The sequence below is a fragment of the Chenopodium album genome, chromosome 17, assembly GCF_948465745.1.
Source record: "Chenopodium album chromosome 17, dcCheAlbu1.1, whole genome shotgun sequence".
NCBI classification, from domain to species: Eukaryota; Viridiplantae; Streptophyta; class Magnoliopsida; order Caryophyllales; family Amaranthaceae; genus Chenopodium; species Chenopodium album.
This window is the reverse complement of record NC_137850.1, coordinates 1,756,710-1,859,649: the sequence shown is the minus strand read 5'-3', so window position 1 is coordinate 1,859,649 and position 102,940 is coordinate 1,756,710. Positions and strand designations below refer to the sequence as shown.

The 102,940-nt window shown below is 36.3% G+C and overlaps 8 protein-coding genes and 1 pseudogene across 11 annotated transcripts; 6 read left to right on the top strand and 3 right to left on the bottom strand.

The window, feature by feature from the left end:
* Nucleotides 1-391: 391 nt before the first annotated feature.
* On the top strand, nt 392-6,801 carry LOC145590210 (organic cation/carnitine transporter 2 pseudogene; annotated as a pseudogene).
* A 23,531-nt stretch (nt 6,802-30,332) lies between these two features.
* Nucleotides 30,333-38,309, top strand: LOC145587347 (uncharacterized). Its single transcript, XM_081644074.1, has 3 exons — nt 30,333-31,949; nt 35,692-36,131; nt 36,553-38,309. Exons 1-3 carry the CDS (start codon nt 30,489-30,491, stop codon nt 38,012-38,014), a joined length of 3,363 nt encoding a protein of 1,120 aa, XP_081500200.1. The 5' UTR covers nt 30,333-30,488; the 3' UTR covers nt 38,015-38,309.
* Nucleotides 38,310-39,406: 1,097 nt separating this feature from the next.
* LOC145587346 (uncharacterized) lies at nt 39,407-44,400 on the top strand. The gene is made up of 9 exons (XM_081644073.1): nt 39,407-39,723; nt 40,567-40,733; nt 40,980-41,084; nt 41,217-41,273; nt 42,448-42,528; nt 43,321-43,355; nt 43,490-43,579; nt 43,712-43,871; nt 43,976-44,400. The coding sequence occupies exons 1-9, from the start codon at nt 39,579-39,581 to the stop codon at nt 44,093-44,095; spliced, it is 960 nt and encodes a 319-aa protein (XP_081500199.1). The 5' UTR covers nt 39,407-39,578; the 3' UTR covers nt 44,096-44,400.
* Nucleotides 44,401-45,847: 1,447 nt separating this feature from the next.
* LOC145589353 (pre-mRNA-processing protein 40C-like) lies at nt 45,848-63,894 on the bottom strand. The gene is made up of 16 exons (XM_081645885.1): nt 63,747-63,894; nt 63,386-63,585; nt 62,007-62,640; nt 61,755-61,918; nt 58,125-58,162; nt 56,646-56,724; nt 55,585-56,055; nt 53,121-53,204; nt 52,022-52,162; nt 51,741-51,847; nt 50,903-51,026; nt 50,094-50,237; nt 49,370-49,516; nt 48,707-48,829; nt 46,967-47,299; nt 45,848-46,352 (listed from the first exon to the last, which is right to left on the bottom strand). The coding sequence occupies exons 2-15, from the start codon at nt 63,563-63,565 to the stop codon at nt 46,982-46,984; spliced, it is 2,754 nt and encodes a 917-aa protein (XP_081502011.1). The 5' UTR covers nt 63,566-63,585; nt 63,747-63,894; the 3' UTR covers nt 45,848-46,352; nt 46,967-46,981.
* Nucleotides 63,895-66,305: 2,411 nt separating this feature from the next.
* Nucleotides 66,306-75,023, top strand: LOC145589352 (calcium-dependent lipid-binding protein-like). 3 transcript variants are annotated; one of them, XM_081645881.1, is made up of 8 exons: nt 66,306-67,508; nt 68,845-69,086; nt 69,507-69,525; nt 71,161-71,366; nt 71,549-71,757; nt 73,740-74,178; nt 74,255-74,387; nt 74,664-75,023. In XM_081645881.1, the coding sequence occupies exons 1-7, from the start codon at nt 66,652-66,654 to the stop codon at nt 74,341-74,343; spliced, it is 2,061 nt and encodes a 686-aa protein (XP_081502007.1). In that variant the 5' UTR covers nt 66,306-66,651; the 3' UTR covers nt 74,344-74,387; nt 74,664-75,023. The 3 variants fall into 3 exon arrangements, with proteins under 3 accessions (XP_081502007.1, XP_081502010.1, XP_081502008.1); XM_081645884.1 differs by having other exon boundaries at nt 74,633-75,023; XM_081645882.1 differs by having other exon boundaries at nt 74,625-75,023.
* A 4,809-nt stretch (nt 75,024-79,832) lies between these two features.
* LOC145589351 (delta(24)-sterol reductase-like) lies at nt 79,833-84,067 on the top strand. Its single transcript, XM_081645880.1, has 3 exons — nt 79,833-79,942; nt 82,073-83,345; nt 83,457-84,067. The coding sequence occupies exons 2-3, from the start codon at nt 82,098-82,100 to the stop codon at nt 83,904-83,906; spliced, it is 1,698 nt and encodes a 565-aa protein (XP_081502006.1). The 5' UTR covers nt 79,833-79,942; nt 82,073-82,097; the 3' UTR covers nt 83,907-84,067.
* An 866-nt stretch (nt 84,068-84,933) lies between these two features.
* LOC145589349 (large ribosomal RNA subunit accumulation protein YCED homolog 1, chloroplastic-like) lies at nt 84,934-87,797 on the top strand. 2 transcript variants are annotated; one of them, XM_081645878.1, is made up of 3 exons: nt 84,934-85,073; nt 85,711-86,548; nt 87,251-87,797. In XM_081645878.1, the coding sequence occupies exons 2-3, from the start codon at nt 85,992-85,994 to the stop codon at nt 87,666-87,668; spliced, it is 975 nt and encodes a 324-aa protein (XP_081502004.1). In that variant the 5' UTR covers nt 84,934-85,073; nt 85,711-85,991; the 3' UTR covers nt 87,669-87,797. The 2 variants fall into 2 exon arrangements, with proteins under 2 accessions (XP_081502004.1, XP_081502005.1); XM_081645879.1 differs by lacking the exon at nt 84,934-85,073 and having other exon boundaries at nt 85,084-86,548.
* Nucleotides 87,798-90,822: 3,025 nt separating this feature from the next.
* LOC145589347 (putative strigolactone esterase DAD2) lies at nt 90,823-93,398 on the bottom strand. Its single transcript, XM_081645876.1, has 2 exons — nt 92,847-93,398; nt 90,823-91,488 (listed from the first exon to the last, which is right to left on the bottom strand). The coding sequence occupies exons 1-2, from the start codon at nt 93,215-93,217 to the stop codon at nt 91,059-91,061; spliced, it is 801 nt and encodes a 266-aa protein (XP_081502002.1). The 5' UTR covers nt 93,218-93,398; the 3' UTR covers nt 90,823-91,058.
* Nucleotides 93,399-94,725: 1,327 nt separating this feature from the next.
* LOC145589348 (protein IWS1 homolog 1-like) lies at nt 94,726-101,363 on the bottom strand. The gene is made up of 11 exons (XM_081645877.1): nt 101,203-101,363; nt 100,558-101,089; nt 98,815-98,934; nt 98,324-98,532; nt 98,084-98,213; nt 97,933-97,995; nt 97,760-97,837; nt 96,052-96,140; nt 95,887-95,946; nt 95,647-95,800; nt 94,726-95,288 (listed from the first exon to the last, which is right to left on the bottom strand). The coding sequence occupies exons 1-11, from the start codon at nt 101,220-101,222 to the stop codon at nt 95,190-95,192; spliced, it is 1,554 nt and encodes a 517-aa protein (XP_081502003.1). The 5' UTR covers nt 101,223-101,363; the 3' UTR covers nt 94,726-95,189.
* Between the last annotated feature and the right edge of the window lie 1,577 nt (nt 101,364-102,940).

Below are 102,940 nucleotides of genomic sequence, written 5' to 3'. Positions count from 1 at the left end.
AGTCAAATCAGTTGATAAAATCAGCTAGTCAAAATCAGCTAACTCAATCAGCTTCAGCTTTCAGCTTTCAGCTTTCTCCAAAACAGGGCCAATGTCTTTTATCAACTGATTAGTTTGAATTCATATATAAAGATGATGCTTTTACAAGATAATTAGTTGTAAATATTAAGCCTTAAACTTTATTCCTTACCGAAGCTAAACTTCCTCTTAAGGTATACTTTAAAGTTGTTAAATTTATTTAATTCAATGTCGTATGTATACTTCGTATACTAATCCAATGTTCTTGTATAACCTGTAAGTCTGTATTCTGCTGATATTATCTTTGCAGGACTGTAAGCTTAACATCAGCAATATCGATCTTATAATCGATTATTGATTGAAAGCTGACCAAATGGAGCGCGAAGATGCAGTAGTTGATCGTGAGGAAGAGGTTATGGCTCCTCTCTTGGCCGTTGTCTCTGTGGATGATATAGTAGAGAAAAGTCTAGGACGTTTAAACTGGATACAAATCATGCAAGCGATCCTAGCATCTCTACCGCCTTTCTTTGACAGCCAGCAAACGTACATGAGTAACTTCGCTCATGTTCAACCAAATTGGCACTGCACAAATACTTATAACAATGCTTCTTGTATCTCAAATAAGTCTAACATATGTAGCCTTTCGAGGAACGAGTGGGGTTGGGATACAGACAATGTGCACACTTCGATCATATCAGAGTGGGATCTCGAGTGTGCTAGCTCCTTGATCACCGGCCTCCCAACGACTTGTTACTTTGTAGGATGTCTAATTGGTGGGTTGTTGTTAGCTACTCTTGGTGATTCATCGCTTGGGCGAAAGAACCTTCTTTGCATTTCATCTTTGGTAATGTCCTTAGCAGCACTTGCCTCTGCATTTTCTCCCAACATTTGGGTGTATTCTGTTTTTCGATTCTTGAGTGGGGCGGGTCGTGCTCCTCTTGCAATCTGTGCATTGGTTTTGTTGACGGAAAGAGTTGGGAAAAGATGGCGGTCACAAGTAGCTATGGTAGGATTCATCCATTTTTCACTAGGAATATTGGCATTGACTGGTATTGCCTACTTAAATCGCGGTTCTTCTTGGAGAACTCTGTATTTATGGACTTCAATTCCCGGAATTTTGTGTTCCATTTTGTGTTATTTCTTTCTTTTTGAGTCCCCTAGATGGTTGTTCATGCAAGAACGATCCATCAAATCCATTGCCATCTTATGAAAACTAGGATCTATAGGTCCAACTGGTCACGATTACATGACCTTGCTCATGACCAAACTCGACACACAACCAAACGTTACTAGAATTAGTACTAGTACATTTGCAGCCCTTAAGATTCTAGTTAAGAAACGATGGGCTGTACAACGATTGTTAGCGTCTATGCTCTTAGCATTTGGCATCGGTCTTATGTACTTTGGCATGTTTTTAGGTGTTGGTAACTTCGGGTTTAACATCTACTTAACCTCGACGTTCAGTGCATTATTGTCCTTGGCCTCGTATCTACTCACTTTCCTGTTTTGGATCCAAAGATGCAACAGACGGACCTCGTTGCTCGGGTTTTGTGCAATTAGCGGAGTAACAAGCATACTTTTCTGTATAGTACGCAAAAATAAAGGTGATCATGATTTTCATGAAGGTATATATGTTGGACTAGAACTAGTGTCACTATTTTGTGCCTGTATGGCGTACAACCTCGTGTTGATGTATACGGTAGAGCTTTTTCCTACTTGTGTAAGAAACTCGGCCTCATCACTAGTAAGGCAGGCGATGATCCTTGGCTCGGTTTTCGACCCCGTGTTGATTCTCCTAGGGAGGCAAAATATGGTTTATAGTTACGGGGTGTTCGGAGTTACAGTGCTTCTTTGTGGGTTCTTAGTTCTTTGCTTGCCTGAAACAAGAGGCAAGGCCCTTTGTGATACAATGGAGGAACAAGAGTTTATGGATAACAACTGTATCAAGTCTATAATTTGGTTTGAATTGATTTTTGAGTATTTCATTCATGTATTTTCTCAATTACTAGTATACATATATATATATATATACATATATATATATATATATATATATATATATATATGTATATATATATATATATATGTGTATATATATATATATATATATATATATATATATATGTATATATATATATATATATATATATATATATATATATATATATGCTTGCAACCTACATATACATTGTAAGTTGAATTGGATACTACGAACCAAGTACTAGTTTTTGTTCTACTTGTCTATCTTATTCAGATCATTTGATCAAAGTTTGACTAAAATTTGTGATTTATATAACAGGAAAAAAAATATAATTTTTTGTGATTTTCTTCAAATCACTCAACATCTTTGACACAAACAATATTTCAGTCATAAACTCATAATAGAGCTTAATTGTGAGTCAGACCCACCCTTCACCAACCAAACGCTCCCTAACGTCATAGGTTACTTTTCTAAAACGCTCCTTCACATGTGAGACACTTTTAATACCAAATTCAAAGGAGACTCCATCCCATAAATATATAACAATGGTAGGAGTAATTCATTAGTCTTATAAAATTTTTTAACTCTTTCTTCTTTTATAATGTGGAACACTCAACTCTCCGAGATGAAGCAACTTGTAGTCAAACTTTAACAATTTGAAGATCTCTAGCCTAACATCCAACCTATTTGATACTTGTCTCAGACCAAATATGATTAAATTTCTTGAATCCAATATTCAAAACAAAAAATAAACCCTATTTAACGTAAACCGATACGATACCAATTGGTTGTTGGTGTAGTGGTGCTTGAGATTACACATGGTAGGGAAGACCCGTATTCGATCCCCTACAACAACAATTGAGAGGGGACTGAAAGCTAACCACCCAAAACTGATCTCCGAATCCGAATTAGCCCAAAGGGTAAATCGGGTGAAACACCAAAAAAATAAACCGATACGGTCTAATTCAACTCAATCGATTTTCTTTGTCTAACTTCAAACTAAATTTTCATACATAAGTCGTTACCATTTCTTAGTTGTTGACTTGTTTCTAGGTACAATTAGAGCAATACGAATTAAACTTTTTTTTTTCTTTTTTGTAAGGAGAAAGACCTTGATCGTACCTCAACCCTTACGGTTTTTTTGGTCCGATATCTACGGGTTAGATACTTTGAGAGTGAGTGTATTAAACTATTAAAGGATATATTTTTAATCATTTGTGCGTATGAGTGTAGAGCAAATAATATCTACAATTGAACAACAAAAATAACTTATAGTCACATTGGAAGTTTAGTTTAGGTATGAATCAGGTCAAGTCATATCAAGTTTGGATCCTAGTTTCCTATACAATTCAAGTGTGTCATACACTGATGTACATTAAACGTATAATCTCATATTCGTATCTATTCAAGTCACTTCGGGTTAAGTCGATCGGATTATTTTCAAATCACAATGGACCATCCAAGTACTCTATTTTGCCAAATATGCCAAGTAATTTGAGGCCCAATATATAACACACATTTTCCACAACAATATGGATCATTTTGATTTCTGCAATTCTACATTTGCTTCAAGTTTAGAGAGAGAAAGAGAGCAAATTTAAGAGAGAGAAAACATGGGAGGTGGACATGGAGGTCATGGAACAACCTACAAGGGGATGACCCTTCACGCTCCCAAACGATGGCATTCCGTCACCGGCAAGGGCATGTGCGCCATTATGTGGTAATCTTTCTCTCTCCTCCATTTTTTCATGATTCAATTTTATTCTAATTAAAACCCTAATTGATGCGAACAAAATGTTCATGTATTTTCCTTTCTTCATTTAATGGACGGTTTAATTAAGTTGTTTGATTACTGATCGGTTTCACATTTTTGATTTTTTTTATTTTTTTTATTTTTTTATGTGAGTTTTGCATTTTCTGGGAATTTTAGATATTGGGGGATTGATGTGATTTCGATCGTGCAATAGATTAGGGTTTGTGATCGGAAAGTTTGAGGCTTTGATGTTTTGTGTTTATTTTTTATTAGATGTTAGTTGTTGGTAATCTTGGTACCCAATGTAAGAGTGATTAGGAATTTAGGATTATGGAATTTGTAATTGATTTGGGCAGGTACTTTGATACTCGTATGATTCTGGAACTGATCAGTGTAGAATCTCGCTCGAAGATGCCTTGTGTGGAATGTCGCTCGAAGAGGATTAGTGTAGAATCTCGCTCGAAGATGAGTTATTGCCCTTGTTGGATTATACTGGAACTGAGAAACTTATTTATTGCTATACTTAAGTAGCTAGTTTAGTTAAAGTTGGGTGAGAGGCTCTCTTAATAATCTTTGCCGGCATTGCCGTATAGACCTGCTGCCTGATTACACTTGAGTATTTTGAGTAGGACCAATATCCTGGATTTTGCTGTCTTTGCCTGAGTGCTCATTGCTGCACCTGTTATAAACCTTGGGTAACACAATCCACAAAGAGCTGAGCAGAAAATTTTGCATCCTAGCTTTTCTTTGAATCAAATTTTTAGTATTATGTGCGCATTTGCTCAAGGATTTTGTAAATAGAAATAATTTAGGAAATTGAGACGATTGAGATGGTTATTGGTTTGCTGCATAGTGAAACATAGGTAGAACCTCATTGCTTGTCATGTGAAGCCCAACAAGCTCATTTCCTCCCACCCCCTTTAGCTATTTTCTTGCTCCAAGCCTCCAACTTTTGTTTGACAAATATTATAATGTTCAAGTCAGTTGGTAGTTATATCTGTGAGATACAGAAATAGCATGGGCGAATAACATAAACTCTCCATGGAGTTCAATGCAAGATTCTCATGTCAACCTTTCTGCATAATTCTGGTAATTTGCATGAAATTATTGTAATCTGCATAAATATTTTTCTCTAGGAGTCCAGGGTGCTATAACCGGAAATAATTTTGAACAAAATATGACAAGGAAGATGATCAGCTGTATAGTAAAATGTAGGTAAACTGTAGAACCCAATCACTTAGCCCAACATGCTCATTTCCCCCCACCCCTGCAGTAAGTAGAAGAAGAAGAGCCTGCATATTTAAAAAGGAAATGCTGGTATTCTCTTTGTGTAGCCATGCTCTTGACATTTTGAAGTTTTTGATGATATATCTGTTAGCCCTGGTCCTTTTTCATGACCTAAAGTCATCATTTATCAAGGACCTTATCTTTTCCTTGTTGATTGAGGAAATAGTTGGAATTGACTGCTATTAATCTTTTTTGGAGAAAAGGATGTGTATTTCAATTTATCTGGTTCTAAATTTATCTTTCAGGCTGAAGTTTCGAATAGTGACTTTTAATCGTGTGATACTTGGGTTCATATAATGGTCAAGTTTTGTAAAACAGAAGGCAGACTGGTTTTTGATAGTTGATGCATGAAAAATTTTAAGTTAATTGCTGCTTCAACACAATCTAGAAGTTGAGGAGTGAGGACAGTTGAATGAGAGTTGTGAGCTTGTGACATTTAACTTGAGAAACTTTTGTACAATTAATGGTCAACTTAGTAATTAACTTCAAGTATTTCTCATGAGTATCTTTTTGTATATGGGTGACACTACCAAGTGTATCATCAGGGTGTGCCTTCTTTCTCTCTCCTCCATATTCTGCTACTGCAAATTCCTCGAGTTAACCGTCACTTTTTAAATTTTCTAGGGGGATCCTGCAAACCTATGATGTCCTAACATAATTGTCCATGACTGTTCAATTTTCTGAAATTATATTTGGCAGTGTAAAGAGTTATATATGTCATTTCTTAGTCTTCTAGTTTTGCACTCTAGAGATGGTACCAATTGTCATTTTCTTTGTTTGACTTGGTTGCACTCTTTTTGATCAATTCTAATTATATACTTGGGTGCATATGCTTTTGATATCTGCTTGGATAACGTTTAAATATTTGTTTGAAAGAAATTTTTGATTTATTCGACACCAATGCGCTTAAAATGTCTAACCTTGGTCCATTAGTTGTTTCCCAGACAATTAAAATTTCTCTAAAAAGCTAAGATATTCAAATTTTCAGGTTTTGGGTTCTTTACAGAGCTAGGCAAGATGGTCCAGTTGTATTGGTGAGCTCCATTTCAACCGTTTCTTTATCATGGAGCTGAATTTCCCTCCTTAAGGTGCTTTTCAAAGCTTTCTTTACTTGCTATGAAACTGATGTCTTGTGCACTTGTTTTAGGGTTGGAGACATCCCTGGGATGGGCATGATGGTCATGGACATGGAGATGGACATTAGACAGATTTCTGGTATTTCATTAAACCTTGTGATTTCATATGGTGATTTGATATGTTAGATTACATGATTTAAAATTTTAATTTGAAAGACCAGTAGTTATATTATCAGAATTAGCATCAATTGTGATTGAGTAATTATAATTTACAACTATTATTGTATCTTAGAATTTCCATCCAACTAATTTTTCCTCTTATTAAATCATTGTATTTTGAACCAGACTTGTGAAATTAAATAATACAAGTAGTAGATGATAACACACCTTTTCAATAGCTAGCTCACTAAAACTATACAACTAGTTACTCCCTCCGTCCCAAGATTCCCCCATTTTCCAGTTTGATTTATGAAGCACATATTGTATACTCCTATTGTTGTATTCTATCCACACCATATTAGGAGGTGAATTGGGGAAAGGTTGAAATTGCAGATTTTAGAACCCGTCGTCTTCTTCTACTCAGCCTTATTGCTGGATGTTGTGCTCTATTTATTTCTAACTATGATCTAGTATTAGCTGATTTAGAAATGAAACCAGTATGCTGCACTGCTGATTTTGTGGGGTGAATTTAGAAATTAGTAAGCTGCCCATAGATCATGAAATTAAGTACTTGAGATACCAAATTTTTGTAGTAGCTTAAGGATCCACATATACAGAAGTGAAGGTGTGCCTTTTTTCGTCTGTAGGAAATGAATCTCACCTGCTTCTCGTATTTGTTTGATTTCAGGCAGCTAAGTTAAGATCTTGAGCTGAATGGTGAAAAGATTTGCTGTTTGACCTTACTGTGAATGCAACATCAAACCTCTGAGTAATTTCTGTTCAATAATGTAATCTTGATATTTGCTGCATTATCGTATTACAATCTGGTGTCGCAGTTTTTAATTAAGTTTTGGCAGCATGTTTGGTTTATTTTTGATATGTATGGTTTATACTGTATGAGGACGAAACACTGCTTTCAATCAATTGCATGTTTTCCAGGGTTGATTATCTAGCAAGTAAATCAGGACCTGGCTTCTGAAGTATTCAATGTCTTCCATCTTTTGCCATGTGTTTGGATTTGATAGTCGAAGGGTTTGGCACATACGCCATTCCTTTTTTGTATGTGTTCAAATCCTTTTCTGTAGCCATGCTGAATCCAACCACCTAGCCACTGAATAGTTCCTTTTCACCCTTGTTATAGTCACCACCACCTTCAACATCTCTTTCCGGCCACTTGTAGACACCAAAAAAGTAGGCAGGCCTCATGTAAGATGTTGCGAAACTTGTGAAAAACTTTGCGGATTTTTAAGAGATTAAAACAAGTAGAGAATAACGATAAGAGAGATTCAACGAGAAAACATTACTCGTAGTAAACATTAGATATGATACTGTTACAACAGGGACTCACTGAAGTTCATACCCCAAACCTGATATGAGAATTCACTCAAATTTGTGATCAAATTCCTATCAAAAGTGTTCACTCTAACCCTTGTCCAACTCTTGATTTATTATGTTTTTTTCTTAAATAGGAAGATGAGGTTCATTTTCTTTCAAGAATAAGACTTAACTTATCAGATACGGTCCATACGGAGTAAAAGAAAAGAAGAAAATTTTGTTGTTGAGACTAGACATGGATCAATTTCCTGACAATGTCCATAAGATGCTTCAACAAGGGTACACGATTTGCAGCTCTATTCGCTTCTCAGGTGAATCTTCTAAGGGCAATTAGCTTATCCCTATATTATAGTAACAAAAACAAGGTTTATCACTTTTAGTAAAGTTCCGTTCACTTCACCTTATTTTTGATGAACTGAAATTATTTTTACTGAAACAAAATCATATATGCTGAACTTAAATTATTTTTACTGAACTGAAATTAATTTTACTAAACTGAAATTATTTTTACTGATTTTCTATTATAATTCTTCTTTAAGAAAACTGAATTTTACTGAATTGAACTTATTTTTACTCAACTGAAATTATTTTTACTGACTGAAATGATTTTTACTGAATTGAAATTATTTTTACTTAATATTATTTTTTTTAAGGTGAAGTGAACATGGCCTTAATGTAGGTTTAAAGTTAAAATAAGGGGATAGTAATAACACCATTACAAAGAGGAATAACCACCAATCAATTGGCTATTGGTTGTTGGTGCAGTGGTAATTGGGACTATACTTATGGGCTGTTTGATTTGATCATTTGGAATGAAGTTAGAATCCATTCCACTTAAATTTTTTGTTTGGTTGAGGTTTTTAAATGGAATCTCATATCCAAATGATTCTAACTCCCCCCATTCTCACCTCTTCCCCTAAGATTCACAATTCATTCTATTAATGAAGGATAAAATTCATACCAACAATAAAACCAAACCACTTAGGACTAGTATGGGTTTTAGAAATCATATCTCTCAAGTATGAGATTCCATATCAATCCATTCCAACTTGATGAACCAAACACCCCATAGTAGAGAGGATTGCATATTTAATTCCCCGCAACAACAATTGAGAGGAGATTGGAATCTAACCATCAAAAACTAATCCTCTAATTCGGATTAGCCCAAAGGGTAAACCGAGTGGAGCAAAAAATAAATAAATAAATAAATAATATAAAATAAGGAATAGCCTCTCCTGGGTATATACTTCGAACATCATATATGTCAAGACTCAAGATTAAAAAGCCTAATTCTAATGAGTGCATGGATGTAATAATATCGAATGACTATGTTTGCTAATGGAAAATTATTGTACTACATTAAATAAATGAGCCATCAAAGTTTTAGGGGGCGTTTGGCTCGCAAACTGGTATAGGGTTGGAGTTGGAATGAAATCATAGTGGTATGGGTTTGAAACTTGATTCTTAATACCATATGTTTGGTATGATTATGAAATACAATTTTTTTGTTTTATTTGATACCTAAAAGTATGAAAATGAGTCAAATCCACCTCCCCCCCAAGATTTCTAAACCCCATACCTTGGGGGTTTGAGGTATGAGTTTAAAACTCTTAAATTCATAAAACAAATATTAGGTATGGGTTTAAACCATTTTAAACCAATATAAGATATGAGTTTAAACCATTTTAAACAAATATAAGGTATGGGTTTAAACCATTTTAAACTCATACCTTATACTTTAAGTATGTGAACCAAACTCCCCCTTATTTCAAAAGTAGGAGGAAAAAACCAATTACCACATAGAGAGTTATACTCTTTCAAAGCCATCAAAGGTTTTATACACATTTTGTAAAAAAAAGGTTTCATAGACATATTCGGGATTGGACTGTCCAAATTTCCAAAAAGTACGCCTTGTTGAACATGGAAGTGACATACTACGTATACTACCTAGTAAAACTAGTGAAAATTGGTTTACCACTATGTGTAAATTTAAGAACATTAGGCCTACCACTATGTGTAAATTTATGAACATTAGACCCTGTTTTTTTGAGCTTATGGGTTGGACAGAGTAGAATAGGGCACAACAGATCAAAGCAAGTTTCAGCAGAGCAGATTGCAGCTGAGCAGAGCATATTATTATTATTATTATTATTATTATTATTATTATTATTATTATTATTATTATTATTATTATTATTATTATTATTATTATTATTATTATTATTATTATTATTATTATTATTATTATTATTATTATTATTATTATTATTATTATTATAAAAATAACAAAAACTTACAAAGTTAATCAATTTACAAGAAATTGGTGGGGAGCCGAGATACAATCTGGGCCCCCACCAATCTAGCTATAACGAACCCGATCATGTTGAAAATGTGAGCAGTTGCACGAGCACCAATATCCCGAGTCTTAGCGAACGCCTAAACCCGCTTCAGCAATGTTATAACATCCTTCTCTAATTCTCCCAACGAAGAAAAGGAGAAAGATAGAAAACCATAGCCAATAGCCCTGCAACGCGCCCCATACTTGTTCCGTTTCCGTTGAGCCACAACCGACACAACTCGACCAGGAACGAAGTTAGACAACCTAGATTGTGTTAAAGGAGAAGACCCCGTCAAATCAACACATACATTAAGGCCTCTGTCCCTGCAATAAAGCAATACATTTGCTGGTTGAAGAGCCCCGTCTAGGGATGGCAACGGATCGGATCTAGACCGGGTCTGGATGGACCCGGATCCAGATCCGTTTTTCTAGCTTGGATCCAGATCCGACCCGGATCCACCGGGTCTGAAAAATGAAGATCCAGATCCAACGGGTCCACCGGGTCCGGATCAGGGTCTAAAACGGGTCCAATACGTTTTGCCTAATTTTTTACAATAAATATAGTGTTTGGGTCAAAAATCTTCTACCGGAGGTTTATTAAGTTCAACCTAAATTAAAGTTATATAACTAATCTAAAAATACAAAGCAATCAACTTATACACTTGTCTTTTGGACACAAAAATTATAAACAATGAAAAAGTACGATGTTACAAATGAGCAAGCAAAAAACAACGATAATGTATCCGATGTGAGCATCAAAAATCCATCTTTTAAAAGGGCTAATCTTCATCACTAACATCATAAACATGTTTAATAAAGAAACAAATAATTTTAGTTTTTTTTAAAAGGAAAATTATAAAACGGGTAAACGGATCTGGGTCCGGGTCTGGGGGTTGGACCCGGATCCAGATCCGTTTTTTTCAACAGGACCCGGATCCGACCCGAATCCATCGGGTCCAAAATTTGAAGACCCGTATCCGTGGAAAACGGATCTGGATCCACGGATCCGGGTCGGGTCCAGATCCGCTGCCATCCCTAGCCCCGTCATTCCCTCCGGTCAACCCAGTGTTAACCTCCTTATTCGCAGAAATCCCAGACCGAAAACAACTATCAACAAGGGTGTCACAAACAACGTTGTGCCGATGTTTAATACCCATCATCCCATCACAAGATACTGCATGATCCCCATATATATCCCCATCAAAAACCCTTGAGCAAGCAGAACATGGTGTTGAAATGGAGAACAAAGGAACACCTAATCGGTAGCAAAGAACACAACGGTAAGTCTTACCATTCATAGTCTGACCTAAACCTGATATTGGGACCGCTCGCAACCAGGCCAAAGTGTGATCCCCCTGCTAGGACTTCTATAAGGCAACCTGACGCGGAGATAAGGAGAAAGTGGATTTTGCAGAAGTAGTGACCTTCGTGAAATATTTATCTGTCAATTTCTTCATGAGTTTGGGGGCAGCGATCTCACTAGTTTTGTGCCCCGTGCAATGCCCGGATTGTTTATTAAATTTTGAGATAAATTTTTAATCTATATGTCAAATTTCAAAATATATCTCTAATAAAAAATTAGTTATGAATTAATGTACTTTTGTGACGATTTAAACTATGTAGTAGGCATGTAAATGACTAATAATAATATTGGTATTTTTTTTAGAGTTATAATCTATATATTTTTTTTTGAATAAAATTATAATTCGATTTATACATATGAAATATTGGTATTTTATCGAAACTAAAATTCTCAACTAACAATTTTATCTTAAAATTCTATCCAAATTTGATTGAAAATAGAAATCTAAACTAATTTTTTTATTCTATAAAGTCTATGAATGTCAAGTGTCGCTGTCTTGTGACTTGGCTAAAATTTTAGCTTTATATATTAGTTATATTATTATTATAAATATTATTATTACTAGTACTATTATCATTATTATTACTATTATTATTATCACTATTATTATCGCATTATCATTATAACCATTAAATATTATTAAATATATAATATTATTATTATTATTATTAAATATTATTTATTTATTATTATTAAATATTAATTATTTATTATTGTTATTGTTAAAAATCTAATATATATATATATATATATAAAGGAGAGTTTTTCCCCAAGATTTTAGAGAGCCACGTAGGATTTAATTTTCTTAGCACACCATGTAAGATTATAAATTTTAGTTGTAGCCAATTAAATAAGAGATTATTAATTTCTTTTAGAATTAAATAATTCAAAAGCCACGCAAGCAAATTTGGCGAATGATATTTTTAAGTTTTAATTAATTAAATATAAAATATTATCTTTTGATATTAGAAATTATATCTAAATATGTAATAAATTTTAGTACATAAATACAAAAAAAAAATATTTTAAAAAATTCAAACAAACCGTGTATCACACGGCATTCATCTAGTTAATAATTATTATTATCTTTAAATATTAATTTTTATTATAAAAAATCAATTATTATTATTATTAATTATTATTATTATTACTATCATTATTATTATTACTATTATTATTACTATCATTATTATTATTATTACTACTATTATTATTATAATATCAGAAAAAACCTACAAAGTCAATCAATTTACAAGAAATTAGAGGGGAGCCGAGATACAATATGGGCCCCCACCCCTCTAGCTATAGCGAACCCGATCTTGCTGAAGATGTGAGCTGCCGCACGAGCACCAATATCCTGAGTCTTAGCAAACACCTGAACTCGCTTCAGCAACGCAATAGCATCCTTATCTAATTCCCCCAACGAAGAAAAGGAGAAAGGAAGAAAACCGTAGCCAATAGCGCTGCAACGCGCCCCATACTTGTCCCGCTTCCGCTGAGCCGCCGTAGACACAACACGACCAGGAACGAAGTCAGACAACCCCGATCGTGTCAAAGGTGAAGATCCCGTCAAGTCAACACATACATCAAGGCCTCTATCCTAGGAATAAAGCAACATATCTGCTGGTCGAAGAGCCCCGTCGTTCCCTCCAGTTAACCCAACGTTAACCTCTTTTCGAGCAGAAATCCCAGACCGAAAACAAATATCAACAAGGGTATCACGAACAACGTTGTGCCGATGTTTAATACCCACCATCCCAGCACAAGACACTGCATGATCCCCATAAATATCCCCATCAAAAACCCTTGAGCAAGCAGAACACGGTGCTGAAATGGAGAACAAAGGAACACCCAACCTGTAGCAAAGAACACTACGGTAAGTCTTACCATTCATAGTCTGACCCAAACCCGATATCGGAACCGCCCGCAACCAGGCCGAAGAGTGATCCCCCTGTTGGGACTTCCATAAGGCAACCTGACGCGCAGATAAGGAGAAAGTGGAATCTGCAGATGCAGTGACCTTCGTGAAATATATATCTGCCAATTTTTTCATGAGTCTGGGGGCAGCGATCTCACTAGGGTTACTCATAAGGTCAGTCTCCACAGTCCTGTTAAAAAGACTAAGAGCACCATCGAATGCCGGTCCCGGACCAACAATACCAGAATTGCTAAGAAGCGAAGCCTGAAGACCAGAAGACTGTAGACGCGACGCTAGGAAAGCATAATGCCGAACATCACCCGCCGAATAGACACCCAAACCACCATAAGAAAAAGGTAAGGTGGCAAGTCGCCATTGCCAATCACCAAAACCAAGCCCCGAAGCAGTTACTATTATTATTACTATTACTATTATTATTAAATATTAATTATTACTATCATTAATATAATATTATTAATTATTATTTTTAAGTAGAGCAGAGCAGCTCTAAAGAACAGGACCTAAGTATCTCGAAACTTCAAAAAACTTGAAACCAGCGAAACGACTCAAATACATGGAAATGCATTTTTTATCTAATTATTTCCTCTTAGACTCTTAGTTTGGCCAAAATACGGTGGATTCAAAATTGTGATCTATCTTAAACACTGGGCTAAAATCTCTTTGGTAATTTATTTTTTTTTTTTAAAAAAAAAAAGTGTAAGTAATTGAGCATACTAGCTACTCTGCCTTGATAATTATGTATGGAGTATAATTAATTGGAAAGGGTTTATGGTGCAAGAACATTTGTTGTTGTTTTTTTTTTTGGTGCTCACGAGGGGCTAGGTGCAAGAACATTCTATACAAGTTATGTACCAATATTTAAATATCTAGTGATTTCATAATCAATAAATTAAAATCACAAGTGTATATGCTAAAAACCTTAAAAACGTGAGATATAAATATACTCTCTTCCACTCCACAACTACGCTATATAATATAGGGCCTCTTTATGGTTTCGGATAATTCAATTGAAACAAGTTATCACCTTCTCTTTTTAAATTATAGCCTTGCAAGTACGTGAGTAAACATAGTTATTTGAATTACATAAGTTACCAATATATGTATAATTTTGGAGACACAACTTCTTATCATTGATTTAACAATTATTTGAATTACATAAGTTACCAATATATGTGTAATTTTGGAGACACAACTTCTTATCATTGATTTAACAATTAAAAGGACACAAAATTTAAATTTTGTGAAATTAATGGAGACATGTTAGGTTGAATTTTTGAGTTACTAAAAAATTCAATAACAAGTTTCATCCAATTTCAAGTCTTCTCAATAAATTTTCAAATACAAAAAAATTATAAAAAAGAGAATGAGAAAATATATTACTACCATTATGAAAGATACTATATAAGATGTAATATATTATCGAAATAATTAAGTTAATACGATAACAAAGTTATGGATAAGATTTTAGGTATTTAAAATTAAAGTTATATAATTAGTTTAAAACTCACTCTTATCTCGACTATTGATTTTCATTCTTTCTGCATGCCATCATTCATTCTGATTCTACGGTTAAAGGATTAACTGTCCAAAGTTGGGTAAGGAATTGAAAGAAATCTTAATCGATTTCGAGGCCAAATAATAGCAAAGGACAATGAGTTACCGTAGATATAACATAAAGGATGGAATAAAGTCCTTTAGGATACATCTTATCTTATCGATCAGCAAGTGGGATGGATTAGATAGTCGTATGGGATATATTAATAAATAATATAGGTTCTTTCTCTTATAGGACAACTTCCAAACAAGTATTACAGTGTGTTTGGATAAGAAATTAGAAAGGAAATGGAGGAAATAGGAAGGCAGAGAAGGGGAGGTGAGGGGAGGGGAAGGAGGAAGAAATTTATTCCATTGTTTGGATGATGGAGAAGAGGAGGGAACGGGAGGGAAATTAATTTAGAAGATCAGGAGAAAAGAAAAGGGGAAGAGTAGAGAGATATGATGTAGCAGGGGAAAGGAGGTGAGAGAAAGTAACCAGAGTTGGACATAGAAGCAAGGGGAAGGGAGAGACAGCACTACTGTGACTGATTGTTACCATTTTCTTTCCAAATCTCTCCAATATTGGAGAGATTAATTTCTTAAATGTTTAAGGATACAATTTCCTTCCATTCCCCTCCCACCCTTTTCCCTCACACTCATAATGTACTATCCAAACAACAAAAAATCTCTCATTTCTTTTCCCTTCTCTTCTTTTCTCTCCAAATCCTTCAATCCAAACACACTGTATCCAAAAACTCTCCGAACTTGGGAATTAACCTAAGAAGCGAAAAACACATTGTTTTGGGTGTTTTTGTCCCTTGGGAGAGTTACAACTCGAAGACTGGTCCTGCTGGCTCTGTACCTGCAAAATCAACGAAGACACCAGTTGGGTGGTGCTCTGCCTCCAACGCTCAAGTTAGTAACTTGAAGGAGAATAAAAAGTGCGGAAATTTAGGTGGGGATCTGCTTGGATTCCAAGCTTAGGAGTTCTCTGATGAGAGAGAAAGTAGGATGTAATAAATGATAGTAAATTTCTGAATGTCCCCCAAATTGGGGGAATATCTCCCTATTTATAGGGTCATTGGGAAAAGTGCCCCTCCCTAGGTCATTCTGACCTAGGACAGATGGAATGCGCCGCCAAATAGCGGATTTTGGGGAATTGGGCCCTTGAAGGCCGCAATTCTACGAAAGTATCTGGAGAGGCCACGTGTCAGCTGGGGATTGGTCAAGGGTGACCTGCCAGCCTCTGACACGTGGCACCTCCTCATTGGTCCACTTGTCTAGGGTAAAAATACCCTAAACATTTGCCCCTCATAGGTGGCACGTGGCAGGCCACGTAGTGCCTGTGACACGTGTCAGCCAGTGAGAGATGAACAGTAAAAACAGCTAGTTTTTGACGGAGGTGACGGGGATTTCCACCGTTTCACCCCCTATAAATAGGGATTTACCCCCCCCCCTCCTCTTCACTTTTACATTCCTTGACTTTTTAGAGAGAGAAAGAGAGTCTTCTAGAGAGAGGTGCTTTGATCCCGGTTGTGTTTAAGCAAGTCCAAGATTTCCGTGTGCTCTTTCGAAGTCACCCGGTCACCGGTTACTTTGCCGTTTTCAGATTTTCAGAACTCAAAGTAAGGTAACTATCAGTTTCCTTCTTTAAGTTTTCTTCTTTTTCTTTTTCTTTAGCCTGTATACACTCGTTTCCGGCTGTATACATTGATTTTCAAAAATAAAATGGGCTCTCCTTTTGCACACACGGCACTGCCTAGGACGCTCAGCCGGTCACCAGGGACGGCTGAGTCTAGAACCGGGGGTGCCTTGTCTGGAGTTTCTGGAGTGCTTTGCTCATCTCCAGCTTCTTCCCTCTCTGTGTCTGTGCAGGACACAATGGCTAAAGTCAAACAGACGGCTATCAAGCCCAGTAGGCGGCGCACTAGGGTAGTGCCCACAGTTGAAGTTGTGAGGGAGGAGGATTACGAGGCGGCTGAGCAAAGTAACTCAGATGAGGACGCCCCGTCTACCTCCAGCAGTAATGAATCAAGGGGAGACGGTGAGGAAACCGCCTCCTCTCCAGAACAACCAAATAACTCAGCCGAGAAGGCTGCTGAAGAGTCAGAGGAATCCGGCTCTGATAAAGAGGACTTTGCTGAGGCTTATCGCCAAACAGCAAAGAAAGAAATAAATCCGGATCCTCTGAAAACCCGGATGAAGCCAGGAGATATCTCTCTTCTGGAAAGTGGCTTTGAAGCCTTCAAACAACAACACCCATTCGGGGAAGATTGGGATATTATCGTCCCTCCACCTGATGCTGTACTAGCTTGGGGGGACGACATTGACAATGCGGACAATTACTTTGTCTGCTATGAGGCGGTGATAGAAGCCGGCCTCCGCTTCCCCCTTCACCGTGGCATCCGGAAGATTCTGAAGGGGTACGACTTGGGGGTGTGGCAATTGACACCCAACTCCTGGGTCAATATCCTGAGCTACATTGCCGCCTGCGAGCTCCAGGACATTGAGCCCAGTTTCACTGCATTCGCCCATATGCACTACCTCAAGAGTGCCCCAGGCGGATACGGGGTGTGGTACACTATTTCCACGCTCCCGGAATACTTAATGTCTTTGGACAAAGTGTCCAAGTGGGGAGGTTGGAAAGACAAGTGGTATTTAGTCTCCTCCCCTTCTCTGAAAATGAACAAGATTCTCCGGCGCTACAATAAGGAGCCGGCTTTGGTGGGCCAGAAGTGTGTACGCCCGGCTTTCTTTACCAAAGCCCGGGTGCAGATAATGGAGCCGGAGTTCTTCAAGACAACAACTGGGCCCTTGGGGGATGGGTCTCATATAGTTTTTCCAAAAAACTGGATCCCCCATCCGGATTTCTTTGCGGACGAGAGATTCTTGTCCGCCTGCGGGTTGAGTCCTATGTTTCCACAGGGTAGATACACTCACCCACCCGGCGGTTTTCCGCCTGCAATTTTAATACTTTCATGCCTTGAACTTTTTCTCGTTCTAACACTTTTCATGTTTTTGTGCAGCGGAAGCAAAGAAAATGGTTGACCCAGCCAAGACGCCGGCTAAGTCAGCAGCTCAGCTCCGCAAGGAGCAAATTATGGCCAAGAAGGCTTCTATTGAGGCCAAGGAGGCCAAGAAAAGGCGGGGTAAGATAAACTTCAACTTCTCTTGAATTTTTTCAAGTCTTTTCAATACCGGATGACTAATGTTTTACTTGCGTTTTTGCAGGCTTCAACTGGCATCCTCCCCCGCTCAATGACAAAGGTCTTAAAAAGGCCAGGGGATGAGCAACTCCAAAAACCGGCTGCCAAAGCCGGGAAGAAGGCAAGCTCAACGGTCTCCGGCTCTGATGCCAAAGACCGCCCAACAACCGGGGGAAAAGGCCCCAAGGCTATGGCGACTCTGAGTGAAAGCTCAGAGAAGTCAAGTAAGAAAAAGCCGGATGCTTCTAAAGCATCGAAGGGTGGCGAGCCACCCATGGCTGCAGGTGGTGCTGCAGTCGGAGGAGAGGAGCCGGCGAGGGCCAACTCTAAAGGTAAGATAGAGATTCCTTGGCCGCTTGATTTTATGCGCGTCAAGACTATGACTGACCCTTCCGGGGGTTCCGTGAGTAGCCGGCAAAGAATGAATGCCAAATACGCTGCTAGTCTCTCACCGAGTCCTTCTTATGGTGCAGATGCTACTTCTGGGCCCCCGGACTTGGCGGGGTTTGGCAAAAGAATGCTGAGGACTCTCACCCAGACGGAGAAGAACTCCGTGCCCAACCGCCACGAGGTCGACTTCGACCAAATTCTGGGGCAGCTGGCGGAGGTAAGTAGAACTTGCCCCTTATCTTTTCATTTCAGTTCATTTCATTTTTCTTTTTTGTTGCTAAGTGTTTAATTTCCCGGATGACCTTGCATAGGTTATGGTCCGGGTGGATGGGCTCCGGGTGCCATTCCGGAGGAAGCATGAAGAGGTAACTGATGCCAAGAGAAGGGCTCAACAAAATCTCAACTCTGCTGAATATGCATATAATATGTTTGATCTTGAGATTAAAGCACTGGAGTTGAAACAGGAGGAGCTGGTCAAGAGTTTAACGGCTGCTAATGATGCGGCTAACAACCGGATCAACGACCTGGAGCTCCAGCTGCAGAATGCCGGCTCAGACCTCAAGGCCTTGGAGGGAGCAGACAAAGAAAATGCTGATCTCAGGAAGGATAATTCCCGGCTGATTGCCGAGATTGTCAGCTTGAGGAATCAGCACCAAGAAGAGCTCAAGGCTGAGCAGGAGAGGCTCATCAAAGAGAATGAGCGGGATAATGAGATCCGCCTCCGGATGGCCTGGGGGCTTCTCTACCCTGAGGTAGACTTTGATGTCTACAAGCTGAGGTATGACTACGCCACTGCGGCGTATGATGCCAAGGTTCTTGGGGATCCTGCTCCGCCTCGGTTCAAGCCCTGAGCAGCGGAGAATGGCGCTGAGGTCTCGGACACTGAGGAGCCGGACCTTGATGAGATAATGAAGGAATTGGGCACCAAGGACAGCCAGCCTGAAGAGGCTGTGGTTCCGGAGGAAGTTCCTTCTACATCCCAGGCCCAGCCGGACCAGCCCCAAGAGTAGCTCTCTTCCATTTCTGCGGCAGTATGCCAACCATTAATTTTCCGGCCTGTGTGCCGAGTACTTATGTAATTTTTTTTGCTTCTCTGTATACCAGATGTGGATCCGGCTAACAATCATGCCTGGCCTTGAGCCAGTTTATTTTATGAAGTATACCGACTCAGTCGGTTTTTCTTACACTTGCACAATTTTTCAATTTTTTCAGTTTTTCAATTTTGCATATATACTCAATATATATACTGATTTTGCCTGTCTTATGAAAAGTATGCGATAGGTACCAATCCGGCTGTCCTTGCCCCTGGACGGCTGTGTGGTTGGTTTAATCTGAAAAAGGATTGATTGTCTTGGAAACTTCTCATACTTAAAAGAGTATGGGATGTTTGTAAGACAATCAATCACAATAGTGATTGCCCCAAACCAAGTACACAGCCGGTCAAATGACAGGCATACAACCTCTGCCCCAGTCGGTATCAAACCGCCTGGGTATTCTTTTATAGCCATTACGCAAAAAGGTTTTGCCCCAACAGGAGGAGTGCGCAACTTGAAGATAAAATAATCCTAAGTAAGAGCTTATGATGGTAATCCGGCTGATGTTTGAGAACATCCGGAGTTTTCACGACCAAAAATTACTTAGAAGAAAAAGTTAAGTCAGACAGCTATGAGTTGGCTAATTTAGCCGTTCAATCTTTGCCGCCTGCATGGGTACATAGAACGAGCAAGGTGGCTGTTCTCTGCGACGATTGCACCCGGAGGGGTGTCGCCGGACGCCTATATCCATAACAGGATAGACGAATTTGTAAAAAAGACAACCATCTGGCCATTGGCCTCTGGCCTAGTTGGAGACCGGCTGCATAGCCACTAGGCGGTTTTGTGCCTAGCTTAAGAATCCGGCCATTGGCCTCTTGTCACTATGGACTTTTGATTTTAAATACTAAGTGTCAAACTTAGTTTTTTATCTGGCCATTGGCCTCAAGTTATTCACATATTAAATTTGTTACTAAACTTTACAATACTAGTATGGGTAAACCCAGACGGAAATTAAAAGACAATAAATGAAACAAAAGCATTTCTCAGTAACAATACTCAGAAGTAGTACTTTTTTAAGTTATCTACATTCCAAGTTCTAGGCAGGCGTCTACCGTCTGGGGTTTCCAGGCGGTATGTGCCATCCCTAACTTCTTCATAAATCCGGTAGGGGCCTTCCCAATTAGGAGTTAGCTTTCCAAGCTCATTGGCCCTACCGGTTGCCTCTATTTTCCGTAACACAAAATCGTCCACTTTCAAAGGGCGTTTGTGCACTCTTTTGTTGTAGGCTCTCGTCATTCTCAGACGGTATATCTCATGTCGCAGGGCAGCATTGCCCCTGCGTTCCGGGAGGGAGTCCAATGCCAGCCGCATGGCCTCCCAATTTGCCTCTTCATCATAGAGCATCACTCTGAGCGTAGGCTCATAGTGTTCAATGGGCAAAACGACTTCAGCTCCGTAAACCATGAGAAATGGGGTTTCTCCGGTTGACCCCTTGGCAGTTGTTCGGATGGCCCATAGGACATGAATTAACTCTTCAGCCCATAAACCACCGGCTCTTTCAATTTTCTTTTTGATGCCGTCTGAGATGAGTTTGTTGAATGCCTCAACCTGACCGTTTGCTTGAGGACGGCCAACTGAGGCGAAGTAACTTGAGATACCCTGATCTCCTAACCAAGTCTTGAGCTGAGGTGTTTCAAACTGAGGGCCGTTGTCAAATACCATAGACATAGGTACCCCAAACCGGGTGATGATATTCTTCCAGATGAAAGAGATGACATCCTTTGTCTTGATATTCTTAACTGCCTCCGCCTCTACCCATTTGGTGAAATAGTCCACAGCCACCAAGATATAGCGTTTTCCGCCTGGAGCAGGCGTATAAGGACCCAAAATGTCCATGCCCCATTTAGAAAACAAGACTGGGCTATGGATTGCCGTCAGATCAGTAGCCGGGCGATGTATTAGCTTGCCAAACCTTTGGCATTTATCACATTTCTTCACAAATTCTTTGGCGTCTGCCTCAAGGGTAGGCCAAAAATAATGTCGCCTGGCTCTGACGGCTAGGGACTTGCCGCCTATATGGGAGGCGCAGAATCCCGCATGCAGCTCTTCGAGAACCTCTTTCCCCTTCTCTGGGGTAACACACTTCAGCAAGGGCTTGAGAAATCCAACCTTGAAGAGTTCTCTATTTCTCAACTCGAAGTTAGCTGCTCTCTTTTTCATGACGGCTGCCTCCTGAGGTTAATCAGGGAGCGTACCGTCTGCAAGATACGCCCGGATGCCATCCATCCAAGTAGAACTTCGATCTAGAATTCCAATGGGCTCTTCATAAATACTTCTTTTTTCAAGAACTTCCCAAAAGACTGACCGAGGCGTATCATGGCAGGCGGATGATGCCAACTTTGACAGCGCATCCGCCGGGTGGTTATCTGACCGGGGCACTTGATTCAATCTGAATTCCTCGAGTGTCCCAGCCTCATCTTTGACAGCCTGAAGATATTTGATCATAGCCGGATGAGTTGCTTCATAAGTGCCCTCATACTGGCTAACAACCAACTGAGAATCAGAATGGGCGTCAATCTTTGTTGCCCCTGCTGCCTTACACATGCGGATTCCGGTTAGCAGGGCTTCATACTCCGCCTCATTATTTGAGGCCTGAAACTTGAACCGTAGTGCATACTCATATTTATCTCCTTCTGGAGATTCACAAACAATGTCTGCACCACAGCCGTTCTTTGTAGAGCTCCCATCTACATACACCTTCCAAACCTGATCAATATTATCCGGAAGAACCGGACGAGTCATTTCAACAATGAAGTCGGCAAACGCCTGACCTTTCACTACTTTCCTTGGTTCGTAGGTGATTTCAAGACTTTGCATTTCAATAGCCCACTTTAACATTCTTCCGGATGACTCCAGAGTAGACATTGGCCGCTTGAGAGGCTGGTCGGTGTAAATTACAACCGGATGGGCCAGAAAGTATGGCTTCAACTTTTTGAAGGCCATATATAAAGCAAGACCAAATTTTTCCACCATGGGGTACCTAAGTTCAGCATTTTTCAACACATGGCTAATGAAATATAGCGAGAGCTGAGTACCGTCTCGTTCAGCAAGGAGAACGACACTGAGGGCATGGTCTGAGACGGCTAAGTACATGTACAACTTTTCTCTAGGCAAAGGACTGACAAGCCTTGGCAAAGAGTGCAAGTGTTCTTTCAATTTCTGGAAGGCCGCCTCAGCATCATCCCCCATTCAAATCTAGTCTTCTTCCTGATTGCTTGGAAGAAGTAAAGGCATTTATCACCTGACCAGCTGAGGAATCGTCCCAAGGCGGCCAGGCAACCGGTGAGTCTCTGTACTTCCTTAACAGTGCGGGGTGACTTCATGTCAATTACCGCCTGTATCTTCTCAGGGTTAGCCTCTATCCCCCTTTGATCAATCAGGAATCCGAGAAACTTCCCAGACTCAACACCAAAGACGCATTTCTTAGGATTTAACATAACCTTATGCCGCCTGAGTGTGGTGAAGGTTTCTCGGAGATCAGCAAGGTGATCCGCCTGCTGCTTGGATTTGACTATCATGTCATCAATATAAGCCTCTACGTTCCTCCCAATTTGACTAATGAAGACTGTATTAATCATCCGTTGGAACGTAGCCGGCGCATTCTTCAAGCCAAACAGCATCACAATATAACAGAATAGCCCCTGATCAGTGACGAAGGCCGTCTTTTCTTGATCTTTTTTCCACAGGGGTATCCGATGGAAGCCGGAATAGGCATCCATGAAACTCATCAAGGCATGACCGGCTGTTGAATCAACCAAACTGTCAATTTTTGGAAGTGGATAACTATCCTTTGGGCATGCCTTGTTGAGGTCTGTGTAGTCTACACACATCCGCCAGGTACCATTCGGCTTCTTTACAAGCACAACGTTTGCCACCCAGTCGGGGAAATTACAAGGCCGAATGAACCTGGCATCCAGCAGCTTTTTTACTTCGGCAGCGGTCGCCTGACTTCTTTCCTCACCGTGGTTTCTCTTCTTTTGCCGGATGGGCTTCATTTTTGGATCCACGGCAAGTTTGTGGACAGCGAGATCCGGGCTGATGCCTGGCATCTCTTCCACTTCAAAGGCAAACACATCTTTGAATTCTTTCAACAAAAGGTGCAAGTCTGCACCCAGAACAGCATTAGCAACCGTCCCAACCTTAACAGTTCGCCCTGGACAGCTGTCGTCCAGAACAAGATCAATATTTTCACCAGCCGGTTGGGGACGGAACTCATCTGACCGTTCACCGGTCAGTGATTGCTATTTCTTTTCTTTCTTCACCTTCACCAGCTCTGCAGCTTTTCTCTTTTTTCCGGCTGCTGGTGGGGGTGAATTGGCACCCTTGACGTTGTCAAGGTCTATTGGTTCCTTCCCTTGGCCGTCTGAGGCCACAGTATCTTTGACGGCTGAGAGATAGCACTCTCGGGCCGTCTTCTGATCCCCATTCAGGGAACCAACAGAACCATCATCCCTCTCATACTTGATGAGCATAAGAGATAGGATGATTACCGCCTTGGCTTCGTTGAGGGTTGGCCTCCCAAGAATAATGTTATAGGCGGTCAACTCCTCAACGACCAAGAATCTGACGACAATATGTCATCCCTAACCCTTCTCTCCCAGCCGGATGGGTAAGTCAATTCTTCCGGCTGGATAGACCATCCCACCCCCAAAACCAACCAAGGGGTGGGTGACCGGATGCATGCTGCTGGAGTTGTATTTCAGCTTCTGCAAACACCGGAGGCTGATGATGTCTGACGAGCTGCCGGTGTCAATAAGGATGCGCCCAACTAACTGGTTGGCGACCTTACATTCAATGACAACCGGGTCGTCATGCGGGCGGCGGACGCTGCCCCTGTCCTTCTCAGTAATGAGGACATCCGGAAAAGTGGAGCTGGCAGACGCCTGCTCATCATCATCCTTATCCATCTTTCGAAGATGGCTTTTGGTGCCCCGGATGGTAGGGCCACCACAAGAGAATCCGCCTGCTATGGTGTAGACCGGATCCCTGTCGATATCTGAACTACTAGTAGGCTGGGGGGTAGCCTTGGAGGGCTGACCCTTGTTTTTCTTTTTTGCCCCGGCTGGGGACTTAGAAATGTAGGACTTTAGAAGCCCTTTGTCAGCCAGAGGGTCCAACGTCCGCTGTAGACTGAAGCAGTCGTTGGTGTCATGGCCAACCTCCTCATGGAACTGGCAAAATTTATTTTTGTTCCGTGACTGGACGGAACTCTTCATTGGATTCGGCTTCTCAATGGACAGCCGGTCCTTTACCTCCATGAGGATGGAGTTACAATCTTTGTTAAACTCGTACCGGGGAACGTACGGTTTAAACTCTTTTTTCTTTTTCTGGGACGGCTGCTCAGAATCACTGACCGCCCAGACTTCTTTTCTTTTCTTGCTCTCTTCTTTTTTCTTTACCGGCTAAGCAGACCGGCTCTCTTTTTGCTTGTCAGACTTTTTGGAGTCCGACTGGCTACTAGGCGTGCAGAGGTCAGTTGCTTGAATATAGCTTTCCGCCTCCCTCAGAGCCGCCTGTAGCGTAAATGCCCCTTTTCTGACAAGGTCGAACTTAAAGGTCGACCCGTCTCTCAGACCCTTGAAGAAGTCTGTAAATGCTACCTCGTCAGACAGCCCCTGGATCTGAATCCTGACCAGGTTGAACCGCCTGACATATGAGCGTAGCCCTTCTCTCTCTCCCTGCTTAATGGTGCTCAAGTCTAAACTTGTTTTCTTAGCAGGGATGTTCATTGAGAAGTTGGTGGCAAACAAGAAGGCTAGCTTCTTGAAGCAATCAATTGACCCGGCTGGCAAGTTGCCAAACCATTGTTGGGCAATGCCCTTCAATGTAGCCGGGAAACAGCGATACCAGGTGGCGTCGTCCCAACCTTGTAAACACATTAGGTTGGTATATGCCATCAGGTGGTCTTCTGGGTTGGTGGTGCCATCATAAGCACCAACCAAAACATTTTTAACCTTGGCCGGCTAGGCCGCCTCGATTATATTGGCTGCAAAGGCAGACGGCTGTTCGCCTAGCCTCATCAGCCGCAGCTGCCAGTCCAGTGGCTGGACATTGGTATATGCCGCCTGACCTCCAAATGGGGGTGGCTGCATAAATTGGAGGCCATATTGCCCATACTGCGCCTGGGGTGCGTATGGCATAGACCCTATCATGAGTTGAGGTTCGGTGTTGACGGATTTACCGCCTGTCCGACTCTCATGCAAGGACATGGAATTCCTTGCAGAAGCTTCCTTGAAGCTGTCTGGAAAGCTTGAGGTAGAAGCTGACTCGGGTTGTTGCTGTCTCCTTCGATTAATGACTTCTCTAGCATCGAAGGTAGACGCCTTTTTGGCCTCCGGCTGGGGTTGCCGGGGCTGCCTCTAGGGCATCAGAATCTTGCTCCAGTCAAGTTTTGCGGCTGCCTTCTCCTTTGGATGAGGAGTTGGCTGCCTGTCCTTAAACGGCTTCTTCTTCTTCCCATCATTGGGAGTCTTTTTAGCCGGCGGACTCTTACTAGAGCCAACCTTGTTGTTGATCATCTCCTTAATTTCACCCTTGAAGGAGTTCATGAATTTCATGAGCTCATTCCGGGTGACTGGAGCCTCTCCTCTGGTCTTCCGGGTTTCCCTGTCTGACCTCCCAGTGGGCCGCCTGCTTGGACCCGCCTGATCTAGATTTCGCTCCAGTTGATCTCTGGAACGAATGGATTTAGAGATGAGGGAGCCATCTTTGGTTATGTAGGTCTCCACATCATTGTCTTCTTCTTCCTCCTCCTCAGTGAATGCCTCTGGCTGAGGCTGAGGCTGAGGCGGAGGTTGAGGGATTTCAAAGCCTTCCGGTGGAATAACCGGTTGTAAGTCTTCTTGGTTACCCGCCTGAGTAACCGGACGCAGAGAAGTAGAGTTAAGAATTGGTACAGAATTTTGAACCATCTTGAGGTACTCTCCCCACAGACGGCGCCAAATGTTTTGGGTGTTTTTGTCCCTTGGGAGAGTTACAACTCGAAGACTGGTCCTGCTGGCTCTGAACCTGCAAAATCAACGAAGACACCGGTTGGGTGGTGCTCCGCCTCCAACGCTCAAGTTAGTAACTTGAAGGAGAATAAAAAGTGCGGAAATTTAGGTGGGGATCTGCTTGGATTCCAAGCTCAGGAGTTCTCTGATGAGAGAGAAAGTAGGATGTAATAAATGATAGTAAATTTCTGAATGTCCTCCAAATTGGGGGAATATCTCCCTATTTATAGGGTCATTGGGAAAAGTGTCCCTCCCTAGGTCATTCTGACCTAGGACTGATGGAATGCGCCGCCAAATAGCGGATTTTGGGGAATTGGGCCCTTGAAGGCCGCAATTCTACGAAAGTATCTGGAGAGGCCACGTGTCAGCTGGGGATTGGTCAAGGGTGACCTGCCAGCCTCTAACACGTGGCACCTCCTCATTGGTCCACTTGTCTAGGGTAAAAATACCCTAAACACACATTATAGGGCCTAAAATGATTATGTATTGAATAATTATATTTAACTTGCTATATGACGGATATAAAAATAACATGACCAAAAAAATCACTGTAAATGTTGTAAAATAAAATGTCACAATTATTGTGGCGTCGTCTTAGCTTGACGAAGAAGGCAACTCCTTGTCGTTCTCGTATGTCTTTTCTTATGGTTGATGTATATTGTGTAACTAACTATCTATTAATAACTTAAGTTATTAAAACCGCTACACTCGTTTAGATATGTTAAACTTTCAAAGAGAATTTTTACTAAATTATTGACATTTCAATCTGAAGTTTGATAAGCATGTGAGAATTAATTAGTGGAATTTATCTAATAACTCTCAAAGAATATTTTTTGACTAAATAATTAACATCTCAATATAAACTTTGAGAATGTGAGAGTTAATTATTGAGATTTATTTGTATTTGCAAGAGAACTATTGCATCAATTATGAAATATCGAAGTATGGAATTTGATGCTTTATATTACTAATTCATACAAGATTGGACAACTGACATTTTATGATATATAACATTATAGGTGCTATTTATTTAGGATGCATATAGGAGGTCTAACCGGTAAATTCACATGATACTGTGGTATTTTTATAATGACAGTATTATTTTTAATATACTATTATACATGTATTTTATACTACTATAGTATAGGTTATTTTAGTAGTACTATTTATAGCAATTGTATGTAACAGTGGTACAATATTTGATGATTATATATACATTTTTCACCACTCTTTTGTCTCATTCATGCTATTTACTTGCCATGTATATAACATCTATGCGCCAATACTTAACCATCATGTGTTGCCATCAAATTGTTATTAATGGTTGTTTGGTCAAATATTGATCATCATCAATTTCTACTATACATGACCTCCAGAAGAATGCATAAATTTTATGTTTAAGACAACTTTAAACAGAGATTTCGAAAGAAATAGAAATTAAAATACATGTATTATTATCATAATTATCGTGCATTAAAATGAAGATTCCTCACTTGTCCACGTAAAGATTTGAAGATTCAAGTCCATTTTGGAAGAATTCATTATCAAGGAATGATATTTTGCTACATGTGAGAAGATAGTAAGATACTCAACTATATGAATTCATTGTACTAGAAGATCTCAATTTACGTATTCATAAAAGGGAGCAATGCACTATTTTCCCATCGATTATGGTTTTGTCCCACATTAGCTTTTCCTGCTAATGTTTTTAATGAGGCGATATCTCAAGTGTATTACAAAGATGATATACTGTTTTCCTTTCATTAGGTTTTTTGTTCTCAAGCGTATTATGAAAAAAATTGAAGAACTCCTTTCGTTTGAAAATGATATCTCACTTTGATTTTTACACTATTCACATATAATCATACATAAGAAGATAAATATAGTTCGACAATTTTAATTTAATTTTTTTTTATCAACTAATACCATGAATTAAATTTTGCTTAAAAACTTTTTTATTTTTTTATTTAAGGTACGTATTAGTTTACAAATTGACTAGGGTTTCTCATTTGGGAGGATTTTTTCGTTTCCTTCTAAGTTTCGGCCCGAAAAGCCCTGTCCATTTTGGGCGGGCCGAAGCCTGCAGGCCTAGACCGTTTTCCCTCACTCTTCCCCATTTCTCTTTCTCTCTTTCATCTCTTTTCTTGTGAGTCTTAGTAGGGGCTTCTACTGTTGTGCTTACAGGTGGTAAGCCCCAAATACATTTAAATGATTTTAATAATTAGATTTAATCTTTGTGATGGTGATTTTTCTATAGTGTGTTTAATTTCTTGTGTTGGCGAGGATTGAAAATCTAAGATTTCATAATCACCGCAAGTATCTAAAAGGTTACATGAGTATTTTCACCCAAACGACTAAGAATGTTGTATTTTTTTAGATTCCTAAGAATTTTAATTAGTTATAAGATGTTATGTACTTGCGTTGGGGGGTTTTATTTTTTATATATATATTTTTAATTTTTATATGGAGCTAGTCACACTACGTCTAGCCACACCATGTGACCTTTTGTCAAAGAACAAAGTAACCCCTTTTTACACTGACCATGTAACTCATGTAGCACTGACCAAGTAACCCCCTATAACACTAGTGAAATAATCTCTGTAACACTTACCAAGTAACCCCTATAACACTAAGGAAGTAACTCTCATCTATTGTCCTACTGATGGTGCGGAAATGGAGACGAGGAAGGGAGGGGGTGGCAGGTCAGGGTAGGTTTGGATATTTTTTAGTTTAATTTTGATTTTATAACCCTAACTCAGAAAACTGTTAGGAATAGATGAAATTTGGTGATACCTACTGATTTTGCATTTTAGGGGTGGTATATTTTAACTTCACAAAAAAAAAAAAAAAAAAAAAAAAGGTTGAAAGTTCAACAAAGGGTACTTTGTGGGGTGGTCATTTATTTATTTACTAGGTTAGATCCCGTGCCATGCACGGTGATCTATAGTTATAAACTAAATTAGCCCCGTGCGATGCACGACATAATAAATTTCTTTGAAATAAATATATTTTATATATGTACCTCATATGAGAAAAAAAATATAGAAACATAACCATTAATTGCAATGGTATTTAGATCTAAATAATTTTAAAGATAGTAAAAATTTAACCAAATTATACAATACAGAGTACTCTTAAACCGAGAGTAATTATATTTGGAATCCAGATAGTTTTTTATAAATCCATAATAATGTAAAAAAATAAATAGAAATAACATATTATAATAATTGTCTTCAAAAAAAAAATATACTCCGTATATATAATTTAATAATTTAAGGTAAAAAAATAACAAGGTTTCAAAAAATAAGTAAAAATAAAAATAAGAATATGATGTCAGCAATTGATTTAGGCGGGAAATTTTTTTACCACAATTTGACATCTGTATAATTTAAATAGGGGATGATAGAAGTCAGCGGTTGTTACTTTAGTTATATTTATAGATTTTTTAAATCCCTCCATTAATTACTCCGTATAGTTTTGTATTGGCAAATATATCGCTCAAAATGGGATATTTAATAGTTTATTTTTAGTTGACACATTTCTTTTGAGTAAGTTTTATATTTTATACGAAGTAATTACTAGTATATCCCACTTGATTTATCATTCTATTATATACTCTGTATGTGTCTAAAGCCCCGTTCACTTCACCTTATTTTTGCTTAATTGAACTTATTTTTATTGAACTTAAATTAATTTTACTGAACTAAACTTATTTTTACTGAATTGAAATTATTTTTACTTAATATAATTTTTTATTTAAGGTGGAGTGAACAAGACCTAAATTAAATGCGTCAACAATTAAAAAAAAAGCTTTTTTTTTTTTTTTTTTTTCCTTGAGGGATAGTGGAAAAATCATTTTGGAGGGAGAAATCACACCATTCACACCCAATAACAATCTTTGTCATCTCCCAAACAATGTAAGAAGTAAGAACCAGCTCAGTCTACGAAGCTCAAAACCACGACTTTCATGGCGGATTTAGCTCTTCAATAATCAATATCACCTTCCATTAATCCACCTTCAATGGAGAAGCTCCCTTCGAAGAAAACCCATCTCACAGCTCAAGAATGGGAGTCTCTCATCGACGACTTTCACCATGGAAATTCTCATCGATGGTCTTCTTCAATCTCCTCACTCTCTCTCCTCGATTTTTCTCTCTCTTCTCTCCTCAAGAAGGATTTCCCTCTTTCCCTCAAACTCCATCTTCTCATCTTCCTCGACGAATTCGCCGATCAAATTTTTGTTTCTGATGATGAAGAACAAGTTCTTTCGAGATTGATTGATGCCCTTAAAGTTGTAATTCAATCCCCAATTGATGGGGTTTCGATTAATTACTCGCTTAAGGAGCAGATGCTTGTTTCTGTTACTTCGATTGTGATGACAATTTGTTCGATTAGGGTTAGGGTTTTTGTGACTCAAATTGAGGTGTTGGCTGCGATTCTATTGACAATTATTAATCGGCCGAATCATGGGGTTGATCGGCAGACAAGGGCGGTTGCTTGTGAATGTTTGAGGGAATTGGAGAGAGAATTTCCGTGTTTGTTGGCAGAAATTGTGGGGCATTTATGGGGGCTTTGTCAGAATGAACGAACTCATGCTTCTCAGAGTTATCTTCTTTTGCTTTTAGAGGTAATTCATGACATTGTTGTTTGTAAATTGAATGTTGCTTCGATTTTTCGTACTGCTGTTCCTTTAGTTCCTTTTAATGTTCCGCAATGGGTGAATGCCTATGATGGGGAGGATAATGTGGAGGGCATGCATTTTGGGGTTGAATTGTCGGGTTCGAATGAGAAGGAGTTGAAGCGGGTGATGTCGTTTTTGTTGGAGAATTCTCAGGTTTTGACTTGTTGTGGGATGGTGGAGTTTATGTCTATGGTAATGCCATTGGCAGTTGGTTTGGAGCTTCAGAATTCTTTGTTGAAGGTTCAGTTCACTGGGTTGCTTTATAACTATGATCCCTTGCTTTGGCATGTTGTTTTGATGCTTTGTAAGCGGTTTTTGGATGCGTTTGATGGGGACGAGGGTGAGATTTGTAAGCGCCTGGTGTTGATTGCCAAGGTGGGACAGCAGCCTTTGGTGTTTCGGTTACTGGTTCTTCATTGGTTGTTAGGTTTTGTTGAGTTGGTTTCCAAAAAAGATGTTGGGAAAAGGAATTTAGTTGTTGGGATGAGCTCACATTTTTACCCGAATGTATATGATGCACTTGCATTGAAGTCATTGAAGCTGGATTTGATTGCATTTTGCTCTGTCATCATTGATTCAGCCGTGACCCAGGATGAGTTTTCAGGGAAATCTGTGATGAAGTACTTTGAGGACGGTCTTGTCTGTGTATCAGGATTTAAATGGCTGCCACCTTGGAGCACGGAGACAGCAGTTGCTTTCAGGACCTTGCATAAGTTCTTGATTGGTGGATCAACTCATTCCAATGCTGATCCATCTGCCAGCAAAGATATCATGGAGTCTGCAATCTTCTGTGGTATACAGGTACATGCTCAATTCAGTGTCATTTACTCTTCCTTGTTTTGTTATCTGAATACTGTATCAATCTTTTAATATTTTGGAAGTAATCATCGTATTAGAATTAGAGAACTCTTCAATAAAAAATAAAAAAAAAATGGTAGTGCTTGTAATTCAATAATTTGAGGGGACCTCCAGTCCGCGCAGGTGATAAGAATGCATGCAAAATGCATGGCATAATTGTCATGGTTAGGAATAATTTACTGGTCCAGTGCCCAGATGCTTGTGTTTTAGGAGGTCATTTTTGTTATATTGAACTTGTACTTTGTATGCCATCTAATATTCAAATATTCAATTCACACAAAATAGCATGCATCTTTTGTTTGAAGAATGCCACCTTTCAACAAATGAACAATCCACTCTATGACTAATAGAGTGAATCATGTCAACATACTGCTAATGATCTCTATTTAATAATATAAGCCAATTCTTGAGGAGTTTGTTGTCCACCTATAATACCTAAAACACCCTTACTTCTAATATAATGAGCTGTCATACATGTTTTTCGAAATGTGAAGCATTCATCATGTGCATAGAGATCTAGTACTAATTAATGTGTGTTTTCAAACCCTTCTTATTAAATGATTTCCATATTGACTATCTTCGAGGGGTCTGTGGTGACATTGTGACAATAATGTGGAAATCTCAAGAAATTGGTGCAATCTTAGTGACATCTTTTGTTTGTTCTCTTTTTTTTAGTTATGTCTTCACATATCGTATGGTCCAGTATGCTAGCTTCTCCACTATTTACTTTTTATACAAGCTTTTATTGGATTCTATCCTTTATTGGCGGATTTCTTGAACTTCATTAAGGTTTTATCCAAAGTGAATGGTTGATTATGTTGACTCCTCATATATAAGGCAGACATGTGTAGAAGTTAAATTAATAAGGTTATGGCTTGTGGGAGGATAATAAATATGGAAATCATGTTGTATCAAGGGCTTCTAAATATTGGGATTTGGATACAAAAAAATAGCTAGGCTGTGCTAGTTTGAGGGATCTTGGAGATAGCCCTTGGAGCATAATCAGTCCTCTGGTGCTGAATTGAAGTGTCTTTGGATGCAAACTAATGAGAAATATGGAGGTGTAGGAGCTGTATGTGAGCAAAGATTTACACTTTGTTTGGATTGAGAAAATGGGATGGAAAAGGAAGAGAAGAGAAAAGAAGGGATCCATCCTCTGTTGTTTGGAAACATTTGGTAGGAGGGAAGGGAAGGGAAAGGAAACGGAAGGGTTGGGAAAGGAAACGGAAGGTTTCATTTTCCCTCCCTCTTTAAAAAACCAAATCTTTCCAATGTTGGAAAGATTTGGAGGGAAAATGTAACCTTACTTCCTCCCTCCTCTTCCTTCTTCTTCCCTCCCTTCCCTTTCCCTTCCACTTTGTTATCCAAACAAACGGTTAGAGTTAGAATGATAGAAGTATTAACAGGTAGCAATTTTAGGAGATATTTGGATTTTGGAATTCTATGCTGGCCATGTGCAATGTTTGCATAGTGCCATTCTTTACTTATTAAGTGGTGGAGGGAGAGGAATGCAGATCTGACCCCTTTATACTTTCATTGGTTGTTCTATAAGTGCCTGTGGGGGTTCAACTAAAAATTGTAGACCGTACGTTAATTTTCCTTATAAGAACCTTTATTCAACATCCATACTTGGTTTAAGGTGTAAGGTGCTCTAGTGGTCTAGTTGCTTGGAAGAGGAAGTTAAAGGATAAGTGGATTGCAGAATTCTGGAAGCTAGTTCAGTTGACTGTAGGAAGGAGGAAATTGGTGATATTTTAGGTGAAATTCCTACTCCTTTTGAGCATTTGAATTTTGGAAGTAATCTAAATATTAAAGTATTTTGTATAGGTGGACTGTTGGAGTCACATGCTTCAGCATAAGCATTTACCATCCTTTCGTCATGTTGCAAGTGATAATTCATGTTATTTATAAATCAGATATTTGTGAATTGTCTATAGAATTTTTTTTGTTTGGGTGGGTATACAGGCTTGTAAGCTTTAAGTTTATTGGAGGCATGTTACTCTATGTTTCTATTGGGCTTGACAGTTGACACTTCCTTGGTGTCCCTTTAGTTTAGATCTTTATTATTTATTTCAAAATAGGCAAAAAAAAAAAAGAAAAAAAAAAAAGCATAAGCCCATGTACAGACACTACTACATTGTCACACACAAGGCAGTTGAAGACTTTTTTTATTGTGTTTGCTTGTTCATATTTGCACGAGTTTTGCTAAAAGTATCTTAATCTGAAACAAATGTAATTGCAAGAAACATTTGTAACTTTGTTTTTGGAAGTAACTCTGAATCTGAATTAATTACTACCTCTGTTTTCCTAAGCTCTCTCTCTCTCTCTCTCTCTCTCTCTGCTCTCCCCCCCCCCCCACACCCCAACAAAAGTGAAAGCACCCACACAGGTCACCTTTATGGGGGGTAAATTTGGGATCTTTTATACTGAATAGGAAAAACAGACGTAATATCAGTAGGAAATAGTATGCATTGAACAGAATCTGTGTATGGCTTCGGAGCTAGCTACTCTGTTAAATTTGTGTATAATATTTCACCAATGACACTCTATATATACCAAAATAATAATAGAAGGCATCAAAAAATGATTTTATGAGATTCGGTGACTTGAAAAGGAAGCATCAATTAGTCAATATCATCTACTCTCCTCTAGTTGAGATTTAGAAAATTTTTATTATTTTCCCTTCTCCTTTATTCCTTGTATGATTACATTATGTTGACTAGCCAATTGTACTTTAAGAAACATAGGTTTTTTCTTCTGTTTTTTTACTTTTATTCATTTCAATACATAGGAAATGAATTGTACCATGATTAAGTATAAATTTGAATTCCTAGACTGCAAAGTTTCTTGGAGAAACACAATCAACCAATAAATTGTTATGGCCATTTTGCTAGTAATTACTTGTATTTTCTGTGTGCTTGTCTTTCTTTCTTTCTTTTTTTCAGAACTCCATAATTTGCTACTTGGCATTTTTCTTCTTCTGCAAAGTTGTTTTCATCTAGAAACCTTGAAGGATGGGTCTGGCTCAAGTAATTCACTGCCCATCATAGTTTCATGTTCCTGGCCGTTAGCAAGAACAATAACACTCACCAATGATTAGAACAATATGAAAATTTTATCTTTAATATTTGGTATTAGTGATACTTATGCTTTATATGATAGCCACTTTTTTGAGCAGCTATCTTATTTGAAATAACGAAACAGCTTAAGGTATCCGTGTTTAATAGTCAAAAGTATTTTTTAAGAGCTGCTTGAGTGAAGGGCAAGCTTCTCTCTAGGCTTATATCTGAAATCCACTGACAAGTAGGCATTAAGAGATATAAAACACTAGAAAAAAAATTCTCTGTTATAATGAGGAGTGGGTTATGTCCATCAAATCCATCTTTTTTATTTATTGTGTGTTTCATTGTTTCCCCTGATTAATAAAATTAGTTTTCCCCCATTTCTCTTCGTCCCTATATTGAGATTTACAGCGGGAAAAGAGGGTTTTTTTTTTTGTTTATTTGTTTGGGGGGGAGGGGTGGTAAGAGTAAGGGTTATTCTCACAAGATCTGCCTTGCTTTTCACAATGTTGATACATTTGTTGTCTCCATCCTCTATGGGACAAAACATGGATAGTGAAGCTTTCTACTTTGTAAAGTTTATCTTATGGTTTATAGCCACAATTTTCTTTTGTGCATTGCAGACAATGTTGGTGAAGTTGCTATCAGACTTCCAAAAGTTGGTTCCTGTGGTTGTTACTTTAATTGATCGATTATTGAGCTGTCAAAAGCACTGCTACCTTGGGGAGAAGCTGCTTCAGATCATTGATGAGCACCTACTTCCTAAGATTGTCATAAACTATCGATTTTCTTCTTATTTCCTGATTTTTGATAGAATTGGGAAAAATGATTCTGTACCTCCTCAAAGATTGCTGGAGTTGCTTACGAAGTTCACAATTTTTCTTGTTGAGAAGCACGGTCCAGATACTGAAGTGAAATCCTGGTCCCAAGGAAGCAAAGTCCTTGGCATTTGCCGAACAATGCTTTTGCACCACCATAGTTCCCGTTTGTTTATGGGACTCTCTCGACTTCTTGCATTTACAACTCTTTATTTTCCTGATCTGGAGGTTCGTGACAATGCAAGGTACTGTTACGAATATTATATTGTCATCCCTGTCCCACTTTACTTTCTGCACTCCATATCAAATAACATATAGATTCTCAGCTTTCTGGTTGCATGTTCTATGATTCTTCAATTCTGGAGATAGTAATTTATATGCATTTGCATACAATGTTTACAAACTAAGGCATGTGGGATGTAGCCCCCTCTTTATATTTTGGGGGGGGGGGGGGGGGGGTATTTTTATAAACAAAGTTTTCTGGAAAAAAAATCTTTGGGCTTATATTTGGGCCTTGTATGTGCGTTTATATTGTGATTCATTTTTGTTCAGCAGACATGAAATTATGTATATGTAATTTAGGTTACGGGCCTTACGGCTTAAGAATCTTCTTCATGCTCTCTTTCACCTCAGGGAATATTAATTTATCTGTTCTGTGATTTGTAGGATTTACCTACGAATGTTGATATGCATACCTGGAAAAAAACTCAAGCATATGCTGAACCTTGGGGATCAAATGGTTGGCATCTCACCATCACCTCATGCAAGCTCTGGCTATAATGTTCAATCTCCTCGGTTTTCTGAGGATCTTAAGAAATCCAGAAGTATTTCATCTTACATCCATCTTGAGCGGATGATACCACTGCTTGTGAAGCAATCTTGGTCATTGTCTTTACCAGCTATTGATTATGACATTGACAAGAATGGCTATATGGATGGCATCAAGGATAGTGAATCACAGTTGAATGGTACCAGTGACTATAAAGCTACCAACTTTTCCCCTGACAATAAAAGATTAGATCAGCCTCTAGAACCTCTACGAGTTATGGATTCCAAAATTTCAGGGACTTTGGATATATTGAGGAAGCATTTTTCATGTATTCCTGATCTCAGGCACATGTCAGGGATCAAAATTAGAATACCCTGTTCTTTGAGGTTTAGATCTGATCATTTCAACCGCATATGGGGATCAGATTCAACAGGGGAGGTTGCTAATGAATTAGATGCACTGCCTGCAATGTATGGAATAGTTCTCAAGTTCTCATCCTCAGCTCCTTATGGTTCTATACCATCATATCATATCCCATTTCTTCTTGGTGATTCAACTTTTGTGAACCTCCAGAAGAAAGAGTCATTGGACATAGTCCCTGCTGGAATCCCCTCTAGTGAAATGTCAGTCTCTAGGTCACCAGTTACCATTGAATTGGAACCACGAGAACCTGTGCCAGGTCTTGTTGATGTTTCCATTGATGCAAATGCAGAAAATGGTCAGCTTATACATGGCAAGCTTCAGGGGGTCGCAGTTGGAATTGAGGACATGTTTCTCAAGGCTGCTGCCCCATCTGAAATCCTGGAAGGTGCAGTTCCTGAATATTACTCACGCCTTTTTAATGCTTTGTGGGAAGTATGTGATACCTCTTCCAGTGCTGGCCGGGAGACATTTTCACTTAAAGGCGGGAAGGGGTTTGCAGCAATCCATGGAACACAATCAGTCAAACTCCTTGAAGTTCCTTCAATCTTTGCAGTTCGTATTGTGGAAAGATATTTAGCCCCCTTTGTTGTTGGTGTGATTGGTGAATCTCTTGTGGAGATTGTGAAGGATGGGGGCTTAATCCAGGATGTTGCGTGGATGGACAAGTCATCAGATTCTGCTGATGGAAATAACTCAGTAGCGAAGTCTGCTGGTGGTCCACTATATCTCACATACTTGGATAACGAAGATGGTAAGATCAACATTGGTAAGACAAACATGGGTTGCTTTCAAGTGTTGATATTTTTACCTCCCCGTTATCATCTTCTCTTTCGGATGGAAGTTTCTGATTTTTCCACGCTGGTACGAATTAGAACAGATCACTGGCCTTGTTTAGCCTACATTGATGAGTATTTGGAAGCTCTTTTTTCTTCGTAGATGGAGTTAGTCTATTCCGCGGCTATATTTTGTAGAGAGGAAATTCATTCTATTTTCTCTTATTTGCCTTGTGGCGGTTGATTACAATTTTCTGTTCAATTCTTTTCCCAGATTGTTTTTTAGTTGGGAAAATATTCTTTTTGCATCCGAAATAAAAGATGTACATATTTGAGTCTCTGTCACTCATGTAGTATTTTTGTATATGAAATTTTGAGTCGTTTCTGGCCATATACTTCCCCGAGAATATGGAGTTACAGTTAATTCCAAAATTTTGGTATACATAAATTTTGGTATACATCTGGCTGTTGACTGTAAGCTGATTTTTTTTTTTTTCGAACTTGCAAATTTGATCAAATGGCAAAACCCTACTGAATATAAATGTGTGATCTGCACAGTCGTATAATCCTCTTGATAGTACTTTTGTGGGGATAGGATTAGGAAGTCCCTTGTAACAGTTAAGTAGTGTGCTACTACGCCAACTTTGATTCTCTTCTTCTGAATCTTCACATTACAATTGCATGGAAAAAAAAAATGACCTAAAGCAATAAGCAACCAATTATGTTCACCAAAAAAAAACCATCTACGCTACTTGTTTCTTGACCACCCTCCTCCCCCACACATCTTACCTTGTTTCATCTTTCGTCTCCTATTACCTTACATGCTTCTTATCTAAAGTTGGTATTTCATCCTTTATTCCTACTGGTTTATTTTTATTTTGGTTGGTAAGACGAAGGTCTTGCCGGATCAGAATTCTCTCACAGGTCCTCCTAACCCGGTTTAATGGGCCAAAAGATTTACTATTTTATCTTTTCAGATATGAATTCTAATGGAAGGTAAAAAAAATTTACTATTTACCTTTTCTATATGATACATACATATATTCAAAACTTCATTAAATTTCATTACTCATTCTTAATCCCCGTAAAAATAAACAAAAATATTTATGCAAGCAGGGTTAGTGAAAAAGAAACGTAAATGAGCTGAGACTATATAAATCGGAATGTCTTGGATACAACGAGTTTACATTAATTTTATTGTAAATCGGTCGATTTGAGCTTAACTTTAACTATTTTATGGTGCTTAAAAAAAAAAAAAAAAAAAAAAAAAAAAAACTATTTTATGGTGAGTTTAACCACATAAATGGTAACTTTTAATTTTGAATTTTATTATAATGCGTAATTTCTTATAAATATTAATTGAAAAATAATAACTTTTGCCTTATAAAGGGTAACTTTAAGTACTTTTAATATAGCTTTAACTCGTTTGATAATAAATAAAGAGAAGGACTACCTTTAATATACGCAATTAATAAACGGTATCTCATAAAGAGACGTACACCGGCCTTTTTGGAGAATTTGCGTATAAATCGATACCAGCTAGACATGGTTTTATTAGAATTTGCCGATACACTGTAATAGTCTAGTCGCTGGGCTCACTGCCACTCACTACTTCACCAGATAAAAATCTATCCAGAAGAATCAAGTTCAACACAACTCAAACAACCACCCAATTCTCTTTACTCCGCCATTGATTATCAACTAACTACACTCTTCATAGTTGCAGAATGGAGACTCTTTCAAGAGGAAGCTGCCCAGTTTTTATGAACATCTTTCTTGCCAGAAATTCAAATCAAAGTAGTACAATATTGTTTCCCAAATCATCTTCCCTAAGAAATCCCACTGTTTCTGTCCTTAAATCCCCTTCGCAAGGTTATTTCTATAAATTCCTATTTTTAATTTTCTTGCTACTTCCAACATTTTCATGAATCTGTGTTTTAGACTAATGGGTTTTTAAAATTAACCCTTTTTTTTTGGGTAAATTTATGAACTTCCAACGATGATGTGATCTGGGTGTTGTGAATTTTAGTGTGATTTCAGCATTTTGAATTGGGGTTATGTATATGAGGCATTTATTTACTTATAATGGGCTGAAATTCATACTATCTGTTCCCTATCTTATTTCTTTCTCTGGAATGTTGTGTTTGGGCATTATCTTTAAGTTCCAATTAAATTTTTTCTTAATCTTGAGTTATGATTGTATTGGTTTTGTGTAACTAGATTTCCATAATTCCCCTTCTTGTGGCAGTTTGTTGTTGTCAGCGGTGTATGAATTCAGGTGAAAGGAATAGTAACTTGGTTTTTATATCAAGAATTATCTAATGACTTACCACACTGGAACTTGGCCTTAGGTGGATCAAATTGGCAAAAGCAAAGATTTAGCATTGTGTACTTGTATGTTCTACCATGAATCCGAGCTTAATTTTTGATGTGCTTGCTGTCATAAAGCCGGTTGAATTGGCAATTGCGAAGACTCAAATTTAATAGAATTGTTGAATATATCTTTCAAATTGCCTTACCTCAGGTTGATAGAACACTATTCTTCGGTATGCTTAAGTTGGTGATTGATGGCGGAAATCTTAGAATAAGCAGACCTCACCTTGTTAAAATTGATAATATTGACTATATTGTGCATTTGTGCTCATGTGACCATGTCTCAAATTATAAGCTGCTCTATTATGACAGCATGCTTATATCTTCTCTGATCTTCTTCAGCAAGTGAACGTGCTGATGAAGATGTTTTGCGAGAATTTTTCCGGGATAGACAGTTGAAGGGAGATATTATAACAAAATACTCCGATAGATTTTTTCAGAAAGAGGTAATGAGAATCATTGATGATGAAGCTGCTGATGTAGATTATAGCTCTCAACCAAATGCAGAGGTATTGCACACATTTTAGTTCTTCATTTGTTCCTTGTAGATAATTGTGTAGTTAAGTTTGCCTGTAAACCTAGAACTTTATTCAAATATATCTGGAATTGACCTGATGCATTTTTAGTTTTCTCTAGATAGCCACAGATTTATTATTCTTTCTAGTATCTAGTTTTTTAAGTGATACCTGCATGTCTTTAATTTACCATTTTGATTTTCGCATGTTTCAATTTTCTTATGCTCTAAGTATTGTCAGGCCTTGACTGATGAGCCTGACGCAGGGTTTCTAAAATTGACAACAACTCAAGAATGGTTGATGGGTGAAACTTCTGCACCAATCAATAGGAAGCCAACCAATAAGGTCTGGTTTAACATCTGTCTCATGTTTGCTGATGCTTCCTTCTTTCTTCAACCTTTTGTATATGTAGGCTGTTATACAATTTCACTTCTTGAGGACAAACAGACAACTTACTGATTCGGCATCTGATAATAGGAAATACAGGACGATAGGGAAAGAAGAAGGAGGCTCAACTTTCTAAATTATGAAGCTGTAAGACCCTTGATTGTACATGCATGAAAATAGCTACTCATTGCCTATGTTTTTCTTACCTCAGCATCAAGATTATATTGAAATTATGTTATATCTGATACCTTTTAGATGATGATGTCCTATTATATTTGCTTTTACATGAGAAATTGAGAAGTGATGATGTCCTTTTAGATGATGATGTCCAGTTAAGAATTTCTGTTTGTTAAATTATGTCTGACCTTCATTGAGGACGACACTCCACACCAAAGATGGATCAACTATCTTTTTTCTAAAAGATTTAGTTAAATTTCTCATAAATTTCCTACTGGAAGCTATCTTTAATTAATGAATCAACTTAAACCTCTCTCCTCTCTTCTCCTCCTATCTTTTACTTGTCAACGACATATTTGGCAGACACTTCTCACAGTAGTTGATGTAAATGAATCTTTAATAAATACTACAACATAGTATATTTTTTACTGTATTAACTCAATAGAATGTCAACTCTGTATTCCCAAAAAAAAAAAAAAAATCTCAAACTCTGTATATTCTATCTGCATCCCTTTGTTAAAATAAACTTCCTTTTTATACAGGAATATGTCAAGCCTTTTACTTTTTGCAGTAGAGGACTTTAAAAACATTCAACGTAGGCCAAAATGGTTAAACAAAGAGCTCTTGGTGCATTCGAAACAAATCTCTAAATATCCAATAGAAGAATTGGTTGTATTAGTGATTAACAGGAATAGGGTGCAAATTCAACGTTAAGATTGGTATGAGGTTGGAGCATATGCTTATAAACTACTCCCTCCATACCTAAAAGATTTATACAGTAGTTTACAATCAATTTATGATCAGAGATTAAATATTTACCCTTCTGCTAGTTCCTTCAGGGAAAAAATTTAATTCTACAGTAAAAAAAGGTTTGTACAATTATTTGTGATGGCCTAAGAAATATTCATATTCCTAACTGTAGTCAAACAGTGATTGGTACTGTTCCTGACCTTTTTTTATGCTAATTATCATGATGGGAAATTCTTGAATATATTAGCCACAGTAAAATAATTATAAAAATAAATAAATAACCCATTTTTATTTCCTTATCTAAATTCTCTAATTTTCCCCATGGATCAATCTCCTAGTTTTTCTAGCTTATTGGTCTTTAACGTTGCTGATGTTAGCATGATTGCATTTCCAGCTTAAGAGGGAATTGCAGTTCATGAATCTGGGGATTGGAGCCGCCTGTACTGGGTATTGCTTATTCATATTCTCAATCCAGGTAAGATAAGTAAAAGGAAATTATGTACAGTTGGTATTCTCATTTATGCAGATAGCAAGCTTCTATCTACAAAAAACTTAACTATAAAGCTACTACGTAACTGCATTCCTCTGGCTTCTCTTTCAAACTGTATGTCTTGCTTATCCAATAAGTAGTCATGAGTAGTGCAAGTGCAACTACGAAGAACCACCAACCACCTACTATGTTTATTAATGCGGTCAATTAATTCCTTCTAAAACTTTAATATGCTTAAGAAAATATGTACTATAGGAGGTGAGTTTTAATCACAAAAAAAAAAAAATGTTACGGAGTATTTTCTTTAATATAAATATAATAAATCTTGAAACAATGAAAACTCTGAAGCTATACTTAATCTTCTGTTTTAATATTATTTTCCCCTTGATTATAGCAGGTGATAATATTCTTGAACCGGGTATAGTGGTATATTTGTTGTCATCGAAATTTTGTTTATTAAGTGTCAGATTTATGTAAATTAGGAGATAATATCAAAAAAATATAAGATATTATCTTCAAAATCTCATAGAATATTTGGTAGCTATCTTATTTTGTATTCTACGATACTATATAAAGAGGGTCGTTTCCAAGGTTTAAGGAGGCTCAGATGGAATAAGTCACAAGACCCCATCTCCTCCCTACTACCAAACATTGTAGGTACATAGTATGGATTAAGCCAACAAGGCCCGTATTTGTATATTGTAGGTTTGAATTTTTATGGTTTACAATATGATTCTATTTTCTCTTACTTATGCATTTCTTTTGTATGTTTCTTAGGCAGCAGTGAGTTATGCTTCAGGAGTTGGATTTAGGTTAGTTATCTTCTTTAATAGTTAGATTCTAGGTGCTGGTGAACTTGAATATTGTGAAGGTTGATTAAATTGAAGCCAAGCCTTTGATTCTCTCTGTAACTGCTCAGCTAATATTTGTCATTAAACTCTTGCAGTTTCTTGTATCTGCAACTGTTGTACCAGCATGCAGACAACATATCACAGGATTCAGTTTCACAAATTTTCCGGCAAAAGAAAACAAAGAAGTACACCTTTTTCGCCTTTCTTACTATGCTAAACGTTTAAAAAAAATAATAATAAAAGATTACATCCTAGTTATTCAGATAACTAATGTTGTGCTTCTCTGCCCCTTACCTGTCTATTGTCATACTGATCAGAATTGGAATACGAAGTGAGGATCTGAAAGATTCACTAGAAAAAACAGTCAAGGGAAGTGGGATTGCTCTTTCGTCTCCAAGACTTGTAATCCCTGCAGCAATATATGGAATATGGGTCCTGCTTCACCAGAACTTTGCTACTGATCTCTTTGATTTCCAGGTATTACACGAACTGTTTAAAGTTTATTTCATAATGTGGCTGGGAGTTTTGATATCTACGTATTTGGTCTTAAGCTCTTAACTGACCTTCTGATTCACTGTTAGATTGTGCCTGCTATGTTGGGATTATTTGCTTACAAAGCTGCCGCGCTCGTTCAAGTTTATAGAGATAATGAAGACTTACAATTCATCTTTCCAGATACCGAGGAAAGCTCAGGTGTCTGAAAACTCATGTCTTGCTTCGAACATGGAACATTTTACCTTCCCCAGTTCAGAAAGCTATTGTTAATACCGAAACTGAAATTTTGGTGCTGGAGGCTGGAGCACACTTTTTCTTGGTCAAAAATTCTATACATGTATGAGTTGGTTTGATCTGTATGTATTGTAGGATACTAGGAGGCATACGTAGTACAGAGATCCAACTTTTTGCCTTTGTAGGTACTATAGCAGGTGATAATATATTTGTTGTACCCTTTCCGTTCGAGCTATGCCATTAGTAAGCCATCCTCTCTACATTTTCTCTCTTTGAATTTGGACCAGCGTCCGTCCTCCTAAACTTCTCTACTTTTTTCACCCTCTTTTAGTCTTTGTGAAGTTTCTCGATGTACAGATTAATCATGCGCTATGAGTAATGTAAAAATGAAAGATCGTTAGCAAAGGCAATAGTTGATCTAGATCAGGCTTCTTTTGAACCAGATTTGTTTATAAAACAAAATATATCTTTTATTTTCTCAATGGTAAATTGAAAAAAATGCTTATTATCCTTGGTAAGCTTTAATTAGTTATAATTATTCAATGGTGAACTCAATAAAATTACAAGCTTAACCCTAGTTAATTAAAGACTTAAAGACTAATTTAACCCTAATCCTCAATTCTACCCTTCTCCCAAAAAGTACTGCCCGCTTGCCCTGCAACCAGAACCACGCCTAGCAACCATAGCCCCCGCCATCGCCATCACCGTCACCACCAGACTTACCAACCAACTGTCTACACCACCACCAATAACCGACCCAACCCGTCGCAGCCTCTCCCCCTCCCTCGATCGACTTTCGCAGCCCCAGCCCCTCCTTCACCATGCGTCATTCTGCCGAAATCTCATCAGAATAAAAATGCTGACAACTCAACCTATCCCGGCAGTTCTTTGGTGGCGGCAATCAGTGATCCTTCTTCTTCGTTGGATCACTGATTTTCGCTCTAATTTCCCCTAATTCAACTGCTAGAATTTTATTCAATTTTTTAGGTTTGATTTTCTGATTAATTTGTACGACAATAATTTAGTAATCAACCCCAAATTCAACCCTAGGTACAAACACAAAGGAAATTACAACAATTTGAAGGAGGAATTGCAAAAATTGGGGAGATTTTGAGCCAAAATTCATCGTTTAGGGAGGAGAGATTGAGGATTTGAGGGATTGTTTGGGGAGGGGTGGTGGAGGATCAAGGGGAAGGAGAGAGGTGGGAGAGGCCGACGCATCAGCGAGGGAGGGTTGGGTGGGTGCCGGCTTGGGTGGGAGCGGGGGAAAGGTGGGTGGCCAGTGGTGATTGGGTGGGAGCTTGAAAGTGAGAAAGGTAAGGAGGAAGAAAGAGGAGGATGAAGATGATGATAGGTTTGAGTGAAGGCATTTTAGGAGTTTGAATGTACCACTGAGAAAATTAAAAAGCATGAGTTTACCAAAGAGAATTTTCCAACAAATTTAGACTACTGTTTTTTTTATAATTGTACCATTTCCTTGTTTGAAAGTCTTATACTAGTATTAATTTCGGCATTATTCGTGTTCTTATTTTTGCACATCACACTAGTCCCTCTCATCATCTCTCTCCTCCACACATGAGATTCTAAAACAAATGCCCACCTACATTTAGCAATAATAAAATATTAATTAACAATAGAGGAAGTATGTATTTCTTAAAGGATTTATATACATACATAATTATAGATATTAACTGATAATGACGAACACGAGCAAATCCACAGACTGCATATGGAGAAAAGTTAAAATTAGCTATCAGAAAGTAACCCTTAATTTAGGTTAGGTACAAAAAACTAATTGGATAATTATGTACAGAAAATATTCGCAACAGAATGTTTAAGGGGGGAAATAAAGGGGATGAAAGCCTACTGCTACAATTTTCTAGGCTTCATGTATTTTTCTAATTCATCCAACTATATTCATGTATTGCACTATTGTCTACAGATCAGAAACTCGCATGAGGTGATTTAGTGATGGTGTCTTGCAAATATCACAGCATCTTCATCTCTCTGCGACATGCAGCATGCTCTTATGGAGCACAGTTTGGTTCTATGTTTTCCGCGTGCAGCAATGTCAATCAGCAAGTCATCAAAACCTTCGTTATAACCAAAATTTCCAATCCACTATCGCTCAGAAGACGTTTAAACTTCAAACCTGTGGTTTGAGAGGAAGTAGGCCAAAGAGAAAGTTGCCCGATCGGATAGGGTTTCCTCCTCACTCGAAACATAAACCTGGTTATGAAAATGTCATCCATATCATCAGGTCCAATTTTAATACAGAAACATTAAAATTGCAAGAATCCATAATTTTCATTGATCTTCACTCTAAACTCCCTCCATCCCCAATATTACCTTTTCTCACAAAATGCTTGTCCCCCAAAAAAATTCCCATTTCATATGAGTTGAGTTCACACAAAAAGGCAGACAAACAAACATTACCAGCTTTTTTTTTTTTCCTATTATTTCACTAAAAGTAAAAAAAAAAAAAAAAAAAAAAAAAAAAAAAAAAAAAAAAAAAAAAAAAACAACACATTTTTTTCTCACCTCATTATAATAAACATTAAAATATACCAACTTATATCATGCACCTTTAATTAACAAAACCTACTCTACAATTTCACTCCTAGATAATTGTGTCTTAAGAAGAAATGGGAACTTTATTTGAGGACAGAGAGTGTTTCATTGTAATTTTAACTGAAGTATCAGTGCTTCAATGTTTCAATCTCACTCAGTCAACTGTTATAAGAAATCCCTGTCTTCCAGCATACAATATATATACTTCTACACTAAAAATATTGTAAAAATGTGTTTAGTTATACAAATACAATATAAACTGAGCTCATTACCTCGTAAAAAAGGACTTATCTCCAATCCTGCCCACTTCTGGATGCTGAGGAAGGCCTCACAGAATCATTTGAATTCCTACTTTTAGATTCGTTATACTTCTCTCCCTTCTGTTCAGCAGCATCTTTTTGCTTACGCTGCATTTCCTCTGCATGCCTTTTCCAAAGTGCTTCTCTATCTTTTCTAGGCATTTTCGAATACCTAGGGTCTGATTTCAGAAAGCTTTTAGCAGTAGACCAAGAGCTAAGTACAGTTCTCCCATCTTCTGTTTCGTTTGTTGCAGCTTCCGGAGTTATAACCTCCGCCAGAAGAGCTCTAAAGTCATGTGCACACCTCTGGACATCGAAAGAGGCAACAAACTCCAAGTTAAACAAGCCTGGGTGGCTGGGGCAGGGGTGGGTACAGAAAATATTATCAAGCTGAAAGTTAAATAACAAAAACCTTGTGTGGGATTTAATCCGCTCCACAATAGATCAAAATTTTCACAAACTAATTGATGCAGAGTGTTTTAGGAGATAAGTTGTTCAATAACTTAGTGTCATTTTAATTGAAAAATATATGCTAGGAGTTTGTGGGGAATATTGTATTGTTACTTCAACAAAAACATGTGTGAAGGGAGAGAGTGGGTCTAAAAAGAGAGGTACAATAATTAAAAAAAAAAAAAGGTGGTGTTAAACTAATTTAGGATAAATGAAAAAACAAACTAATCTAGGACCATGAAGTATCAAAGAAGAATAATTTGCAGCAAGGTTAAACTCAGATCCTCCATCCAGAATAAATTGCAGCATAATATTAAGCACGAGCAAGGTTATGCACAGTCATACAGAAAGCCAAACTCAAATTAGCACGTTTGGCACATGTAATAAATGCCTGTTTCATTGGCAGTCAAGCAGTCACAGATCCTCAATCCAAAAACAAAAAAAAAATATTGTCACCCTGCCCAAACCCGTTATAATTAAGGAGTGGGTAATTTAATGGGATAACTACGTAATTTTCACAATTCACATGATAAGCTTTATAATAGGTGCGTCCTGGCTATCTTTCCTCACTCATTCCAATCAAGGAGAACCTTGGGAAATCTAGTCAATCTATTAATACACTTCGTATTAGAAATATGTTTGCTTCAAACTTCTCTTAGACATCCCAAAATAGCACATGGAACTGTTAATTGTATAATAAAAAGATATTACACTTCCAACCACCATCTCAACTATTCAGAACACTGAAGAAAAAGAAAGGGAGGAAGGGGAAGGGGAAGGGGTAGGAGTAGGACGGGAAGGAGAGGGGATGGAAGAAAGATGAATTTTCCTTCCAAATCTCTCCTTTGTTACCCAAATGAAGATAGTCCATCCCTCCATCTCCTTCAATCCAAACAAGGTGTTACAGTCACCATCCCAATTATTCACAACACAATTCATATTTTGGAGTAACTGCTTTCACTCTCTTCCAAACCATGCCCCCTCACCTCCAAAAAGAGGCCTTAACACAACATAATCCCTCCCCAACCCCTCTCAAGGCCCCAACAAAAAAATTGCCGAAAGCCAATTGCTAAAAAATGTATAATGTACAATAAAATAAAATACACAATAAACAGCAAATTACCAGAACAAATTCATGAACGAGATTTCAGCACTTCCGTCAGCTCAGAGGATTGGATCAATAATGCTAATTTACAGGACCAAAAGGCACAGCAAAGGCCACTAAATTGAAAAGAATATGATCATAACTCTCCTACTGCATACCTCATAAAGCATCTTGACATGTTCTCGAAATAGCTTCTCCAAGTCAGATTCATCCAAATCAGGATTGGATGCACGTCCTTGTGGATCTTTCGCAAGTTTAGGTTTTGACTCTGTCCAAGATGCCTAGCAATAGAAGTCGGCAAACATGAACTAGCCATTGACCTAATAAGAGAGACAGAAATTGAATAGACTACAGTCCTAGAAAGCAGATCCACCACAAAAGTTCAATAAAGAAAGTTTGTATGTCAATATGGAAACTCAAATACGGCTGCAGAGCCAACATTAGTTCAAGTTGTTCAAAACAGAAGAATTTAAGGGTGATAATATTATAAAACAAATGCTGGTGTATTTGATTACATGGATAACAGTCGTAGTTGGTTTACTGTAAACCCTACAGATTTTGAATGGTGGTTTGTATCTGGAATATGGGAGGAATCAAGGAACATGAATGACAAGAACGGTGAGACACTATAAAAATGACAATTGAGGATGAGGAGTTGAAACTTGAAAGAGTAGTAAGCTCTTCTAGCTCCTGCACCCATAACACCCCTCCTCTGGGAATTAACCCAGTAACTCTGCTGGCACTCCTGAGACAAGAATCCCACCAATGCCCCAGTGTGCCTTCCATGAAAAATGATGGTAATCTGGAAATCAAGAATTTACCTGAGGATTTTTTATTGTTTCAACCAGTAATGCTTGATACGATGCAACTGCTTCCTTTCTACGAACCTTCACCCGTACTCTTTCCATCTCTTGCTCCTCTCTTTCTTTTCTCTTTCGAAATTCCCTCTCACGCTCTTTCAATTTCTCCTGCAATAGAGTTGTATAACACGGTATTAAAAATAAAAATAAAATAAAAGGCGACCTTATCCTACTAGCACTCTTAACTTTCCAGGATAGATACACAGTACTCTCCCAATCGTAAGTATAGTGATTCAATACATATGATAAGTTACTTCTTAAATTCTAAAGGGAATCATTATTCCAAGGTACTTACAACTCTAAGAGCTTTTCAGTTCACTTTTGTTGTACATTAATAAAAATTACGAAGGATAAATAAATAACAATTTGGGGAACAAGATCCGTTGCAACTGTCATCATCAGCATTGAAAAGAGAAGATACTTCTTCAACCATAACACAACACATTAAATTTGAGTAACCACAGAAGGGTTAAGAAGACTCTTTCTGTAAAGATTAAGAGCAAACACATGGTTTTGTCGAACACAAGATGTGAAAATGTTGTATGGTAATTCAAGAAGTACATAATAATAACACGCCAGGAGGGTGGAAGGCTTTGACCTAGATTTCTGCTCACTAAAACCTTTTAGGGAAAAAAACGGGGCGCTAAGTCGCTAACAGATATCCTAACTTAAGCAACTTCAGTACCTGTTCCTCCCTTTTTGCCTTTTCTGCCCTCTCAGCTTCATCGTCAGCAGCCTTTAACTCCGATATGTATTCATTAAAGAAAACCTCTCGATCTTCATGCTTTACAGCTTTGTACCTGCTGTCGTCCCGAAGGCCATCCTTCACCTGTGACAATACTTCTTATTAATAAAGCTGCAGGCAAGTTTCTATTAGAGCACAAAACAAAACCTATTGAATTGAAGTCATTAATTTTTGTGTAACCTTGTACCAATAAATTTAAGAAACTTGACATTTCACAACTAACTTAATAGCAAAGTCTTTTGTGCCAATTCTAATTGGTAACCAGAAAAAAGAGGAAGTTCCATGGTAGCTTTCATTCAAAGCCTCATCATATATAGATATTTTGGGGGGGAGACTCTCAGAAGGATTAGCACGAGTAGATGTATGAGTTATTGTGAGCATTCAGTTTTCTGCTGGAATTTTATATGTTAAATGTATACGTTGATAACTCAAATTAAAAAGACCATTTTACAAGAATCTGTATTTTAGTTTACTGATATAACAGAAACTATTAACAACACCGAGCACACCTAATGTTTGAATTGCACTGCGTGTCTTCAAGTTCACAAAAAAACAAATGTAAACACAACGCTCAAACAAATACAACAATCAACAGGAAGGACGGTCCAAATTTTTAAAAAAAAAAAAATAATAATAATATAAAGATGTTATATGGTACAGACGTACAGTTCTTCCTTTATCAACTTCAGTACACTCATCAAAGCCACAATAATAAACATTGTTCTCAAACCACACTGTAAAGTACTCACCCTGGACCAACGAGAACTTGCCGTTATGTCCCCTCTTTCTCGAAGCATGGATTTAAAATTAGAAACAGCAACCGCACGTTCAGCTCGGGCTTTTTCTTCAGCAGCCCTCTTTAGTGAAAGAACCCTGGAATTCACAGAATAATGTTCAAACAATAGACAAAGAACTTGAGATATTCTTCACAGATGAATGGAATCAATAAATTCACACAATGTAAAAGATGGAAAGTACCCGGGGGGGGGGGGGGGGAATAGAGAAAGCTCAAAGGTTGTAGATTAAAGCAGAACAAAGGGTATTAGCTTAGGACGTGGAACTTATGACTCAAAGAGCTGATTTGATAAACAGTTATACAAAGAGGTAATAATAATGAATTTAATTGTAAATTTGTAGGCTCATTTCCATCACCATAAATAATAATCTACCAAACAAGCTGTAAGAGCCTATAGCAGATGAGGAGAAATACAAGTTTATCTTCATTATAAACAAAAAAGTGTTTATCTAGTGGCATTTCTGTAATAAGTCAACAACTTCTACTAAATGTGGGTCCCACTAATGTTGATTTATTTACGGAAATGTCATGCTGCTGACTACCTACCCAATCGACAACTCAAAAAAAAAAAATGACTCTATTGGCCCTCCGGCCCAAGCTTTACTTGGGAAAAGAAAACTTGGCCAAAAATAAAGAAATGCACTTCCATTAAGCATTGAGCAACTATGTCTGTTTAATGTATCTAGTCCAAATAAAACATTATGGAAGACAATCCAAACACATTCAAGAAAAATGAGGTCAAGATAGTGAAGAACAAAAGAAAGTAACGAAGCACAATAAAGCCATTGTACCTCTCATTAAGCAAAGCCTCTCGATCCTTGCGCTCCAAAGCCTCAAATCGTGAATCATGGCCCCATCTCTTCCTAAATGTATAATAATCAGTAGTATGGTCAATATCCTGAAAAAAGAAAAGAAAAAAAATAATAAGCTCAGGTAAGAAAACTTCATGTCTTATTGCAAAAATTATTTTTAAATTAAATTTAGAAGTGCACCCTCCTTGCGTATGGACATAATATTCTCTACAGCAAATAAAAAAAAAGTTGAGCCAAAGCAAATTTAATATCGTAAGCACCTCTTTTGACTCTTCCAACAATTGCTTGAAACCCTCCACTGCAGCCTTTTGAGCCGCTCGTTTTTCCTTACGCTCCTGTTCAGCTCGTGTACGAACAAAATGCTCAAATAACGATCGACGTTCAGCATAAGTAGGTATTGCCTACAGATGGAAGGAAAAAAAAAAAAACTTTTTTAATGGCAGGACTGATTGAAAACAGGAAGAAATAAATTGGGACTTAATGGGAGAGCTAAGCACAGCAAAGGCAAGGACACGCAGCAGCAAGCATCTACAGCATACACAAACCAATATCATTCAGGGTAAGAATCTCTGGTGATACAGACTTTAGCAACAAATATATATCATATGTGTCCCTAATGCAGTAATAAAAGCTCGTAAGTTATGGCAACTAGGAAGCTGACTTCTTGCAAGTTCAGATGGGTCTAAAACTTGTATGAGTAGGCTCATGACATTGGGCATAGCGTTAAATGAAGCCCAAAGAACTTTTCATGCTGCTCATTGGAACTTTTCTTCTATATACATGTAAAGAAATTTACATTAATTTATGAGGAAAGAAAACATAGGATTTAAAACTGTCTTAAGGAATTCAAATAGAAAAGAAAGCAGCGAAACAATCAAGGAACTCCAGACAAACTGAAAATTCTATTTTTAGGCCAGCTAACTAGCATGCGCACAAGGCCCACCCGTACTCAACAAAAACATGTTTATTTTCAGACTACATTTTGATAGTACATTAATCAGAAAGAAACACAAGAACTTCATTTGACATGAATTTCATAAGCAATGTAGTCAGATTTAAACTTAATTAGCATTACATGAGAGCCAAACAATCTATGCAGCTGAAAAATACCTATTTTGAAGGAATGAATTCTAATTTTTATGGTACGTAAAAAAAATAAATAAAAAAATAAATAAAAAAATAAAAAAAAATAAAAAAAACTCATATGCAGCTTATAGACAAGATAGCAGAGTGCAGCAAGATATTACATGGGAATCTATTCAGCAAGTAAATTTATCTGATTAGACCTGCTTAAGGAAAACCCTTTGCAGAGCCCTGGATCCTCAATACAGAACATTCCAAATCTTGAATTGAACGAACCTTGAAGCGTGGATCAAATACAATCTTCGGCAATTCTTTATCCCACTTAGAGAAAGGTGCCACTCCACGTTCTTTTAGCATATCCTGAAATTCCAGATTATGCAAGTCATCATCCTATGTTACTTAAACCAAATAGCAATAAATGGGTAGTTGAATTAATGCAATGTTGCTTGCCCGCTTCAAAAACAAAAGGACTGCTCTTTCTGTCCCAAAATAATAGACCACACTTAAAATTTAGTTCATTCCAAAATAATCTTCTGCATTCCGAAATTAGTAAAAAATAAAAAGTTGGAACTTCTCACATATAAGAATTCCAAAAAAATAATAAATGGCAAGGGAATATAAAATTTACATGGAGAAGCAAGTTCTGATATTTAACGTCTACATTCCTAAACAAAGACCCCAAATAAGATGTGGCCAATTATTAAGGATAGGAAGAAATAGCGAATCAGGCCAACACACCACATGTTCTTCACACTTGCAGCAGGAAGCCAGGAAGCAGAAAAGAAGTAGGCCAACACACCACTACAGGAGGAACCACTACCTTAAAGCTGCAGTAGTTGTTAGGTTGGCTTATTAGCTGCCATGTTGGCTTTTAGGGATGAAGACAAAAATTAGTAAGGGTAGCAATTAAAGTTGTACTGGCTTAGCTAAGTAGTAATGTAGTATAAAAAGATAGAGAAGTAGAAGGAAGATATTCAGAAATTTGTATTGAGGAAAACTTGGTGAGTTAAAGCTGTTGTCAGAGAGATATAGCCTCAATCTATTAAACCTATCATTTTGTAACCCTTTAGCCATTTTCAATCAAAGATTCAAGCTTTAATCTTTATTTACTTGCCTTGTCTGTATATTACAGATAACTAATAGCCTAAATTGGAATCTTAAAAAGAACATATGACCATTTCAAAATAAATAATCTATTTTTCTAATCGAGAATATACACCCCACTTTGTTCAACTTATTTCTAAATATATCAGGAAAAATAAAGGTCAGATAATTTCAGATAAAATAACTTCAAATAAGGGTTAATATGGGCTACCCAAGTTCAATCTATTAAAATAAGTTCAGATATATTTAGGTGAATAGAACACAGTCAACAAACACACCCTTAGTAAATTAGACAGTGACCATATTTTCATTGTTTAATTTTTTAACATAAGAAGAAAGTTACCTTCGATGTAATGGGGATCAAATCAAAGACCCAAAAGGCTATAATTTCATTATTAAACCCTAATCTAGATTACATTCCATTCTAACTAGACAACATCTACAGAATATCAATACATGCAAACAGCAAGAACACATGCACTCTTTACATGCAACATCAAATATAAAATCAGAATATCCACTCTCCCATAATCAGCCGATCAAGGTCAAACTGCAAAAAGTAAGTGCAGGACCATAAGCAGGAAACTTATATGGATCCAAATACTTCTATAAAAATAAGGATTCAAATATACAGCCAGTCATTAATACGCAGTAGTATTCTTAAACAGCTCAAACAAAATCCTTCACCATTTAAATCTTTAATTCTGAGATTTAATTAGAATGAAAGAAAGCTTCAGCTTAGCCCAATTTGCAAATACAATAGGATTTGAAAGGAACACACCAGATAGCCCCCACCTTAAGGATACAGTGGGAAGCTTCAACCAGCTTGGAACTTTGCAAGTATATTAAGACATGCAAGACAAACCACAACCAATACTCTAGAGCTCCATGTTATAATACGACCCTAAAAATACTCTTTCAACCAGGTCACTCAGTCTACATGCAATATAAATCTCAGTTTGAGTGAGCGAATTCTGTTCAATTCTTGTTTTTCAATCAAGGTTGTGGGATTCAATTATAGATTTTAAAACAAAATTCATTGAATAGCAAAACTAATAATAAGTGAGGGACCAGAAATCCACAAAAAATTCAAGGCTATAAAAAGTTTCTATACATCTAAAAATGACACATTAAGGAAATCCCCATGAATGTGAGCCTAAAAAGAAGCTTACTTTACTCAATCCCAGAAGATAACCAAAGAAGAGTCCCGACACAGAAAAATCTATCAATCCACTTCAACCAAAACAGCCACGATTTGGAAAACAAAGCATCCAGCATTTAAGCCACAAAATATTGAGCTCCTTTGCCTTCCAAACTTCATATACTGTATTTATTATGACCTCAAAGTCTAAACGAAGCAATCTGATGGATTCAGAGCACAACAGATAGCCTTCACCAAAGACACATCGCCATGTGATAACGCAAATAGACATTATTCCTAATATCTTCACTAGCAAGGCATAAGATACATACGTGAAACTCAGCCTTTAGCCACATGAACCCCAATCAATAAACAACGACATCACACTTGACCAACATTGTATAATTTATGAGTCTATGCTACATCACAAGGATGCTACAACAAAGCACCCAAATGCAAATGAACTAAAAATAACAATAGGGAATAGAAAGTAACCTTGAATTGAGCTATGCGCTCATCCTTGGTTGGTCCACTATCTTCATCCTCTGAGTCTGATGATGAGTCAGATACATTGCCGTCTCCTTCAGCATCTTTTGGCTTATCCTTGTTTCCTTCACTCTGCGAGCCCTTAGCTGTAGGCTCAACTGTTTTAGACCCATTAACTTCTAACAATGTTGATCCTGACGAAGTAGTTGAGAAAGATGTAACATGAGCTGCTCCTGACTCCTGAAGCTTTTTTTTAATTAAATCAAGGGCAGATGATGATCCTGGAGCACCAGAGGCTCTAAGAGCTATGGCATCACGACCACCTGTGTTGAGAGCAGGAGCACTTAAACTAGTAGGAACAGATCCTTTTTCATTTAATTCATTTGAATTTGGCACTGAAACCGAATTTTCTTTTACGTTGTCATTTTCCTGCTTTTTTCTCAGCTCGGTCACCTCTAGTGGTACTTGCCAGCTGCTTATCTGATAAAGACATTAGATATGGTTGAGAACATCCATAGAATAATTAAAATGACATGAAAAACAAATAGCGAATTCAAGACGGCAGTTATTTAACAATTCAACAGTTACTAAAAGCTATAAAAACAGAGTAGCAGACAAATTGGAAAACAGGTAAATGGGCCAGGAGACAGATGAAAAAAACAAACTTCAAGAAATCCAAATGGATGACCTTATATACATTGATCATGTACCAGTACATTTCAAAAATGACGATTGACAACTATCAGAAAATTGCAAAGTACTTTTTACATGAAAAGCAGATCATCCTTGCAATACATTGCAGACATGTCAATTTAAAATTCGAAAAGTCAGATAACACCAAGCATCTCTTGAGAAAGTCCCAACACATTTTATTTTTGTTCAAGGCTAGTGGTATGCATTTACATACTATACATAATTTGTCAATGATTTAGGGTATTCTACAGCACTGCTCCGCACACACAGGACCAGCAATGTGGTTAGTGAGATGATAAGATCCATCTTGGCATCAAAATCTTATGTGTCTAACAGTCAGTTGAGATTGAATGCACTTCATTTAGAAGTCCTGTTACCTCTGTTTTGGTGTTATAATAGTACTTTTTTCCATCATTGGTGGAGACCAGAGCCCAATCAGTGCCATTCACCTTCTCCCTACACAATATATATTAATAAAATTAATGGGACAATAAAGAAATCTAAGCAAAGAAATTCAAACAGACTTATAAGACCACCACTCTTGAAGTAGTAATAATAAAAATAACACAAAAATACAAAAACCCTAAATAAACGAATCACATACAATGAACAGAAAAGAGAATCAAGGCAGGGGAAGGGCAACAGGAGTTTAATATACAAGCTTGAGCAATTAATTCTATTAATGGATTATTTTTTTTACCTTTATTTGTGTTAGTGTGTGTTTGGGGGGAGGGGGGGATTTAGTGATAAATAAGGACACCAAGGGAGTGACAGACCAGTAAACGAGGACTGCTATCAAAACATACCAAACCCTAAATCACATACCAGTATCTCAACGAAAATAAACTAGATAAAGACTCCAGTCAAAAAATTTAAAAATTATTACTTGCCATTGCAAACCTTTCCTTCCCACCCTCCTGTCAACCACCATATAGCCAAAAAACTAGCTCCCAGTCTCCCACATCCCAAATAAACATCAACTCAGCTACTCAAATGCCACTATAGAAGCACTCTAAACAAAAAAAAAAAAAAAAAAAAAAAAAAAAAAAAAAAATTCAGAAGTTATGGATCAACTCTCTATTGAGTTCAAGAAAATAACATACTAGCAATGATTAGAATCATTTGTTTTCAGTGCATCTTTGGTAGGGGTCTGCCGCTTTGTAACTTCCCAGAAAACAAAATGTGCTTTAGGAGGAGCCTTTGACTTTCAGGTGGTCTAAAAGGGGAAGCTGGACAACAAGCATTACCAGCCCATTCAAATCTGTTGCAGTATTTACACCACCACCATAAAGCCATAATTATCATTGAATATGTTACATGGACTCTTCATTTCACCCTAAGTACCCACGTTAGACCCTCGACACTCGGACATGGGTATGACACAAAATAGCCGAGTCGGATGCTTCGACACGTACCCATGTCGAGTCCATGTAACATAGATCATCAACATCAAATTAAGCTAATTACATGTTTGTGGATATTTATCAACACAGGAAGTATGTATATTCAAATACAGAAGGAGAAGCCAGTTGACACTCTTATGGCCAACTTAAGCCACGCACCTTATAATTGAATAATGGAGACATGCACATGGATTTCTGATCACATAGGACACTTTTGCGAAATTGACAAGATTGTAAAAAAAGCTATTCCTAGTTATGCGAAATCTCTGGAAAGAACCTCATCACATTGAATAGGACCATAAAGCAATATGCCAAAAATCTAAACAAAGAGTTACTTGTAAAAGATCAACAATGCATTCCCAAAGAAAAATAGACACTAAAGCTTCTAGGTCCAACAGAGCATTATAATAGAAAGGAAGTAATATATGATATATCCTAATGAGAATTACTCACCATGCAACAGGAGTTGGCTGTGTAGTTGCTTTTGCAGGCTGCATCCACATTGATCCATAAAGAAAAGGAAAGAAAATGTCATCAGTAACCATCATACATCAACTGAGAAGTGGACATAAAAATAAATATAGGAAAAAATAATTAAATACCAGCATGAGCCTACTCCAACATACTTGTCATTCTCTATCAGTAAATACCTTACTTTTTCTTGAGTTCTACTCAATAGAGTAAAAACAGAAACAAGAAAAACCCAAAAAGGGACAACCCATGTGGGTACTTTTACTTTTAGGAGAAGAGAGATAGCAAGTAAGATATTTATTAAGTATAAAAGGGTCCCAAAAAGTGCGTGGTAAGACAGATTGTTAAAAAATGAATAAAAGGAATACATAATAAGAATAAAGTGAGTAGAGCTCATACTGGATAAATATGGAAAGTATGTAGAACTCAGGAAAACAAAGGTAGCACATACACAGAACTGCTAAAAAGTTACAGTGTAGCACATAATTAACCAGCGTTAAAAGTCATATGTCTCCAAAATGGGGGACAACCCCATACCCCAGTTGATTAATGCTGAATGCAACCCAACCCAGAATAATAAATAAAGACTATCATTGCTTCCCTAATCTCACAACATATAAAAATAAAAACCCACTCCAAGACACTTTTAATAGCTACTGCCAAACAAATTTGGCTTTCTCGCCATGCAAAGACAAACACATCCTACTACTCGCACATATGCCATATCTCTATTAGGGGGGACCTTCCACTTCCATGGGTTTTTCTGCATCTCAAGAAATTTTGACATAGAAAAGGATCTAAGAATAGCAAAAAAATTTGTATGCACCCCCTAATTCCAATCTGGAGAATGTCATGTAACAATGGAGTATACAAGGGACTATAGTCACTTAGTCAGTGATGGAAGCCAGGATGAGAAAATAAACTGAGGAGAAAAATAGGGGAAAAAAGCTGCTCCAAAGCCTAATTTCTCCAAACCTTTGTGGATTAAATAATATTGGATAGGCTGCCGATCCGCTTTATAGAACAGGAAAAAAAAATATTGGGTTTAGAAGACAAAGAAGTGGCTTAATACTATTACAGCGATATTAAAAAGTGTGTGAATGCAGAACTCCAATGCCTTTCATGAGTAAAAGTAATTTTTCAAGCTTAAATATGAACTAAGGTTGCAGGGGATCTTAGTGATTCGATTAGGAAGATCCAAAGCCATTGAAAATATTTTAAAATTTATTTTTAGATTGCCTCTCATAATAAGCTTAATTTATTCTTCCAATCTTCAAGACACACTCTCAATTAAAGGATCTTGAAGTCAATTTTAAAGAATATTCCCATAAGGAAATTTCTAAACAAGAGAAAGATTATGAATATCACACCCACACCCAATCATCAAAAAAGAATGTCAGTCATCACACACGGGTCCAAGTTGACTCTTATGACAGTAAACTTGCTCAAAACTAAATGAGAAATATAGAACAAAACTGATTCAATCTTCAATATCTTGCAATCTTACCAATAAGAAAAAGAAAAGGAAAAAAAATGGTACTCCAAGAAGCAAATCAATATGACAACTCATTCATCGTTGACACAAAGCCCTCACTATAACCATGCTCCATGATTCCAAACATCCAACTGCTCAAAACATCTGCCACTTAAGTCAACACACAAGGAGTAAGGCCCCTTTTTCTCGCCACTCACAGTTCTCTCTAGAGACAACCATACTGAAACATATTTTATTCATACTTCAGTATCTTAAAATCTTATCAACGAAAAATTAAAAAAAGTACAGAAAGCAGCAAATTAAGCAACAGCTTATTCATCATTGACAAAGCCCTCAATATTATCATGTTCTAACAATATGAATAGCATACCACTCATAACATCCATCATTCATTCAAAAAGCAAGGAGAAAGGCCAACTTGCCTCAGACCTATCACAACACTCAACTACTTCATGTCTAACCAAAGCCAAACACTCCATAGAAAATTTCAGGTTGCTCCATCATATGCCTTCTAAAGTCAAGTTCGAACATAACACCTTCAATGTCTTTCGGTCTTTCCTAACATCATGTACAACAACATTTACAAGGACAACATTCCGATACACAAATCACTTATAAAAGCATTTTACTCAAAAGAAAATATGCCGGGAGCACCCCCAACTATTGTGACTGGACCTTAACCAAAACCTTGCAAAATTTTGAAGTAAGACTAAGGGCCTGTTTTGATTACTGAACTGAGCTGAATTGTTTATGAGAGAAGGAAATTAAGAACTGAACTGAAATTAAGCTGAAGAGAACAGGCCCTAATTGACCTAAAGCTCCCTTTTTCCTGAAGTCTTTTTTATACAGGAGTAGTAGAGACATAACCTCATCCGTAAATCAATTGAGTTCCTATAACACCACAAATCATCCTTAATCACACCCCACCAATATTGCAATAAGATTGTTCCAGCTCACAGCTTACTTCAATCCTCCAGCTTAAAAGAAATGTTGAGTAACACACCCCTTTCCACTCAAACATCACTCCATACAAATTAATGATGTTTTTTTCAATAAATGATGATCATACAGAAATGGAGAATTCCTTCGCAAGATTAACAGATTCACCAATTTGCAAAGAGAAAGGCAACAGGCAGATAAAAGAGCACTAATAGCGTGGAGCAGAAAATAAATTAGAGTAACAAACAATGAAGCATAAAACTTTTTTTTTTTTACACATCCACCATTTACAAGTGCATAACAAGGGACAGTTTTTAACTACCAACAGTACATATGTGTTCTCTACTGATGACCATCCCTAAAGAATTCAATGAAGGTTCCTACCCTCTTCTACATCTGATTTTTGAGAGATAAAATCATCACAAGAAATCTGTTTCACTGCTCATCCAACAGTGTAATTTGTGCTAACCCCCCTCCCCCAAAGAAAGAACCAAAAAAAAATCAAATTAACACACGAGTGGTGTATTTAGGCCTACTTTACAATACTAGGTAGCAAACTACGTATCTGGACCAAAATTTACTAACGAATTAAGTAACAACCACCCAACCTTCCGCATTTCAATTTTTTTATGAGTATTTAGGAAAACATATTAACATGAGACCAATAAGACAACTATATCTCCCAAAAACAAAAGGAGAGCCATAAACCCGTATTATCCCCTGGACAGTCATGCTGAAATAGTGAAATATAAACTTAAACTTTCACATTCCAAGTGTTGTGGGCATAATATGTGAGCATACAGTAAAACAACAATGTTTGAACTTATGAGGGCAGAATACTTGGTGCCTCTTTAACCAAAACACCTTTGAACATATGGATTCCTTACAATCATGGTGTGCATGCAATCTTTAACAAATTTTACCTCATTGGACTTCATGCTTCAATTGCAATCCTCAATCATTTAGTTTTGACAAGTTTTTGAAAAGAAACAATCACTACATACAAAAGACCGAGACACGGAGATAAATGATCACAAAAAGGAAAAGTGTTGCAGAGTAGAGCATACATTTTCCCGTGGGGGGGGGGGGGGGGGGGGGGAATAAAAACAAATTCTAATTTAATCTTCACATGAAAACAGTTTCAACAATCTGTGTCCAAAATTCAAAAAAAAAAATACCTCTCCTTTGAAACCAGAGGGCTTTTCATACGTTGATTCCCCAGTTATAGCATTATAATAATATAAAGCCCCAGAATCAGTTCTATGTGCACTCCATGCATCCAATTGATGATTTTGATAATAAGTACCGTTGGTACTAGCATCAGCAACCTGCTTACTGTTATCTGCACAAGTCAAAAAAATCTTCTTACAAAAATAGAAAGCCAAGTAACACAAATTAGTGCACTAACAATTAAAATAATAAAGACAAACCAGTCCCAGGAGGTGGTACTTCGGGTTGCATCACAGAACTATGTACTAGCTGAACGCCAGGAGCAGTAACAGAAGATGAGCGCATACCACCAAGATTATTAACAGGTGTGATACCGGGAGGCTGAGCATCTGGCACAGGAACAGAAGGAAGAGACCCACGTGCTGCCAAACCAAAAGGGCCGGGAAAAGTAGGAGGATACGGTAAGAATGGAGGCCTCAGTCCACCCATTTGTGGGGGCTGCAACCAAAGTGGTTGAGATGAAGCACCAGGGGTAGGTATAGATGCATAAGGAGGGTATGCTTGTGGTTGAAACGTTGGATTTGATTGAAGCGGGACTACTGGCATGCCAGGTCTTAACACTGCAGGCGAAAAAGAACCCATCACTGAGGAAGAGACTGAATGACCAGAGGACAATACAGCAGAAGCTGCTTGCCCTAGTATACCAGGTTTCATTGAGCCAGTAGACAATCCAGAGTGTAATTCAAATGATTGGGAACCAGAAATTGATGTTGTCACTTGACTGACATTACACGTAACAGATACAGTTGTCTCAGAACTAGAAGAAGCTTGTGCAGCTGATGAACCAGATGAAGATACTGCACTTGCATCTTTTAAAACACTAGTTGTAACAGTCTGTGATCAATAAAGTTAGAACCTTTTCAGAATCAAGTATCCAAATACAGTTCTTATTACTGAAAAGTTAAGGATACTACTAAAGGGAATTGAAATCAGATCAAATATCCAAAAGCACTCTTCGTCAGTGAGACATGTCAATGATCCCCCACAATAAGTATGAATTGCGTGATTTTAATTGCTTCATGTGTTGACTCATTCTCACTTTGAGAAAATTATAAATATTAACAATTTAACCAAATCAATTTGTTTTCTCAAATGGCACATCAAAGGATAAGTTAATCTCACAAACAAAAGATGGATTAATTGGACATCAAATGCAATGAGTATGGAAGGAACTATACACAAACACAATAGATGGGCCAAATCAGCCAATACACCTCTTATTCTTCCATGCTAACTGTCTATGATTTACTAACTACGGAGCATATACTTAACAAATAATCAATTTACAAGTACCTTTACACTAGACAGCCATGTACGTACGCAAGGTTCTTTCATAGTTACGAAGTACTCTGTATATGGGTAAATTGTACTCTAAAACACACAATTTGTTTTTTTTTTATTACCTTAAACTCTTAATGACATAAATTTGCTTCAAAATCAGGATACGTAAGCTACCATTCTTCGGATACAAAAAAAACCCTAACAATATGAAATTTTGCATATACTAGTAAAAACATACACACAATCAATTCAACCAAATAGCAAAACAACTGAAAAAAGAGCTAGAAAAACAACGTACATTCGCGGTATAAGTAAAGTTAGTAGCAGTTGCCGATGCTCTTGGTGGTGGCATCATTTGTGAAGCGGCATTGCCAGAAACCTCGAACGCCGCAGCCGGAGGACGCACCGGTACCGGCTGCGAAGGTTCCAACGCCCCGGGTGGTAGCGAGTTGTTGTTGACAACTTCTGAATACCCCATTAATCGACAAAATAATTGAGCTGAAAATATGATTAAATTACCAATCAAAAATTTGAAATTTCAGTAGAAACATGATAGTGGCGAAGAACCCTTGAATCTGAAAATTAAATTGAGCTTGCCAATGTAATTTAAACCCTAAAAAAAAGAAAATCAAACGATTTGAGCAATTAAACGATTATACCTGGCGAGTGAATAAGTTCAAATTCTGGAAAAGTTTGAATTTGTAGCCCTAAATTATTTGCTCTCAATGTTCTTAGTTGATCCTCAATTTGGGGGAAAGAGGAGATGCCCTTTTGCTTATTTGGTTTGTGTTTGTGTTTGTGTTTGTGTTTGTGTATGTGTATGTGTATGTGTATGTGTATGTGTATGTGTTTTACGGGTACTTCCGAGGTTCTACTGTAATTTGTAAATTGTGTCTTGAATTTTACTGAGTTTTACTTTACCCGTTTACTATTCACGTGGTTAAGATTAAAATTGTGGATGTGTTTGTTTATGATAGTAGTATTATAGTTTGATTTCCTTGGGACCTGTTCACTTCATCTTAATTTCAGTTCAGCTCTAATTAGTTTAGTTTAGCTCCTAATTTCTTTCTCTCGCTTCATTAAATGTGAACAGGCCCTTAGTATGAGGTCAAAATAAAAATCTTTGACCATATTTAATGACTTATATAATATAAATAAATTAGCATATGAGATCTTATTAGATTCTCCTTATTATAAATTTTTCAAATATTTATATCAACTTTTTATAATTTTCACTTATACATAGCCGAAAATTTTCATGGTCAAAGATGTTCATTGAAAACCGCGCAAATGCAAAGTGAGTCGAACTTTCAAGAAAAGAGGGATTACAATCATACGGATCAACACATATAAAATGTTACACTATTGAGTAAGAAAACGAATGAGTTTCTACTTGTCTTTCGAGGGATTTCAAATCATTAATGTGCAGACTTAAAGTATGTTGATTTTTCATCTAATGATTTCACTAATTTCAACAATAGAGTTTTGATAAACATCAACAATAGAGTTTTGATAAACAGTGGAGGATAATATGTCAATCAATTGGAATATGTGGTGAATATTATGCAAATTTTAAGTTACATAGTAATTCGTATTTCTATTTTTTTTAAAACGTACTTCTATTTTACTTATAATAATAGTATGATTAGGTAAAAATTATAAATAAAAAAATAACATTGCTAAAGATGATGAAAATTAAATATTTATATGTGAATGGTGGTAAATGTCAAACTGTTATGAGTAAAATTGAATGGAGAACGTATGATTTTTTTTTTATTTTTTTTTATTTTATTTTTTGGTTTGGTTTAGAGAATGTATGATTGTTGGGATATCTTCTATCATTATTTTGCAAGTCTAACATGACACTAAGAACTTAAGAAGTACATATGCAAAACCAAGCTAAGCTTGGTCTAGTGATAAGGATTGCATGTTCCAATCTTGAGGTTAGGGGTTCAATTACCACTATAGACACTTTAAGGGTGAGGATCTTTTATCCTTTCCCCTCACTCCCAAAGTGTTTGACCCGCAAATATCGGACTAAAAAAACAGTGCGCCCTGAGGTACAGTTAGGGTCTTTTTCCTCAAGTGCATATTTTTTAAAAAAAATATATATGTTCTTGTTAGTTTTTAACATATTGTAATTTATAGGATGGATAAAAATAAAAGTGATGCAATTAGGTAGTGCTCTCCTACAATTTTTACTCCAGTAGTCATCAGGTGGAAGTCTATCTCTCTCTCTCTCTTTTTTTCCCCTAAATGACACACTATTTTTTTGCTAGACTTAGATTATTTTTTATTGAGTTTAGAATATATTTTTGAACTGTGATTAATTTTTTTAAATTTAAATTGTATTATTATTGATTAAAACTTAATCTTTCCAATTCATTGTTGTATTTGTGCTTTATAGTTATTGAATTTAGTGATTGACACTTATTTTATTGAATTTAACTTATTTTTTTTCGAGTTTGACTTAATTTCGCTAGATTGAACTTATTTTTTTTACTAAAATTTTAACTTTAACATTCGTATATTTAATACACTAAAGATGTATTCGGCCCTTTGTATCAATAACACTTAATTTTCTTTTCTATCCCACACTCATTTATATACTTCATATGTTTGAAGGGTAAGGAAAAAAATTCGAAACTACTCCAATTTAGAAATAGATCCACACCAACAATTACATTTGTTTGATAAGATTATCAAATCTCCATAATCTAAACAAGGATGCGTTCTCTTTACTTGAAGTTAGCTTTTTTACTCCTTAATTTTCAGTGATTTTTTTTTTGGACGAATTTTCTAATTTGAATGTATATTTATTAGATAAAATACTTTTTTTTTACTAGTAGATGAACATAACACACCCAAAAATTATCAAACTTCCGCAATGTATGTAAAGTACAAGTCTTAAGAAGCGAGTTAAACGATAACCGTAGTTAACTCTCTTTTTGCTTTTTCTTCCTATAATCATACCATACCTTTGATTGGTAACCATAGAATTTGCATTCTTGACTAGTTGACTCTTGAGTGGAGGGGGAAACCCAATTGAAAAGATTGACATGCACAAATATAGACCATAAAGAGAGGAAAAAGAAGAAAAACACCAACTAGAATAACGCCGACCCACGTGTAAAACCTTCCAAAAATCACACCAAATAAAATTAAATAAAATTAGAAATTACATAAATTAAAAATTATTATCCCAACTTTCCCACATTTGAGGCTTCAACCTCTTCTTGTGATTTCCCCCTTTTCCCCACCACTTTCCACCCTTTTCTGAGTTTTCTCAAACACCCATTTGCTATAATTTCATTGGCATGCCGAATTGCTGTCCAATAGAGATTTGCTTTGATTTATTTCTCGCATTCAAGCTTAAATTTTGAATCTGTTTTTCTGGGTTTTGGTGGGTTTTTCTTGGTTTTCTGAGATTTATAGTTTTCTGGGGTTTGTTAATTGTTCACCAATTAGTATTTAATTTGATAGAATTCATGTTTACTTATGCAATTGATGTTACTTTATGTGCCCATATCAAAATTAGGGCAACCCATTTGCAATTTATCATAAATGGTTTTGCTCTCTGCTTGTGCAAGCTCTGATTTTTCCCAAATTACCCGGGTTCCATTCCCGGTTTGCCCATGTAAAATCGGCTCGAGACGGGCGGTTTATTTGAATGGAAGTTGGGATTGTGGTTTTTATTTGTTAGGGTTTCATAGAAGTAAGAGGAGGAGGTGTTTTGGGGAGAATTTGCATAAGAATGTGAGTAGGAATTGGGTTTTTAGAGCTTGTGCTGTTTCTAGTGATGGTGGGGGTACTAACTTTAATGTAGATATAGCTAATTCTGCTAGGAGAGGTGCTAAAAGTATTGTTCTAAGTCGGTTTTCGGATGGATTCGACAATGATGATGATGATAGTAGGGATTTGTCACAAGAATCTATTCAATTGGGCTCGGGTTTTAACAATTTTCAGCAAGACCCGATTGTGGATAAGCTTAGGACACAACTAGGAGTGATACATCCTATCCCATCGCCTCCGATAAACCGTACTGTTTTCAGCTTGTTTGTGTTCTTCTTCTTTGTTGGGGTTGTTTTTGACAAAGTATGGACACGGTTAAAGAGGAAAAAGTCGGATGCTCAGCTTGCTTTGTGGCGGCAAACACCCTTGACTGGTTCGATGTTTTTTGAGAAGGATTTGCAGAGGAAGGAATCGGTAGAATGGGTGAACATGGTGCTAGGAAAGTTGTGGCAGGTTTACAGACCTGGTCTTGAAAATTGGATTATTGGTCTGCTTCAACCTGTTATTGATAATATAGAAAAACCAGATTATGTACAGCGAGTGGAGGTGAAGCAGTTCTCATTGGGAGATGAGCCTCTGTCTGTTAGAAGTGTGGAACGCAGAACTTCTCGCCGTGTGAATGATTTACAGTAAGTAATCTTAGCTTTAGCAATGTTTTTATGTTTTCTGCTTGTTACCATCTATCACTTCTGTTGTTACAGTCTTTAACTCTTATTCTGATAGAAGTTGGAGGGGAGAGAAAAAAGTTTGACATTGATAATTTGATATTATTGAGATGTTTTTCAAATATGACTTTTACCTTTAAGAATGCCTGCTACAGTGTTGTTTCTTATTGAGTCTTTAATCTAGTTTTGCAGTTTCGCTGATGAAAATTCATCATTAACTTGTTGGCGTGTTGCTTTTCACGTTCCCAATTTTGAATGTGCATTGCAGCACCACATAATAATTTACCTGATAACACCCTTATCCCACTCTACCTCCACCCCCCTAATAAATAAAATAAGTTAATTGAAAATAACTTGGATTAGAGTGAAGGAGAAGACCCTATTGTTCAGCTCTTTCGCCTAACTATTACCTTGTCATGCTGGTATGTTAAGAGGAAACAGTGTAATACATGCTTCCTTTGTTCTTTTTTTAATCGCAACATGTGGAATTTTGCACTTTTCATACATACTCTTTTGGCCTACATTTGTTATATATACGTTAGGAAAAATATAGTCATGTGGGATCTTGTTAGATTCATCTCACTTTATACTATCTAAATATCAATTATTTTATAATCTTTATAAAATGATAATAAGATATATTGATGATATAAAAAGTGCATTGGTGAGCATGGAAGATGGAACTCCTAACGTTGCAATTATAAAAAACGGAGTAAGTATGTCCGAGTATATTCCCGGAATTCATAAATATTTGCTGCGAAAACAAACTGTGTCACTTTACATTAGACTTTCTTACAGTCATTTGTGTCGTTTGGAGATTTGAGTATTATAGCTAGGTTTTGGCTGGGTATTTGAGTTTTTTAAAAGTGTTTTACAAGTTTAGGCTTGGCTATATAGTGTCTGCCCTCCTCTTATTAAGGGTGGCTGCTTCAGGATATGGGATGGTGACATGAGTTCATACACCAATTATTATTGCTTTTAACTATGTAAATCTAGCCTAATTATTGGGTTGGTTGTGCATTACATTTTTGGTAGGAAAATATAGGTGAAATTAAGGAATTGTTATTTAGGTTTCATAGAAGTTTTATTTTATTTTGGTTGGAGTATGTTAGCAAGTTTTGGGTGCGATGGTTAACATCAAGATTGCTTTTTTTTTTTTTTTTTTTTCAAATATCTTTTTTTGAATTTTTCTGTAGGGTCTTTTCATGGGTTCATGTGAATTGGTAACTTTTTTGAAACCTTATAGATATTTATAACATTGCTCACTTAGCATTTCTGTATATCCTTTGATTCTATATAGGTACCAGATAGGACTTCGTTACACTGGCGGTGCTCGTATGCTCTTAATGCTCTCTTTGAAATTTGGTATTCTTCCCATTATGGTGCCAGTTGGTGTTCGGGATTTTGATATTGATGGGGAACTTTGGGTGAAACTAAGGTTAATACCCACAGAGCCTTGGGTTGGAGCTGTTTCATGGGCCTTTGTTGACCTTCCAAAAATAGCGTTTGAACTGTCACCATTTCGCCTGTTCAATTTAATGGGTAAGTCATTTGTGTGATCTGTGATGTTTCCCAGCAAGCCTAAGTTTGTCTCTTATTGGATGGGTTACTTTATGCGCTGCTGGAATAAGTTTTGGCTCAAAATGTTTGATTTTTATATTTGTGAGATGCTTCATCCATTACTCATCTGTTTTCTTTAGTTGTCATCTTCAAGTTTTTAATTTTATGGTATGCTCACACTACTATAATCTTTTTTTCTTAATAAGAGCGCAAAAAGATGTGTTATTATTTTAATTATATGTTGGGAGTAATTTATTTTATTCATTTTCTGTTGACATTAATGATTATTAACATGATGGACAATCCCAAGCAATGTTAATTTTTGTGCTTATTTTTCTTGTCTGGAGTTGCCAAATACTAACATTCTTATTTTTCTTGTCTGGACACATGGGGCGATACCAGGAATACCTGTCCTTTCAACGTAAGTATGAGACCTTAAATTTTATCAATTTTGCTTGTAGTTTATTGAAACTTGATTCAACTCGTTATGCCACCTCCCTTGCCTTTTTCTTAATTCTTTATTTAATTATTTTATGCTTTCTCATTCATTGTGCTTGTCAGTATTATTTCCATATTTTGTATTTCACTGTTCATTTTGACACTATTTTCAAATACACCTCATTCACAATGCTTTCTTATTTTGAAACACACCTCATTCACAATGCTTTCTTATTTTGAAACACACCTCTTTGACTTTCTTTTATGATTTATACATTAGGAATAATATAGTCATGTGGCTTGTCACAATCGGAATTCTTGAGTTTGGATGAGGAAGGTGTGTTTAAAGACTTTGTAGTGGATTAGATTTGTCTCAATATTTAAAATTATTTTTCTTTGTAGATAATTAAAGATATTAATAGAAAAAATTGTGCGTTGCCGAGCATGAAAGTAAAACTCAGAGGGAATATTATTGTTGGACTCCGCAAAAGCACATAGTGTTGGACCTTTTTCGCTGGTTATTCTCTATCTGGTACATTATATTAAAAGAGTACTTTAACGTTGGAATTAGTTTAGTTGTAAGATATAGAGAAAACTGTATAGAGATATGGGTATTGTTTAATAGTATGTCCTCAGTTCTTTTGATTCCAACGTGGAGGGGATGCAAGGTATTTTAGGAGAGGAGAGAGATAAAATGAATGGCCCATTTGATGAGGAGAAAGATAGAGGGCATCATTGATCAAATATAGTAAAGGAATACAATTTGATTAAAAGAGAACGGAGGAAGTACGAACTAATTCCAACATTTGATTACTTTACTTTTATTATTGACTGTCTTAATCTTGTAATACTCTTAGAGTAATCACATAGTGATTAATCTTGTAATACTAATAGAGTAAGCACATAATGCTCTTACGGCATTTTGTTATTTTGTTTTGCATAAGACAACTATAGTTTGCATTCTTAAGGTTGTGAGCTCTTACTCTCTTCCCATATAGGGGACTATCCTCCCGTTCATTTTTCCTTAAAATTTCCACCCACTTCTCTAGATTGCTAGATGTTTCTAGCACAAATCTATTTCTGTAACCCAAATATGGGCTATTCATTACAAGTCTGTGCTCTCTTTGTCTGCTGCTAGCCTGCTATTCTATATTTTCCTTTTAGTTAAATTAGATATTCTTTTTCATTTTTCTTAGATCAAATGTCTATCAAGTAATTCGTTAGTTATCAAGAATCACATCCTATCTTATTGACTTAGTAAATACCCTAGCTTGATACATGCTATATTCCAATCATGGCAAGGAAGAATTCCTTTTTTTACCCATATCACCAGATGGGTCCACTCATACTCATATTCCTTTTTTTAACAATACTCATGTCTCTAAACAGCTTTCTCTCTATGGTTAGCTTTCTCAATTCTCATTATATGTGCTGTATAAGTTAATAACTAAATCAAACACTTTTATTATATTATTATTTTTTATTATTATATTTGTATTGAATCTTAAGTCATAATTATAAAAGCTATGTGATAGCTGTTTCTTTTGAGTATCTCTCTGCCTCAATTTGGCTCTGCACTCTAATTGTTTGTAACTTTTGCACTACTTTCTGTCAACAGCTTCTTGATAAAACTGTTAACTGAAGATTTACCAAGACTCTTTGTCCGCCCAAAGAAGATTGTTTTAGATTTTCAAAAGGGGGAAGCTGTTGGGCCTGTGCCTACAGATTTGAAATCTGGGGATGCTCAAGAAAAAAATAAAGATTCTGTTGGCGAGCTGTCAGTGACTCTTGTTGATGCTCGTGATCTCTCATATGTTTTATATGGTATGATATCCTCCTTTTTTTTTTTTGTACTAGTGATTTTTTTGTCTCATAGTTTATGAATAATGCTGAACTTCAGAACTTGTTTCTTATTAATTCATTGGATTGAATATTACATGAATTTTGTTCTATTGGTTTTTGTCTGCTTTGTAAAAGAGTTTATCTTTTCTATACAAACAATTCAGGTAAGACGGATCCATATGTTATTTTACGTTTGGGAGACCAAATAATACGCAGTAAGAAGAATAGTCAAACCACTGTCATTGGACCACCTGGTGAGCCAATTTGGAACCAAGACTTCAATATGCTTGTTGCTGATCCTCAAAAACAGAAATTGTATGTTGAAGTTGTGGATTCTCTTGGCTTTGCAAATATGACAACTGGTACTGGAGAGGTAGCTCTCTTGTTCTTCTAAAGGTTTCTTTGTATATGAAATTATTTTTCCTTATTTTTTTGGTAAAATTTAAAGAATCGGAAATTTTTTCGCTTCATCATTATATTTAAGTGCCTTGGAATAATTTATTAGGTTATAGTCAAAGAGAAATTTTAGAGAGGCTCAAAAGTCAAAACATTTGAAGTAACTTCAATACGAATGTAAGAACTTCCTTGTTTGCGAATATGTAAGCAGTATGATAGTATCAATACCTCAATATGTATAACGACTTAATACTGGGTAGTAGCAGATGATGTGGTAACATAATGGTCTATACTCTACAGTGAATGTCACTTTGCGCTTTTAAATGACCACGAAATGACGAGATTGCAAGTTGAACATCTTTTGCAAATTGACCTTTGTGTAATTGAACATGCTTTGCGAAACAGTTGTCGTCTGCATTGAACCCCTGGTTTGACTAATTCATTCAATATCATACAATACATAGATTAGGACTCAAACGACCCATTCCATCTTGTGATTATATAGTTTTGATCAATATCATGATCTACTGGATACAACTAGGCATTTTCGTGTATTGGAGCCCTACAATCAGCTTCACAAGTCACTTAAGCAGTTAAGCTTGTCTTTAGTGGGTTCTGGACAACTGGTGTATATGTACATATATGGTATTAGGCTATTAGCTTTGAATGAATCATTAAATCATTTTTCTTGCTTTTCCTGAAAGTAGAAGATACGAAAAAGGCTTTGCTTAGATTTCCTTTTCTATGAGAGAAAAATTGAGAGATTACAAGCACCTGGTAAAAGATGTGAGCTTGTAGTTTTCTATAGAAGCTTGTGATTTATGTGAGGTTATAGTCCAAAATTTTAACTTAGATTAATATTTTTCATAGCTGTTTCAGCACAGACCAGTCGTCAAGGATGGGTTGCCTTGCTCCCTCATAGAACTCATTAATAAAGAATGTCCTGATGCCATTGGAGGGGCCGACCAATTAGCATCAGGAGTGTTTCTGCTATCGTTCCATAGTTAATCCATAGAAACATTGACGTACTTTTGGAATCCTGATTCATTGTAAGGACTACAAGTCTGTCATATTTTGCTTGATATTCTTCCTTCCGTAACCCTTTCTGAGTAAACCTATATTTCCAATTCCCCACATAACCCTAGATGCCCCTAATTAATGTAGATTCCCCTAGCAATTTCTGCTATCACATTCCTCTCTCTGTTATTCATACTATCTCAGAGAAAATGAGGCTGTGAACTTTCTTTCCTTTTTTTTTTTTTTCCGAGGCTGTTAACTTGTTTGAGTGCTTTTCCTTGTTATAAAATTTTGTGAACATTCTCTCTTTGTGATATTTCCTAAAAAAAAAAACTTCCTCTTCACTAGTTGAGGTAGGATTATACTTATACTTGGTCTGGTCTCCACCCTCCTCATTTCGTGTTTTTGTTTTGTTTTGTTTTCTTTTTCTTTTTCTTTTTCCTTTTTTTTTTTTTAATTTTTAATTTTTATTTTAAAATTCATATACTTCCTCTGTTTTCATTTATTTGCAACATCGCGCGCTTTTTAAGGAGGCGATTAAAGTCAGTAAATGATTGAATTTATCAAGATAATTTTAACAATGGAAATAGGGAAGAGTTAGGTACTACATGTGTAAATTGTTTCGATTAATTGGTCCACTTACATTATCTAATCTCTTCCTCAAAGTGTTTGTCATGAAGGTTTGTTGCAAATAAAAGAAAACAGAGGAAGTATTAATCTCTTGCCTTTTACTAGAGAAGAAAATTATTTTTCAATAATTGACACCTTTGTGGTGGAATTCTTATCCAAATATGATGGCGTTCCTTTTCCTCCTCATGTGCTTGAGTCATTGAGTGTGTATGCATGTGCTTGCGCATGGATTTTTTTTTATTTTTAACAGACAGAATGGCCCAGAATATGGTGGGTTTATGATTTATTGCTGATACTGTGGCCGGATCTCAGGTTGATTTAAGTACTCTCCAAGACACAGTTCCAACAGACAAGATTGTTGTCTTGACTGGAGGTTGGAATTTGTTTAGAAAGAGAAAATGTGGTGAATTACTTCTCCGGCTGACATATAAAGCATATGTGGAAGATGAAGAGGAGGAGGGGACAAAAGCACAAGCAGCTAGCTCAGTAATTTCAGATGATGATGGCTCTGATGCTGATGAGCCTGGTCTTAATTACAAGCAAATGCCCATGGGAGATAAAGAATCATTTATGGATGTTCTTGCCGCTCTAATTGTCAGCGAGGAATTTCAAGGAATAGTAACATCTGAAACTGGAAATACTAAAGTTGGGGATGATGTTGCTAATATAGGCTCTACCTCTCCAAAGTCTCAAGGCATTGCAGCTGAATCTGTTCCTTCTGGGGTGGATGGTGAAGCAGAAAGTTCTAAAGGTAAGAATATATCTAGTGGATAAAAGTTCATTTCTCTGGTATTTTTTTCTAATCACTTAGGACTTGGTAATTGCAGGATCTGCGCTATTTTGGCTGGCTGTGATTACGAGTGTTGCAGTTGTAATTGCTCTGAATGTTGGCGGTTCAAGTATCTTTAATCCTTGATTTTTCCCAAGACGGCAATTGCCAAATTTTGGATTTTCATGAAGGTGAGTGATACCCAAATTAATCCTTGCTGAAGATGCTAAGTTCAAGTTCATTTTCCTTCTACTACTGCTATGAAAATTGACATACTACTAAAAATATGAATTATGATGAGTTATTCATGAGAAACACGTCTTATGGATAAGCATAATTAAATGAACTCTCATGATGATATCAAATGTTTCTTGATCATGATTCGTGAATATGCTGCTTATCATTTTGTATTTCTGCATCGTATTAAGTGTGTTAGGTTTCTGAATGGAAAGAACTTATATTGGCAGGCAGCAGCGTTCTTTAAAGGAGCAGATGGTGATTTCTGTTATATACTGTCTGCTGAGTCGTTAATTATGCAAATTGATGTAATTCCAGTGAGTTAATAATTCCTTAGTCTCTCGTCATATAATAACTCTTTGTTTGGGGAATTTTGTGGCCTATCCCCTTGATCGGCGTTCAAATTGTAAATCCTAACTCCATCCCTCTCCTTCCTTTCTTGTAACTTAACTTTGGCTGCTACTTGTATAATATAAACCACAGGTAGTTCAAATTGAAGACACTCCTATGATTTTTCATTCTAAGATGTAGATTGAATTGGTAGATTGTCAAGTTTAAATAATTTTCAGACAATAAAGTATTTTTGAAAAGTACTGAGTAGATTTGAAATATGCAGTATTATTTGGGATTGGAGGGCGAATGGTGATGGATGCATCAGACTAAGAGGATGCATATGTTTTAGACTAGAACATCTTATTTTAAGTGTACAAATTTGAAATTGTTTTACAAATTGAATTTAGGTTTTCCAAATAAGAATCCAGAAAAAGCATTTTAAGGAAAAGTTAAGAGAGGGATTATAAACAAAGTAATTCAAATCTCAACATCATAAGCCATACATCTTTTTCTGTTTATTTATCCCTTCTGATCTTTTTCTTATATATTACGTGCTCTTACGGTGTGTTGTAAGTAAAAAAAACACACGTATGTATTAAGGTTTTAATGCATTTTCTTAGGTATTCATATATATATATATATATATATATATATATATATATATATATATATTCATTCTGTTATTATCTTCTCCATCAATCATCCGAGGTTGTTAACGACTTTTCTTGCACATTTAATAAAACACTCTTATTTAGTTGATCAAAGTTACATTACAATACTTTATTGATTCTCACTTTTATTAGAACTTCATTGCCACATTGTAAGATTAATCGCTAGTAATGTAACAACTTAATTTCAACATCTTGTCAATAAATATATAAATAAAAAAACCGCTAGCATAAATCATGCCTTGGATTAGTTCAACGTATACTTCGTAGTTCATATCGTAATAACATATTGATATCGCTATGATGTACTACGACTATTATAATTTCTGTTAAAAAAAAAAAGAAAGAAAAAAAAAAAAAAAAAACAACTGTTTCAGGTATGTTTGTGAATCTAGAAATCTAAAATGAAGTCCTCAAGTTGGACATTTGAGAATAACGAGTTGAGATTGCTACGCAATACACACTCTTCAACCAATCATTCAATTGATAATTAATGGAGTAACTGCTTATATGTGCACGTTGCGAGAGTGCTATGGAATATTCTGATATACTCACTCTAAAGTGTCTATTTAAATGATTATTGCTTTTCACCTAAATAAAACAATGATTATACTAACCAATCTATAATTTGATATGTCCATTGTCCGAGCAGCTGGAATGCGGTTGTAAAATGGAGTTCACTTCTACAAGCTATTATTAATTAATTAATTTGTAAGCAATTATTAATTAATTTATCATATAAAATCAGCTAAATTTAATCTAATTAGATTTAGAATTTTTTTGGGTACGATATTTAGAGAACCACACGGGCGGGATGACGAGAATCGATCTCAGAATCTCCTGGTATTGAAAAGGAAGCTCTAACCACTTGAGTTATCCCTCACACTCTCTAAGTTCATGCAGCCATGTTAGATGTAATAATATCACCTTTTTTAATTTTTATGCACCCAGTGGCACATTGCTATAGTTTTTTCTAGGGCTGGCAATCCCTGACCCGACACGACAACCCAACTCGAATTTTTTACCCAACCCTATCCAAACCAAACCCGAACGACCCGAATTCAATCCAATTTGACCCAAATTTCATATTTTGTAATAACATTAAGTTTTACATTATTTTTGATAGTTTTTAAGCATAGTCCGAATTTAACCCAAAAGCTGACCCGAACCCGACCTGCTAACCTGAATTGCCACCCCTGGTTTTTTCTCTATCCCTAGCTTTCCAACCACCTTCAAATTAAAAACATCACTTTTCCTTCATACACATCGTTCACGTTGCCAAAATATAAGAAGTCCAACCAAAATTTAATGGTCGCACCTAATTAGTCGTTATATTAAACTCCCTACTTCATTTAATCCTTTATATGTTGTACAATTTGGGAATTGGGGATACTCAATTTGAAAAGAGAAAAATTTTGATCATGAATATTTATCAGACGTACACAAGTGTGATCCTTTAAGAATTCTTTTTAATGTATTTCAATATCTATAGGTTATAAATATTGGTTTTTCATAGTTTAAGATATTACATAATTAAAGATATTTCTCTAAAAAATCTGCAATGAAAATTGCAAAAAGTCCCGTATAATCCTTTATTCCATACACTTATATTAGACGGTACGATAATAGTGTTTTTAAACCGATTGTTAAAACCCGACAACCCGTATGAATAAATAATATCATGTAGGCCAAGTTTTCCTTTCATAATTCCCCCAAGTTCACGGATCGATATTTTCATGATTAGCACTAAGCTAGAAAATCTCTTAAGATCGTGTAACGTACGTTCTTAATTATTAATATAAACGATCTTAATTAATACAACGTATATACTTTAATACTTCCTTCGTTTCATAATGTTAGTCCTATATATTATTTTGAGCGTTTTAAAAAGATCTACCTATGAATATATTTCATTTATAACTTGATTTTTTTGGAATTAATTGGTTGTGGATTGATGACATGACTCTAACTAAGAAAATCTTTATCTTAAATTATGCAATTATGACTTGTGTTTTCCTAATAAAAAATCAAAAAAGTTAAATAAGGTAAACTAATTATGAATTATGTTGTACTTTAATGTTAGATTCCAAATATACTTCTTTTCTTATTTTATGTGATTGATTTCATATGGGGCTAACATTATAAAACAGAGGGAGTATTAAATTGTTGATTAAGATATAAACTAAATCAAGAGAATAAGTAGCTAAAAAAAAAAAGTTAGTGATCAACTATAAAAATGAACGACTGAATGAGGTTGAGGAGTTCACGTTATCACGTGCCTTATCACTGCCAAGCTAGCTAGGCCACACCCACAGTTGGCCTATACCAAACGTGATAGCCAGCAAATCTCTCTTGTCTTTGCATCTACATTTCTCTTTCTTAATATCTTCTTTGTCCTCTTCATTCATCCTTTATTAATTATTACAGAATAAGATCTCGTTCTTTTTAGCTACTGAATAGAGCAGATTAGAATTTAACAGAACAGAGCAGGTGTCAACAGAGTAGAAGAGAGTAAAAGAGCTTAATTATACTTAGCAGAACAGTCTAGATCAGACCACAATAACTCAAAAAAAAAAAAGGACCTAATTTACATATAAGAATCCAAGCATATAGCATTTTAACATTTTTTAGGTGATAAATGGGTCATTCGAGTTGATTCGGATTTAGTTTATGTTAAATAATTGGATCATTTGAACTAGGAATTAAAAATTATACAACTTTGTATTATTGTTTTTAGTATAATGTTACATTCGTGTCAAGAATTATTTTGTATATTATAATTTAGAATATATCATGTACATCATGTCAGTTAGAATATATTTTGTTTAGTAAAGTTCTCTTATAATATGTTCAACTCCTTTGATTTGCCAAAGGACAAGAGATCTTTGGAGATAACAAACATTTTGTATGTAGTTAGTCAGCAAGATCATTGGAAAGTAAAGGGAAACGATAAAGAAATCTATCCCACTTTGAAAGTGTTTAGTATCACTAGATCAAGTACGTTCTATCAAATCAAAACCTTATGCAGATCAACCTAACTCATAAGATATGCAAGGCCTTTACGGTTTGGTTGTTATATTAACAATTTGTCAAGAATAATGGGAGGTTTTAAGTGCATTGCATCAACTTACAAATCACATATTTTATATTCACATGAATACATATATTTGTACTTGCATGTGCTATGATACTCGTAGACCAACATGACTTGCATGGTCCCAAGATCAAGATCAGGCATCGCACGAGGATGGTGCAGCAGCTTGTGAAAAGTGTGAATATTCACACACAAATTCTGCGCTTGGAGTATCCCCTTTATCATGACTTGCTTTACCTATTTTTGTTAGGTTCATAAGGAGTATACAATGGATCATAATATTGAGCCGGATTACATACTTGGCGTTCCGATGTCGCATGTGCAGACGTGTTACTGTTAAGTACTCTCGATTTTTATTATGAGTGTCTCGATTTGATTGGTACATTTTATCATATTAATATAAAACTTTAATCAAAATTATCTTATAATAGGTTGATATTCATAAACTATACATTGAAACTATTTTAACAAGTACCCGTATGACCTAATTATGTTTCAAGTTCTATATAAAAGCATAAGACAATCCATTTTTTTTGGATATTTGGTTTGCATATCTATTATCCAATATTTGAAATCAGATGTCCTAAAATCCATAAATTGATATCTAGAATATTTGGATTAGATAAGAAACTGATCCTTGAGTAGTTTTGTTCATCTCTAACACACACATACTGCAAACATTAAAAAAAAAAAAAAAGCTATAGTAACGACGTTAACATGGATAAAATCATCATACGTACTAGACTACGCATGAGCAATTTAGGGTTGTTTAATTTCGGATATCAGAAATTTTCGAATCAAAGAAATTGCGATCTGATAGTTTTGGATATTTAGATTTTTGGATTGGATAATCGGGTTTTCATATTGGGACCACCGGATTTTTGGATCGGGTAGTTAAAAATTTTAGACAAAATCCAATCGGTATCTGATCCGAAAACCCAAATTTATTTTTGAAGATCTGATCCAAAAAATCCGAAACCTTAAATCAGAAATAGCTAATATTTCGGGTCAGATCATTGGATTTTCGAATCGAATATTTCAAATTGGATATATTTGAACACCCAATTTTTAAATTAAATATTTCAAATCGAATTATCGAATTTTCTTAAACATAACGCGCATTAGCTGCTCTAATAACTAAATAAATATCTTCTTGTACGAGTTGTACCTCTTAAACTTGGTACAATCATTTCCAAAAAAAAAATCAAGTAATCGGGTAACATGATACACCTAAAAAAAATAATAAACCAATTTTATTTTTGTTTTTTGTTTTAAAAATGACACATTGGCACCCACACCATAATAATTAACCAAAAGTCCAAAACTTATAATTACTTTATATTTCAACACACACTCACTCATTTTTCTCCACCATCTTCTCACTCTCTCATTTCCCCCCTCTCTCTCTCTACCGGTATATTCTCTCTCTTTTACTCTTCTTCTTCAACCCTTTTCATTGAATCTGTGTCTCTTCTCATTTTCTTTTGATTTTGATTGCATTGTTTCTTGTTCTGTATTCATCTGCTGTTTTTTTCTTGATGAATTCTATGCGTTTTGCTTACTACATTTTGGATTTGTTTATTCAATTGAATTTTGTTTTCATGCTTAATTTGATCTGGGTTTTCTCTCTGATTCTACTGTTTTTTTTTCTTTTTTTTTTTTCTAATTTTTTTTTTTGCATTTTTGGGGGGATATTCAAGTGGCTGTTGACATTTTTTAGGGTTTAGATTAGATTGAATTTATAAGTACTATAATGGTTGCTTTTTGTGTACAGGATCATGGATCTGTGATGTTTTTTTGCATGCACATTTTCTACTTTTCACATTAATTATATCATTTCTTTTGTTTTTGCAGTCATGGGTACCTTTTTTCTTGTATTAATTACTTCTAGATTATTTTATTTTTATATTTGGGATTTTGGGTTGCTGCTTTTCCCCCTAATTTTGTTCAGTTTTCAACATGATTTGTAATTAACTGACAAAGACATTTTGATTACTACAATAAATTTGGGGACTTGTACTTTTGTTTGGTATAGCTATATTGTAATTTGATAGGATATCTTAGGAGTATAGCCACATTATATTGGTGTATAGGGAGTCGCAAAGGATAGTGATGTATTGATGTTGACGAGATTTGATCTCAGGTTGCCACGATACCTTTAATCAATTAAGGTAGTTGTCATCCATAGAGTAGTTTTCGGTGATGTTATGGCTTTGATTTGATTGAAAAAGATGTTAGGTCCTTGTAGTTATAGCCGGGGAAATATGGGCTAACAAGGTGAGAGGTTAAAAAGGGTTTATCTGGATGATTTTGAATTAGATGTCATTGATTTGCTCCCTTTTCTTTGTGGATAAGGGATGCATGGTTGTGGTTTGATGTTCTTTTGATTGAAGATTTATGGATTCAAATCACTGTATTATCCTTGTTATTTTCGCATTCCTTAATCTCTTTGACTTGTGATTTAGGTTGTCCTCTTTGATTTTTTCAGAAGATCCATCAGTCATTTGTGAATTATCTATTGTTTCATTGACATTAATAAATGGTAATAATATACGACTATACGAGTAGGTCTTCAGTCTATTTAGCTCTGTAGTTTGTTATATGATGCTCGATGTATTTCATACTTGTAAAAATGTAGTCAGCTGATCTGAAATTGTTGTAGAGTTAAGCTGATTTTATTGTGTCTTCTATAGTATGAAGGCAAAGATTTTTTTGTTTTTAACTGGTTAGGGGTAAATTATGCTCCTGACTAAACAAAATGTTCTGTTTGTGTTGGAATTCTACATGGCTCAGCTGTTTGTTGATCTACATTCCTACCATTTTGAGTCCCACATATTTCGACAATGCGGGGTTGTTATGAATTGGATTTCTACTGTATAGAGGACTTTCATAGCTACCGATTTAAAGTAGTGTTTTATACTGAGGCCTTTCAGCAATCTTGCATATTCCTATATTGTCTGTTTTTGGTGTCAATGTTGCTCATATTTTTTTAGACCTTTTGAAGGTTAGGAAATAGAATTTTCATCCCTTTCTCATATGTTCACTTCTTAACATGACATTTTTCTTCACATGCACACCTATCCAAGAGGGAGCTGTGGTTCCCGAATTAGGAGCAAATTTGGAGTAAACATTTTTGTGGATCTTGCGCATATTGTTTTCATGTTTCATTCTGTATATTTCTTTGGTGAAGTTTGCATTACTTTTCTGGTAAAAGATGTTTAATTAACATAGTACTCCAAATTTGGAATTGAGCTGTAAATGTTGCTTTATAGACTGAACAAGTAGTTTTTACTGAATTTGGAATTGAGCTGTAAATGTTGCTTTATAGACTAAGCAAATATATCGTAGGAATTTTCTTTTTTAATCAGTGAGAGAACACTAGTCTTCCTATAATGTAAATCTTTTTTGCCTTGGCTTTGTTATTTAGGCGTTTGTTATCTGTTTGCAATAATTAAATCTAATTTCTATGAATTGACAGTCATGCTACACATGCACTATGGGGAAGCTAAATGTTTGACTAACATTTTATTTGTATAATGTGCAGTTGAGAGGAGTACATCTTATTAAATATGTCCGAATTGGAGGTTCCTTTCCGCCCAAAGAGGAAGAAGACTTTGGTGGACTTCTTTGTCCAGTTCCGATGGATTATTGTTATATTTGTTGTCCTTCCAATCTCTTCCACCATCTATTTTCTTCTATATCTAGGCGACGTTAGATCTGAGTGGAAATCCTACAAAACACGCCAAAAAGAACATGATGAAAATGTCAAGAAAGTTGTTAAACGTCTCAAACAGAGAAACGCAGCCAAAGATGGTCTGGTTTGTACAGCCAGGAAGCCATATATTGCTGTGGGTATGAGAAATGTGGATTACAAAAGGGCTCGCCACTTTGAGGTTGATCTTTCAGCTTTTAGGAACATTATTGATATTGACACAGAGAATATGATAGCCAAAGTTGAGCCTCTGGTCAATATGGGGCAGATTTCAAGAGCAACTGTACCATTGAATGTTTCTCTGGCAGTAGTTGCTGAGCTGGATGATCTAACTGTTGGTGGCCTTATTAATGGTTATGGGATCGAAGGAAGCTCTCATATTTATGGCCTATTTGCTGACACAGTTGTGGCTTATGAGGTAGTTCTGGCTGATGGACGGGTTGTCAGAGCCACCAAGGACAACGAGTTTTCTGAGCTTTTTTACGCCATTCCATGGTCTCAGGGTACTCTAGGATTGCTTGTTTCTGCTGAAATTAAGCTTATACCAATCAAGGAGTACATGAGGTTGACATACACTCCTGTGAAAGGTAGTTTGAAAGATCTTGCCCAGGGCTATATTGATTCTTTTGCACCAAAAGATGGAGATCAAGACAATCCCGAAAAGGTCCCTGATTTTGTGGAAGGCATGATATACAATCCTTCTGAAGGTGTGATGATGACAGGTAGATATGCTTCCAAAGAAGAGGCCAAGAAGAAGGGAAATGTGATCAATAGCTGTGGATGGTGGTTTAAACCCTGGTTCTATCAGCATGCTCAGACAGCCCTTGAACGAGGGGAGTTTGTAGAGTACATTCCTACCAGGGAATATTATCACCGGCATACAAGATCTCTTTACTGGGAAGGAAAGCTTATCATTCCATTTGGTGATCAAGCGTGGTTCAGATTCCTTCTTGGATGGTTGATGCCACCAAAGGTTTCCCTTCTTAAAGCTACTCAAGGTGAAGCCATCAGAAACTATTACCATGAGAACCATGTGATTCAGGATATGCTTGTTCCTCTATACAAGGTTGGAGATGCTCTTGAATGGGTCCATCGTGAAATGGAGGTAAAGTCACTTTGCCCTTTGCTATCATTTCTACCTTTGTTTATCCTGGAGATTTTCTACACTTCTTTATAATCATCTGCTGACTGGAAATTTAATGCTGCTTCTCTGTAGGTTTACCCTCTTTGGCTCTGCCCACACCGTCTGTTCAGGCTGCCCGTCAAAACCATGATATATCCTGAACCAGGCTTTGAGCAGCATAAGAGACAGGGTGACACTTCGTATGCTCAGATGTTCACTGATGTTGGTGTCTACTATGCACCAGGACCTATTCTGCGTGGTGAGGTGTTCGATGGTGCTGAGGCTGTCCGTAAGATGGAGAAGTGGTTGATTGAAAACCATGGATTCCAGCCACAATACGCTGTCTCTGAGCTAAATGAGAAGGACTTCTGGAGGATGTTTGATGCCTCACTTTATGAGAAAGCAAGGAGGAAATATGGAGCAGTTGGAACCTTCATGAGTGTATATTACAAATCCAAGAAGGGACGTAAGAGCGAGAAGGAGGTGGCTGAGGCTGAGAAAGAGCGAGCTGAAGTTGAGACACCTGATGCTGAGGTTGAATAGTTGTATTATTTGGCATGAGCTGAAATTTATTCTGAGACACTTCGTAGTTGGATTTGTTGCTTAACTTTTCAGATGGTGGGCAGAAACACTTGTTTTTCTTCCCCTTGTTTAATTTTTGTAGCTTGCATAATTTGGCTGTATTGACTCTATTGTGCTGCTAACTGGCTAGATTTGTGTTTGAATCATACTTCGTATATCGTTTGATTCATTTCCTGTTCTCGTTCAACTGATGGAAAAGTTCACATAGCCGCTATTGGGCACCCTGCACCGGTACCCATGCCCGTTAGGACTGCAAAATAGTGAAGTCAAATTGTTAAAGTGAAAATATATTTTAAGTTTAAATTCAATTACAATACATTTTTTTTTTGTTTCACGGTAGATGTCGTATGACTTTTTATTAGACGACTACCTTTGCACTGGACTTAGTACAAAATCTTGTACCCAAATTGATAAAATAGTGTCGGGTTTATCCGATTTTTTTAGGCTGAGCTTGGATTTTGAACTAAAATACTTTTTTTTTTTTTTTTTTTTTTTTTAAAGCTAAAATTGAGATTTTTCACTATTCTTACATCATCATTGACTTAATTTTTTTACCAATATATAGTATATAAATATGATCATATAATATGTTGTTGGATTTGTCATAATATATACTTTGATAAATTATTTATTTATTTATTTATTTATAATTATTTTTTTTTAAAACTTTTACTAATCTCTCATTAAAGATACTTCGTATTAATGGTCAAACTTGTATCTCGACTCTTGACAAATGTGCAAATTTGACTCTAGTTTATAAAAAAAAAACCGAGGGAGTACGATTTAAGGGTGCCCAAACCTTACTTTTTCCGACCAATCCAATTGGGCCATTAGGTTGCACCATTGTTGATACCTTTAACTTTTACCGACGGTCAAAGGTCACTTGACTGATAATTCATTCTACACCTCAAAAAGACAATATCACCCCTACTGTCCATAATAAAATGTCGATTTACCCCTTCGTAGTTCGTATGTCCGCCTAGTTTATCTAGATGATAAACTTGAAATATCTCCAGAAAAACCCTTGATAAAACTCTAACAACTCACTCAATCCACTTCTCCTTGGATATCCTCTCTCTTCCTACTTCAAGCTTTCTTCTTTGATGTTCTTGCCATAATTATCTTACTGTATGTTATATTCTCCTCGTTTTTAATCCTCAACTTTCTTCATTTATTATTGTTTTTGCTTCTTAATCATCAATTTTATCTAAATTTCAATTTTGTATGTTTTTCTGCTGAAATTTTTATCTGGGTATGTTGAATGTACTTGAAATTCTTGACTGAAATATGGGTTTGTGTTATTTTTTTGATTGCTTATTTGGGTATAATTTCTAATTTCATCTCAATTTTCAAATTTCAATTTTCATGGTTGTTTTATATTTCCTTTAATGTTGGATGTTCTCATGTTTATTAGTGTTAACTTTGATTGTGAATAAGGTTTGTTCATGATGTAAAATTAACCTTGACGGATGTTTGTAATGGAACCGTCTATTGGTAGTGCTAGTCAAAGAAAAACTCGAATTTAGGTGGTGTGGAGAAACTTATTAAAGGGTAGTTTACAATAATCTTTGATTAATACTAGATAGTTGTTGGATAATTTACTAAATTCACAATGTGAATTTGTATTATTCTAAAATAAGTTGAAGGATTCATGGAAAATGTTTTCTTTACTTGTGAAATTTGAGTGTTATTGTGATGAGTTGTATTTGGAATCAATATAGTATGCCATGAATTTTTTACAATTTTTTTTTCTTGCTTTTTGTAGATTTATGCTCGCCATTAATCTTGCGTGTTCTTGATCAATTATTGCTTCACTTATCCAATTAGGAGGTGAATGATCAGATTTGTTCCAAATTATTTGTAGTTCGAGCATCTACGAAGATACCTTCTAATATTTGTATGAGGTGTCTCATTAAGTAGATTAGTCCTCCCAGAATTAGCGCCTGCCTACACCAATAAGCCAAACGGATCCATTGGCCATATACTGCCTGTATAGAGCATTTTTCACTCTATCTGTGCTCTGATTTATTATAAAGATCTGGTGCAATGTCCCTTGTATACTCTATGTCCAGTGTAAATCCTGTTACTAGTGGTCTTGCAAAAATTGGATTTCAGTTAAATAAATCCACTTTTCTTCGGCGCCCTGAGTCTGGATTTATTCAATGTAGTTGTAAAATGTCAAGTGGTATTTATAATAGTTCTTGCTTTGGAAAGCCTTACAAATACGCTGTCCTAGCGACAAAGGCCACGAAAATTGATGATGGCGAGTTATCATCATTAGATGATGATGAAAATGCAATTGAGTTTGATTGGGGTGATGAGGAAGATGATGGATCTCCATGGGAAGGGGCCATTGTCTATAGGCGAAACCCTTCAATATCTCACATGGAATACTGCACTACTTTAGAAAGACTTGGTTTAGGCAAAATTTCATCGGAATTGTCCAGGTCTAGTGCATCATCAATGGGATTACGAGTGACTAAAGCTGTAAAGGATTTTACGGATGGAACACCTGTACTTATTTCTGTTGATGTTACCCGAAAAAAGCATAAATTAAGGCTTGATGGCATCATCAGAACAGTTCTCTCCCTTGCTTGCAACAGGTACTTGATTCATCTATCTTTTTTATAATATATTGTTGTAGCTCTAATCTAGCAAACTGCTGTGAGTACTGTCTCATGTTATTCCCACCTGTTAAAATCTGACTACAATAAATATGGCTAAATAGATTTAAAGTAAAGAAAAAGAAAGGGCCTTGTGCTGATCTGTAAGATTGAAAGCTTGTACTGCAGCAGTAACTCAGTAAGTAGCTGCATTCTTAGATTTTGAGGTCCAGTACATGGCCTCTCTCTTCCTGGGGCGAGGTTCATAGTGGGTATAAAAGCTGTATTCTGCATTGGAGTTTCAAGAGCTGCAACTGCTTACTAGGCATCATGAATGAGCTGAAATGTTTCAATGTCTGTGAACAGGCTATATGTCTTTCTGGTGACTGCTTTTGTGTGTCTGGGGGGGTGGGGGAGTGTTTTGATATGCAAGAGCTGATAAACTGGCAGCTTTATTTGTTTTCAAGAGCATAGGTTGGCTATAAAGTGGATTCGTCTTTCAAATTCATAGTAAATGGAATATAATCACACTCAGTCACTATTGATTGCTTGGTTCTAATCACAAGTGTATACTTGAGCATGGAGCTTATGCATTTCCACTCACACAATCATTTCAGAAGGTTAACATGTATTCATATTGTAAACTTTCAGCCAGTTCTTGGTAACCTAATCATATTTCTCAAATGTTTTTTTTTTTTAAAGGTGCGGTGGACCAGCAGCTGAAAGTGTATTTTCCAACTTCTCTCTATTGTTAACTGAGGAACCTGTGGAGGAGCCGGAGGTCATAAACATGGGATTTATGTTTGGTGAAGATAAGTTGAAGAGTTCTGCTGGAAATGTTAATGAGGAAGAAGATGATGATGATGATGCATTGATTGATCTGGAGGATAGGCTTCATTTTCCCCCAGAGAGAAAAGAAATTGACATTTCCAAGCACATCCGAGACATGGTACATCTAGAGATCACCATTAATGCAGTATGTGATCCCAAATGCAAAGGCCTGTGCCTAAATTGTGGTACGAATTTGAATACCGGTGTCTGCAGTTGTAGCAAACAGGAGACAGATGGTGTGGGTTATGGGCCTCTTGGGGAATTAAGGAAGAAAATGCAGCAAACATGATTATTTCATTAGCTATAGAACTTATCTGAGGGAATGCAACTGAAGTTATGAGTGTATGCTGTTTTTGTACCACCTGAAAACAGGGCCTTTTTGTTCCAAGAAAGGAGAAAATAGTTTTATCTGTGAATATATGCTTGTTTCTCTGCCACAAAATGAATAATTTTGGTTTTTCTTTTTCAACTTGAAAATTTACAAACTTTTTTCATAATTAGCCTGGGTATATGGTTTTGTGTTATCAACTGAAGTAGTCAATTGCTTAATTCCATAATGCCAGTAATTGTGCGCTGAAACAATCACTCTCCCTAAGGCCTGCATGTGTGCACAGAAGCATACGCTCCTGAAAAGAACAACTGATAATCGTCGATTCCTTAATGCCTGCAAGTGTGCGCTGAAACATATTCCCCTGAAAAGAATGACAGTGTCTTAGAGAGGTAACTTGAATTGAACTGAAACAGAGTAGGCAGATTCAAAACATTTCATCTGTGAACATAATGTAGTTTCCGATCATAGATGCACTTCAGCTGATGTGATAATGGCAAGTAAATACAAATCGTATCAATTGGATTAGACTAAATACAAACTGCAAGCCCCTATATGTATCCAAAATTCCAAATATCAGGAAGCACGCCTCAATATTTCGTATGCACTTACTGTGGTATCCATATCATTTGTCGTCAACAATTCAACATAGTTCTCCTTTCACTCATACATATGATAGCTGCCTGTCCTCGATAGGAATAGAAAAAACTGAATGATAAATATTTTACGTCCAGCATTCAGAATGCAATGAAAAATGAGCCAACGATCCAAGTGACGAGCAACCTCTCTTACCTGCATAAGCTCATGCATATGGTACTCAGCATGATCAAGAGCAAGATTAGTGCAGTTTCTACACATCTGTGCTATGATCCTCAGTCGTTTCCTTTTCCAAGACGTTCTTCTTTCTTTAATGCCATAACATATATGCAACTCTAAACATACAACTCGATATCAAGAATAATACTTTCTTCCATCAATTTAGGCTTAATCTTAGGCCTGTTCACGGATCGGATATCCGATCCGAAATGTGATTTCGGATCGGATATCCGATGACTCGGATATCAAAAATTGATATCCAAATCCGATTTGAAAAATTCGGATATCCGATATTCGGATATCCAAAATTTTCGGATCGGATGCTTCGGATATCCATTATCCAATATTAAGTAAAATTGTTATGATTACTTTCTAAATTTCACTAATTTTACCGTTTTTTTATCGCTAAGTTGTAAAAAATATTTTAACAAAAATAGTAGTCCTTTCGCAATTAATATTATCATCAAATATATTAAGAATATTACAATAAGTTAATAATACAGGGTTAGTTTTATATGAACAATTTAAAAATTTTATATATATTTCACTATTTTAGGCTTTATATTTCGGATATCTTTCGGATATCGGATATCCGAAATTATGAAAATTAATATCCAAATCCGCATCCGATATCCGCTTTTTCGGATCGGATATCCGATCCGAAATGAAAACTCGGATCGGATATCCAAAAATTCGGATCGGTTGCGGATCGGATTATCGGATTTTCGGATTCTCGGATAGTTTTGTACAGGCCTACTTAATCTATTCAACCCATAGTTTCCATCAAACAAATACACCATAAATGCACATTAATCTATGTAAGCGATGTCTAAGCAAAATTCAACCAAAAAAATAAATTAAAGGAAATTAAGTCTCAGTTACACAATCCACATTATAGAGGTTCCTTAATCCTTAGTCATACTGCAACTCCCTTTGTCACTAAATATCCTTTTTTGGACGATAATTTTCTTATATAATATATTTCAGATAATCGGGTTTCACTATTTTGTTTATAAAGTGGTAAATTTTTTTCAAAACAAGAGCCCACGTCATGTGAAATTCACGTGAAGAACTTCTATTTCTATCCTTACTTCAAAAAGCCATAAAAATAGGTACTCGTATCAAATTGTCATCCAAATAATCAAATCCAAAGCTATAAAATCCAAATGCAAGAAGAAATACAGTCCACAATTTGTTTGCCATGTGTTGGCATCTCTAAAGTGCCTTAAAATCTCAATAACAATTTGTCTTTGTGGACCCTTTCTTTATGGACTTTGGTGGTCCAACCAAACAAAGTCTAGCATGCGCAAATAGATCATTCTACATGTGCCTCATCTTGACTGTAGGTGGATAATTACTCGATTATTTTAAATGTTACAATTTGACTTTATAAATTATATAGTATTTACATATTTTTGACCAATAATAATAACTTATACGGAGTAGTGGAGTACTACGTATGTAAGAAAAAAAAAAAATTTATGTGAAAGTTTAAAAAAAACCTCAATATATAAATTTTAACAAAGAGTATCAACTTTCAATTCATACATATTATTACCTAAAAATCTAATAGATTAATAGGTCAAAGTTTCACATATAAACATATGCACTCAATAACGAAATACTTTGCATAATGAAACAAATGTCTGCAAAAAAAGACATAGTATGGAAATCCTGTCAAAAAAAAAAAAAAAAAACATAGTATGGAAAAGCTCCAAATGTATAACAATTATGAGAAAATTTATTCTGTATAACTTCAATAAATCCAAAATATATCCATTTTATTGCTCGGAAAATCTTCGGAACAGTAGAACTTACTATAATTTGTCCCCACAAATCCAAAATCATGAATTTTTTGGTCATCAACATGACAAAAGTTACATGAATTAGTATGTTTCCATAAACAACAGCCAAAAATATTGATCATTTTTCACGTGTTCCTAAGGGAAAAAACTATTAAGCTTTAGAGATCTTGCTAAACTTTTTGTACAATAATTAGTTGATAATTACATCCATTTCCGCCATTATGTATACCTTATTCCACTTAATTCAGAAAAAAAAAAAAATAGTTCAGATAAGGGTTAATAAATTTAAATAAGATTAATTTAGAAAAAAAGAATTTCTATAAAAATTAAGGCTACCAAATTCGATTCATGACTATTTTTTATAAACTCTAATAGATTTAGACATGCTCACTATAATCAAATAACTAAAATAATCACTTAAATAGTTAAATAGAACGCGCTTTTACATGTTTCAAATATCGAAATTATCAAACACTAGTATTACAAATGCTCACTGAATTCAATCTCTTTAACAGAGTTGTATATTGAATATACTTGTTCCTCAATCCACCCAAAAAAAAAATCACGTTGTATAACAATTTATCCATACACATACATAAATGATACATGTACTTATATATATGAATGTACGCACGTACGTTCTTTTCTCCGTACAAGAAAACCCAAATAAAACTCGTAAAAGATTAATCAATCAACAAAGAATTGTCCCAATATATCGAATAAATCGATCTCATTGCGAAAGTGCTCGTCGAAGGGATTGAGCCAAAAGGGCAGGGGCACTAAGGTGAGGCAAATGACCCTCAGTATTAAGCATTATGACAGTACTTTTACCACCAAGATGGTTTTTCATGTAGGTTGCTACGGATGCTGGTACTGACATATCTTTAGCTGTTTGAATGATGTAACAAGGGACTTTTACTAGTCCTAAAACACCCCTAAAATCACTATTAAAGACTGTCCTACAAACAAATAGGGATATATCTGGCCTCATGTTGAATAGTGTCCTACTAAACTCGCACACGGCCGTTGGCACGTCCGCTCCTACGGCTAGTGGTGCGAATCCGTTCACCCATGCCGTGTAATTTGCCTCCATTGCTGAGAACACGGTCTCTATCTCGCCTTCCTCGAATCCGCCGTGATAATCGTGGTCATTCAAGAACCTGCAAATTAGAATAGTTCTCTTTATTTTACTACTTTTGTCTAAATTTAATAGTCACGACGTCACATATGTACATGTTACTTTCATAAGTTATGAGTAAGCTAAGTAGTAATAAATGTGGTTGCATTCCCTACAACGACGGAATATATATGACCAAATTTCTTGATACGCCACTAGTTAATTAATGACAGTTGATGCATACAAAAGATAACATAACTACTCGACAATAGTATAAAAGCAAGTACATCAATCTTCAATACGGAGTACTGTAATGAAAAGTGGAGACAATGTAAAATTTCGCTAATTTTTTCCGAGCGTTCTAGGCAATGCATGCTTGTTATTATAGTTTTAACCTATAACAAAGTCACATTTCCGTTCAAAAAAAAAAAAGTCACATTTGGTAAAATCATTTATACAAGGACAAGAGATGTTACTAAAAGATTGGGTTGAAGTTTCACAAAATCTATATATTTTTGCCAAACCAAAAAAAATGAAAAAAAGGGCAAAAAAAATATGGTTGTCAATCATTAAATGAGGTTTGACCAAGTCATTAAATATGCTTCATAAATGCAAGAAAATAGTTGGTGGTATTGCATTGGCTAAGGTTCATTAGGTAGTTGTTTGATTTGCCTTAAATATTAAATAATTCGAGCAATAAGCTCTAGAAACCACAAGATTTGGAGGGTTACACATTATATTGCCACTTCTATATTGCTTTGTATACTTGTACAAGTACAATTGTTATAAATTTGTTTGGATTTTGGTTGTTGGTTTGTTTTCGAATTTGCGTAGCTTATTTGATTATCTTGTTCTTATTTTAAAGTTTATGTGGCTTATAAAATTTATCATTCACATAAACAAATTTAACAAATCGCAACTTCAAATATACCATACTGAATACACCTAAATTTGTTAAATACTTATAAAATTTACAAAATAAAACCGTAATTCACAATTACTCAATAGTGATCAGATCTTAAGTCAACAAATGGTGAACATCATTCACTAATCACTATACATCTAAATTGGTAAATTATTGTCGAAAAAGTTATGACACGGAAGTTGGGACAGTATTCTCTTAAAACTAAGTCACGATATGCAAATAAGTCTACCACGATGTTAGACTAGCTAGAGTGCTAGACAATCCTTCAACAAAGATTAAACTACCGGTGAAAAAGAAAGATAAGAGCTAATATACACTGTAACCTTTTTTTTGACCAAAAATAACATCATAAATAAAATGAGTAGAAATTAATAAATAAATAAATAAATAAATAAAATAGATAAATGAAGAATCTTTTTTTCTTTTTTATGCATTTTAATTTGGGAGGACCCAATAGAAGAATAGAGAACATTTACCTAGGAGAAGCACCAATAAGAATGAGCTTAGAAAAAAGGTCACGACGACGTATAGAAGCAAGAATACCGATCATAGCCGAAACCGAATGACCAACATAAGCGCAACGGGTAACACCAAGCGCATCCAATATGTCGAGCAAGTCATCAACGTACGCGTCGAGCGTGGTGTATCGACAAAAGTCGAAGAAGTCGGGGTTAACACTACCCGCACAAGCTAAGTCATAGAGAATCACACGATAGTAAGGTGTAAAATAAGGTAGAATTCGTTGCCATGCGGATTGGTCCGTTCCGAACCCATGTGCTAATACCAAGTACTTCTCACCCATTCCTTCCACTCGTACATTTAGTGCTTGTAATAGATTATGCCCCATATCGACCTAGGGAATAATTCACCAGATACCCCTGAGGTTTTAAAGAATGCAAAATTTAATCGACTTTTGGTATTGGTTTATTTGTTGGACTAGTGGGGGAGAGGGAGTGGTATATATATGGTGTGATGAAGGAAGACGAGGTGTATTGGATAAGATTAGTATGAATAAGAATTAAGTTTGTAATGGGAAAAGTAAAGGTGGGTAGACAACTAAAAGGGGTGGGGGTGGGTGGGAATGTTATCTCATTTTTATTTAAACTTAAACAGTTGTGGATGTGAATTTTTGTAATTGCTGGCTATTCTTTGTCCTTTTTTTTGGTACTCTCTTTGTTACTATTTGTTTTCCGCTTTGACTTTTATGGTCAAACTTTATAAATTTGACTAAATAATTTCATTAATGTGTAATAAATAAGATCATGTGAGATATTATTAGGTTTCATCTAATAGTTAAATCTAATGGTTAAATATAAGTTTTGAAAATCGTGTAAAATCAAATACAGTAAAAACAATAAAAAGAGATAAAGGGAGTATTTTTATTCTTAAAGTTTTCTAAATAAAAATCTTTAAAAATATATATTTGGAGACTAATAGGAATCTCTTGACTCTTCCATTCTTCTTTGGTTCTTTCTCCATGCTACAAATTAGTGAATATTAAATGATACATAGTGGGGGCAAAAGAATTGATGATATGACCAATAAGATTAAATATTTAAATTATACATTGGGTTGTATAATTGTACCTATTAGTGACATAGAATATTTACTCTTAGAAAAGTTATTCGTTCTTAGTTTCTACCATATTATATTAAAGCAACTCGAGCATCTCGAAATTATTATGTATTTTTAATACATTGCATGTATCCAAATGTGATAAGTAAGGTCCTATTTGATTCAAATTTTGGTATCGGATTCTAAGTTGATTATTACTAATTTACTAAATCCATAAAATGACTAAACCTAATATAATGGAACACTTGTATTTAAAAATAAAAATACATCCGTTATATCTTATGTGCAATTTTGGAATATTTTATATCTCACAAATAATACCCCAAAGTTGAAAATAACAATTAACGGAGGCAGTAAACAAAATAATAAGAAAAGAAAAAAAAAAAAAAAAACTGCTGAATGTGGTCTTGTATTACTAAACCCTCCAAAAAAATCTGGTACAAATAATTGATTTTCTGTCATTTGACAATGACATTTAGGACATGCTTCGATTGAAGGTAATAATTTATATCATCCTACACTCCTTGGCTCTTCATGCCCTTGATGCATTACCCTTAATCCGAGCATGTCACTAGAATTTGTGATTAATGGCACATATGGCCTGATGATCCATCTACAAACATAACAGCAATTTAGAATGATGAGAATAAAGACATACGTGGCACATTTTATAACTCACATGTACATTTCTTTTTCAGCCTTTTATTTTAATCATTTCCCAATACAAAAAAAATAATGAAGTTTAACAATATTTCAACCTTTTCAGGATAGAAAGCATAATGATCTACCACTCAAATTTCATTAAATAAAAAAAAAAATACAGATGGACCCAAGAGGTTGTTCATAGTGTCCAAAATACAGAGGGGGGCAGGGTAAAGGGAGGTTCTCTTCTTTTTTTACTGCCAGCGCGTTGCAGAAGGCAGGAGATGCTGGCAGCAATGCTGCAACAGCAACTAAACTTCAAGAAACTACAGTCAAAGAGAGAACCTCTAATGGTTTGGAAGAAAAAACTCTGGTACATGGAAGCCAAAGACAAGCATAATTAACACAACACACTAGTGCTTCATTCCCAGAGTTGATTTTGGATGAAAGCTGTTCTCAGAGGTAGCAGACACATTCGAACGTTGACTAGATGTATTCAGCAATTGTGACTCCTGTGCAGCACCCTCACTTTATTAAGCTCCAATGGCACCTTCATTCGTGCATGCAAGCTTGTAACACCATGTAATTCAGCATACACAGCATCACAAGTACTTCACCATGCCCCGACCCTCCACACTAACTTTAGTTGCTTGAAGCTTCTTCTTTTTCATTTGCTTAAGTTGCTGCATCTTCTTGTTCATCTGTCATTAAAGAAATAATTTAAATTAAGACTTAAAAGTTATAACCTTGACACTTTGTCCTTTTCACCTGAATTTTACTGAGCTCATATGGCTTCTCCAGTTATTCCCTAATGCCACAATTGTATACAGAATTATACACATTATGTATTGACAATTATTCTTAAACAGATACCACACAAAATCAGTTAACATATCAGAAAATCCTTATCTTGATCTCAACATTGTCCAGGAGGCAGTAGAACTATTTAGTGTCTATAGAACATTTAACAAGCAAGCTTGCACAAAATAGACACCAAATCAGGATAGTTGTGCATTGGGATATCCTACTGATAAAACAAAACTCCACAAAATAAATTACCTTCAAACGACGTTCATCTACTTGGTGCTGTTTTGCTCGGGCTCTTATCTCATCTGGGTCAATCTTGGATTGAGGACGAATTATAAAGTCCATGGGAGTTGCTTCTGGCCTCGACGCATGTAGCCTAGAAGCAGATGGGCCAGCCTTCCGTGCCCTAAAACCAGGTTTGAGTTGCAAAATAATATTAGGTTTAAACACATATAATAAGAGCATAGAAATTCGAATTTTAAAATAACTTACGATGAGAATTCATCAAGATCATCATCTCTAGATTCCATCCCTGAAGTTTTATTTGCTGGCCTGTAAAAACATTTGTAGATATATATGAATGAAGCAAACAAAGTGGAAACCTAGATAGCTTGAAGCAAAGGATAAACATTAATGAATTCTTGGTTCTTAACATACTTCTTGACAGAAGGTCGCCTGAAAACTCTTTCATCCTCAACATTTCTCATATCCTCAAACCTTGTGCTCTTGTTAAAAATTGGACGACTCTGCACGAGTCACATGAGCAGTTAGGAAGCATTTATATACATGAAAACCAAACTAAAGTCACAAAATTATTCAATAACCAGCAGTTGTCTTTCATAAATTCCTGAAGAATCTTAATGAACTCAGCTCACTATGGTGAAGCAAACCCCACAAAGGTAACAAACTTTAATGGAGTTCAAAAGTGAATGCCTGTTGTCTATCAGGGATCTAAAGAAGTAGCAATTGGAAACAATCTATAAAGTGTGCTCCTGTTTATCAGTCCATAAGAGATGAAATGATGTTGACTCAGGCACTCAGCCGAAATCACGCCCACCATAGATGAAGAGTTAATCAATTCACAACATAAAACTTCTTGAAGTCTTTTAACTACCTCTCCTTCATCCCTTCCAAAATAAGAAAAATCTCTCCAATCATTACTGCCCACTTATGTGTTGAGCTACTGGTTGACACAGTGACCAATGGATCATAGACTAAGTTGGCATCACGACTGATAACTCTTCTCTTTTGCTTGCACAGAGGGAAAAAAAGAAAGGGGGGGGGGGGGGGGTAAACTTTTGCTTGCACAAAGGGGAAAAAAAAAAGGTGTGCGTGCATGCGTGTGTGTGTGTGTGTGTGAGAGAGAGAGAGAGAGGGCTTCAGAAATATCAAAGTAAAAGGCCTTTTAAGAGAATAAACAAAATTAAACCAAAGAGGGGCACATAAGCTAGTTGTGAAAGACCTTTAAAAAGGCCTTTATAACTCACTTTATAAGATGTAAAAATGGTGAAAGTGAAACAATGAAAAGCACAAAACTTCTGTACAGCGGTATGTCGAATAGGAAGATTAAAATATTGAACCAGTATCCGGATCAAAGAAAAAGGAAAGAATTAAAGAGATGAGAAGAGCAAGAGTGTGCATTGAAGAGTGTGAGAGAAGGCATAAGCCGTATAACTGCAGACAGAGTGATAGATAAGAGGTCAAAGAGAGAAAAAGACGGAACTCGCCACTTGCCATTGTCGGCTACCAGAGCTATGGTGCCAGTGATAACCAGAGATGGCTGGCCAGCGTTCTCTGTCATAGCCGGCAAGTTCAAGACCATCAATTGCAATTAAGTCCTGAAATTTAGGTTTTTCAAATAAGGGCTTTGAAATCGGGCTTCAAATTGATGCAATAATGCAAATTAAACCAGAGCTATAGGTTTAACTTGCAAGAAATGTTGGTTGGTTTCTCAACATTTTATGTCAGATCTACCCATTCAACCCAAAAGCGGTCAAAGTATGAGGTGTGCTTCGCCAAATGTGGCTGTGGGCACAGAGAGGTTGCTTGGCTTGATTTTGCAGAAGCAAATATTTTGTCCCCCCATTGCGATTCGCCTTTACAAACTAAGGCAAGTTAAGTCAAAGTTCTGGGTTCCACAGTCTACATGAAATGTCGTAATACTTTTAATTTGTACAATGAACCCCAACATAAATAGTGCTGAAGTGCATAGGAAAATCTATCATTCAAAGGGAAAAACATGGGTGTAATCTTATCTTAGAAGGTTGTTTTGTTTTGGTAAAATTCCAAATATATCAGCAGAGGGCAAGGAGAGGAATTGTTCACTGTACCCAAATTAAATTGCCACACACTAAAATCAACCTACCCATTTATCAACCAAATCCTTGGCAAGTTTCCTATTTGATGTTGTCTCTTCTTCTGACCTTGATAGAAACATAATGACCTGCACAGAAAATGTCATATATGTTACCCTTTTCCTCTGAAACTCCGTTTCTCAAGACACTATCACAGTCAAATAAGCAAGTTTAAGCTTTAGACCTTTCCAAGTCCGCTCTTCTTCAGTTGTTCTTTTCTATCATGTTGGTCTAAATCAATTGGATACTGAAATACACAAACATTAAGTGAGGATCTATATCAAAATTGAACCAAGAACCTAAAGAAAAGCACGAAAAAGTGCATTGTGTAGTACATCAGTCAAGATCCTCAGAATAGCTTCACGTATATTAATGTTGGGCAGGCTTCCATCAGGAAGTGGCTCGAGCCAATTTTTTAATAATGTTAAGACCCCATGATCAAGAAATTCAAGTTGGAGTTGTTTCCTACATCAATACATAAAGATGGATAGTGAGAAATTATTTTCCTTCCGGTAGAATTTCAATACAGAACAGTGATGAAGAAGTAACAAAAAGAGGAGAGAAAGATGTCATACTTGGAAAGAGCCTCAGTAAGAAGTGGTAACTTCCTAAGCTTATTGATGGCTGGTTTCCCTTGTGTATTTAATACAGCATCTTCTTCAGCTACAACTTCAAGTTCAGCCATAAGTGTCTCCACCAACTCTGCGATTTCTGCAGCACTTTTCTCATTCTTCTTCTTCTTCTTACCTGACTTAAACATATCTTCTTCCTCACCCTCCTCTGCCTGTCAAAAAATTAAAAACTTAGAAATTAATGTCCATATCAATAAATTAGTCCTTTGAGAAGCTACATGTTGTACTACATATTGAATCAGAATAAATTAAAACGGTAGTCTGTGGGAAAGATAGGGAGAGAAAGGGGGAGAGGGGTATTGGAAGTATCAGGTAAAATCATTTGCATCACTTGGGATTTAGGGCCAAAATATTTGGATGCCTTCTAGGAATTGACCATGCCAAATTCACTATATACATGATCCACACAGTGTGCACCAGTATCAAGAGCATACCTGAGCAAAACGACTGGGCGAAGCTGCCTCACGATCACTAACATACCTGTCAGCAGGATCCACGCCGGTATCATCAATGAAATTATCATCATCTAGTGTCTTCATACCCTCTTGGTCATCCTATTGATGTCAAAAACATAAATTAATTAATATTTGATGTTAAACAGGTTTCGTAAGAATCCTTACAGTTAAATCTAAAAGATATAGCAAAGTTGAGTACAGAACTCTTTATCAAAACAAACAGTTACATCCAGGTACAAGCCAAGAACATCACAGATCCCAAGAATAAACTTTATCTCATATTATTAAGGAAAATTTGTTAATTACTACCTCAAAAAAGGGGTCTTTGTGAATTACTACCCCTAAACCCACCCTCTCCTCCCCCCCCCCCCCCCCACACACACAAAATCCACCCCCTTCCGGTTCCCCCACCACGATTTCCACCTCTATTCCGCTTCCCCGACACACAATTCCCACCCCCTCACCTTCCATCACCACAAAACCCATCCTCCTCCCACTCCCCACAACGAAAGAAAGTCTTATCAAAGAGCTGGGCTGTTTTCGGGGGCTAGAAGAAGGAAAGGGACAGTAATCGGGGTTGAGGAAAGGGGAGGGGATGGGTTTTAAGGGTTGGGGCAAAGGGAGGGGCGGTAATCGGGGTTGAGGAAAAGGGAGGGGATGGGTTTTAAGGGTTGGGGCAAAGGGAAGGGCGGTAATTGCGGTGGGTTTCGCGGTGGGGGTGAGTTTCGTGGTGGATGACCAAGAGGGGGTGGATTTCGTGGTGGGGGAGCTGCCGGAGGTGGTGGGTAGGTGGTGCAAGGGTTTATCAGATAAATTAAAGTTTAAAAGCTATTAATTACAATTTAAAGGAATAATGGATGTCATTAAGAGCTTAAGTAGGTTGATTAAGAAAAAAGGTAGTAGTTACTAGAATTAATCTGTTTTAGGAGTAGTAATTAACAACTTTTTTTTTTAGAGGTAGTAATTTACAAAGGACCCCTTTTTGAGGTAGTAATTAACAAATTTCCCTATTCTTAAGGAAGCATATTACTCTCATCAACTAAGGGAAGCAAATCAAATCTAGCTATGATTTGCCATATACAAGCAATAAACCACCTACGAATAAACTTCACAACATTATTGCAATAAAATACGGAGTACATTGGAGAGTGAACTGAAAGGCAATACCCATTTTGCGTAGAAAAGACACGAATCTCAGGAACAAGAAGAATAGTTCAAACGATGACTAAAAACAACTCTCATGATTTGAACCCCATAAAAAATGCCCAAACATAAGTACATAACTAGTTCTGGAAAGGGCAACTATCCTATCAAAACCAATATCCCACGCTAAGCTAGCACACTGAAGTGCAGCCTAGAACAAACCTTTAATCTTCTCATACTGCCAAAATTAAACTGTTTTTATATGAATTCATAAGTCTAGCAATCGCATATGCAAATTATAACTCTCTCTATCATCTCTACATTAACAAAGCAAAACCAAGTTCCATTTTACTCCAATTTCGATATTCCAATCAAGACTAGACTTCATAAGTCTTTAGCAATTGGTATTTTCAAGCTCAAACAAGCGCCAAGGAAATGGAAACTACAGAAGCAAGCACAGTTCAATAGAGCAAAGACAATAACTTCAAATCAAGAGCAAACCACAATTTATCAACAGCTAAAACAATAACTCTAAAGCACAAGAATACGGAAAAACATAAACACTTTATTTATCCAGACCTCAGAATTACCACCAGCAATGGTATCCCACATCTCCTGCATCTCAGGATCACCCTCATCGCCACCGCCTTTCTTTCGCCTCAAACTCAATTTCTCCTTACTATGATCCCTCCCACCACCACTACTACCACCCCCACTTCCATATTTATCTCTCCTCAACTTCTTCTCTTTCCTCCTCTTCTCCCCTCCTTCCCTCATCATCCCTTTATCCTTCCTCTTCTTCGACATCATCGACGAAGACGGTTCCTCCTCCTCCTCATCAGGGAAAGACCCATATTCGGGTTCAACCCCATCATCTTCATCAGCAAAATCATTGAATTCAGGAGGCAAAGAAGCCTGATCATCACTCTTCTTAATAAGCCGCTTTCGGGTTTTCGCCTTTGGCTCCTGGTTCCAATTCCCATTCCCTTCATCCTCTTCATCATTGAAATCCGGAACATCGTCGTCCATTGGTGGCAACTGCGGCTGCTCATCGTCTTCCGATTGGATATCATCAAAGTCCATCACCGGCTCTCCATCATCATCGCGATATCTGAAAACAATTAACCAAATATAAAAATTAAAGATTGGATTTTGAAACCCTAATTCGAGAATTTACAATCGAAAAAAGTAGGAGAAAGGGGAAAAGAAGAGAGGGAAACTTACGGATCATCTTCGAACGCCATTGATGAATGATTTGACTGAAGATTAAGCAGAAATTATGCTTCGATTGGAAAATTGTGGACAAATGAAATCGAACTTGCAGAAGTAAGGAGTTGAAGAAGAAGAAATTGAGGGGTTTGGGTAGATATATAAATAATGTTTATTTATTTATGGAAAGTTACGAATTCACAACGAATATGAATTTATGTATCTTTGAAACTTCAGCAGTAAAATCCTTTTTACTAAACCTTGGCAATTTGATCGACCCGCAATGGAAATTACGAGTACAATTTTTGGAAATTATTATTTATGGAAAGTTATTTTCCTTATTAAAATCTTTAGATGTTTAAATGTGTTTTGTAGATATTATGAATCTGTTTTGTTAACCTTATTTTCACTTTTTTTTTTTTTTACACTAAATGATCTTATTTTCACTTGTTTCTTTATTTTCAATTAACCTTATTAATTGATTGATTGATGATTTGTAAAAAAAAAAGGGGTTACCTAAGTACAAATCATCAATCAATCAATTATCAATCATCAATCAATCAATATATATATTATACTAAAAGACAAGCAAATCAATGTGAGGCTGACACATGTCACTCTATGATTGCTTGTCTTATAATGGTAATAATTTAAAGAAACCTTAGAACAATAATTTTGGTTAAAATTTATTGTATAAATAATTTTGATTCGGAAATTTGTTAATAAAATTTGATGGAATCTAAACTATTTGGAAATAAGTTAATTTATGGCAACGTATATTTAATGAATTTATGTTAATATGTTAACAATTTTTTGAAATAATTGATTCAAATATAACCTATATATATAATTTTATTATAACTATAGTACAGAGTATCTTTTTTCATAGTATATATAATTAATTTTGTAATAATAATATTTGTCATCAACTTTGCCATTATGTGCAATATTTTTCTTAATTATACTGCACTTATTCACCATCTGCAATCTTTTACCCTTTTCACTTTTACCTTTTAATTAATAATTACTCTATTTCATTATCTTCGTCTTTTTAGTTTATTTTAGGGTTGTTTCCGGGCTAATGCATAACAGGTATTATCCGGAGTCTAAAAATGATATTTTTTTGAACAAATAGACATGATGAGTACCATGTACAAGGGTTGTACTTGAGTGAACCTATTCTAAAATTTATATGAACATACTAATGTTCAACATATTTTTTAAAAAAATACTATCCCTGCTTCTTATTACTTGCAACAAAGAGGTACAATTTATGGGATATAAAAATATTTCTTAGTTGCAACTAATAAAAAACGGAGTTAGTATTAGTTTTTAAAAGTCAAACTTAAATTTTTGTGTACAATAAACCTATATAAAACCTTTATCATAGGGAAAAAAAATGTTTTATTAGGGTGTCTATAATTAATTTGAGTCTTCCACTAGACTAAAACCTACAATTAGGAAAAATTGAAAGTAAATTAGAAATGAGAATAACGTAAAATTTTATTTTATATTTGACGGAATGTAAAATATTATTTGCATTGTCATTTCTTAATCTCTTGGTCATTATGTGAGTCTATATGTGTGTGTGTGTGTATATATATATATATGTGTGTGTGTGTGTGTGTGTGTGTGTTCATTGTCATTCCCGAGGTAATGCAAAACGGGTATCATGCGGGGTCTAAAAATAGAAATTTTATTGAAAAAAAAGACATGATGAGTAGCATGTACTAGGGTTGGCTAGGTACTTGAG

What these genes read in the sequence shown, in the direction of transcription:
- LOC145587347 (XM_081644074.1), top strand. Translation starts at nt 30,489, where the DNA reads ATGGAGAAGCTCCCTTCGAAGAAAACCCATCTCACAGCTCAAGAATGG. An exon ending in CAATCTTCTGTGGTATACAG is followed by an intron (nt 31,950 to 35,691) that starts GTACATGCTCAA and finishes TGTGCATTGCAG; the next exon opens with ACAATGTTGGTGAAGTTGCT. An exon ending in GAGGTTCGTGACAATGCAAG is followed by an intron (nt 36,132 to 36,552) that starts GTACTGTTACGA and finishes TGTGATTTGTAG; the next exon opens with GATTTACCTACGAATGTTGA.
- LOC145587346 (XM_081644073.1), top strand. Translation starts at nt 39,579, where the DNA reads ATGGAGACTCTTTCAAGAGGAAGCTGCCCAGTTTTTATGAACATCTTT. An exon ending in CCTTAAATCCCCTTCGCAAG is followed by an intron (nt 39,724 to 40,566) that starts GTTATTTCTATA and finishes GATCTTCTTCAG; the next exon opens with CAAGTGAACGTGCTGATGAA. An exon ending in GCTCTCAACCAAATGCAGAG is followed by an intron (nt 40,734 to 40,979) that starts GTATTGCACACA and finishes AAGTATTGTCAG; the next exon opens with GCCTTGACTGATGAGCCTGA.
- LOC145589353 (XM_081645885.1), bottom strand. Translation starts at nt 63,565, where the DNA reads ATGGGGTATTCAGAAGTTGTCAACAACAACTCGCTACCACCCGGGGCG. An exon ending in CAGCCAACTCCTGTTGCATG is followed by an intron (nt 56,725 to 58,124) that starts GTGAGTAATTCT and finishes TATATTGTGTAG; the next exon opens with GGAGAAGGTGAATGGCACTG. An exon ending in TATTTGATCCACGCTTCAAG is followed by an intron (nt 52,163 to 53,120) that starts GTTCGTTCAATT and finishes TTCCATCTGTAG; the next exon opens with GCAATACCTACTTATGCTGA.
- LOC145589352 (XM_081645881.1), top strand. Translation starts at nt 66,652, where the DNA reads ATGGTTTTGCTCTCTGCTTGTGCAAGCTCTGATTTTTCCCAAATTACC. An exon ending in TGACAACTGGTACTGGAGAG is followed by an intron (nt 71,758 to 73,739) that starts GTAGCTCTCTTG and finishes GCCGGATCTCAG; the next exon opens with GTTGATTTAAGTACTCTCCA. An exon ending in TGAAGCAGAAAGTTCTAAAG is followed by an intron (nt 74,179 to 74,254) that starts GTAAGAATATAT and finishes TGGTAATTGCAG; the next exon opens with GATCTGCGCTATTTTGGCTG.
- LOC145589351 (XM_081645880.1), top strand. Translation starts at nt 82,098, where the DNA reads ATGTCCGAATTGGAGGTTCCTTTCCGCCCAAAGAGGAAGAAGACTTTG. An exon ending in GGGTCCATCGTGAAATGGAG is followed by an intron (nt 83,346 to 83,456) that starts GTAAAGTCACTT and finishes GCTTCTCTGTAG; the next exon opens with GTTTACCCTCTTTGGCTCTG.
- LOC145589349 (XM_081645878.1), top strand. Translation starts at nt 85,992, where the DNA reads ATGTCCCTTGTATACTCTATGTCCAGTGTAAATCCTGTTACTAGTGGT. An exon ending in CTCTCCCTTGCTTGCAACAG is followed by an intron (nt 86,549 to 87,250) that starts GTACTTGATTCA and finishes TTTTTTTTAAAG; the next exon opens with GTGCGGTGGACCAGCAGCTG.
- LOC145589347 (XM_081645876.1), bottom strand. Translation starts at nt 93,217, where the DNA reads ATGGGGCATAATCTATTACAAGCACTAAATGTACGAGTGGAAGGAATG. An exon ending in CTTATTGGTGCTTCTCCTAG is followed by an intron (nt 91,489 to 92,846) that starts GTAAATGTTCTC and finishes TCTAATTTGCAG; the next exon opens with GTTCTTGAATGACCACGATT.
- LOC145589348 (XM_081645877.1), bottom strand. Translation starts at nt 101,222, where the DNA reads ATGGCGTTCGAAGATGATCC. An exon ending in TTGCTGGTGGTAATTCTGAG is followed by an intron (nt 98,935 to 100,557) that starts GTCTGGATAAAT and finishes TGACATCAATAG; the next exon opens with GATGACCAAGAGGGTATGAA. An exon ending in AGGATTTGGTTGATAAATGG is followed by an intron (nt 96,141 to 97,759) that starts GTAGGTTGATTT and finishes TGACTCGTGCAG; the next exon opens with AGTCGTCCAATTTTTAACAA.